General features: G+C 40.2%; 1 protein-coding gene across 3 annotated transcripts; it reads left to right on the top strand.

Annotated features, from left to right (window-relative positions):
- The first annotated feature begins 9,562 nt into the window (after nucleotides 1–9,562).
- HNF4G (hepatocyte nuclear factor 4 gamma) lies at nucleotides 9,563–96,805 on the top strand. 3 transcript variants are annotated; one of them, XM_073330768.2, is made up of 10 exons: nucleotides 9,563–9,786; nucleotides 76,249–76,420; nucleotides 79,361–79,455; nucleotides 83,853–83,959; nucleotides 88,058–88,213; nucleotides 91,024–91,111; nucleotides 93,597–93,749; nucleotides 93,905–94,141; nucleotides 94,607–94,729; nucleotides 95,173–96,805. In XM_073330768.2, the coding sequence occupies exons 1-10, from the start codon at nucleotides 9,621–9,623 to the stop codon at nucleotides 95,289–95,291; spliced, it is 1,416 nt and encodes a 471-aa protein (XP_073186869.1). In that variant the 5' UTR covers nucleotides 9,563–9,620; the 3' UTR covers nucleotides 95,292–96,805. The 3 variants fall into 3 exon arrangements, with proteins under 3 accessions (XP_073186869.1, XP_078707626.1, XP_073186871.1); XM_078851500.1 differs by lacking the exon at nucleotides 9,563–9,786 and adding an exon at nucleotides 23,363–23,375; XM_073330770.2 differs by lacking the exon at nucleotides 9,563–9,786 and adding an exon at nucleotides 73,797–73,981.
- Nucleotides 96,806–129,643: the final 32,838 nt, after the last annotated feature.

Genomic DNA, 129,643 nt, shown 5'->3' with positions numbered 1-129,643 from the left:
AGGTCTCAAAAGGTCTCCATTTCAGGACCCTGAAAAGATATGTCAGGATTTATTTCCGCACACAGACCCCAACCTCAGACCCAAGTGCTTACCTACGTTCCTGGGTTAGACCTGAGGAGCAGACCATGTACCTGGGAGTGTGCTCCCCATCAATCTGTGTTAAAGAATAATATTAAACCAAGATGCTGCTGTGAAAATACTGTTCTTTCCCCTATATAGTACTGTGTTTTCCCATCCACACTAGTAATTAAAACAGTTTTATACTACTAATGGTAGCAGAAGATTATAATACTACAGAGCTTAACTGTGGGTTGTGAAATGTTGATGAACAGGTGTGGTGTGTCTTTGCTTTCTACACAACATTAAGAATATGAGGAAACCCCAGGGACAAAATTGAGTTCCAAGTAATTGTTTGCTAACTATACAAACATACAAGGCCTAGCTACATATAGGCTATGTTTACACTACGCAGCACTTACAGGGTACGTGTAGTTACATGTGGCAGTAAAAAACACACCACATCTGCACATGTCATTGAAGTGGTCTGGTGGGTGGGAAGCAGCAGGGAAAGGCTTCACGGTGGCAAGGAAAGGCTCTGCCAGGGAGCAGCAGCAGTGAAAGATTGAGTCTTTCCCTACTGCTTCCCTGCTGCCTACTCTCTACCAGGGCCTTTCCCCACTGCCAGAGTCCTTACCTCTAGATATGGGGAGCTGGCAGAGCCTTGTACTGTGGTGAGGACAGGCTCTGGTGGGAGGAAGCAGCAGGGAAAGATTAAGCCTTTTCACACTGCTTCCCTTGCTGATTGACCCGTGCTAGAGCCTTTCCCTGCTGTCAGAGTCTTTTCCTGAGGCTGGAAAAGGCTCCAGTAGTGGGTAGGCAGTGGAACACTACACAACTAAAAGTAGCAGTGTAAATAGGGAGACGTGGCTTTGGCAACTAGAGAGCCTTGAAGGGTATACACTCATGTACATCCCCATACCTGTCAGGCGTGTCTTCACTCTACTCACCTAAATTAAGCCTCACTGTCTGTACAGCTGTTCATACGAATGCTAGGGGAGCTACACAAGTATTTGCTCTACGAAGGGCAGAAATAAATGTGCAATGTAGACATAGTCATTATATACAGTTGTTCTGTTAGGATTTGGTGGCTTCTGCAATGAGAATAGAATGGGAGGTCCACTAGAAGGCTCCAAAACTATTTAAAGGGAAACTACTCAGTTACTATGCACAACAATTTTCCTGGTCTATGTCTGCAGTTAATTCACATTCAGCACCACTGAAGCCCATCGCTGACACTCAGGCCTGATCTGTACCAAAGAACTGAACCCTTTGTAATGAAACAGGTTGTATTGAACCAGTTTAATTACAAACAGCTTAGTGCATCTGTCAAGGTTCCTTCCCCACTCTAAACTCTAGGGTACAGATGTGGGGACCTGCATGAAAACCCCCTAAGCTTATTTTACCAGCTTAGGTTAAAACTTCCCCAAGGTACAAACTATTTTACCTTTTGCCCTTGGTACTTTATTTGCTGCCACCACCAAGCGTCTAACAGATATATAACCAGGAAAGAGCCCGCTTGGAAACGTCTTTCCCCCCAAAATCCTCCCCAAACCCTACACCCCCTTTCCTGGGGAAGGCTTGATAAAAATCTTCACCAATTTGCATAGGTGAACACAGACCCAAACTCTTGGATCTTAAGAACAATGAAAAAGCAATCAGGTTCTTAAAAGAAGAATTTTAATAGAAGAAAAAGTAAAAGAATAAGCTCTGTAAAATCAGGATGGTAAATACCTTACAGGGTAATCAGATTCAAAACATAGAGAATCCCTCTAGGCAAAACCTTAAGTTACAAAAAGACACAAAATCAGGAATATCCATTCCATTCAGCACAGCTATTTTATCAGCCATTTAAACAAAACAGAATCTAACGCATATCTAGCTAGATTATTTACTAAGTTCTAAGACTCCATTCCTTTTCCGTTCCCAGCAAAAGCATCACACAGACAGAGAGAGCCTTTGTTTCTCCCCCCTCCAGCTTTGAAAATATCTTGTCTCCTCATTGGTCATTTTGGTCAGGTGCCAGTGAGGTTATCCTAGCTTCTTAACCCTTTACAGGGGAAAGGGTTTTTCCTCTGGCCAGGAGGGATTTTAAAGGTGTTTACCCTTCCCTTTATATTTTTGACAGCATCTATGCCAGTCATGCTGAATTAGTCTGTTTTGTACCATGTCCAAACCAGTATTGTTCTAAACTGTTTCACTTGTAAAGCCAATCCCACAATTCCCAGATCAGCTCCCAGAAGCAATGCATTCTGGGAGACTTCATAATGTGCTGCGAGACAATGCTAGGGAAGACAAATTGAACTGTTTCAACTTGTAGCATCCCTATTGGCAGCAAAATGGTTCACATGAACCAGTGAAGCTTAAACTGAATGGCAGTCTGTTTTAACTGGTTACTAGACCATTTGGGCAATTTTTGTATGTTGACCCAAAATCTTCTACAAAAATTCTAGGGTCTTTCACCAGTTTAACTTCTCTAGTGTAGACAATGCTGGACTTGACTGTCAGTAAAGAGTAATTTTCTAAGGCATGTCTATGCTACATAAGGAACCATTCCTAATTGAGCCAGTGAGATGGAACCAGTTTAAGCACAAATAGTTCAGTGTGTGAACACTATCCCTGACAATATTTGTTCCAGACTGTTGCAGTTTTGCCATGCTTCTGTGCTGGTGCAGTTTTTTTTCTGGTTCAGTTGCAGTGATCTCTGGGTTGGTATTCCAGAGTTACCAGCACCACTCCTATGAGCTGGAGATCATGGGAGGTTTGAAAGGCAACCAGTGCAGAGTAGGACAGTAGTGGGGGAATTACCTGAGCCATTTCAGTCTGACTAATTTCAGTGCAATCCACGCTGGATAAACTAGGTATTTATCTATACTGAAAATAAGTCTAATCCAAAAGATATTTGGCACGCTCTTTGGATCGCTTTTGTGTGTGAGTATGTACACAAAGCTACAAGTCCTTAGACTGGCTAAACAATACATAATCTCTGGCAGATGGCATTGCCAGTGTTTTCAGAAATCAAATATTGAAGCATTTAAAATAAAGATAATTGTACAAAATTGTATGCAATTTTGCAATTTGAAAAAAAAACCTATTCAAATATTTTAATTAATATATATATACATTTTGCTAAATGTTTTGAATTAATGTTGTGGATTTTATTGTTCACACAGCTATATAAAATACTCCATACCATTTGGTTTGTATTGACTTCCTTGGATGAAGCCACAGTATCAACAGATTATATCTAAATATTATTTGTAGTTGCTTTTATTTAAAGAATTGCTTCCACCATAGTCCTTCTCTATATAAAACTATATGGGTATGTTACTTCATTAATACTACTCCAAGGGACAGTATTTGGCATTGTGGGGCATCTAGTAAAAAAAGTGATGGATCTATTCTCCATGCAAGTACTTCACTGCTATTAATATTAATGATAGTTATGCTAGATGAGAATTTGACCCCATTATTTCCATCATCTGAAGCCACACTTTTTTTCTGGGGAAGAAATGAACAGAAGTACTGACATGGGTGCAGTTAGGCATACACTTAAATGCTTTCAGGTCTGAGGCCTCAGTCTGTTTTATAGTCTATTTATGAGAGTGTATCTAAATGACCAATAATCTGTTTCCTTCTGCAGCCCCTGGAGAATGGTGTAACTTTGTTACACTACTCCAGGGTTTTGCTTTCTTTTTTAACCGTTATAACTGCTATTACAGGAAATTACAGGATTCCGTGGTTCTATTACATTGTAGGTCATATTGTATAACCTTCCTACACACTGTGACTGTAAATTTATCCATAGATAGATATAGATAGAGTGTGACTTTGTACATTTCTATCTATATTTCTATCTGTATCTATCTCTAGAGATAGAGACCCCTCCCTTCTTCCTTTCTGCTCCCCTCACTCTCCCATGGAGAAAACTATGAACTGGGGCTTCTTCCTCTTTGTTTTTGATCCTAGAATGAAATCAATGGCAAGGTATGATAAAGATGTGCCCTTTTAAGCAGGTATTTAACTTACCTTAGACAGAACGCTATTGATGTGTGTGCCTGGAAGAGGAGCTATAGAGCAGTATCTGGGGAGCTTGAGAAAGCTGGCATATCGTTTTCTGTTGTGCCCACTAGGTGGCATGTATAGGTTTCCGAATACCTTGAAGTTTGCGTGCTCTGGCACATTTGGTTCTTTGTCACACTTTAACTAACTGCACTGCGTTGAAGTGGAGTCAATTAACTGTCTTGTGACAATTACAACTTTCAAAGTTCATAACGTTAGAAAATGGGGAGGGTGAGAAGGGAATGGCTGGTTTCCCCTCCATAGCTGTTGCTAATGCTGGAAAATAGATTCTAAATTAATCTTAAAAAATACGAATACCAATTACCATAAGACCTGAGACTGTTTTGTTTCGGTGTTGGTACAATAAACTCTTGTAATCTGCAGGCATTAGCATAATCTTCAAAATATGCATTTAAGATCACCAGCGTCCTTTCTTGTGAGAACAAGATCCTTGTAGTATTGTCCTATCCTTTGGGGAGTCTGTCTTTAGGCTTTGAGGGGTTCATAATCGGGGTGGGGTTTTTGTTGTTGTTGTTGTTTTTTTTTTTGGTAGAAGTGCAATAATGCAATTTCTGTATTAAAGTGGGGTGAAGGAGCACTTAAGATTTTAATACTGAAAGTTACTACACACAGCTTGTTTATTAAAGAAGGGGGGATCATATAATTCACGCTGAAGTTTCCTTTTCTTCAAATTTAATGATCTAACTTGAATTTGAAATATTCTGGGGACTGGAACTGGTTTCGAATCATTTGATTCCCTTTGCCTGAAATCTATGGCTCCATTGTGTGGCTGCCTAGGGCTCTGGAAATGAACAACCCAAACCCCAGGTAAGGTTGCAGAAGTGTTCATTGCAGAGAAGGGTGTGTTCTGCAAATACAAACAGCACCCACAGATAGTTGCCAAGGGCACCTAGTACATCTTTGCATTACACCTTGAACCAGTCTGCTCCTATCACCTGGTTTTTATTGCACGTACCATAAATGATCATAAAATCTGCAAATCTTTCATGGATCCTGGCAATTAATACTTTAGTAAGGGACCTTTACAGAAAACAGCGTTTCTAATGTAGTACTTGAAAACAGCTCAAAGTGGTTTAGGGGCTGCATAATCTTACGGTTTATATTCTAAAAAGGTTTACAGCATTTGTACAAATAGCCCAGACTTAATTTTTTTTTTCTGGGTAAGAAAACACAGAAGGGCTTGTATCAGGCTCTCAAGTGCTCTGGAATCACCAAAACTGAACGCTCCCAAAGAACCTACTAGGTTAAACAAGGGTTTCTATTTATGGTTTCAACTAACTAAACAAAAATAATTGTCTCTTTGAACCGGTTTGGTCCTGATCATTTCCTGTATTGCACTTTTCAAACCAGCAGCAATCCGTGACCCTAGGTAGCTGCGGTTCCTGTCAGCCGTTTAGATGGCACTTGGGGCTCCTTCCACAGCTCTGTGTGTTAACAAATAGTAGAGGCTCCTGTGAAGAACTCAAGGTTTTGTAAGAGAATCGCCTACGCTGAGATAAACAGTGCCCAGCCCCGATGAATGATTTCCCAGGGATGGATCGGTAACAGGAAAAAACAGCCCAGGGAAGCGGGAGGATCAGTGCACCGACAGCAGCCATTCCCATTGTTTTTTTCCAACAGAGTGATTACCTTGGAAGTTTGTATCCCCTGAAATTGTTCGATTCATTTACAGCTTCACCTGGAGGTTAATGATCCTGGAGATAAAACACAAGAAGCGGCTAAGCACCCATGCAAAGGCTAGTCCTATAGGTGAGCAGGAGTCCTGCCCCCTTTCTGAGGAGCTCAGTAAGCTCCCCCGGTTGAGGTCACAAGCAAAATGCGAGCGCTTGTCCGGGCAGGAAAACAGCCAGTTCTCGCGGCAGACCTGCGAAAATAAACGATCGTTTTAAAAAGTGGATGGCAGCCGCCCTATTAAGGGGCGATGATGGAGTGAGTTGCTGGACAGGGGATGCCGGGGAGCTGCACATTCATTCTCGGCTCGCCTACAAGTGCCTCCACCCAGATCCCCCGGCAGCAGGGCGTTTGGGGGATTCGCTAGGAAAGGGTCTAACCCAGGGGGCTGTGCTGCGAACCTGGAAAACCCTCATCAGCGTGTGTAACACCGCAAAGGGCTACTGCGGCTTGGCTCCCGACGTTCAGTCCAACCTCCCAAGCCCTCCGTACCTGGCTGGGTGATGTAGTTAGAGATAGTGGGGAGGGGAGAGGGATCATGGATTACGCTTGAGGAGATGACAAGTCTATAGGGCCATATCTTGCCATCATCACTTTTACTCTCCTACTGCACTCACGATAGCCTCCACTCCCCACAAATTTCCCCACGATCGACATAAGTACAAGACGCAGGTGCCTGGCCTATGAGGCAAACCAAAAAGGCCGCACAGTGACGCGATCTGCTCCGGTTTCTTGGCACGGTGGCTCTTTTGCGATCACAATGATTTTATTTTGAAAGTGACACGTGAAAATAACTTAGTAAAGGTAGAATGGCCAGGGAGGCTACCATTAAGATTCCACCTCCCCCCTACAGCTTCTTAACGAAATGGCAACGAAAATAGGCAGCAGATCGTAAAACTACTCTGACAAGAAACTAAAGTAGAAATGAAAACCGTGAGTGACATTAAGTTGAAATCAAATGTGGCCTTGTGTGTCGAGAAATATTCACTGTGCACAAATATTCACAGCTTATCAAAGACATTCCATCTCATCTTCTACAAGACATTTAGTTTTGATACAAAGTAGCAGCCATTTCCATTGTTTTTTCCAACAGAGTGATTACCCTGGAAGTTTGTATCCCCTGAAATTGTTCGATTCATTTACAACTTCGTAACAATTATTAAGTCAATTTGCATCTCTATCTTGTGATAAAGATTTGCCTCTGGTGACCAAGTGGCTTCACTGTACAAATTCCGTGCTAATTTGGAGAGAAAACAAATCATGTCCGCTCCTTTTATTCATATACCATAAATGACCATTAATAACTGGCATCACACGACTGGTTTAGATTATCAGATGTGGTTTGCAGCTTTCAGTCAGTAGCAGATACTTTTCAAACTGGCCACTTGCTTCTGCAGATTACCACAAACTACATTTAAACCAGCAGCACTTGCATTTATTTCATTGTTAATATTACCCTGGCATGCAGAATCCCTAGCATTTTGTCTGCGGCAGGATAGGGACAGCATACACCAGCCTAAAATCTTCCAGAGTGAGTTTTACTGGCCTTTTAAAAATACCCTTTAAAATGACACTCGAGTTCTTGGGAGCTATTTACATCTTCCTTGCTGCATAACTGGATAATTATATCTGGTTATTAATGAAGTTTACTAAATGGTTAAATAGCCATATAACGTCCAATGCATTCAAAGTAAAAGTCGAATGCCTCTAATACTTTGATTCAGGATTTTCATGCAGAACGCTATTAATGAATTAGTATCACAACGAGAAAAAAGGCTTGGCACTATCCGAACGGTAAGAACATGGAGCAACCTTGCCGATTTCCTCACTGTGTAAACCAATAATCCTTGATCGCATTCAAATACTAGAGAAAGGGTGGAACAATGACCATATTTTCACGCTTTTACTTGAAACTGGTTGTTTTCTCTGTTGTGACAGTGCCAATAAAAAAATCACTGGTCCATTCATATTTATTGTGATGGGATACAGAAGTGCTAACAAAGACAAGCTAAAGGAAAGCCCCGAATCTTCCTTTCCTAGGAAGACCTTTTCCCCCAGGAACTCAATAAGAAGACCTCTTTCTTGCCTGGTAACAGCTTGCCATATCCTGTTTTCAGTCACACCCGTGCGACCCCACAATGAACGATGCTATAGAAAACCTTCGATATTTTGCATCAAGATGATTATGTGTATCTTCTTGATGTCAAAGCGGCCGTAACGGGTGTGACTGAAGGGAGAATTTGGTTCCATGATAGGCTAGCCGTTAATTATTATTTGAAATAAATCTGCAATTTCCCAGAACAACGTCTGTTGTTATTTAATGGCTACTTCCTTGTGCCACAGTCTCTCCGAGGTCCTCTGGGTAAGCAGCTGAAGTTCCATCTAACTAGTATCCTTGATAAAGAGAATTGAGATGTTTTAGTTATGATACTTTACTGTTGTCCAGGGTTCTTTAAGAAAAACAACTCAATTTGTTCTAAAAACGATGCATTCAAAAAGAGATTCAATGAAACGGGAAGTAAGCTGAGTAAACTTCTGATCCAAGAGAGAAAGATTCAGCCCTTTGATGTACAAGGACATTGTTACTGCAGAACAATCGGGGAGGGGAAACATTTAAGGAGATTAAATGACTGCACGGGGTTAGTAACATGTTTGACTTGTTCCGATTAATTCCGAGGATCACACTGTTATTTAGGAGTTTGTGCTTGCGTGTTTTTGTGTCTTATCTATAAAAATCACAGCGGTGGCTTGAAAGAGATCAGAGAGCATTGTAGGGAGAAACTTCACCTAGATGTCTTGGGTCCCAGTGCTAAACACTTGTGATAGTAGGAATGTTCCCCTCACACGCCAGGGTTGCTAGGCGGAATAAAAGTATTTATTTCAGTGCAAATAAACAGTCAAGGGAGAAAATATCTCGAAATGACTGATGAGTTATTTGTGTGTTGGGCTGGGGAAACAAACATCTTTCTCTTCACTGAAGTCGAGCACCTTTGTGTGTCAAACTTCCATTACCCATATAGGGATGATGAAAGTAGCAACTAGGATCCATCCCTTTTCTATATGCTAGGCAGGATGCCACTCAGCCTGCCCTGGGTCTCCAGTTTAGAGTGATCACGCTGCCATGATGGGGAGTGCTGCTCTGCCTTTGCCCTGCTAGCTCAGCAGGAAAAGCTGAAAGTACCTTCAGTACTGCTGTCTTGAATTTGTAAAGGGGATCTTATTGACTAGGTGTTGGCGGGGGCAGTGGGATAGTCCCCAGCCAGGAGGGCGGGAAAAGTGCACGCGTGCCAGGTTCGAGGCTGGCCTTTAAATCCAATCGCTTTCTAGCCCCACTGCATGGCTATGTGCCCTGTTGCCAGTGGGGCGAATGGCTCAGTTGGGGGGGGGGGGTGTGCCCTCTCAGAACAATGGCGCCACTGACTCCCCACCAAGCCTGCCGGGCTACCCCTCGGTGCGGCGGGGCAAGCAGGCGCTTGGCAGGTGCACGCCCGCCACGTGAGCCAGGGAACGGGCCCAGCATGGGGTTTTCGTGCAGCGCTTCTCGCCTCGGCCTCCCGGCCAGGAGCACCCCCTGGGGCCGAGAAAGCCGCTTCCCCCGAGGCGCTGGGGCTGCCCCCGCCCGCGGAAAGGGCCCGGGCCGTGGGAGCAGCCGAGCCAGCAGGAGCCGCTTTCAGTTTTCCTTGAGGCGGCTGGTTACTGTTTAACATCCCCACCCACGTTTCAGTTTGTTTAGTAAATCGATCTGATGCTCGGGCTCAGCCTGGTGCCCTGTCGCCATTGAGCAAAGTTAATATCCCCCGCTCGAGCATATGGTAAAGGCTTTGCCAGCGAAACCAACCCAGCTCCCGCGGCCCGAGCAGGACGAGGGGCCCCCTGGGGGTTGGCGGGAGCCGTTCCCGGGGGATGCCGCCGCCGCCCTGACTTGCCGAGCTGCGACGCGAGAGGCAACGGAGCCGCCGCTGTGGCCAGCAGCAGGTAAGTTTCACTTGTGAGCCGGGAGTAACTGAGCGCCCCTCCCCCGCCACGCCGCTGCCCTTGCTTAGCACAGGGGCAGTCGGCTTCCCGGCCCAGCGCCCCAGGAGCCGCCGCCGCCGCCGCCGGCTTGGCTCGGGCTTCTTGGAAGCGGCGCCAAGTGCAAACGCAAAAAGTGGCTCTGGCTGCGCGAGGGAGAACAATGGTTTCCTGGGGGGGCGGGTCACGCGCCTCTGGGCGAGCTGCAGAAATCCATTTTGGGAGGGTGCCGCTGCAGGTTGCGGGGGGCTGGGCCGGGCCGCAGGCGGCCCACGAGGCGTTTAACGTGGAGGGCAGGGAGAAAGCAGGGCACTGGCATATCGAGAGAACGGCCAACGCATTCCCACGACTCTAAACTATACTTGCTCTGGTAACAAGAGAGGGGAAGCTTTGCACAGGAAATGTGTTACCTTGTTGAGTTCCGGGCCTGAACCTCGTGACCACACGTGAAGTGGGCTGGTTTGTTATTGTAGGGTTGGTGATCACAATGACACTTGGGAATTATGGAGGGCCTTATCAGGGCATGCTAAAGCGCACCGATTCTTTTTCAAAGGTAAAAACATTGTCGCATAGGCGGGGGGAAGAGCAAAGAATGATCTAGATTTCACACACAGATACCAGGTCAAGTTTTGGGGCCTACCGGTGCTTGCAACCTAAATAACAGAAGAACAATTAATGGTGCAGTCTATGATACTGGCTTCCATTCCTGGTAGTTGGCATGAGAAATAGGTTCACATATTTTATTCAACATCTACTGTGCAGCAAAAATAACATAATTCTTCAAGTTAGTTTTCACATTTGCTATGGTCAATAATACCCCATCTCCATGCTAATGTGGGAAATTTCGTTATATAGCTATCAAACACTGTCTTTTTTTGTACTGTTGAGTGCATAATATGTATTTTAGAGTTATTGTCATTTCCATCTGTATTATGAAGCTAATAAAGTATTTTAAAGTGTCATCCATATTATTAATTGAGTTTCTGAAAACTCATTGTGTGAGCCAGATTGATTGTATTAAACAGTTTTCCAGGTTCCTGAATCTCTTGATTTTAGGATTCACTTAAGAGTCATTGGAGAAAAATATAAAGCACTAAATAATTCCCATGTCCCTTAAAAGTACTATTTTGGAGCTTTTGCAACATGCCCAAGAGAAATCTGAAACATTCAATTATATCCAGGTGTTGATAGAATATCATGAACAAGATATTGTTGATTTTTCCTTTTTTATTGTGAGAGAAATGATAGAAAACCTTTAAAATGGTCTTTTGTAACAGTCTACACTTCCCATCATTTCTCTGTCTCTGAAGGTTTGACAGGAAAAAAGCATTTAAAAGGGCTATTCGTTGTCTGGTACTCAGTTCCCTGTCCCTCTCCTCCTCTCTCACTGATGCATACCAGCGGCTCACCTCATACACATAAAAAATATTAAGGTGTTGGACAAGATTGTAATGCAGTTATCTTGTTCAGAATGTTATCCTTCATTTTAGCAACTCACACGTATGGAGCATATAGTTTCCTCCATTGGCTCCTAGCACAAAGCATAACTTTACCTAAAACTTATTCTTTATAAGAAAGGGGAGATTCTGGGCCAAATTCCGCTCAGTTACACTAGTGTAAATCCAGAGTAACTAATAGACCTAATTCACTGTTTTGCTACAGCTCTTTTGTGCCACAAAGCCATCTTCCTAACTATACTTTTCAGCATAGGAGGAATCTCCAGGAAATGGGAGCCAGCATAGTAGCTCTATGCCACCCTCAAAAGGTAACCCCCAGTATAGAAGGCATGGCTGGAGAAAAGGAAGCATGATTGGGGGGTGTGTGTGTGTGTGTGACCTGGCAATCCCGAATTACCTGATCAGTCCCTTATGGATGTGCACACTCAGACATAAATTATTATCAGCCCTGAGGCTGCTCTAATCTCTACTGGGGGTTGATCTGGATCCTGACCCGGGTGAGGGTGTCTAAAGGTGATGTAAAGACATCTTTGCCCCTGTGCTTCTTCAGGTCCTATGCCTAAGAAAGGGGGTGGCATATCCTACTTGATTTCAGTTGAGTCGCTGTGCACTTGCACCAATGTAAATGAGAATTTGAATGTCAATTTGCTTGAAGTGACTTATTCGGAATTTTGGTGAATATATTTGTTTAGCTACAAAACCAGTATCTACTTTAATCTTCTACTGACTTGCTGTATAAGAGCCTGATCCTGTAATGGTTTGAGTATACTCAGCTCCCATTGCGTCTCTCAGCAGAGACTCAGATTTTTCAATGTTGGACCTGAAAAAGAGGACCAATACATATTTTTGATGTTACATATTTATATATCCAGTATTATATGTCCTTCTACATTGTTTTTTTTTTGTAGATATGGAGAAAACCAAAAATATTTCTTAAGCTTTTATTAATTCTTTTATAACATGTGAGATCACCAGTAAAATCAAACTTTTCTTTAAGGCATCCAAAATTAGTAACACAGTAACTGGCATTTTTATTAATAACACCTGCTGCAAAAAAGGTGGTTCCATCTGGGGAATTTCTGAGTAGTCAGTAAAACATTGTGATTTCTGCTTATATGAAAAAAATCTGTTATATCAAGAATAAGAATAAGTATGATATGCAGATAGTTGAGTTAAGACTCAATCACTGGTATGATGCTATCATAGAATCATAGAATATCAGGGTTGGAAGGGACCTCAGGAGGTCATCTAGTCCAACCCCCTGTTCAAAAGCAGGACCCATCCCCAATTAAATTCATTCTGAGCCAAATAGATTTTGGTTTGGACCTCTTTAAAGTAAAATGGACAAGCTGAACTCCATTTGTTAATTTCTGCACCTGTGCTCTAGATGGTATATTCCATACCCTTTTCCCCCTCTTTCACTCCCTCTTCCCATAATACCATACAGTAATATAGCCTGTGGATTGGCTATTTGATAGCTTACTGGTTAGGCTATTTAGGGATCACACATTCTTAATTTTCAATAGTAGTAAGGGCCCTTTGCTAGCTAGTTTTACAGCTTATAAGGTTTTAAAGATCCTTTGATTAATTTCTTTTCACCTGTTATTTAATTGAGCAACTCAGCTGTATGGAAGGCCATCTTTTGCTTCCTAAGTAAGTTTAAAAGCAGGTAAAGAGATCCTGTTTACAGTGACGTTAAGGAGGAAAATGTAGGCAGAGTTGTATCTTACACAGCACTGCTTCTTGTTGCTGTCTGATACATAATGTTTGATGGCTACATTGTTCCACTGTTTATATAGACTTTATTAGAAGGTAAAGGTTGATATTATTTTGTGATAAATTGTCACTTCTTATCATAGATGGTGATTTTTTATATCTGTTATAAGAAAGCATTCCATAAGCAAATTGTATTTGTAACATACTATATGTTACACTTAACAACGGTATACACATTACACAGAACTTGTTTGGTGTGCGCATCATTCTGAATCATGCCTACATGTTTTACTATTTTAAAGTATCCTGTGTCATGTAAAGTTTTGGGATTATTTGCATTACGACCAGAGAGTGTGCTTAATGAGCAGCATTTTTGACACATGAGAGATGTTTTAATGCTTCCTTCAACCGCTTTGTTTCAATCAATTATTTTTCATTTCAAAATTTCAATTAAAAAAGCAACAACAAAAAATTGGGTTGGATAGCGTATATAATGTCACAGCTGAAATCTATCAAACTGAAAGGCCCAGGCTACGTTTTCAAACCTTTTTCAATTGTCAATTTAAGTAAATTGAAAATGAAAGGTCTTGGTTTCAGGATTGGGCCATTGAAACACAAGCATGCTGCTTTCATTTTGTAGAAGGGCAATCTCCCGCCACATAGGTATTTTTAAAAGGTTCATTCATAATTCTCCCTTCACTGTTCTATTGGAAATGACAGAATTCATTATTTTGAGGTCCTGAACTATTTTTCTGCAACTCGGGTGATGAATTGTATGAAATTTAGTTCACAATATGACATGGCATCCCACAAGATTTTAAAATTCTCAGGTCTAGAGCCTTCCCTCTGTGGCACACCATTGGGAAGATCTAGAGAGCCTTAGTCCAGATCCTCTGCCCCATATCTCCCATGAAGTAACAGGGAAGGATCTCTATCTAGTATTGACAGCAATTCTAAAAAGGGGGCTGGCACTCATATTTGGTAATTTACCAGAGCTTTCCAGACTGCTGTTGCCTGTGTTAGCTGTCTGGAAAGCTCTGGTAAATTACCAAATATGAGTGCCAGGGGTGCTTTCTGAATATTCAACCATATATTCCCTACTACATGGTTGCCCTGGCCAACAGGATCCCAGCAGCAGAGGACACCTGCAAATAACTTTGCTCCTACTATCTATTCCTGCTGGGGCAAAATTTGGCTCCAAACTCTGGGCTAGATTTGAACTGGTAGCCTAGAGGAAAGCCTCCATAATTCCTTACAATCACATAAATCATTTACTATCCCATTTCAGTATTGGCCATCATACTGAGTGGTTTCCTAAAATCTCTTAATGGAAATGGTCTTCCTTTTTGGAGGCTTTGGTCAGACAGACATACAATGATTCTGTTAGATTGATTTGAGATCTTTTGGGTTGGCTACCAGTTCAGTAATTTTTTACAATGTTTGTTCAGTTGCTCTTCAGTCTGCACTTTTGAGAATGTCACCAGGAAAACTGAATTAATAATCTTTTTACTTTTGAACTATGCAAATACAATGGTTGTTTTTAATTGTTGACCAGACATTGCTGATAGCTGGTGCCTATGTAATATGTATGTATATATGTTTTCTCTGTCACTATTTAGGATATCAGTTACTGGTTTCTGTTTTGGATGTTTAGATCCCAAAATGCATTGCACTCTTTCATAAAGAACTATATTTTTAAGAAGCATTCACTATCTTCCGAGTGTCTTGTCACAGTTCACTTTTAACATTTTTCTTACTCTTCTGTTGTTGCTTTTGACTTTCATATATTTTTCTATTATTCTTGCTCCTTGCTTTGAGCTTCAGTGAGTTTCTATATTAATATTAAACATATAACTGTAACATGTGGTTTAGGTGAACTTGGAGACACATTTTTTGAGTCTCAAACAGATTTGAACTGCCAGAACTTGTTCTAACATAAATTCAAACCACAGCACTAGAATATCATAACAGGAATAATTTTGGCCATGACAATGCTGTTGACAAAAGAAATAATAAGAACAAAGACAAGAGATACAATCAGCTTCAGCATCAGATTCTGCTTATTGTTTTAGAATCCTGTAGATAAATAAATAACCCCATCACAAAGGTGTACTATAAGACTTAAATCAATACAAGGAATGACTAGTCATTATATCAAAAGGAAAAGGAATATACATAAAAATGGAACAGAAGGTCCTGTATTAGAATTTGCATAGAAGATGATACAGATGAGAGATGACTGGAAAAACAGGGGGGTGAGGGTTAAGGATGGGGTAAAGGATTTATTGATGTGAAAACGTGGAATGCCATTTGTTTACTCTACCTAGCTTCTGGACTAAAAATGATACTTTGGAGTGAACTTTTTTTATTTTTATTTTTAGTGTGGTAGAATTAGGCCCTACTCTTAAATTATTCAGAACATATTTAAAACAAACTGACTTGATATTCTGCTATCTTTTATCAATTTATTAATATTATTTAACATTGAATATAGCAACATAGATTATAAAACCACTGAGGAATAATCCAATCTAGATTAGAAACAGGAGTTGAGGGCACTCAGCACTTCACAGGATCAGACCTTATTGAGAGGATGAGCACCCCAGAGAACTACAGGGGTTTTTTTTGTTTTGTTTTTTGTTTGTTGTTGCTGGTTTCTTTGGTAAATGCTAGTATTTGTGGGGAAATGGCAAACTGGCAGCCTTGGAGAATGAGAACCTCTGTTTGTAAGGTAATACCAGCATAGGCATGAACAGTGCAAGTTCTTCATACTGCTCCAAACTATGCCTCAGTCCTCAGCTGGAAGGGCCAAGAAGGTAATTCAATCTTCATGCTGTCAGTCCTTCTTCACCCTGCTGTATCTGCCAACAAAGGAAAATGTAACAGTGCATTTTATGATTTGGACACTTGTCCACGAGAAACTTGACTGAGATCAGCAACTCAATTTAAATTTTGAACAATATGTTGGCTAATGGCAAAATTTGAGAACAAGCAATTCTACTCTAGTAATGTCTTTTTCAATAGGAAGGCAATAAAGGCCCCTTTAAAAAATTGAAGAAACATGGGAAACTTTAAATCAGTAAATTTATAGCCCAAGGACAAGGAGGTACTAAGTGGGTTACTAAAAGCAGGAAGCAGCTGAAAAAGGAATTCAAATTTTAACAAAAATTTCACCATGAGTTTTGTACGTATAAAATTTAATAAGAGTTTTTATCTCCTTTTACTCTAATAGGTCAAGTAATTTATTTCCTGAGATGTATTTGAAGTTGAAAAAAAATAAGCTCGAAAATGAAATACGCTGCCAGTACCCTGGCAAAGATCACTCTAAGTATGTATGGTATCACACAGAGTCAAATGAATGTTTTAAAATTAAGTTATATAATGTAGCAAAATCCTTGGCAGGAAGAAAATGAGCACAGCTCAGACTGGTTCGGAGAATAATAACAGCCTACTGCAGCAAATAGTTTAACCCTTGGCACTCTACACCTTTAGTTGCTTCACATTTTAGGCTAGACCCATTATTTCCCACCAAGGTAGTGGCTGATCAGGGTGCATCATATAACAGCTGTCGCCAAGTATGTGCTGAATTGTTAAAACCCTCATGACATTAAGGTGATTCAGCAATCCGTCAAGACCATGTAGGTAAATGGACATGCAAAGGCTGTTGACCATTTGGTACTAACAGGCTGGAGAAGGCCTGGAAGAGTGGCTCTGCTCTGAAGAGTGACTATAAAAATAGCATTTTCTTATTCAATAGCTGTGATCTCTGTGGGTAATCAAAGTAGTAGTTTTTATATTTTATCATCAGTCTATGGGAAAAGTCTTCTCCCACTCAGGTCAATGTGGTTGAGGGGAAAAGCCCTAATCATCTCTATGTCCGACCAAACAGTCCAATAACAAAATTCCCCGAAGGAGGGTTATGTTGTACACTTCCATATACAGACTATATCTGTAGGATTAAGCCTTGTCCCATAACTACAGTTCATTTAACTGTGGATGAGCAAAGTAGCCCTATTATCATCACCTAGCTGAAGAACCTGACTTACCCTGTAGTCCTTCAGTGAGAGAGAGGGCATTTTCTCTGGCATTGGGGAAGCTGTCTTACTTGATAATGACTTACTTTCCACAGTAACTATTCAGTTTTCAATTATGATTTCCTCCCCATTGAATGAGGATAATGGTGTCTTTAAGGGACTAAATTCTCTTGCTTCACAACTTACCTATGGTCTGATCCTATTGCCATTGAAGTCCAAACTCTAAGTGACTTCAGTGGGAACAGGATTGGCCCCTAAGATGGACACATGCCCAGTGCAAGTCTTTTGTAGTCGCAGTGACTATAAAGGGACTGTAGTTTGCAGAGAACAAGCATTGTCAGAGAAACTGGCTGTATATGCAGGCTCATCCTTCAGTTTTGTGAGGGAATGAGGAATTTTAAGAGACAATCTAGGCTAATGGGCCATATGAAGAAAGAAGTTACATGTATGTAGATTTTGAGAAGACCAAAGGACCTATGTGTATGTGAAAACACTAAAGGGACCATCAGTGCCTGCCAGTGAGAATGCATTTTCACGATGAAAATATGTGAGTATTTTTTGGCACTAGTGTTGGTGCACTGGTGTAGACTAGCCACAGGCATTTTTACCAGCATGTTACTGTTCCTGCACATAGGTTACAATTACATAGTTTATAGCAGTAATGTAATTCCACTGGTGCTGAAAAACAATGACAAATTTTCCTAGTGTAGATAATGTCTGAGAGACAGTGTTTGTCTGAATCCTGCATTATCCATAGCTGGGGGTAAAATTGGTGGGTAATATGAGATTGCTAGTTGCCTGTCTTCTCACACTGGTACAAAACATTTAATTCTGATATTGGTATCTGACATAGATCCCTGTTGAAAATCAATAACCTGCTTACAGCAGGAACCTTACATCTTGACCTAAACCCATTTAGAACCATTTTATATGCCACATTAGTCATGTAATTTAAGGGAGGGAACCCTCTCAACAATCTACTGTTAGTGTATTCAGTTTATTTATTTTTGTTTTCCAGCCATAAGAGATGTTGATAACACTACTTGCACCTGGTAGTCTAAAAACATTTGCGTTTACATATTAAATACAGCAAAGGTTCTCAAATTGAGGTCCATGGAGCTCATGGTGGTGGTCTGCAGTGTGCTGGTGGGTAACGTACTGCCTCCTCTTCCTTAGCAGCAAGAACTAAGTTGTATTAGCAGAAGGTAAAAATAATTATTTTATTTTCCATGTAAGCAGCTACTATAGTTGTCAAAGGGATGTTACACAATTGTACATGAGAAGGTAGGTGGTCTGTATGTGTGAATAAACTATAAAGGGTGGGAAAGTCATTCACCAGACAATCTCTTTATTAAAACATAGTTCACACTATGAAAAATTTAGAACCCCCAAAGTTTACCAATTGACATGATAAAGTGCCATTGATTTTTGTTAGGTTTCAGAGTATCAGCCGTGTTAGTCTGTATTCGCAAAAAGAAAAGGAGTACTTGTGGCACCTTAGAGACTAACCAATTTATTAGAGCATGAGCTTTCGTGAGCTACAGATGCATCTGATGAAGTGAGCTGTAGCTCACGAAAGCTTATGCTCTAATAAATTGGTTAGTCTCTAAGGTGCCACAAGTACTCCTATTGATTTTTGTGCAAAACTTCCAGTCAGTTCATTGCAAGTTCTATGCGCACAGCAATGGTAGGATAAAGTGTCTACTTTTATTCATACTTTCAATTTGTAGTGGTGGAAAATCTTTGAAATTCCTTGCCGTAACCCTGGGGAACTACACTAAATAAAATAAATGGGAAAGGTTTGATTTTGACTTTCAAGAAAGCTGAAGATAGGCATTATCTGAGTTAGAAAAGTCTTGAGTGTCACATGTAATAAGTGTGTTAAGAAATAAGGTTTAGTATGCTTAAGGTCCCCTGTTTTCGGTTTTTATTTTATTTATTTCCCCCCAGAATTTATCGGTGTTTATGACTACAACAACAAAAACAGGTGAATATCGGTGGAAAAAAAATTAAATAATTTTCTGGGTAAATATTGGCGTTTATTTTGCTGGACAGAGAGACAGGAGGAAAAGTATTCAGTAGTTTAATGCTTTGATGAATGGTATTCAGTGCTGCAGAACTAAAACAGAACTCAAAATGCAGTGCCACCTCTGAGTTTAATAAAACAATATATCTGTAATCCCCAAATAAAACTTTTCATTTGAATAAACAGTTTACTGTTGTAGACTTTTAGAACTATTACCCTGTAAACATTTATATTTAGTAATTGGGCCGTGCCATTTGCAGAGCATACACTCAACAACTTCATCCTCTCTCCTGTATTTGTTTTTTAAAAACTTCCGAATACTTCCTTGTGTTCTGAAATCTATTCTGATACTAATTTTCTTTTTGTTTCCATTTTTGTGTGTCAGATTTTTAAAAACTGTAGTTATCTGTTAGCAGCTTGAAATGTGTATGTGGTGGGTGTGAGATTCATCAGTATGTTCAGAGCTTGCATGCATCCTGTTTGTTTATTCTGTGTATCTTCTAGACCAGTGGTTCCCAAACTTGTTCCGCCGCTTGTGCAGGGAAAGCCCCTGGCAGGCTGGGCTGGTTTGTTTACCTGCCGCGTCCGCAGGTTCGGCCGATTGCGGGTCCCAGTGGACACGGTTCGCTGCTCCAGGCCAATAGGAGCTGCTGGAAGCGGCGGCCAGTACGTCCCTAGGCCCGCGCTGCTTCCAGCACCTCCCATTAGCCTGGAGCAGCGAACCACGGACACTGGGAGCCGCGATCGGCCGAACCTGCGGATGCGGCAGGTAAACAAACCAGCCCGGTCCGCCAGGGGCTTTCCCTGCACAAGCGGCGGAACAAGTTTGGGAACCACTGATCTAGACTAATACATAGCCTTACTTCAACAAGCAGATTTGCATATATACACGGGCTAATGTATTATTGTGATACATTTATCTCATGCAATGTATTGTATTTTCCTAATAAAACAAGTTATTTTTTATATATTTGAATGATAGAAAAGTAGGATGAAAATTGGAAGAAAAACAAATAATACTTTTTCTTAAAACCCAGAATTTAAACAGAAAACAAAGGGGCTTAAGTATGTTTTATAAATATGGTGATGTCTATTTTTCCAGTGTCTTGAGATTTGCAGAAATACCCAACCATATACATGAATATCTAGTTATGCTTGTAAGAAAAAAGATACAGTATTATTTTTAGTAAATGTTTGATTATTACCACAAACTTACTTAAAACTGATACATTTTTAAATTATATGCATGTCTATGCTTTACTAGAGTCAGTCAGTAAAATGCCTTGTTTTATCTTTAGGAATTTCATTTAATTCATTAAAACCCTATTTGTGTTTACTCAATTGATTTTTATTTTTAAGAATGAGTCTCTACTAAAATGACAATGGAGACAATAAAAATCTCATATTTTGGGACTTCTTAAATCGGAGTTTAAAATAAGTAAATTGGTTGAGCTAGTTGGATAATCTGGTACTTGGTAACATACCTCTCAAATTTACCTCATCTTATCATTTATTTTAATCCCAAAATGATCTATGTTCTACATAAATGAGATATCCCATGACTTTCATTGTTGACAATTATTTACATTGAGAATAAAGAATCATAAAGCTGAGATAACAGAATTATTGAAGGAACATATCCTACAGCATTTTAAATTTCCTGCCTGTTTTTGTGTTTCCTTATTTTGTCACACATTGCATCCCACATTTGGCCCTAGTACACTTGAGTGTACCAAGCAGTGTTGAGCTTTCCACAGTTCACATGCACTTCCCAAATCTACAGGGTTATAATTAAAAAAATCCCCTTAATTAATGTGATGTTAACTCTTGATTTTTCTACAAATATTTTTCCATTGACTGACATAGCTACAGTCATACCTGAATAGTCTTGTCATAGTTGACTCAAGCTGTATGTGTGTGACAGTCACTTTAGAAATTGATATTAAGAAATAGGTAAGAGGTACAAAGAAAAGGAGTACTTGTGGCACCTTAGAGACTAACCAATTTATTTGAGCATGAGCTTTCGTGAGCTACAGCTCACTTCATCAGATGTTTACCGTGGAAACTGCAGCAGACTTTATATACACACAGAAATCATGAAACAATACCTCCTCCCACCCCACTGTCCTGCTGGTAATAGCTTATCTAAAGTGATCAACAGGTGGGCCATTTCCAGCTTTAGATCACTTTAGATCACTTTAGATCAGGCCCACCTGTTGATCACTTTAGATAAGCTATTACCAGCAGGACAGTGGGGTGGGAGGAGGTATTGTTTCATGATTTCTGTGTGTATATAAAGTCTGCTGCAGTTTCCACGGTAAACATCTGATGAAGTGAGCTGTAGCTCACGAAAGCTCATGCTCAAATAAATTGGTTAGTCTCTAAGGTGCCACAAGTACTCCTTTTCTTTTTGCGAATACAGACTAACACGGCTGTTCCTCTGAAACCTGTCATCGTAAGAGGTACAGTTACTTATAGGATATTTTTTGTGTGGCATAAGCTGGTCATAGATACCTGACTGTTTTGGAGCAGTCAGCCAGCCTTTGCAGGAAAGATGGAGAAAGTAGCAACTTGTTTATGTGTTAGCAGCAGCATGCGAAACTGCAGGATGCCATGTTGTTCCTATTCTGGCTAGACTAGAACTGCTGCTAAGTGCTCCCTTTAGAAAAGGAAAGGAAGGGATCCAGGAGGAATGCTGGAGGAGAATTCTTTCCATGTTTTGTCTCCTAGTTCCAGTCACAACCTCATTCCCTACCCTTTGAATGCAAGGTCTGTTCAAGGCTACTGCCAACATTTGTTGTACCCTGTCCATAACTGGTGGGTCTGTGGCACCAACAGTACAGAAGTGAGCTGGCTAAGCAGAAGTGCATGCATTGTATCTTTTCCAAGGGTGTAGCAGGGGCCACAATGTGTCTGGGATAGTGAGAGGGGATCCAAGGAGACCAGTGGTAGACAAGTATAGGAAACAGAGAGGAATTAGAGAGAAATCAGATCAGAGTCTGGAGCGAGCCTACTGAGAGTTTTAAAAGTCAGGAAGACCCTTTTAACCTGGATCTTGAAATGAATGGGGAGCAAGTGGAGTCATTTCAGGATGGCAGTGATGTGGTTGTGATTCTTTGTTCATGTAAGAGGGTGACTAACAGCAGTCTGTTCATGCTGAAGTTGGGAAGCTTGCATTTGGAGGCCACAGAATTACAATAGTCAGGGTGAATGGAGACGAAGGCAGAGATGTAGTCAAGGCAATTGGTGTTCAAGTGCAGTGTTCCAGGAATGGAGAAGGCAGATTTGCAACCAGAGGGATTTGGGAAGAGAAGAAAAGGTCAAACATGACACTAACATTACTGAGAGTGGAAGCAAATCAAAAAGAAGAGAAGAGAAATAAAGGAGATGAAACTGTTTTGGGACACAAACCTGATACACTTTGTCACAGGAAGCTGAAAGGAAGCCATACATTTATTTGAACTGGACAGGAAGAGGGTGAAGAGAGAAAGAGAGAAGTCCTAAAGGGTGTTAAATATTTGTACAGTTGACAGAGCAAAAGCAATGGTTAAAATTATAGGGAGAGCATTGATGGCTGCAGTTGAAATGCCCAAGAGAAGTTAGTAAGATAATGATCAGAAGAAACAAGGTACATAGGCAAAGGCAGATTACTGATTTGTGGGGCCCTGGGCAAGAGCAAGTGGGGGTCCCTCCCCACTGCTTCTGCCTGAAGTCCCCCCAACACTCCTGCCAGAGAGCTGGGTTGGGGCGCGGGGGCTTCCCCCACCCACCCAGCAGTCCTGCTGGGGAGTGGGTTTGGGGTGCGGGGACTTCCCCCCACTCCCCAACTGGAGTGGCAGGTGGAGGGGGCAGGCATTTATTTTTTGGTACTATCTGTATGTAAGGCATTTCTTACTTGCTTACCAACACAGGACCACTATTCCAGTTCTGTTTATTTTTTAAAATAAAGTCCAGTTCAACCAGTTTTGTGATATGAAATCGTTAACCTGATTTTTAAACATTGTTTCAAATGAAGGGTACCAATAATTTTGTATATCTCAGAACTGTATATCTCATTTTGTACATTAGAGATAATTCAGTTGATTTAATTTTAAAAAATAATAAAAAATCAGATGGGGTCACTCACCATTCTGTTAATGAGATATTTGTGCCTGTCTTATAGACACAAGTCTTTCAATCTTGGGATGAATGTTTCAGAAGGATACTTGGAGCGTCTTTCCAATGCTCAACCATTTGCGGTATTTTGTTTTTGTTGCAGTCATCACTGAAAATCCAATTTCAGAGAGATATGTGGAGCGGAACAGGAGCAAAGTTTTGACAGTGAGTTCACTGAGTTGCGGGTATTCACTTCTGACTTTGAGCCAGAAAATAGATAGTCACTTTGTGAAACTGTAACTTCAGACCCTCATCCCTTGACAGTTCCAGTAACTTGTCCTCCAATGATGGTGACAGAGAGGTCTCAGTTTCTAGAGAGGAGAATGGATCACAAGCCCATTGCTTTCCTTTCCATGGATCAGAGTCTGATGGGAAATAGTCCTTGAACTTTTGAAGCATTGATTTTAGATGGGATGCAATTATTTCATGTAGGAGAGGCAGATCCACATCTTTACTGTCATCAATAGCCAGAAATGCAAAAGATGGGAACGTGTCATAACAGTTGCACCCCACTCTCTCTTTCCAGACTTTGAGCTTTTTTTTTTTTAGAGGCCGTGATCTTGTCAGCCAATACAAAGACACTTGACATACTTTCCTGTATAGAGAGATTGAGCTGATTGAAGTGATCAAATATATCTGCCAAATATGCAAGCTTGGCGAGCCGTTGTAAGTCCTAAAAGTATGCTGCCGGAGGAGACTTCTTTTGAGACAGAAAGGCTTCCAGTTCACATTGCAGTTCATACACTCGATTTAATATTTTGCCATGGGATAACCACTGCACTTCAACGTGTAAGAGTAAGTAATGGTATTTGGACCCCATCTCTTCACACATTGTAGCAAAGATGTGAGAATTGAGTCAATTCGCTTTCACAAAATTCACAATTTTAACAACCATACAGAGGACGTCATTAAGCTCTTAAGACAATTTCTTGGCTGCCAAGATCTTTTGAGGAATGAAGCAGTGTTCCATCACTCTCGCCACTAAACCTGAATGTCTACGTGTCATTGCGGTCGCTCTGTCAGTGCAAATTCTAGCGCAGCAGTCCCACTGAAATCCAGGTCCTGTCACCTACTTGTTTAGGATCCAGAAGATTTCAGCACCTGTTGTGTTTTCTAGCAGTTTTTCACAACAGAGTAGATCTTTGTGAAATGTGCATTCATAGGCAACAAGAAACGCTGTGTTGGATAAGTCAATGGACTTTTCTAACTAAATTGCGAATGAGCTTGACATTCTCACCCTTTCTATCAAGTGAGCTTCGATGTCTTCTGCAATATCAGTGATTTGACATGAGACAGTATCATTTGACAGTGGAATTCAACTCACGTTTTTGGCAGCTGAATCACCCAAGACTTGGTGATGGGCATCTATTACTGAAGGCACAATTAGTTCTTCACCAACTCTAAATGACAGCTCACATTTAGCTGTGTGTAGGGACAGCAGATATGATGCTTTTAACATTCCTTCATTTGATGTTACGGCAGTGTGTAGTAGTTTCTTTTGCCCCTTCACTTCATCCCACTTTCATTGGAAGAATTCCACTGGCTTTTCTTTTAAATTTAGATGCTTTTTTTCAAGGTGTCGAATCATTTTTGAAAGTTTCATAGCACTGTTGCTCAGAGTCATGCCACATACAACACAGAGGGTTTTTACGCATTCTCCATCCTCACTTGCAACAAACCCATACTTAAGATGAATCATATCATTGACTGAAGGCCGAACGTTTCCTTTTCTTTTCTAACCCTTCTTCCTTATCATGTTTGGAGTCACTCGCATCTCTATTATGTTTTTCTGAACTTTCGTTAGTTCCAAAAAATCAATCCAGAGTTAACTGCTTTGACAATGACATTATTTGGTTTAGCTGAGGTAAAAGTTTTACTAGAACTTAAATTTCACTTTCTGTTAACTACTTCCTTCCAACAAATGCATGTGCACATGCTTTGCATATCAGCACCATGGCAACTGATGTCAACCCAGTTGGTTTGTTCATTTACTTATTTATTATTTTTTAATGTTCAGAAATAATTGAATCAGTACTGTGATGAAAAATATAAGTACATGTAAGGATGGTCTGAATGAACCTTGATAGCTAGCTGGGAGGGGGAGAGACTTCAGGAGCAAACTATATTTACATGAACACACCTACTCTGCCATGATATCCGGAAGATAGAGTGGTGTTGCTCAAAGTGATCAGCTTTGGCTGGTGTTGGGTTACAAATCACTTAAGTACTAAATGCCGTGGTAGTGAAATGTTATCAATGTTGTTGTCTTTATTGTATGAATAAAAGGGGAACAGAACTATGTGTAACCTGTCCCAAATGAGAGGAACCACAGCTGGCAGGGTGGCCAGCCAGAGCAAGTGCTCAGATGGTGGAGCAGCAATGTGCCTTCTTCCCCAGGTGGGAAGTGAACTCACACAGATGTACCTCTGAACCCTGGGTCCTCACTGCCCAAGGACAACCACTGTGAGTGGGGTGTAGTGAGGGAGCAGGGGGAGCACAGATAAGGAATTTTTGGTGGTAGAACTCAAGAACATGGGGCAGAAGGCACTGCTCCCCACACTTTGGGGTGGGTGTCCTGCTCACAGTTTTATGATTATGAATCCTTCTTGTGGCATTTTCCCTAATTAATGTCAGGTGCCTTCCCTTCTTTCATTAAAAGTTTCTTTTCTACACTCAGACTCTGTTCTTGCGAGTGGGGATGTATTGCCTCTCAGAGGCGCCCAGGGGTGGTGTGTAATTTTCCCAGGGTACTGGGTGGGGGCTCGAGCCAGTTCTGTGTTGTATTGTTGAAAAAGAACTCCTAGATATTGAACCTAGCCCTGGTTGCTGCCGGCTCCACCTGGCTGAAGGGGTACATACAAAAATATTTTAAATATTAATATTCTGTGTCAGGGAAATATCAGGGACTGGCAAGGAGGTCCATGGAGCAGTTGTTGAGAAACGCTGGTGTAGAGTCAGCAACTTGACCTTTACTGTACTTCATGGCAGGCACCACTGTCAGATAAAATATTTACTAATTGTAATGTGGGCTTTAATGGATCCTTTGCTCAAAACTTCTTAAGCATGTACACATGCAGTGGCACACATCCAGTACATAAAAGTTTTTGGCACATAAGTGTTTTATTTTTAGTGGTTTACAGCTAACCATAAGATTCTTCTTTAAGGGAAACCCACATGAGCAAGTCCTAAGAGTGAATGCTTTTTACTGGCTTTCTGGTTACTGGAGTTGTTTTGTAGCTGATGCACTTTATAACAAACAAAACTCAGGCTAGCACAACAGGGCTCTGGACTCTCAATGTTACCATAATACAAACAATTACCACTAGTGATAATCATGGTCCAATGGCAACAGTTTTGCCAGGTGAGCAAAAGGATGCTTCCTCACCTGATCAAGTTAAAAGGACCCGTCCTATGTCTATCTCAGCTGGAAATTGCTCTTTGCAGATTTTATGGCAAGCAGCATTGTTCAACTATGCCAAGTTGCAACTAGCATTGATGCCACACTGTTCCTCAGAATGTCTGGTTTTGATGAACACTTTCCCACTCAGCAATGGCAAAGATGGCATAATCCTCCTCTAGATCCCAGGATTGGTTGTGGTCCACTGTCTCATTTGTGATTTTTTCTTTTTCATTTTGTTTGAGATTGAATTTGAGAGAGAGCTTTGTTCTGGACAGCAACTTATGGCAGTGGGCTGAAGAGATGAGATTTAACTGAATCATCAAACTAATACACAAAGAAAATATGTGAAAATTGAAATGGCAAGGTAGAGTGGCTTGGTTGTTGAGGTAGATAAAATAACTAGGTTCTCAGGGAAATGAGGTAGGGATTTTTTTTTTTCTGAACTAGCTTTAGCTTGAACTGCAATAGCTGATGTAGAAAGCATAAACATTATAAAACTTGATGAAAATAGAAATAAATATTTGTCACCCTTTCTTTCATTATTTTGTGCTTAAGAATCTGCAGTTTTGTGATCCTCAGCCCAATGAAAATAAAACTAGTATTCAATGTGTGTACAGACAAGTGTGTGTGTGTGTGTGTGTATGTGTGTATATATATATATATATATATATATATATATATATATATGTATATATATATATATATATTTGCTTCCTTAAATGTGTGTGTGTATATATATTTATATATATATTTTAAATATATATATTTCGTTTATTTACTATGGGACTTTGCCATCAGAACAGTTTTTGATGTTGGAATGCACATAAAAATCAGGAATACACTGAGAAATCAATGTCTCTTGCTAGTTTTTTAATGAGAATAATAATGTATTTATTTTTCTTCCTTTACCCTTTGGAATCACTGAGGCAAATTGTGACTGATCTTAGCAATTTCAAGTACCTGTTTGTGACTAGAAGAATAAAGTCAGCTTGGAGTAAACATTGCTGTGCTCCAGTACTGACACCGACATACCATATTGAGCTAAAATAGCCAGAAAGGCTGACAGAGCTTGCACGTCTCAAAGTTAGCTATCTATCCCCACTCCAGTGTGACTGGGAGCAGGGGAGCTACTTAGTTGTCAGTTAGCAAGGGATTAACTTCAGTCCAACTTCCTCCTCCTCTTGCTCAAGTACTCAGGGAGAAGCTGTAAGTGTGATGGCTTGGGGACAGAGGGAGAATACCTTTGGGAATGTTGGGCTTCACCTCAGGCTCCCAAGATTGGCCTGAATCCTAAAATGGGGAGTCTTGTTTCAAGGCTTGATCCAAAGCCTACTGAAGTCCATGGAAAGATTCTCATTGACTTTGGGCTTAAGATCAGACCCATAAAGTTTAATTTTTGAGGAAAAAGACTTTGTTGATGGCAACTGTTTTTCTACTAAGTTATTCCAATGGTTTATACCCCAAAAGAGTTGTACTTTTTGATTTTGTTCTGTTTAATTTTTAAATTCACTTGTATTTCCTTCTTCAGTTCCCTATGTAACCATGTCTATGTAACCATGTTTAGGTGGGGGTGGGGGGCGGAATGAAAGCTGGAGTCCCATGGGGCGGAGGGGGACTAAAAGGCCGAGCCCTGCTCTATGGAGGGTGCATAGCCCCAGCTCTGCAGCTGCGGGACACGGGTGCTGTCACGGTTCCTCCCCCACTCTGAACTCTAGGGTACAGATGTGGGGACCTGCATGAAAAACCTCCTAAGCTTATCTTTACCAGCTTAGGTCAAAACTTCCCCAAGGTACAAAATATTACCCCCGTTATCCTTGGACTGGCCGCTACCACCACCAAACTAATACTGGTTACTGGGGAAGAGCTGTTTGGACGCGTCCTTCCCCCCAAATACTTCCCAAAACCGTGCACCCCACTTCCTGGACAAGGTTTGGTAAAAAGCCTCACCAATTTGCATAGGTGACCACAGACCCAAACCCTTGGATCTGAAAACAATGAAAAAGCATTCAGTGTTTTACAAGAAGACTTTTAATAAAAAATAGAAGTAAATAGAAATAAAGAAATCCCCCCTGTAAAATCAGGATGGTAGATATCTTACAGGGTAATTAGATTCAAAAACATAGAGAACCCCTCTAGGCAAAACCTTAAGTTACAAAAAAGATACACAGACAGAAATAGTTATTCTATTCAGCACAATTCTTTTCTCAGCCATTTAAAGAAATCATCATCTAACACATACCTAGCTAGATTACTTACTAAAAGTTCTAAGACTCCATTCCTGTTCTGTCCCTGGCCAAAACGACTACAGACAGACCCAGACCCTTTGTTTCTCTCCCTCCTCCCAGCTTTTGAAAGTATCTTGTCTCCCCATTGGTCATTTTGGTCAGGTGCCAGCGAGGTTACCTTTAGCTTCTTAACCCTTTACAGGTGAGAGGAGCTTTCCCCTGGCCAGGAGGGATTTCAAAGGGGTTTACCCTTCCCTTTATATTTATGACACGCCCCCCAAATCTCAGCTAGGGTGAAACACTGGCTGGGATTTCTTCCTGGAGCTCTAGGAAAAACAGAGTTAATAAGACACATGCATCTCTAAATATACTACCAAGTACATAAAGACTAACAATATTTTCCACATCTCAAGGATGATTTTAACCAGTTGTTTCTGGGAAACTTTCACGGGAGAGTGCATCAGCCACTTTGTTAGAAGCTCCTGAGATGTGTTGGATGTCGAAATCAAAATCTTGGAGAGCTAAACTCCACCGAAGAAGTTTTTTGTTAGTTTCTTTGACGGTGTGAAGCCACTTTAGTGCAGCATGGTCGGTTTGCAGGTGGAAACGCCGTCCCCAAACATATGGGCGTAGCTTTTCCAGAGCGTAGACAATGGCATAACATTCTTTTTCAGTGACTGACCAGTTGCTTTCCCTCTCAGACAGTTTTTTGCTGAGAAACACTACAGGGTGGAATTCTTGATCAGGTCCTTTCTGCATTAAAACTGCTCCCACACCACGCTCGGATGCATCTGTGGTTACTAGGAACGGTTTGTCAAAGTCTGGGGCCCTTAGTACAGGGTCAGACATGAGTGTCGCTTTAAGCTTGTTAAAGGCCTTCTGACACTTTCCGGTCCACTGAACAGCATTTGGCTGTTTCTTTTTGGTTAGGTCTGTCAGTGGGGCAGCGATTTGGCTGTAGTGCGGTACAAATCGTCTGTAATAACCGGCCAAGCCTAAGAAGGATTGAACCTGTTTCTTTGACTTTGGGACAGGCCACTTTTGGATAGCATCCACTTTGGCCTGTAGGGGGCTGATAGTTCCTTGACCCACCTGGTGTCCAAGGTAAGTCACTCTGTTTAGGCCTATTTGACACTTCTTAGCCTTAACAGTTAGTCCTGCCTCCCTTATGCGCTCAAGGACTTTTTGTAGATGTTCCAGGTGGTCTGCCCAGGAATCCGAAAATATGGCCACATCGTCAAGGTAGGCGACTGCATATTCTCCTAATCCCGCTAGGAGACCATCTACAAGTCTTTGGAAAGTGGCGGGTGCATTTCGCAGCCCGAAAGGGAGTACATTAAATTCATACAGCCCGAGATGTGTGATGAAGGCTGACCTTTCCTTGGCAGATTCATCTAGCGGTACCTGCCAGTACCCCTTGGTTAAGTCCAAGGTAGAGATGAACTGGGCCCGTCCCAGTTTCTCTAATAGTTCATCAGTGCGTGGCATTGGATAGTTGTCTGGGCGAGTTACAGCATTTAGCTTACGGTAGTCCACGCAAAAACGTATTTCCCCATCTGGTTTGGGAACTAGAACCACTGGAGATGCCCATGCACTTTCAGAGGGGTGGATTACACCCATCTGTAACATATCCTGGATCTCCCGTTCTATAGCAGTTTTAGCTTGAGGAGACACCCGGTAAGGGTGGACCCTAATTGGGTGAGCATTACCTGTGTCAATGGAGTGGTATGCCCGTTCAGTCAGTCCTGGGGTGGCTGAGAACGTTGGCGCGTAGCTAGTGCACAGCTCCTGGATCTGCTGTCGCTGCATACGCCCAAGGGTCATGGAGAGGTTCACCTCTTCCACACCACCACCACATTTCCCTTCGTAATAGACACCTTCAGACCACTCAGCGTCGTCTCCTCCCTGGGCTGTAAACTGACAAACCTTTAATTCTCTGGAATAAAAGGGCTTTAGAGAATTAATATGATATACCTTAGGCTTTCGGTTGGAGGTGGGGAATGCTATGAGATAATTAACAGCTCCCAGGCGCTCCTGGACCACGAATGGCCCTTCCCACGATGCTTCCATTTTATGGGCCTGGAGCGCCTTTAAGACCATGACCTGGTCTCCTACTTTGAAGGAACGCTCTCTGGCATGTTTATCATACCAGGCTTTTTGCTCTTTTTGAGCATCCTGTAAATTTTCTCTAGCAAGGGCTAAAGAGGTTCGGAGGGTGTTTTGTAGGTTGGTTACAAAGTCCAGAATGTTAGTTCCTGGAGAAGGTGTAAATCCCTCCCATTGCTGCTTCACCAACTGCAATGGCCCCTTAACCTCACGGCCATATACAAGTTCAAATGGGGAAAACCCTAAACTGGGATGTGGTACAGCTCTGTAGGCAAAGAGCAACCGCTGCAATACTAGGTCCCAATCATTGGAGTGCTCATTTACGAATTTACGTATCATGGCCCCCAAAGTTCCATTAAACTTCTCCACCATGCCATTTGTTGGATGATGGTAAGGAGTGGCAACCAAGTGATTTACCCCATGAGCTTCCCAAAGGTTTTTCATAGTTCCTGCCAGGAAATTAGTCCCTGCATCTGTGAGGATGTCGGAGGGCCAACCTACCCTGGCAAAAATGTCTGCTAGTGCCTGGCACACACTTTTAGCCCTGGTGTTGCTTAGAGCTACTGCTTCCGGCCATCGGGTGGCAAAATCCATGAAAGTCAGTATGTACTGCTTTCCTCTGGGTGTCTTTTTCGGAAAAGGACCCAGAATATCCACAGCTACTCGCTGAAATGGAACTTCAATGATGGGGAGTGGCTGGAGAGGAGCTTTGACCTGGTCTTGGGGTTTTCCCACTCTTTGGCACACCTCACAAGACTGGACATAGGTAGAAACATCCTTGCCCATTCCCTCCCAGTGGAATGACCCCCCCAAACGGTCTTTGGTCCTGTTCACCCCAGCATGGCCACTAGGGTGATCATGGGCTAAGCTCAAGAGCTTGGCCCGGTATTTAGTTGGAACTACCAACTGTCTCTGAGGATGCCAGTCTTCCTGGTGTCCCCCAGAAAGAGTTTCCTTGTATAAAAGTCCTCTTTCTACAACAAACCTGGATCGATTAGAAGAGCTGAGAGGTGGTGGGTTGCTCCGTGCCGCCGTCCACGCTCTCTGGAGGCTTTCATCTGCTTCCTGTTCGGTCTGGAACTGTTCCCTTGATGCTGGAGACATCAGTTCCTCATTGGATTGGGGACATAGGCTTGGTCCCTCTGGAAGCGATATAGGGGATGGAGCTGTTTCTGTTGACTGTGAACCGCTCTCCGCTGGTGCACTATGTTGGGATTCAGGCTCCGGCTGAGCCTCTTGTGTAGGGTTATCGGCTGCTGCCAGTTCAGGTTCGGTGGGGCCCTCTGGTGTTGAGGTTGCAAGTACTGGATTCAGTGCTGGCACGGGGTCTGGTGTTGGTTGTTTGGCTGGTTCCGGTTCTGGGACTGGTTCCGTCTGGGTCTCTGGGACTGGATCCACTACTGCTGTTGCAGACATTGGCCTGGGGTCCGGGTCCATCACCTCTGACCGGGCCCTGATAGAAGTTTCCGGAACAGAGCTAGGCCCCACGGCTTGTTTAGCCTGGCTGCGGGTGACCGTTCCCACCCTTTGGCCTGCTTCACGTGATTGGCCAAGTCTTCCCCCAACAGCATGGGGATGGGATAATCATCATAGACTGCAAAAGTCCACATTCCTGACCAGCCCTTGTACTGGACAGGCAACTTGGCTGTAGGCAAATTGAAAGAGTTGGACTTGAAGGGTTGAATCGTCACTTGGATCTCTGGGTTGATTAAATTGGGGTCCACTAAGGAAGCATGGATAGCTGACACTTGTGCTCCGGTGTCCCTCCACGCGGTGACCTTCTTCCCGCCCACACTCACAGTTTCCCTCCGCTCCAAGGGTATCTGGGAGGTATCTGGGCCTGTGGACCTCTGGTGTGATTCCGGTGCAATGAACTGTAATCTGTTGGGGTTCTTGGGGCAGTTGGCCTTTACATGCCCCAGCTCGTTACATTTAAAACATCGTCCAGCTGACGGGTCACCGGGGCGAGGTGGGTTGCTGGAGAACGGGGTGGTGGGACGATAAGGGGTCTGGAGGGTTCTTTGGGAGGTAGGTGGGGCTTTGGGCGGCCCCCGGTAATAGGGTGTGGTCTGGGGTGGTCCCTTCTGGTCTCCGCTCCAACTGCGACCAGTTTTCTTCTTCTCTGCCACCTCCACCCATCTGGCTCCAATCTCTCCTGCCTCGATTACAGTTTTGGGTTTCCCATCTAGGATGTATCTTTCTATTTCCTCAGGAACACCCTCTAAGAATTGTTCCATTTGCATTAGGAAGGGCAAATTTACTGGAGATTCAACACTTGCTCCTGATATCCAGGCATCCCAATGTTTCACAATGTGGTAGGCATGTCGGGTAAATGACATGTCTGGTTTCCACCTTAGGGCTCGGAACCTTCGACGAGACTGCTCGGGTGTTATTCCCATTCTGACTCTCGCCTTGGATTTAAACAGTTCATACTTGTTCATATGTTCTTTAGGCATTTCAGCTGCCACCTCAGCTAAGGGTCCACTGAGCTGCGGCCTCAGCTCTACCATGTATTGGTCAGTAGAGATGTTGTACCCAAGGCAGGCCCTTTCGAAGTTTTCTAAGAAGGCCTCAGTATCATCACCTGCCTTGTAGGTGGGGAACTTTCTGGGATGGGAAGTGGTACCTGGAGAAGGATTGCTAGGGTTTGTTGGTATATTCTGCTGGGCCTTTATCCTCTCCATCTCCTCCACATGCTTCCTTGCCTCCATTTCCCTCTTGTGGGCAGCCTCCTGTACCTCCTTCTCCAGCCGCATGAGTTCTATCTGTCTTTCATGTTCCCTTTGTTTTTCCTCAGCCTGAAATTTGGCTAATTCCAGCTGTAGTCGAGCCGAGGATTTGGCCATTCTAACTTCTCTGTTTTTAACTAACTTTACACCCGAGGTTTAGAAATAAACAAACAAAACTTGGCTGTAAAATTTTGCTGTGCTGGAATAGAATACCTATTCTCTGATAGTGATTGTCAGCCTACAGAAAAAGAGAATTCCCTTGTCTCTGCTCTGGGCCCAAATTAAAGCAAAAAACCTCCAACTACTTGGAAACCTGCTTACCCAGCCCAAAGAAAAAAAAAATTCTTTTCAAACCTGTGCTCCTTGTAAAACAAAAAAAAATCAAAATCCTAAAAAAAACCCTGCCACTTTTGTCTCCAGGCAAATGGGTAGAGCACACACCCCCTATTTACTTTTAGGAAGAAAAGAAAAAAAAACCTCTGGGTTGGAAGACTGTGAATTTCCCTGCAGGAGTTAAGTACCCTGCCTCCAGGCAAAGAAAACCTGCAATTCACAAGATAATCCCCTTTTGTCTCTGCTTGGCCACAAAGCAGAGAGAAACCAAGCTGCTTTCAGTTTCAAAGCTGCTTTCTGGACTTCCTAAAAATTCCTTTTTAAAATCTGTATTTCTAGTTCAAAAAATCTCAACTGGATCTCAAAATGATTTCAGGTTAATCCCACCACTGTGCCACCATGTCACGGTTCCTCCCCCACTCTGAACTCTAGGGTACAGATGTGGGGACCTGCATGAAAAACCTCCTAAGCTTATCTTTACCAGCTTAGGTCAAAACTTCCCCAAGGTACAAAATATTACCCCCGTTATCCTTGGACTGGCCGCTACCACCACCAAACTAATACTGGTTACTGGGGAAGAGCTGTTTGGACGCGTCCTTCCCCCCAAATACTTCCCAAAACCGTGCACCCCACTTCCTGGACAAGGTTTGGTAAAAAGCCTCACCAATTTGCATAGGTGACCACAGACCCAAACCCTTGGATCTGAAAACAATGAAAAAGCATTCAGTGTTTTACAAGAAGACTTTTAATAAAAAATAGAAGTAAATAGAAATAAAGAAATCCCCCCTGTAAAATCAGGATGGTAGATATCTTACAGGGTAATTAGATTCAAAAACATAGAGAACCCCTCTAGGCAAAACCTTAAGTTACAAAAAAGATACACAGACAGAAATAGTTATTCTATTCAGCACAATTCTTTTCTCAGCCATTTAAAGAAATCATCATCTAACACATACCTAGCTAGATTACTTACTAAAAGTTCTAAGACTCCATTCCTGTTCTGTCCCTGGCCAAAACGACTACAGACAGACCCAGACCCTTTGTTTCTCTCCCTCCTCCCAGCTTTTGAAAGTATCTTGTCTCCCCATTGGTCATTTTGGTCAGGTGCCAGCGAGGTTACCTTTAGCTTCTTAACCCTTTACAGGTGAGAGGAGCTTTCCCCTGGCCAGGAGGGATTTCAAAGGGGTTTACCCTTCCCTTTATATTTATGACAGGTGCTCAACCCTGACTGCAGCTCCCGCCAAGCCCCGTCAGCAACCGGTGGGAACGGCGGTAGAGGGGTGAGGAGGGATGGCCCTGTGAAGCTGCAAGGGGGGCACACAGCTGAAGCCAAAGAAGTCACAGAAGTCTGGTAAAGTCACGGAATCCATGACTGCCATGACCTCTGTGACTAAATCATAGCCTTAGTTATGAAAGTAAAAAAATTGCTTGAGCCCCGGCACCTCTTTCATTACAAATTAAGCACCACTTACACTGGGTAATTTGACTGGACTTGACTGCTGCTTTCTCCTTCCACCATACACCAAACAGAACTTGGAGCAGCACAGAATGGGGCTGTTGTTATTCTTTCTTTATTTGTTTTACACTAGTGTCTCGAGACTCCAGTCAAGAATCTATGTATACACTGAATGAAAAGGCAGTTCCTGCCTCAAAGAACTTTAGTGAGTGATGGTACTATTTGCAAAATTAAGATTTCCATTGCAAGCCTGACTTTCACAGCCCCTCCCCTCCTTTATTTACCAAAAAAAAAAAAAAAAAATAGAATCTGCCTCACATTTCACATTTGTGTTCTTATGCCAGAGTGGGATTGGATTTTTCAAAATCCGAGTTAACTAATGACAGTTTGGGAAATGAGAGATTTTGAAAATTGTTCTAACTCATTTGGTCACGTAGCAAATCATATGGTTGGATATGAACACTCAAAATTGGGAGTTAATCTGTTGGCCATGACAAGGACAAGTGCCTCTCCTCAGGAAAAGCTGGTGCTTAGATGTTTTTTAAATATATTAGATGAGGCTTATACATATTTTTGGAGGTCTGTATACTCCAGATCTTCTGATATCGGCCTGGTCCAATGTGGCCACCACAATGTCCATAATAATTTACTGGGCGTTGCAGATTTCGGGATCTCTGGTGACTTCTTACTGAATCCTTGCTCTTTGCTGTGACAGGTACCACACGATGATCTGTTTTTCTGATTTTGATATCTGCCCACTATGTATCTGACAGGAAATGACTGTTTTGAGTCCACAATGGACACGTATTTATCTGTTATATAGTTAAGCAATAGATTATATATATCTGAAACATCGGTGATATTTTCATCCTCTGAACAGATGACCTAAACTCCCTCATAGATTTCCACCATAACTTCAACAACCACCATGCATCCATCCAACTCTCTCCCTAGAACACTTTCACCTGCATCAACTTCTGGGACACAACAATAAGCTTCAACAATGGACCCCTACTGACAACTATGTACCAGAAACCCCTGGATCACCACACCACCAGTAACCACCAAGAGATCTGTTATATACAGCTTGGTGCTCAGATGCCATAGAATATGTTCCAAAGAAAAAGTCTAGGATACACATCTCAACACATGGAAGACTGCCTTCAGCAAACAAGGATGCTCCACTAAAGAAATAGATTATATCATAGAATGGGCCACTTAAATACCCCAAGAGAACCTGCTTCAAGAAAAAAAAATACCACAGACACCAAATACACACCACTGGTTGTCATCTACCGCCCCACACTGGAACCCATGCGTGGTATCATCAAACAATTACAATCTATACTTGATAGGAACCACATCCTGAAATAAATCTTTCCTGAACCCCCTCTTCTGGCCTTCAAACAACCCCCCTGACCCTCAGTCTCACCAAGTTCATCATCAGAAGCAAGTTCCCCACAGAGCAGAACACGCCAACTCTGAAGCAGCACCAGACCCCGCCAGAACAACAGATGCAAAACCTGCAGACATATCTTCACTGCTACAATGATCAGTACCCTCCACCTTTCAAGTTCCATGGGTCCTATACATAACTATCACAACAGGTGATTTATCTCATCGTATGACATCTTCAAAAGACAGGCCTGGGAACTTAAATTCATAACTTTGCTGGACACTAAAAAACATGGACTTTACAGATACACAGGTTTTATAGCCCATTACAAGAACCTGTAACACACCTTGCTGCCTACTAACCTTCCATTGTTCTATGACTGAGGTGCTCGCCTCCAACATTTTAAGTGGTCTTCTACAACATGTGTGAACCCTTTTTTGCTTAACAGTCAAGCTTGTATTTAGCTTGAACACTCTGGTTTCCTTCTCCAGACCTGAAGTTGAGATCTATGATGCTCGGAAGCTTGTCTCTTCCACCCACAGAAGTTGGTAAAATACAAGATATTACTTCATCCACTTTGTCTCTCGCCTATCGTTAAGCAAGACAGCCAAGTTTCTTCCTTGAAAATCATGCCATTGTAGAAGTTAATTAGATCCTGAGTTAGTTCCTGAGTATCACAACTGGGTGATGAAACATATTTAGTATGAGTGAAAGTAGTGATCATTATAGGAGATTTATAACTTGATTACGGCAGTATTTTTATTAAGCGGCTAGTGAAACACTTTGTTATTGGTATCCTGTACAAACATCAGAGACACAAACAGCCCTGATAATTTCTGTGAGTCTTTCTACTGTTATTAGGTTGTGCTGTCAAACACAAACTGCTATAGTTTAGGTTGGGTCATCCAATATTTTCTCAGTATTTTGTTAGCAACTGGTCAATTGACCATAACAATTTACTATAAACTTAGGTTTTCTTTATGAAAGTGCACTGGTTTTATTAGATATGAATAAACATTTTGAAAGCAGGATTTTACTCTATGGTTTGATAATTTTCTTTACAACTTTATCTTAAAAATGTATTTTTTTGTATTGTGGTGGCACTCACTATGCTGGCCATTATTCAAACATACAGGAAGACACAGGCTTTATCCCAAAGAGCCTTTAATATGATGAATGTTTCTCTCTTTTCAACTGACTTTAAAAGCAAAACTGTTTTCCACAGTTAGCTTGTCTTCATTCTTATCAGAACAGTGGGGCTTTCCAATGACAGGATACTTGTGTGGGTGGAAACTTCTCAGAAGAATAGAGGACTTATCAGTGTTTGCTTAGGATCTATTACATTCTCAGCCATAAAAGTAGCTATGCTGTCTAAAGCACTCATAAATCTTCAGCCAGTCAAGGCTACTGTCTCTTCCTCATGCAATCTTGAATATAAAAATACTGCATGAATTTATTACATAAAATAGTTTTAATCTCAAAATAAATCACTTTCCTTATACCAGTTTTTAAAATAAAATTATAATTCAGTCTTCAAGATTGTTATGACACTTACAAGCGCTGACACACGATCTACCTGTGCACCCTACCTTAATATTGAAACCACCTGTGATATTGTTCTGGTGTGGAGTCACCAGATGGCACTGTTACATAACATCTTACAAGTTATTTTTCTTGGGGTGCAAGCAGTGTTCAGTCTTTGAAGAAATGCTGTATTGTTGTTAGATTTGTGATGCATATTACATTAAGGGAAGCTGTTGCAAACAACGAGGTAGTTGAAACTCTGCCTTAATATCTCTAGATAAAGTCAATTTTAGGGACAGTTCCTGAGAATTGGCCTTTGCTGTTGGGGCTGAGAGGGACCATCTCTGTTCCAAGACTGCTGTGTGTATATATAAATAAATAAAATTATACTAAGAAAATACCCAGATTCCATGTAATTAATTTCTCCTCTAACAGGAAACCAGCCTGAAAACCATGAAATTGCTGCAGCTCAGCAAAGGGTCTAGAATCATAGAACTGTTGGGCTAAAAGGGACGTTCTAGTATGTCCCTCCAATACTGAGGCAGGACCATGTGTACCTCGACTATTCCTAACTGGTGTTTGTCTAACCCAGTGGTGGGCAACCTGTGGCCCATGGGCCATATGCGGCCCATCAGGGTAATCTGCTGGCGGGCCGCGAGACAATTTGTTTATATTGACCAGCCGCAGGCATGGCCGCCTGCAGCTCCTAGTGGCCACGGTTCGCCGTTCCTAGCTAATGAGAGCTGCGGGAAGTGGCGCAGGCTGCAGGGACGTGTTGGCCACTGTTTCCGTATCTCCCATTGGCCAGGAATGGTGAACCGTGTCACTGGGAGCTGTGGGCAGCCGTGCCTGCGGCTGGTCAATGTAAACAAACTGCCTTGTAGTCAGCCAGTAGAATACCCTGATGGGACGCAGTTTGTCCAGCACCGAACTTTAGTCACTACTGACATGGGTTGAAATCAAACAAGTGATCCCCATACTCCATTACCAGTTCTCAGAACCAACCAACACTCCTCTGTCTTGCATATTTTTATGACTTATACGTTGCTGAAACAAATGTTTAGTTTGTGCTAATGTTGGTCTGCTATGCACTCTTGCTTGAAAACAAAAAGACAAGAAATTCAAAATTTTTGTATTTTGACAGTAAAAAGGAAAAATACCCACTGGAGACCTACATAGAAAATACAGAACTTGAGACGTATTTTGCTCAGAAAAACACAGATATTCAAGCCAGGAGACACAAGATCATGCCTAAAGGTCATAAGACTGAGATGCTCTCCAGAAAGCTGGTAGCCTGTTTACACATCAAAACATAATCTAAAGAAGTTCCCAAACTTGTTCCGCTGCTTGTGCAGGGAAAGCCCCTGGAGGGCCGTGGCGGCCAGTACGTCCCTCAGCCCGCGCCGCTTCCAGCAGCTCCCATTGGCCTGGAGCAGCGAACCGCAGCCACTGGGAGCCGCGATTGGCTGAACCTGCGGACATGACAGGTAAACCGGCCCGGCCCACCAGGGGCTTTCCCTGCACAAGTGGCGGAACAAGTTTGGGAACCACTGATCTAAAGCATTTACTTTTTTACTGTTTAGTTTTCTCACCTATCTAATTTTTGCATAATCGACACACATAAATTTGTTACCATCTGATGGCTGCTTCTTGGAGTATGTGAAATTAATTTGTTGTCTCAATCTAGTTCCTAGTGGAGAAACCACCTTTACAACTGGCATCCTTGCTCACAGCCTAATTTTATCCTCTTGCACTTACAGGAAGTGAGTTAATGCAATTGATGGTGCGTAGTGAAGAGAAGCCTGCACTGCTGCTGCCAACAAAAAAGAAAAGAAAAACATTTAAAATTTAATGGCTTTTGCAAAGAGCTAGAAAGGTCATTTTCAGCAGAGTTTCTGTTTTGCTATCATCACATACGTCTGACTGGTTTGCACAGAGAACAAAAATGTCTTCAGTGTGAAGTTAGGCAATTTTTAAGCTAGTGACGTATGAAATAATTTCAAGTTTTCTTAGCACAAGACTGAAGTCCTTCCAATTGCCTTTTTTTCTATGCAAAAATAGCAAACTAAAATTACACATCTCAACATAGCAGCTACAAACAAATGCAGGCAATTAGTGAAACACAGAAGGAGAGATACCTAGGAAGTAGACCATGGTTTGTGACCCAAACATCCAGATAAGAGGATTGTTTCTGCTTATTTTACTGGACATCTGTAACAATGGCTTTTTGGTCACATACCCACTTTCTGTTTCAAAGTTTGTTGTGCCATGGCTTGTTTGGCTGCTGAGATGGATCCATCACCAGGAGCCAAGGTTGCTGCTCTTCATGCTCTCCATTATGAGTGTTGGGTGTGTGTTACTTCTGTCATTGCAGGAATATTCTGCCCGCATTCAAGAATCAGAGAGCCAGTGTTCTCCCTGACCCCCCTGTCAGACTGTCCCTTAGGAGGTTGTGACATGCAGCCTCGGTAAAGAGGATATCGCTTATTGTTTAGTACTTTGCCAGCTACTCCGTGTGCAAGCAGGAAAAATGTTATGAGGGTATTTGGTCAGTTTTCTCACTCTAGTTCTGTTTTAAGTTCCTGGTATAACCCACTGGTCTGTACGTTTATGTGTATCCCTCTGTGCCCAATCCATACAGGATGTAAGTCTGCTGCAGTAGCTAGACTGTCTCTCTAGCTCAAGCAGTCTCTGCTTATGCTTTTAGTTCTGGAGGTCACTGGTTCAGTCCTTGGCATTGGCCAAAATGGCTGACATCATAATTATATAGAATTCTTTTGTAACTACTTCAAGGTTAATTGTCTTTGGTTCAAGAAGCTTGTTAAATTTTAGCACTAAGGTTTTGGTTCGTCTGCCTGTACGTCTGTGAAGCGGAGAGCCTAATAAAACTGATATGTTGCAATAATCAGTGCTATATAAGAGTTATCTTAAGCATGCTAGTTCCTTTTTTATCAAGTGCTTTTCTATTTGTACTGATTCTTTTCAATTAACTCATTTGTTTATGCATAGCAAGAGCTTGATGTGGTATGCTTGAATTTCTATATAAAAGAGAATTGCTAAAATAAGTCACAAATGAATTGTGGGCCATTATCTATCGTTAACTCCTCTGGAATTCCATGGTGAACAAATGGCCTTTTACAATGTGGTATTTCCATTGCTACTTGATATGTTGTACAATAACTCAGTTTAAAAGACATATGAGCTGTAGCCCAGTAAGAAAATAAAATCTTTCCTGTTTAATTCAAATAGGTCTGAACCAGCCTTGGACCAACAGTAAATCTTTTGAATTCCCTTTCCTATATTTATTGTAAATTTATTAACTGGATACATTATCCTTGAAGGAAACATCCACGCTTGTCCAGAAAAAGATGACTGGCTCTTTTCATAGGGTATATCTACATTAGATATTTTTACATCCAGTTAATTGAGTAATGTTGTAAAGACTAGGGTGGAGGCTTCCCAAATGTTTGTTCCAGGGTGCAGATATTTATTCTTTATCCTAGACTGAGCCGTAAGGATTGTCCACACCAGCTTTTACAAATGTGTTAGTGACTTCCAGTTCATAGACATTTCTTCTCAAATTTTGGGTAGAACTTGAGTCAAATTTATGTCAAATTTCACTATTTTTATTTTTTATTATATTTCATATTTCAGTATCTATGGCTGTAGTGAGAGAATGTCCTGTATAACATGCTCCTTACCAGGCCTGCATTTCAGACATAAAGAGTACTCTTTCCGTTTCATATTAATTTTCTAAAGACTAGTCAGTGCTTTGCACAGTGGCTTCCAACAGTTTATGGTCTATTTCTATCTTGACTGAAATAACTCAGAACATAAAATTATTGCCAGTTATTTCTTTCTTCAATCTAGGCATAGTTCCCTATATTCATGGCAATAATACTTTGCTGACCAATGAAATTAGTGTTTTAAAAATTCACAGAACACTAGAGAACTTCCCTGCTTACCTGCAGACTTGTATGAATAGAAAGCCCAGAAGTACATATATTAACTTTATATAACATTCTGGATATCACTCTTTTCCATTTATGCTGATAAAAACTGTGTTCTTTTAAAAAAGCATTATGCAAAAAATTTACAGCATGATTCCTTCATAAAATATTCATAAATCCAAATTGTACAACCACATAGATTGTTAAAAATAAATAGTCCTACTATAAACTTTTAAGCACTCATTCTTATATATACTTCAGTACTATTGTTTTAACTCCCATGTAAATTGCAGCACATGTAAATACATAACTTCAAATTATTATTCACAAAATTACATAGTATTTATGTGAATAAATCTGCTTACCCAAGAATCCAGTGCCAATATTTGCTGTTAAGATTAGCTGCGGTATATGTTGCCAGCATTTCATTTTAACTGTGAATGGTTTTAATAGGGCAAATATGAAGGCAAACATAAAGCTACTGTATGTATGCACACTGTCTTTTTAAAAAGAATTCCTTTTATGGTAGTGAGCTGCAAAACAAAATCATTTCATTTTTTTGTTGCCAGTCAAATTTCATTCACATTATTAACGTTATGAATACTATATTTAAGTTTAAGACTGCTTTTAATTAGGTTTTGATCAAATGTTTCAACTCCATTATCCATACACTTTGTCCTGGTTCTCCTGATTGCTCCTTAGCCACTTTAACCTGATTCTCCTGAGCAGTCTAGAATTAGAGAGGGACAAAGATGACAGAATTACACACATGATCCCACTTCAGCCTATGTGGCACATTGTGTCTGTATCTCCTGAAAGACATAGCACAGAATCTGGCCTATTGTCACAGATTTCTTTCTTTATGAAAGAAAACTAGATCCATATTTTGGATCGAACACCTGCTTGATTGTTATTTTTATTACAAAAGAGTGCAAGTTAGAGAGTAAGTCAACTGTGTCTACACAAGGAATATTGACAAAAAGAACATTGATTTTGACCAGCCCAGTGTTTCCCAAACCTTTGAAACCTGCGTTTCGGTAAAATAAAGACCAATCACACAGTGCCCCTTCAATTCTCATATTCCATCTTTCATTCTCTCCTCCTTTGAAGCACAGTGCCTCCTTGGGTGGTGTGCCAAATTATGCACAACACTTTACTCTGGGCTCTGCATGAATGACATATTCAGCTCACAGGGAGAAGTGGGGGTAGGTTTATTATGATTATTTATTTAGTATTAATTATTATTTCAACAAACCATGTTATATGCACAATAACATACTCCAGGGTAGGGCTAGTTGGAAAACTTTGAAAAGTTGAATATTTGGATGAAAAATTGACTTGATTTTTTGCAAAATAGTTTTTGACCAGCTTTGCAACACGTTGGCTGTATTACGGAACCACATGATTTCCCAAGGTGTAAGTATATTTGCTGATTAATGCTCAGCCTGTAGTGTGTCATTGCTTACCTATTAAAAGGATAAATACATGTTCACCAACTAAGATAATTAATCTGTTCTGAATACTCGTTAGGTACCAGTTGGTTTACTGCACTCAGTACAGATTGCCACATTTTGAAAGAGACAGGCATGTTTAGAGAGTTCTCAGAAAAGGAACAAAAAACCCTTGGAAGGTCCTAAGGATGACCTTTCAGGAAATGATAAGGGAACAGGACAAATTTACTCCAGAAAAGATGGAAGAGAGATGTGAAAGGTTGTTATGATGAGAACTGGGTTTAATTATGCTTATTAATCAATAAGGGAAGAACAAGTAATAATTTATTTAAAATATAGTGGGGAAAAATGTAAGTTAAAAATCAGAAGAAGGTTAACAATGGTAAACTCCAAAGCCAGTGTATCAGAAGAAATATTCAAGCACCTTTAGAATAAACATTTATCAGGAATGCTTTGGGAACGATTAAATAAAATCTTGTCACGTGCTCCAGGATGGATTTAGATGATTCAGAAGATTTAGTCTCTTCTAGCACAGGGATAGTATGAAATTATAAGCCTGAAAGTTGGTTCCAATCAAGAAACCATCTAACTTTAAAACAATCCAGGTCTGGGTGAATTGTGTGTAGTGAATATATTATTTGATTTCTTTGAAACTCTTATATATTGAGTAACATATTCAACATTTCTTTTTAGTTTAGTATTTGCCCAGCTCTAGAACTGGTCAAGATCCATTCAAGAATAAGAGTAGTATATATTGATAGAATCATAGAATATCAGGTTTGGAAGGGACCTCAGGAGGTCATCTAGTCCAACCCCCTGCTCAAAAGCAGGACCAATCTCCAATTAAATCATCCCAGCCAGGGCTTTGTCAAGCCTGACCTTAAAAACTTCTAAGGAAGGAGATTCCACCACCTCCCTAGGCAACGTATTCCAGTGTTTCACCACCCTCCTAGTGAAAAAGTTTTTCCTAATATCCAACCTAAACCTCCCCCACTACAACTTGAGACCATTACTCCTTGTCCTGTCCTCTTCTACCACTGAGAATAGTCTAGAACCATCCTCTCTGGAACCACGTCTCAGGTAGTTGAAAGTAGCTATCAAATCCCCCCTCATTTTTCTCTTCTGCAGACTAAACAATCCCAGTTCCCTTAGCCTCTCCTCATAAGTCATGTGTTCCAGACCCCTAATCATTTTTGTTGCCCTTCGCTGGACTCTTTCCAATTTATCCACATCCTTCTTGTAATGTGGGGCCCAAAACTGGACACAGTACTCCAGATGAGGCCTCACCAATGTCGAATAGAGGGGGACGATCACGTCCCTCGATCTGCTCGCTATGCCCCTCCTTATACATCCCAAAATGCCATTGGCCTTCTTGACAACAAGGGCACACTGCTGACTCATATCCAGCTTCTCATCCACTGTCACCCCTAGGTCCTTTTCCGCAGAACTGCTGCCTAGCCATTCGGTCCCTAGTCTGTAGCTGTGCATTGGGTTCTTCCGTCCTAAGTGCAGGACCCTGCACTTATCCTTATTGAACCTCATCAGATTTCTTTTGTCCCAATCCTCCAATTTGTCTAGGTCCCTCTGTATCCTATCCCTGCCCTCCAGCATATCTCCCACTTCTCCCAGTTTAGTATCATCCGCAAATTTGCTGAGAGTGCAATCCATACCATCCTCCAGATCATTTATGAAGATATTGAACAAAACCGGCCCCAGGACCGACTCCTGGGGCACTCCACTTGACACCGGCTGCCAACTAGACATGGAGCCATTGATCACTACCTGTTGAGCCCAACAATCTAGCCAACTTTCTACCCACCTTATAGTGCATTCATCCAGCCTGTACTTCTTTAACTTGCTGACAAGAATACTGTGGGAGACCGTGTCAAAAGCTTTGCTAAAGTCAAGAAACAATACATCCACTGCTTTCCCTTCATCCACAGAACCAGTAATCTCATCACAGAAGGCGATTAGATTAGTCAGGCATGACCTTCCCTTGGTGAATCCATGCTGACTGTTCCTGATCACTTTCCTCTTCTCTAAGTGCTTCAGGATTGATTCTTTGAGGACCTGCTCCATGAATTTTCCGGGGACTGAGGTGAGGCTGACTGGCCTGTAGTTCCCAGGATCCTCCTTCTTCCCTTTTTTAAAGATTGGCACTACATTAGCCTTTTTCCAGTCATCTGGGACTTCCCCCGTTCGCCACGAGTTTTCAAAGACAATGACCAATGGTTCTGCAATCACAGTCGCCAGTTCCTTTAGCACTCTCGGATGCAACTCGTCCGGCCCCATGGACTTGTGCACGTCCAGCTTTTCTAAATAGTCCCTAACCACCTCTTTCTCCACAGAGGGCTGGCCATCTATTCCCCATATTGTGATGCCCAGCGCAGCAGTCTGGGAGCTGACCTTGTTAGTGAAGACAGAGGCAAAAAAAGCATTGAGTACATTAGCTTTTTCCACATCCTCTGTCACTAGGTTGCCTCCCTCATTCATTGCGGCGCCCACACTTTCCTTGGCTTTCTTCTTGTTGCCAGCATACCTGAAGAAACCCTTCTTGTTACTCTTAACATCTCTCGCTAGCTGCAGCTCCAGGTGTGATTTGGCCCTCCTGATTTCATTCCTACATGCCCGAGCAATATTTTTATACTCTTCCCTGGTCATATGTCCAACCTTACACTTCTTGTAAGCTTCTTTTTTATGTTTAAGATCCGCTAGGATTTCACCATTAAGCCAAGCTGGTCGCCTGCCATATTTACTATTCTTTCGACACATCGGGATGGTTTGTCCCTGTAACCTCAACAGGGATTCCTTGAAATACAGCCAGCTCTCCTGGACTCCTTTCCCCTTCATGTTAGTCCCCCAGGGGATCCTACCCATCCGTTCCCTGAGGGAGTCGAAGTCTGCTTTCCTGAAGTCCAGGGTCCGTATCCTGCTGCTTACCTTTCTTCCCTGTGTCAGGATCCTGAACTCAACCAACTCATGGTCACTGCCTCCCAGATTCCCATCCACTTTTGCTTCCCCTACTAATTCTTCCTGGTTTGTGAGCAGCAGGTCAAGAAAAGCTCCCCCCCTAGTTGGCTCCTCTAGCACTTGCACCAGGAAATTGTCCCCTACGCTTTCCAAAAACTTCCTGGATTGTCTATGCACTGCTGTATTGAACTCCCAGCAGATATCAGGAAAATTAAAGTCATCCATGAGAACCAGGGCGTGCGATCTAGTAGCTTCCGCGAGTTGCCGGAAGAAAGCCTCATCCACCTCATCCCCCTGGTCCGGTGGTCTATAGCAGACTCCCACCACTACAGAGTAACATGCTATTCAGCACAAGTAAGGGCAGCAGAAGCAGGCTCTTAAAACATCTGCATATCCACAAGCATCCTCTCCAGGCTTTATCCAGATCCTCTGGCCTATCTATGGGACTTTGAAAAGGTTTGTGTGTATGATAACAGGTTTTATATAAATATTGACAATTAAAGCTGCTGAAGTATGTTAGAAAGAGCAGCTTCTGGCCATCTTGGGAGTGTACATACAGCCGAGGCACAGATCTCAGGGAAATATAGTCATGCTAGAAGCCTGGGTACTCTCAGCAGCGGAGACTGCATAAAGAAGCTAGCATATGTGTGTGCTAAAAAATGTGGACCATACCTCTTGACCACAGAACCTACTTTGGAACATATCCTTGGAAGGTTTGGCCACAGAGAACCTGTGGAGGGTAAATTCCATTTTGTGAGGAGGTGTGGGAAAAGTGGTACAAAAGTTCTGTGCCTGGTCACTCCTTTTCAGAAACACATGCAAGAGAAGGCCTGAATTCTACCTAATTCCCAAATATTGTTATATGTGTTGTTGTTGCTACTACTTTGTATTATTACAGTGGTACCTAGAGGCCCCAACTGTGCTAGGTGCTGTACAAACATATTTTAACACGGTCTCTGCTCCAAAGAGCTTACAACCTCTAAAGAGACAAGATCGACAAAAGGGATATAACATACAAGTAGAGTGAACGAGTGATGGTTTGAATTTCATGTTAGCTCCGTGATTATTTTTAATGGGGTTTTGTAAAGTGTAAATAGAAAGACAAAAGGAAGAAGAGGGGATAGGGCAGGAAAGAAAGGGAGAAGGAGATAGGGAAGGAAAGAAGGGATCATTAAGGGAAGGTGGAATGAGGTTGAAGTGAAATGATTTTGCAGGAATATTATATCATGAGTAATATTGGTGAAGAAAGACCAGATTCCAGACAAAGATGAACTAAGTTAATTTTAACTGATATGGGAAAAGAGACGAAGGCCAAAAACTGAAGCTAGAAGTATTCAAACTGGAATAAGGTGCAAGTTTTAAGTTGTGAGGGTAATAACTATTGGAGCAGCTCACCAAAGGATATAGATTTTTGGTAGATTCTCTGTCACTTGTCTTTAAATCAAGACTGGAGATCTTTCTAAAAGATATCCTGTAGTACCACCACAAGTTAATGGTCTCAACAGAGGAATTACTGGGTAAAATTATATGGCCTATTTTACACAGGAGGTCAGACTAGATTATCATAATGGTCCCTTCTGGTTTTAAAATGTATTAATCTAGGATATCAATGTCTGACAAATTGTTAAGAAAGAATTGGGAAGAAAAGAACTTTAATTTAAAGTGTCTTGGTGGATATTATAAACAGTGAAATGAAGGTAGCAAAATTGAACCTAAATAGTTAATAGGTAAATGTGGCCCTTTAAATCAGAGAGCAATGGATATTATGTTAATGATAGCTTTTGGGACAACATCGTAGTGAACATAACAGTACCGACTATTTTTGTTTAAAACTTGAATTCGACTTTCCTTAAAATATTTTGAGAAGGGAAAAACAAATTGTTCATCTGATTCAGAACTACACCTTGTGATTTGAAGTACTCCACTTACCAGTAAAAGACCTGAAGAAAAAAAAAAGAGAGAGAGAGACATAGCTCTTCAGAAAATCCGTACTGCCCGAACTTGCAAGCCCTTCCTCACACAAGTTCAGGCAATATGGATTTTCCATATAGAGCTATGTAACTCTCTCTCTTTCTCCCTCTCTCTCTCTCTTTTTCTGGTCTCTTACTGGTAAGTGGAGTACTTCACATCACAGTTATGAATCAGATGAACAATTTGTTTTTCCCTTCTCAAGGTATTTTAAGGACAGTTGAATTTCAAGTTTTAAAGAAAAATAGTGGGCACTGTTTGTTGTGTTCACTGTGATATTATTCCAGAATCTATCATTAATAGAATATCTTCCTATATGTGAGTCATCTGATTTGCGTGAGTAAGGGTTTGAAGTATTGGGCTTCTAATGACATTGGAAGTCCTAGCAAAAATATTGGAATCTGAGGCAGGGGAGAATTATTAGCAGTGAAGCTGAGCTCCAGGTATCACCAGGTACGAAGGTCTCTGTCATTAAGAACCACAACTAAATAAACATGCTGAGATATGATCACTTTATTGCTGTTCATTCATTTTATGTCCTTTTATTGCCCTACTAATGGCTATAGGATTAGGTGTGTAAGAGAGTTCTCAAAATGTACAAACCAAATAGGCATGTAAAAAGTGCATGCTTCCCACAGAGATTCTAACTTCTCCTAACCATGGATGATGGAGAGACTAATTTACCTTGCATTGATAAGAGGGGGTGCAGGAAGGAGGCCCAGAGGGACTTAAAGAGCAAGTCCATTTCTGGGTTTTATCTTCGTTTTGGTACAGCTGATGATTTTTATGCGACTTTATAGTGGCTCCAGTGGGAGAGACTGTGTTATTACAACTACTGCTTTTTCCCCCCACAATTACCCAGACGGTACATGCTCTGTGTATGAAAATATGCAGCAAAGAATTAACTTTATATCTTAACTCTTAAATAAAACCCCTCTCATCTCTGATATTGCTCAAATCAATCTGGGACGTTGGTGTAGTAGCTTCACTTCTGAGGACAGAGAGCACTGATGGGGCTGATAATTTTACTGCTTTCTACTTCGCATGCAGTAAAATTTAGCAGATCAATAAAGAATATAGTTTCTCAGCGGCCCTACAATTCAGACATAAAAATATCTGTTCCTGACTGAAGTCCTGTTCTACCTAAGTAACAGGAGTTATTTTTGTCCCTGACATCCAGCTGTGATTTTCTCTGGTGTCATTGACTTCCCAGGGGGAGAGAATGATGAATGATGCATAAGATTTCTAGTGAAATAAGAAGTTTTTAAATACTTAAGGAAGGATATTGTATTAGTTGAACCTAGAGGATTGTTATTACTAGGGAAGCCCCAAACTGACTTATTCTGATTTGGTTATTAGTAGAAAGTATGATGGTTGTTTTAGTATGTAAAAGAGGATTGATTATTCAGAAATTTAGAAGTAATCTGTGTGTCCTTTGTCTCTGTTAAAAAATGCAGATAAATACACAGTACGACTGCTTCAAAATGTTTTCTCCACATAGGGCCAAGTTGTGATGCCCTTGCTCATGCTGAATATTAATTTACACCAGAAGCAGTCCCATTGAAGCCAGTGGGACTGCACAAGCTGTAAAGTATTACTCAGAGGTATCACAAACTGCCCCTTCATCTTTGAAAAGAAGGGAAATGGTTTTATGATCTACCTTGATAACTTTATAAATTTCAAAACCTCCTGTACACAATATAAATTAAACGTGTTTTTTCATTGAGTGTTTACTACTGCAAATCCTGCTTGAGAATGTAGATTACCTAGCATCTAAGCATTACAGTCTTCAAAAGAGCAAGGGTTCTTTTTTTCATATTCTCTTTTGTGTCAACAGTTCTGCGGTTTAAAAAATATTTTGCCTCTTCTTCACTACATATAATCCTTCCAGATAGTATTTCAAGGCATGGCAGAAATTCTGTACCATTTTTTCCCCAAGTGGAAGAAAATCTGACATTGTGTGATGACTTAACCATTTTCTTTAAATTTCTCTATTAATCTTCTGCATTGCCTTTATAACCTGATACCAGAGTGGAAATGCTGCATTCTTAGCTTCTGTAATCCAAATGAAATAGCAGGATTTTACATTAGCAGCATAGTTGGTCTGTCTAGCATGGAAAAATTGTAGTTTAGCATTTGTTACTATAATTGGCTACCAGTATTATCTTTCAAGGTGGGCCTTAGAAAACTATACCAGCCCTCCATAATCAGTGCATATTGAACTGAATCTAGTGCCCTCTGTCATTTTTTTCTTGAATATATGAACCCTGATTATTTGCTGTATAGCTTCAATAACCTACTTGGTTACTAGAAGCTAGACAACTTACTGTCAATCCTGCCATGGACCCACATGTGGCTCTCCCCCTGAAGATAATGAGCATTTAGTGTGAAGGCTAAAGTCAGGATGCAGTTAGGTTCACCATGTGTTCCTGAAAACCATGAATATCCCCATTTAAAGTCCTCTTCCATTGTCTCAGTTTGACAGAAAATGGGTGTTTTCTCCCATATTTTTTGAAAGCTCTTGGACAAGACATGTGAAGGAGCTGCTGGTGATCTCAGCTGATGAGATTGGCAACAGACTGGCTGAAGGAATATGAACTCAATTACTGTCTCCCAACAACCCTTTGCCACACAAGGGTTCCCATTGAGCATTAGTCCTTTCCTCCTCCTGCTGCCAAAATCCTCCTCCACTCCTCAGAGAAATTTCAACCCAGAAGTGATTAGCTTCTCCAAAATTCAGTCTCACTATGTATCTAGCTTTATTTAACTTGTTGCTTTTCAGTTGCTAAGGGCTTTGAAACCATGAATTGCATTGCATTTGCTCTTGTTTTCTTTAAGGACCAATCCTGAGAGGTGCTGAGTGCCTGATATTAATAGGAGTTGAGTGATCAGAATCTTGAAGGTACAGGGCCTTAAATATCCATTTATTGACATCGGCAGAGCTACACTCAGTTATGCTGGCTGTATATGTGTCTCTTAAGTATTTAGTTTGAAATATGCCAGCTTCTGTCCAAATAAGCATGTAACTTTGTGTAACTACTGTCTATTATCCTTTAACTCTGTTTGTACAACATTCTTTGGACTTGTTGCAGTTTGATTTTTCTTTTGAAGGTGGCTCTGAAGAGGAAGAAATGATTAAAGTAGGACGTGTTGGTGGTATATATTTTATTTGCATTTCTAATAAGTGTTTTTCTGAAGTTGAATTTAGAAGGAGAGTGTACTCCACTGAAGTGCACATTGCTTAACTGCAGAATCTGCTAAATATGCGTAAGAATAATGCTGCCCCTATCTAGGCTCATTAGATAGCATATCTTGCTACGCCAGTTAATTACATATCAGCTACAATAACAGCATAATTTTGGTTAATTGCAAATCAAACTGAGGTCACAATGCTGCCATTTTGTGAGTCATTCCAGATTAATTGTCAATGGGAATATTCACAAAAGATTTTATTCACTGACTATTTTTTAAAAATCAGCTTTCAACCTATATTACACAAAAATGGAAACTATCACTGGGATGTTTAAAGGTAAAATCATGGCTGTGACATTAAAGTAATCCCTTTCATGATAAAAACGTGCAACATCTTACAAACATGCAAATCTTGTGAGTGCACAACCATTCAGTCCTCCTCAATGAATAATTTTGGGTAACTACTAACATCATCATATTTCCAACTGGACAAAATATTTATCCCTGCCTCTTTGCTACCCTTTGTTGATGTTTCATGTATCTATCCTTACATCCCTGTTAATTTCTCCATCACTCCATTATTGTGATGTTTCTGACCCTGTCTCCTGTAAGTCCTGGTCATTTTACAAATTTAACTTCCTTTCCCTCCATCGCCTCCTCCCCCCCACATATCTATTAACTTCCAAGTCTGGCCTTATTTCTTGCTACTTTTGGTCTGTATCCTCTTCCATCTGTGTATTATTCTTCTCTATCCTCTTCCTGTGTCTTCTGTTGTATTTTGTTGGTGTGGTTTGGTTTTGTTTTTTTTCCCCCTTCCTTCCTTCTGTGAGGTCCCTCCAGACCCCACCTCTCTGCACTCCTTTTTCCCATCCCGTATTGTGTCTTTGTTCCATCCCCACCCTTATTCTCCTATAGGCCTCTCCTCCCCATCCTTAGCTTGATCCATGTCTCCTCTCATTCTGATTCCTCTGATCAAGGCCTGCACACAGGTCTGAAGAACATCCTCTCACTGAGCTGGGAGCCATTTCTACTCTTGAGTTCCTGCTACAGGTGCAGTCTTTGCAGCTCTCTGCTGAGCTGGAAGTAGACATAACTTCCACTTCCAGCTGATTAGGCGAGAGACAGCTGACAGGCGTGAGTTGGTGGGTAAGTTGTAGTGGCTGTGTGAAGCACACACAGAAGGATTAGTGAAAGATGAAAACTATCTGAGACCCAGGACAGTCCGTCCAAATCAGGACCATCCTGATAACTTACATAGCTTATGTGCATATGCTTGGAAAGTTTCACAAATAGCCAATGGAGCCATAGTCCATTCGGAGTGGGTTTGAGTGGCATGATTTTTAGAGACAAAATAGGAGGCTAGGATAGAGTTAAGAAACACGTATGTAATGCATCATCCACACCCACAGTGCCATATCTAAGCAGAAAAATTCTACATGCTTTAGCACTGTTTAATACAAATCCAACATGTTATTAGCCACCTATTTTTTTGCCATGAACACTTGATCCAGCTGGACACAGAAACCTTAGATTTGTGGATTCCAGGTGGGTGACCACCAACTTTTGGATCCATCCAAGATGTAGGAGTGATGATAGGTGCCTGGAACGACAAAAGAGACTGCTTGAATACTACCTTCAGTCTCTAAAAACTAAAATGCAGTTTCAGATCTTTTCTCTTTGATTGAGTTTGACTTTGGGATCCTGAGGAAAATGTATACACCACATGCCTTGTCAAATGAATAACTTATTTTATACCCCTGTGACATAATACAGCATGCCAACCTGACTTTTACAGGTTTCAGAGTGGAAGCTATGTTAATCTGTATCAGCAAAAACGAGTACTTGTGGCACCTTAGAGACTAACAAATTTATTTGGGCATATTCAATCTTTATTCAGGCCTAATTTGATGGTGTCCTGTTTGTGAAATAATTATATGCCATCATGTGCCAGCAATGCCCCTCTGCCATGTACACTGGCCAAACTGGACAGTCTCTACGCAAAAGAATAAATGGACACAAATCAGACGTCAAGCATTATAACATTCAAAAACCGGTCGGAGAACACTTTAACCTCCCTGGACACTCAGTTACAGACTTAAAAGTGGCAATTCTTCAACAAAAAACCTTCAAAAACAGATGCCAACGAGAAACTGTAGAACTGGAATTAATTTGCAAATTGGACACCATTAAATTAGGGCTGAATAAAGACTGGGAATGGACGAGTCATTACACAAATTAAAAATTATTTCCCCATGCTAATTTTTCCTCCTACTGTTACTCACACCTTCTTGTCAACTGTTTGAAATGGGCCGCCCTGATTACCACTTCAAAAATGATTTTTCCTCCTGCTGATAGTAGCCCACTTTAATTGAATTGTCTCGTTAAAATTGATAAGGCAACCCCCATCTTTTCATGTACTCTGTATATATATCTTCCTACTGTATTTTCCACTCCATGAATCTGATGAAGGGGTTTTAGCCCACAAAAGCTTATTCCAAAATAAATTTGTTAGTCTCTAAGGTGCCACAAGTACTCCTTGTTGTTTTTGCTGACTTTTACAGTTACTTTAAAGGCTGCCATTTTCTCCTTCTATTCAGCAACAAGCCAACAAATGGGAGGAGCCTGGGCATTCCTCAGCGCCACCCCACAATCTCTTTACTGCTTTCTTTAGTAACAAACAAAAATATTTCTCAGACTTTAAACACTTCATTAGACTTTAAGCTCTACATGGTAGGGATTGTATCTGCATGTCTTCTTACAACTTCTAGTCCAAGATCTGCTTTGTTCTGGATTGGAGCCGAATGTAATGTAAATATTTCATAAGAATAATTTAGAAATTGCCCTTAGATTATTTTTAACTTATTTTTTCTGCAGTCAGCTTCTGAATAACCACCAAAGTTGTGTATTTTTATTTCATTTTTTCTGTAGACTACTTTTCTGTGATGGTGGAAGGATCACCAAAACCAGCAGTCATGTCACAGCTTGCTGAGAGCAAAACCTGCCTTTGAATGATGCACTACAGAACCAATTAGATAAGCCAAATCTAGACTGGAGATAGCTTCAGTATTTCTTAGTTTATAAAACACATATTGTGGTGCCCCCTCCAAATTGTCTGTACGATGTCCAAAAAAACCCTCCTATAAGAAAAGAAGAAAATCCTATTTCCCCTACTTTCTCTGTCTCTCTGTCTAGCTCCAGCTTCTAAGACTATCTGAATGACTAGTATGCTGGTTTTGTAATAAAACATCAGCATGAACTAACCCACCCAGTAGCAGGGCCGGCTCTACCTTTTGTGCCACCCCAAGCGGCGAGGCAAAGAAAAAAAAAAAGTGGCCTCTGAAGAAGGAAAAAATGAAGAAGCTGCAGCTGAAGGGCTGCCAAGAATCTGAGCGCCACCCCATGAGCGGCCGGAGCACCGCCCCCCTTTCAGATTTGCCACTCCAGGCACCTGCTTCCTTAGCTGGTGCCTAGAGCCGGCCCTGCCCAGTAGTGACCCTCCTTTCACCTAACTAGGCTCAGTGATCTCAGTTTTCTTGCACTCAGGCCTACTCACTCAACTCTTCCTGATTGCTAAGCAAACAAATTAGTTTTGCTGTTCTTGCTGATGAGACCGTTATTTGCCTGTGCCCCTTTTCTTATTTTTGGAAGTTCAAACACACAATTTTTTTTTCAAAGTAGGATATTTTACAATCCCCCCAAAACAGATCTGGAGTATTTAAATGCCTGTGCATTCACAGAAGTAAATGCCCTTGATGTGTTATGTTACAATGGGTACTTGCTCAAATGTCAGGTTGAAGCTGGGTTTTGTTATTCAGAGGAAATCATAATTTGTAGTTAGAAATAGTTAAGAAGGCAGCTAGTGGACTGAGAATACAGCTTACAACAGCCCCTTCTCTTTAACTGTGTGGCCTCTATACAGCAAAGATTACTCATACGTCTTTATAGCACAGTTTCAAAAGTTGCCAAAATGTAGGGTGCTACAGTTTTTGAATGTCCAACCAGAGGCACTTTAAACTAGCTAGGTGTGATTCTCCCCCCCCCCTTTGCTACTGGTGGAAGGTACCTTTAACAGGATAGCTTTATTTTCTAGATGAAAACTGGTCCTGTTAAATACATACATCACTGTGTTCACATTTCAATCTGTGTATATCCTGTCACTTATTGTAACTACTGATGCACGTCACCTTGCTTCTCTTGGGTTTTTATTAAACTTATTCTGAGAGACATTACGCTCTGATTTTTATTACAAATCGCTTGACACAGTGTCCACTATTGGTTGAACTGAAGAACCATGTTTGTTAGGCAAACTCTTCCCAAAGCTCAGGTTTTTTTGAGCAAGTGTCTTTAGGCAGAGTGTATATTGTCAGCAGTTATGAAGTACGCAAGGAAAACTGAGGCAGGATGTTCACTAGCCTGGGACTCAGGAGACAAAGCTTCAAGTCCATGCTCTACCATAGACATCTTGTGTGACTTTGGGCAAGACACTTAATCTCTCTGTGCCTTAGTTCTCAATCCCTAATATAAGGATCATTATTCTTCCCTACCACACATGGGTATTAGAATAAAGATGGTGAGGTCCTCAAATACTATGGTAATGGGGGCCACATGAGTATCTTAGATGGAGTATGACCAAGGGGATATTGATGTCAACATCTGGATGTGTCCCTTTCTGTTGTCCAAAACATCATACCAGATAGAAGGGTGACATGTCCCATGTAGGGGAGAATTGACCTGTTTGCCTTCACCATTGGCTATTTAAGCATGAACACAGATAGTAACTCAGTGATTAATGCTATGTTCGACCCTTTTATTGCCACATTGAAGCTTTGACAAGTTTCCCCTGAGTAGATTTTGGTTAATTTCTCTGCTCCGTTGTTCACACCACAGTTTCCACATCAGTGAAGTTCCCAGGCTTGCAGTTTAGTCTGAGATTTCTCAGCCTGTGGTTTATTAATCTGTGATGTAAGTCATCTTAATTTCTAACACATCCCTACCAACATTTAAAGAGAAACTTTTGCTGATTTTGAACTAACTAAAATGAACATTAATGTTGTTTATTGGGATCAGCTAAATTAAATGCACATTGAGATTTCTAAATATTTACATTGTAAAGTTGAGCATTATGGGTTTTGTTCTTTCTAAGTGCATGCATAACATCCATTAAAGTTAATAGGATTTCTCTGAACATTCAAGAGGATATAGATTTGCTGAGGTTACACGTCCGATAAAAACGAAAATTACTTTGTTACATATTTATTAGCTATGGGTAAATAATGTCCATTTTCTATGAAAATTAATGGGTTTTGATCTCATGGTATTTTGGGAGCCTAATTTATGATTTTTGAACATTTGAGGTTGGTAATAGTGCATTTGCTTCTTAGGGAGCACTGCAGCATTTTAAGAGCTAGATTTTCAAAAATGCTGAGCTATCATTGCACCAGAAGCTGCTTGGTTTTGCACTCTTTTGAAAATCAGGCCACTGTATTTACCTGCATAACTTGAGAAATGAGCTCTTTTGAAAATCTGGGCACTTATTTAGGGTGCTTACATGGAAACTACTGGGTGGTTTTGAAAATCTGGTCCTAAACATTTATTAAATTTATGCTTGGATTATGCCTGCTTTCATGTTCCTTTGTTTAAGTGACAAACTTTTGAATTTTCTATTCCTTTACGGTACTTTCACTTAAACTTATAGTCTCAGTAATACTGTAACTTCTCATTATTAATCTTCTTGATAATAAAAAACTAAGAGAAGTTATCCAGCTAAGGACAAGCTCTGAAATTATTGACAACTGCACTTCAGTTGGTCTTTGTAGGAGTTAAGTGGTCAGTGGTGAGATTAAATTCTTTAAGCAAGAATGTGATGAGTCAGTTCAGGCACTAGTTAAAATTTAAAAATTTTAAGCATAGTAACTGGAACTAATGGATTCTGTTGCCTACTCAGTGACTCAAGCTGACTGTTCTATAAGACCCAGAGTTATATAGTTACTAACATTGAATAGAATTCTATTGAATTTGTTTTGGAACATTACTTTAAACAGATTTTAACGCATTTTGCAAAGGATGAATTACAGAACTCATACAACTTGATATGATTAATTTATTACACAGGAAAGAGAGCTTCTAGAGAGGCTAATAAAATCACCTTCCCCTGCTTTCACCTTTTTAGATCTGTGTTGTTTTGTAGAGCAAAAGCAAGTTATTTTACTTATCTATGGGGGAAAAAGGAAAATGTGTCGCATTATGATATTACATTCTTACATTGTTTTTCTCAAGGTAAATGTGGATAAGATGCATGTAAACATTATCTAGCCATGTATATAAAACATTGTTTATGAGCTGATATGAGTAAAAGCCTGCTGAGAAGGATTATTTTCAAACTACTAATTACCTAGATATTCGTAAACTAGGATTTTTTATCTTTCTTATCAATACCATGATGTAGTTGTTCTTAATCTTGCTTTTGAACTCTCTCCTCTTTTCAATCTACTCTCCAGAGTGAGTCTCTGATTAATTTTTTCAATGTGTATCAGAAAAGAATAAGTTACTTGATCTAAGCAAATAATTAACAAACTCACCAATCACATGTCATTTAACTATAACTCAGCAAATCTATCCTAGGCTCACTGCAAAATTATATCACACAAAAACTCCTTGGCTGTTTCCAGACAGAAAATACTTCATGGATTACATAAAAATAGAGATGTTAAAGGGCAGGTATTTTAATATTAGATACCAAGGCATACATAACTGTTGTCTATTACCATATGTACAGGGAAATATAACTGAGTTCCTCTAAGCACCCCTCCCCTCCAATCTATAATTATCTACCTGTGCCTGGCTCAATAGATGGGGTTAGCAAATTTATGATTGATCAGGATACACATGAAAATGAAGACTCAAGATAGAATGAAGTGACAGGGTGCAACTTTACTAACATTAACCACTAATGGGGTGGAGGGTGGGGAAATCATTTGGATCTAGGGCAAGATTAATCTGCTTAAGGTGAGATGGCCACCAGGACAGGACAGATCAGCTCATTCAGTCTAATCTACCCATACACATACACAGGGTTAAGCCCCACTGCTGAATCTAATGGCCTTTCACAGCATGCACAAAGAAAAATGTAGATATAATGGAGGGGTATGTGGTCAATCTATGTGAGAGTTAAGACCTCCTACTGCCTCCCAGTTCAGAGGCAGCTACGCCAGCTGCCTTTTGGGATTACCCAAGGAGCTGACCACCTAAAACCACTCTTAGCTGCTGTGGAGACAGGCTACAAATTGTCACCTCAGCAATATCTTCGTTTATCCTGATGCTTACCTCCTCCGGTCAGGTGTTTATTTTTTGTTTTGTTTTTAGTACCATTCAGTTCCCAAATGTTGGTATCCTTTTTGTCCTAGCAAACCTGGCCTCAGTGAACTTGTGACACAGGAAACACACACACACACACACACACAATCTCGTCCACAGGGGAAAATTTCTTACTGATCCCCATAAAAAGTGATCTGGCCATCTGGAAACCCAGCCCTAAAAACTATTAGAACTTATTGGAAATGCCTGCAATGGCAGCCACATGCCTGAGATGGCCTTACGCATAGGGAGAAGGGGAAGAGGGAGCCAATTATCTGAGTCACCGCCACCACACTGGCCTGTGAGCAGCTGCAGGAGGAGAAGACTTCTGTCCTGCTTCCCCTTGCTTCTCCCCACTCCCCGTATTGACCGTGTGAGTGGGACAGATGGGAGGCTGTCATCAGATGGCTATGCCCTCCTCCCTTCACAGAAAGACCCCAGGGGTGGGCATTGTCAAGCTTGTCTTGCCAAATATTGTACCTCCCCCTCTACTGCGATGGAGATGAGCATTCTCAGGTAAAAGTTTCTCAGTCTTAACAGCTGACGTGCAATTATCTCTCCTCCAATCCTTCAAATTCCCTTCTTGTCACAAACTTAAAATGTTAATATCTCATTGAGTGCTGGTTGCTGAGCTCATCAGATTCTGGTGTAGTCAATGCAATAAGGATCCACCTTCCATTATATTCAAGAAAAACTACTCCTATCTTTATGGTGATATAAACATTTAAGGGATAATTTGGTTCATAGTATATAATCTAGCTGCTAAGTGAAACACAAAAGGATGTGCTAATGTTGTAGTAAATACTTTACATAAATTTCCAAAGGAAATATCTGGTGTTCTGTGCATACTGAAGTAATGGTAATGTGCTTAGTGATTATTTGGGTTAAAATTTGAAGAGAGTATGACACCGGAGCTTACCTTGTGGTCAAGTGGTAATATAAAGGGCTTGAATGCTGAGCTCGGTCCCTCACTAGCAGTTTCTCTTAGCCCTGGTAAAGAGAGAGCACCTTGCACCCCTCTCTGACTGTTCCCCTCTTGCTAAAGCAAGGTGTGCTGTAATAGGCTCTGGTGGAAGTTGACTGAATCTTTTTGACTGAAGAGAGTCACTGAAACATGAGGGTGATAAAGGAAAGAAATAATACCTTCCTTCCCTCTTCCCCCCACCCCAGAAAATCTTCAAGACTATGGTAGGTAGTCAGGGGATGCCTCTGACCACTCCTTACCATGGAGATAGTAGAGACATCACTCCTACCATTTCATCTTAAATACAGATTGTTATAATACTACACATCTTGGTACTGTGGAAAAGAAGTTTCTGGGGAATTAAAAAAACCCACACAAGTATATTGTCCAGCAGCAGTCAGTGTTACAATGCCAAGTGTTCTGGAGTGGTTCAGGAAACTGCTAGACTATAGAATGTAGCTGGTTCACTCTTAACAGTCCACTGATTTCAGTGAAGGGTTGATGAAGGTAGGAGAGCGTATGGGTCAGTGAATGAGCAGCAGCAAAAGGGTTTATTTTCACAGCTTCGGCTTATATAGAACTTTGGGTGGATACCTTATAATGAAAACCAAAACAGTCCATAATCACAAATGATTCATACATTTAAAAAACCCAGCAAGATAGCAGCAAAAAAGGTCATGCAGTCCAAAACATGACTTGTACTTTCCAAGTTGTAGCTTAACAGACATTCTATGTACTGCTTTGTGTGTGTAAGTGATCAATAAAATCAGGTAAGACAGATAGCTTTGTTTATCTTGACCTTACCTAGCAGATGTAACATTTTCCAATATATTATATATATATACATAATAGTAACATATATAATGTTACTATTATATACTGTTGTTGCCAAAACTCTAGGTCAGTCACAAACAGTAACAAGGTAATCAATAGTTTGATATAAAATTTATAAAACTTTTACACTAAGAATATGTTGTATCTACCCAGATCTGGCCGGAAAACCCTGTGGAGCATAAAAACCTGGATCATATTCCTTTAATACAGCCTCTCAACTACACATAGGACTAGGCCCTCAGCTGGCATCAGTTGAAAATTGTAAATTGAAATTAATGGGCATTGTGTGGCCAAATCTCATAGTCAATTTTGAAAAATCTCATGGAACCTACATATATTGCCATCCCCTGAATTTAGCTGGCAACATTTTTCAGACTGCCAGCCAAATTAGTGCTCAGTAGGGCATGTCTGCAGTCTCCAAAGGGTTAACAAAATGTGACTTAGCACAGGTAATACAGATTCTTTGGTTTCCATATATTTCTATTCGTGACTCTGGAGGTTACAGTGGAAAGATCTCAAAAATTGATTTATTATTAAGCCAAAGGTAGAAATGTGAAGACAATTTCGGTGTCTAGTTCAGAAACATGCAACATTAGTCTGTTCCCAGTTACTCCAAAATGAAAAAGCTCATCATTCTGCACTAAAAGTTATTTATTTTTGTCATGTGATACAATAGAGCTTTATGTAATGAATCACCAGTTCTGATGAAAGTAGGAGTAAGTTCAACACCTGCAAGAGTCTAGCATTTGCAGAATGCATGAGGGTGGTCTAAGTGTCTAAAAATGTATGTAATGGAAATAGGCTCAGCGTAGATTTATTTCCCACAAAGATTTGTCCTTATGTTTTACCTGGCATGGTTGTTACAGCTAATCTTACTGCCTAGCTTAATAGGTGAGCTGTGAAAATATTTCATTAAATTCAGTGACTAGCTCTGATTTGTGGTGGTTTTTTTCTTTTAACTCTCCCCCTCCCCCCACCAACTTTTAGGGCAAACTCACAATGAAGATACAACATGCTTGTATGCTCTCTAAAGTAAGCTAGTGGTGGTATTATATAGAGAGGTTTGCATTGTTTTTACTACCTTTGATCAGTTTAGTAGGAGCAGTTGTTCTGTATTTAATCCCATGAGTCAAATTGTTTTGCAAATTCCTTTAACATTAACCAGCTCAGAAGCCAGCCTTGTCCTTGTTTGGCTCTAGAACATTTATTTTTGCATTATAACGTTGCAGATTTTCTGTAATGTTTCAGAACTGAGAGAAGCCTGTGGACATTTTCCTGCCATAAAAGAGAAGTCCTTACAGTAGTTTCATGCACAAGAAAAAACATTATTTTGCACAAATCTAATACATTTAATACTGTAATGTCTTGGATGTACAGCTCTTTTAAGACCTAAGAGTCAAATTTTGAAATTTGAATTATTAATTACAAAACAGGTTGTAATTCTGCATCAACTCACTGTGCTACTACAGCCAACCCTAATATGTGGTACAAATTAACAATTTTCCACCTAATCTTTTTCCCTTTGATTAATTATATAATAATTAGGGATGAACCTGAGCCACAAATCTGGATTTCAGTCACCAAAGTTCAGAAATAGCACCCGTGGTCGTGGTTCAATACATGCTAAATATAGGGCCCCATTACAAAACGTGGCTGGGAATTGGGAGTTGCAGCCTTCCCGTGCCTTCAGTGCTGGCGGATGTTGGTATCTAGAGGTATCACTCTCCTTGTCATAAATGTGAACTGTTACTCCTCATTGGGTTCTGAAGTGGCTAATTGATTTTCTCCCTATTTTATTTATAAAACAGTATCATGTTGTGATGACTATGTTTGGGGTACAAGTCCTGAGGCCAGATGTAAAGTTAATAATGGGTGGTAACAACCCCATATTTACAGTTCCATTCTAAAATGGGCTTAAAATGAGGCACAAATTCCTATTTTTCTTTTAAGTAGGTGGCCCTACTGGTGTGGAATTTCACACATTGTTAGTTTTTATGCCTGTTGAATGTGTTTGTTGGCACATGCAAGATGATTAACCTTGATGGAAACACCCTCCCTAAACATTGTAATCGGAACTTAAATGCTGGCAAAGTGGCACTGTGACATCCATGATGAAGGTCCTGTGCTGTATCCATTTATTGCAAAACACACAGCAATAAGGAAGCTGAGTGGTCCATGGGAGGATGGATCATGGGATGTAGAGTCTTTTACTGCTATAAGGACAGGAGTACTTGTGGCACCTTAGAGACTAACAAATTTATTAGAGCATAAGCTTTCACGGGCTACAGCCCACTTCATCGGATGCATAGAATGGAACATATAGATATAGATAGATATTACATACAGATAAGTTGGAAGTTACCATACAAACTGTGAGAGGCTAATTAGTTAAGATGAGCTATTATCAGCAGGAGAAAAAAACTTTTGTAGTGATAATCAAGATGGCCCATTTAGACAGTTGACAAGAAGGTGTGAGGATAGTTACCATAGGGAAATAGGTTCAGTATGTGTAATGACCCAGACACTCCCAGTCTCTATTCAAACCCAAGTTAATGGTATCTAGTTTGCATATTAATTCAAACTCAGCAGTTTCTCCTTGGAATCTGTTCTTGAAGCTTTTCTGTTGCAAAATTGCCACCTTTAAATCTTTTACTGAGTGGCCAGAGAGGTTGAAGTGTTCTTCTGCCAGTTTTTGAATGTTATGATTCCTGATGTCAGATTTGTGTCCATTTATTCTTTTGCGTAGCTATGTCACCTCTCTTAATATAGCCCAGGTCAGTTGTGGCCAAAAGACATTATCTCCCTGGCTGTTTCCCTAGGCAAAATGAGCTGGTGATTTGAATCCCGTTCCTAGTGGGAAGTGTCCACATTACCAACCATGCTGTTTGATTGTCCTTAACTAGGATCCTGTTGTCTTTCAGGTGAGAGGCAAGTAATTGCACTGGCAAAACACTGGACTTCTCTCTCCTACTGCTGATTGGGCTGTCCCTCCAAGACAGGGTTGAAACATACTGGTGGGGCGAGGAAATTTGCACTGCTTTCCGTACAGTAACTGTTAAGCAGATAAATAGCGGCACTGTGATCTGGCATCTTTCACTGAATTAATATATCCTTTTAGAACAAGTTTGTGGCCCCACTCACATGGCTGCACAAGACGTGCATAAAGCTGCTCCCAGCACTGGGGAGAAAGCAGGCTGTGCAGAATCACTGTGTCCCACCCCTCACACACGTGAATGGAAAGGGGCAGAGTGAAGCATCCATCACCACCAACACACCGGGCAACAGAGGTGTGCTGCAGCATTGGCGGATGTGATACATTGGGTGTAGACCTGGTGCAGTTTATTCTCTCTCCATAGCAGCGGGGTCCAGGGGGAGGGGAGATTGTGACTCACTGCCTCTGACTAAGGGCAAATGGATAAATCACAAGCTAGCCCCAGAAATGACACTATTTTAGGGACCTAACTTCGTCAATCTGGAATATGCCTAAAAGAGGATATAATAGTGCATACACTTTTCCATCTGCAGCTTTTAAAGACATGCTTTCAGTGTCCATTGTGGTTTGATTTTAAATAACTTTGATTTTATTAGCTTGTGTTCTATTTTACACCATGATCAGAAAGAACGATTAAATCTAATATAGGCAGAAGGACAATTAAGAGGCTTAATAGTCCTACAGATAAGATAGGATTGTTTTTTCCTAGTGCCTGTGTCAGTTGATAATGAGTTCAGATTTTTTTAAAAAAAATGTACTTCTTTTTTTCTTCCTTCAGAATTATGCAGAATGTTTTTTTTAATCACATTTCTTACCCTGGTTTACAGAATCACTTCTCTCAAAGCAACATTTTTTAGCTGGACTAGTCATGCCATTTTTAAACTTCTGCTTATCTGAGGTTAGTACTTCCCTGCTGTCAGGGGTACATGGCTTAGCACAGAATGTGAAAGAACATCTCAGGCTACAAGTTGCAAGGTCATAAAGAATTTGAAAAACAATACAGGTGTCTAATAATGTGAAAAGAATATCACTGTGGCTGGGTCTGAATGGTGTTAAACTTTATTAAGCTTGGACTGACAGTGAGTTGAAGCTTGCAGTCTATCTGGAGCTATGCATCTATCCTCAGCACCTCTGGTTCCAGGTCCATATTTGAATCCAGCCCAAAACAGAGTGATTACCTTTTCACATTTTTGTAATCATAATTTTAGATTGTATTAATTGTCTGTGACAAAATTTAGTCATTTTCTGTGGCTGAAAAATTGATGACTGGATTAGAAAAAACCGAAAGTTCTTTCTGAATGAATAATTTGAGTCAATTTTGGTTGTTCTGATACAGTGTTTGGGATGACATCATGGCCAGATTTTGCCATTGTTTTGGACAATGAGTAGTGCCTTTCTCTGCAAGTAGCCCCAGTGGAGTTAATATTTTTTTTTTCAAATCAGTAGGGCTACTTACATACTAAGGACTCTGTCCTGTAAAGACTTATGCTCATACTTAATCTTAGACATTTAAGTAGTCTCATTGTGTAACTTTGAAGCCTAAGGTGCTACTCAATGTGAATATGGAATCTCACCCCATAATTTCAACCACATATATACTATGCTGTTTTCCCCCACACTTTATCACTTAACCCAGGGTGGACAGCTGAGTTCCAGCAAATGACAATGGAGGATTCATTATAAATTCCTCTCCTTAATCAGGCAGAGCTCCCAGGATCACATCCAGATTAGCTGATGAAACTAGTCAAATTACGAGAAACAAGGTAGAATTAATGCTAGCTTGCATTGATCCCATGTATGAATATATGAACCCTGGATGGGAGAATAATTTAGCCCAAATTGTATCTTGACTGTAAAGGTCATATCTCTACTAAATGTCTAAATCCACGTTTGTGTAAAATTTCATGAATATATGACTTAATTTATTGTGATTTATGTAACAAAACCATAAAAAAGGACATTATAAAAATAACTGCCCTACTTTGGGCTGTACTTTTTGTTATATAAAAGGAATCTATTTAATGGGGTTTTAAATCATCACTACAAAGCATCAAGTGCTTCCTGCTCCTCTGTAGTCAGTGAAGACTCTGATGAACCAAAATGGATGAGATTCTATTGGGGAAGGCAGGGCTTGGTCATTTTATACACCTTTCATCTTGTAGCGCTCTGTTCAGGAAGGGTTCCCTGAGCCCCTGCCTATGAGGAGGATTGTGGGAGAAAGAGCGAGGATAGAAGGAGCAGGATCTTCAGGCACGGAGAGATACTGACAATTCTCCTTGAAGAGGGCAAAAGCACCAGCTGGATGTGCAGTCCTGAGGCTTCAATAACAGATGTCATGTTGGACAATGTCATGTTTGCAATGCAAAGTAAAGCACATTGGAAACATAATCCAAATTACACATATAAAATGGTGGTGTCTAAATTAGCTGTTACCACTTAAGAAAGAGATCTTGGAGTCACTGTGGATAGTTCTCTGAAAACATCCAGTCAATGGCAGCAGTGGTCAAAAAAGTGAGCAGAATGTTGGAAATCATTAGGAAAGAGATAATAAGACAGAAAATATCAGTTCTTTTCCCTCCACGCTTTAAAGTTAAGCAGTACCCAAGTCCTTGTAGCCTGGGGCTCTGAGCGTGTACTCTAGCTGTATACAATTATTTTATGGCCAAAAACTTGCTTAGTGTTGTATCCTTTTTTGATTCTTGGGCAATTTAAAATTTTGTGTGAAAAAGCTAGTGGCCATTTCTAGAAATATTACTTCATTCAAAATCTTCTCAAAAGCTTAGGCATCAGAACTGAAAAATCATTTTAGTTAACATTCAAACCTTTATGTACTATTTAAAGTAGCATGTTTATTCTACCAGTTTGGTGAATAATTAAATTATTTGCAATTATCTCACTGCAAATGTACAACTATTGAAAATCACTTTCAAATTGAAAAGCTTAGAAAACATCAGATTATTTTAATGCATGATGAAAACACTTCAAAGAATTTTGCTAAACAAATGTGGTATTTCAGCTACAGATTTTTTCCCTCTAAATCTTTCAAGAAAATCCTATATCTGCTTTTTAAAAAGTTGGGCTTTGTTGGAAAAGTAAGTATGGTTAAAAGCAGAAATCCAAGTACCATATCATAAATGTAGAACAGTTCTCTTAGGGTCAAATTTTTAAAGGTATTTAAGCACCTGAGATTCAGATAGGAAATTTCAATGTAAGTTAGACAGCTAGGTGCTTCAAAAACACTTACCTGTGTCTATATGCACCTAAATACCTTTAAAAATCTGACCCTTAGGAGAGAAAGTCTTTCATGTTTCTAGACACAAAACATTTTAATGCCTGGGATCCCAATCCCAAGAATTTGGTAGAATTCCCAGATATCATAATAGTCTTCTCTTCTGGTTTGTGGTGTTCAGAAAGTCATATTGATTCTTGAGTGAAAGTGGAGAAGTTAAATAAAAGGTAACACATTGTATACTTTGCCTAATATTCTGGTTTCTGGATAGATGCAATGAAGCTTTGTTTTGATTGTGATTAAAAGGCCTGATTCAAGGACTACTGAAGTCAATAGGCTTCTCTGACTTCAATAGGCTTTGGATCAGGCCCCAACAGACTACATAATGCAACTGGATTGGCCTGGTGACACTATGTAGTGCAGGGGACTCACACATTGCAGCATGGTGTTGGGTTGAGGAGCAGGATGTCTAGAAAATAGATGTCATCAGCTTCTGGGGATCAAGGACCAGCCGTGTGTGTGTGCTGTCCCATCCATGGCAGGTCACTGGTCTGAAGAGAGCCACACATGGTTCATCTAACAGAGAAGTTGCTTCAGGGCATAATCCAGCCACTAACTGCTGGTTGGGGGGAGATTTTTCCACTTTGGGCAAATTATTTCACACTTTTCCACTGTGGGGTTCTTGTGCCTTTTTCTAAAGATCTGCTGCACTGGCTGTCTTCTGAGTCAGGCTAATAGTTTAGATGTTTGATATGGAATGTTTCTATGCATACATTTTTAATATAATAGTGGGATCAGTTGTTTCGACTATGGTGTTTCACTTTCCCTGCCCATTCCTAAGAAAATACAGATCTCTCAGCAAGCTCCAGGATCCATGTAACAAGATGAAGAGGAAGAAGTGGTGGGGACAGTAGGGGACATGCATGGTGCACCTCTGCCAAATAATGCAGAGAATCTGTATAAGTAGGAAAACATCTCTAGGAGACGGATTCAAGAGGCACCCTGCTCTGTGGGATACCCTGCAATGTGATGCCATGCTTGCTGGGATCCAGACAAGAGGATTCATGGATTCCTTGGCCAGAAGGGACCATTGTGATCCTCTAATCCACTGGTTCCCAAACTTGTTCCGCCGCTTGTGCAGGGAAAGCCCCTGGCAGGCCGCACCAGTTTGTTTACCTGCCGCGTCCGCAGGTTCAGCCGATCGCGGCTCCCAGTGCCCGCGGTTCACTGCTCTAGGCCAATGGGAGCTGCTAGAAGCAGCACGGGCTGAGGGACATACTGGCTGCCACTTCCAGCAGCTCCCATTGGCCTGGAGCATCGAATGACAGCCACTGGGAGCTGCAATCGGCCAAACCTGCAGATGCGGCAGGTAAACAAACCGGTGTGGCCTTCCAGGGGCTATCCCTGCACAAGCAGCGGAACAAGTGTGGGAACCACTGATCTAATCTGAGCTCCTGTAGAGAACAAGCCATATAATTTTCCCAAAGTAATTACTATAGCAAATCTTTTAGAAAAATATCCAGTCTTGATTTAAAAATTGCTCCTGATGGAGAATCTGCCATAACCCTTGGTAAATGGTTCCAGTGGTTAATTGTCCTGACTGTTAAAAATGTATGCCTTATTTTCAGTCTGAATTTGTCTAGTTTCAACTTGCAGGCATTGTCTTGTGTTATACCTTTCCCTGCGATGGGAGTCCCAGATGTACTGAGGAGACACAGGACTCTGAGTGAATAGACCAGTGCCTCTGATGTATTCATAGGACTTTGGGGTTGGATGGATGAATTTTGAGGATGTTTTGAAAGGTTCCTCCTAAGAACATAAGAATAGCTATACTGGGTCAGACCAAAGGTCCATCCAGCCCAGTATCCTGTCTACCAACAGTGGCCAATGCCAGGTGCCCCAGAGGGAGTGAATTTAACAGGTCATAATCTAGTGATCTCTCTCCTACCATCCATCTCCACCCTCTGACATACAGAGGCTAGGGACACCATTCCTTACCCATCCTGGCTAATAGCCATTAATGGACTTAACCTCCATGAATTTGTCCAGTTCTCTTTTAAACCCTGTTATAGTCCTCGCCTTCAAAACCTCCTCAGGCAAGGAGTTCCACAGGTTGACTGTGCGCTGAGTGAAGAAGAACTTCCTTTTTTTTGTTTTAAATCTACTACCCGTTAATTTCATTTGGTGGCCCCTAGTTCTTATATTATGGGAACAAGTAAATAACTTTTCCTTATTCACTTTCTCCACACCACTCATGATTTTATATACCTCTATCATATCCCCCCTTAGTCTCCTCTTTTCCAAGCTGAAAAATCCTAGCCTCTTTAATCTCTCCTCATATGGGACCCGTTCCAAACCCATAGTCATTTAGTTGCCCTTTTTTGAACCTTTTCTAATGCCAGTATATCTTTATTGAGATGAGGAGACCACATCTGTACGCAGTATTCAAGATGTGGGCGTACCATGGATTTATATAAGGGCAATAAGATATTCTCCATCTTATTCTCTATCCCTTTTTTAATGATTCCTAACATCCCGTTTGCTTTTTTGACTGCTGCTGCACACTGAATGGACGTCTTTAGAGAACTATCTATGATGACTCCAAGATCTTTCTCCTGATTAGTTGTAGCTAAATTAGCCATCGTATTGTATGTATAGTTGGGGTTATTTTTTCCAGTGTGCATTACTTTACGTTTATCCATATTAAATTTCGTTCACCATTTTGTTGCCCAATCACTTAGTTTTGTGAGATCTTTTTGAAGTTCTTCACAGTCTGCTTTGGTCTTAACTATCTTGAGCAGTTTAGTGTCATCTGCAAACTTTGCCACCTCACTGTTTACTCCTTTCTCCAGATCATTTATGAATAAGTTGAATAGGATTGGTCCTAGGATTGACCCTTGGGGAACACCATTAGTTACCCCTCTCCATTCTGAAAATTTACCATTTATTCCTACCCTTTGTTCCCTTTCTTTTAACCTGTTCTCAATCCATGAAAGGATCTTCCCTCTTATCCCACGACAACTTAATTTACATAAGATCCTTTGGTGAGGGACTTTGTCAAAGGCTTTCTGGGAATCTAAGTACACTTTGTCCACTGGATCCCCCTTGTCCACATGTTTGTTGACCCCCTCAAAGAACTCTAATAGATTAGTAAGACATGATCTCCCATTACAGAAACCCTGTTGACTTTTGCGCAACAATTTATGCTCTTCTATGTGTCTGACAATTTTATTCTTTACTGTTGTTTCAACTAATTTGCCCGGTATTGACGTCAGACTTACCGGTCTGTAATTGCCAGGATCACCTCTAGAGCCCTTCTTAAATATTGGCGTTACATTAGCTATCTTCCAGTCATTGGATACAGAAGCTGATTTAAAGGACAGGTTACAAACCATAGTTAATAGTTCCACAGTTTCACATTTGAGTTCTTACTCTTGGGTGAATGCCATCTGGTCCCAGTGACTTGTTACTGTTAAGTTTCTCAATTAATTCCAAAACCTCCTCTAGTGACACTTCAGTCTGTGACAATTCCTCAGATTTGTCACCTACAAAAGATGGCTCAGGTTTGGGAATCTCCCTAACATCCTCATCTGTGAAGACTGAAATAAAGAATTCATTTAGTTTCTCCACGATGACTTTATCGTCTTTAAGTGTTCCTTTTGTATCTCGATCGTCCAGGGGCCCCACTGGTTGTTTAGCAGACTTCCTGCTTCTGATGTACTTAAAAACATTTTGTTATTACCTTTTGAGTTTTTGGCTAGCTGTTCTTCAAACTCCTTTTTGGCTTTTCTTATTACATTTTTACACTTAATTTGGCAGTGTTTATGCTCCTTTCTATTTACCTCATTAGGATTTGACTTCCACTTTTTAAAAGATGCCTTTTTATCTCTCACTGCTTCTTTTACATGGTTGTTAAGTCACAGTGGGTCTTTTTTTAGTTCTTTTACTGTGTTTTTTAATTTGGGGTATACGTTTAAGTTGAGCCTCTATTATGGTGTCTTTGAAAAGTGTCCAAGCAGCTTGCAGGGATTTCACTCTAGTCACTGTACCTTTTAATTTCTGTTTAACTAACCTCCTCATTTTTGCATAGTTCTCCTTTCTGAAATTAAATGCCACAGTGTTGGACTGTTGGGGTGTTCTTCCCACCACAGGAATGTTAAATGTTATTATATTATGGTCACTATTTCCAAGCGGTCCTGTTATAGTTACCTCTTGGACCAGATCCTGCTCTCCACTCAGGACTAGATTGAGAGTTGCTTCTCCCCTTGTGGGTTCCTGTACCAGCTGCTCCAAGAAGCAGTCATTTAAAGTATCGAGAAATTTTGTCTCTGCATTTCATCCTGAGGTGACATGTATCCAGTCAATATGGGGATAATTGAAATCCCCCACTATTATTGAGTTTTTTATTTTGATAGCCTCTCTAATCTCCCTTAGCATTTCATCATCACTATCACTGTCCTGGTCAGGTGGTCGATAATAGATCCCTACTGTTATATTCTTATTAGAGCATGGAATTACTATCCATAGAGATTCAATGAAACATGTGGATTCATTTAAGATTTTTATTTCATTTGATTCTGCATTTTCTTTCACATATAGTGCCACTCCCCTCCCCCCACCCCGCATGACTTGTTGTTGTAATTAAAGGGGCTTTTAAAGGAATTGTTTGATGGCTATTTTTGCAAGAACAGCCACCTCCAAATAGCTTTTCATTTTTATTATACTGTGAATGGTAGATCTTACTGCTGGAGTGTCTCTGGCATCAGGTAGTGCTGTTGCAGGAAACTTTACCTCTTGTACCCCAAGTAGCCATTTCCATGGCCCTGTTGGCCTGTGTGTGTTTGAGTTTTCCATGGCTTCATCCTCTGTCCAGGTCACCTAAGGTTCAATCCTCTGCCAGGATAACAAAAAGTCCATCTGAAATTCCAAATAAACATCTAAAGAAATTATTCTTCTGCCCATCTTGGGCCACGCTGAAGTTATCTGCTTCTTGGTCCCCACTTCTGGTCCCTGTAGAGTGTTCCCCTATGTTGGTTTTTCCCAGCAGGGTTTTCCCTCTACAGTAGAACCTTAGAGTTATGAACACTTTGGGAATGGGTTCGTAACCCTGAAATATTTGTAACTCTGAACAAAGCATTATGGTTGTTCTTTCAAAAGTTTACAACTGGACATTGACTTAAGACAGCTTTGAAACTTTATTATGCAGAAGAAAAATGCTGCTTTTAACCATCTTAATTTAAATGAAACAAGCACAGAAACAGTTTCTTGACCTTGTCAAATCTTTTTTTTAAACTTTACCTTTTTTTAGTAGTTTACATTTAACACAGCACTGTACTGCATTCACTTTTTTTTTGGTCTCTGCTGCCTGATTGAATACTTCCAATTCAGGATGAGGTGTGTGGTTGACCAGTTAGTTCATAACTCTGGTGTTCATATCCCTGGGGTTCTATTGTACTTCCCGTGTTAGGGACTCTGGCAGCTTTCCTCAGGGACCGTCCTTGTTCCTTATAGGCCCTTTTTTAGAGCCCTCTGCCATAGGAGCCTGACCTGCTCTCTGTGGGTCTCATCAAACCTGACTTCCCCAATCCTTTCCCAGAAGGGAACTCCCCTTGCTCCTCTTTTCTGGGTCTCCTCTCTTAGACTGAGTTCCCAATTTTGTTTAAGAAGTGCTCTCCCTGATTTCCCATAGCTGGGTCACCATTATAATTAGGTTTCCATCACACTCAGCAGCGGATAATTCTTTGATCACAGGCTACACTGAGCTTGACTTGCCTTAGAGGGCCAACCTGTGATAGATAGTATATAACCAGTCATTGAATGTAGCTAATTAAACACCTGCTAGTTAGTTTTACAGTTCTCTGCTGGAAATCTTTAATGTAACTGTATTGTACAAAGAGTGGGTTTTCATAATTAACTCCTGGGATCTTCATAAATGTATGGAATCCTGCAAAACAGCATTTAAGAGCAGCATGTGTATGGACCAAATTCTGCTGCCCTCCTTCCTCACTGCAAAACCTTCATACAGTGGCTTTACATCGGGGTTGAGGAGAAGGAATCTTCCCTTTAACATAGTGGCTTGGTGTAGCACTCTATGCAGCCAGTTCACTACCACTTGTGCAGGACATTGGTTTTGAGAGCAATTGGGAATGCGAGTATGAAGTCTTTCTACTCTGTGGTTCTGCATGTGTTTAAGGCCTTCCATGCTCACAGAGACTGTGTAGCAGGGATCCAGGGACTGGGCAGCATTTGGCACTATGTTGTTAAAATGAGCAGAATCAGCTGCTGGACAACCTTTTTAGTTTCCTTCAGAATTCAAGCCAATATGACTTCTGATAAGACTTGTCTATGGAACATTCTAAGATTATCACAAGAATTGCTTTGGTGTGCCATAAAAGAAAAAAGATATAGGCAGAATATGACATGCAGAAGCAGTTTTACAGCTCCTCCCATCGCTGCACATAAGTGGCACCGTTTACAGTTAACTTTGGATTATCAATCACTGATTGCCAGCAAAACAGAGTAGATCTCATCATACCGCATTTGTACTCTTGAGTAGCTTTCTTTTACTGTTTTCCCATTCAATGATGAGGCTGTCGGAACCAGTATTGGACATGGACATGGCAAACTACAGTGAAGTCTTAGATCCAACTTATACTACTTTGGAGTTTGAAACTATGCAGATTCTGTATAATGGCAATGGTGAGTTCTCATCTGCTCAGTGATGCAAAATCAAGCTGTGGGTTAATGGGAAAAAGTAAAACTGAGTAATGCTGTAAGGTGCTAGTTAAGTGTTTTATGAATAGAGCATTTGGGCAGGGGGGGTTATGGCAAGAAATCTGCTCTTTTACACTTCATCACTAAATCTAAGTTAATAAAATAACTTTTTTATGTTAAAGAAAATATAATACCAGTTATGTGTAAGAAAGTAAGTGAACTCCACTGTCATCAGTCAATTAATCAAAGGAAGAAAAGAGTGCTTTCAGCAGTTGTTTTATTTACTGTAAAACAAATGAATAACTAGTATTGACAGTTTGGGCATGAAGGTAGATTTTGTACATAACATTTAAAATGACAGAACAAAATTATCCAGAGGTTTGGGAAATTTTACTGATTATGGAGAAAATGATCTCCTTGCTCTTGCTGCCTAGTTTCTAATTGATTGGCTCATATTTTATTTGTATAATGTAATCCAGTCTTTCCAAATTATATATATGTGAACCAGAGAGAGTTTGTAATCACATTGACTTCTACAGGCTAATGTTTAGCTGGGAGAGGCGTTCGGTATTTGATGAGTGTAACATTTTAACTTAGGTTAGAATTGTTTATGATATGGGTTGTTATGCTATGGGTTTTTGTGACATTCAATTCATAAAAATATTGCCTCAACATGTAGCATGCTGTATTTAACTTTACCATAACTGAATATTCTACCACAGACATAAAGGAAATTTTAGTCTTTGTTTTAATTTCAAGGAATTACTTTAAAGTTTAGAACTGAAATTCATTAAGGATAAAGAAAGTATATTTAGCACTAGCTCAACAATTATTTTTATCTACTCTCAACCTGTAGACCCATTGCTGCTGTCTGTAGTTTGTTTTTTAAAAGGCAGAGCAAATATTTCAGCATTTGTGGAAAAGTTCATTTGTACTTGTATTTTGTTCCATATAACTGAAAAGTGTTCATTCTGCATATCTCACAATATAGAGCTTAAGTGGGCCTGTATAGGTGTGTCTTGAAACATTTGTTTCGATTTCTGATGCTTCGATTTCAATTTCTTTACAGCCAGAATAGTGAACAGAAATGTAGATTTAATTATTGATTCTGCCTAGAAGAAGAAAAAATAACATTTGTCATGAAAGAAAAATTTCCTCTTCTTAAGTGATTCTGAGGCTTTAAACATTCGTTATTTGAGCTTTAGACGGTTTCTCCACTTATTTGGTTTAAGAAAGGGGATTTCCTTGGTAATTAGTTATTTTTGCTTAAAATAACTCTTACGGATCTGTTAAAGGTATACACACACACATATATACACAGGGAAAGGGAAGTTAGGCAAGAGAAGTTTATATTGGTAATGCAGATGGTTGAATTATTAAGTGAAAATGATGAGTTGGCAACTTTTAATTCATATATTTATTAAATGTAATCTTATTCTGGTTGCAATTCATTTATGAGCTTATCTTAAGTAACTGTAAGAATCAGTCTACAAGGATGGTCTTACGGTTAATGCACTGATGGGGACTCAGGAGATCTGATTTCAATTTGCAGCTCTGCTATGTATTTCCTCTGTGAACTTGAGCAAGTATCTTAATCAGAGCTGGTCAGAGAAGCTTCACCAGAACCACAAAATTGAGTTGATTTCACCAGAATTTTATTTCAGATGAAAGCCACCGGGAGCGGTGGGGGGGAAATAACACTACGCCAACCCTCTTCACTAATTTTTTCATAAAATTTAATTCAGAACTTTTTAAAAAATACCTATGCCAATAATAACTGAGATTCTTTTCAGGAAAGCAATGATAATAGCCAACTATTGCTATGTCATGTGAACTAATTTATGGATGTTTTACCAGCTGACCGAAAAATGTTGTTTTGTACCAACGTCCCTCTTAATGATTTCTGTTAGCAAGGATGTTTAAATAGTTACACACAAATAGAAAGTTAGGTATTTCATGTACACTTTAACTTTCAAACCACATCTTTGAATCTGCAATAGTTTGGACAAAAAGTATTTCTTGTTATGAGCATCATACATTCTGATAACCAGATGTGATGGGTTTGAAAGGATTCATTAGAATAACAACCAGATGTAATTAGACATGCTGTCTTTGTATGATCTCTAAACGGAAAATGCTAATTAAAAGAGAAAAGGCCAGTTAAATCTCCATGTGAGTGTAAATTAGTCATGGTGGTGTGTTTGTTGAAGGTTTTAACCATAACTACATATGTTGTTCTTGTTCCTCATCAGACAGTTCTTCAGCAGAACCACTCAACATGAACACTGCAGACAATGGAGTCAGTGGACTTTGTGCAATATGTGGCGATAGAGCAACTGGCAAACATTATGGCGCCTCCAGTTGTGATGGGTGCAAGGGCTTCTTTAGACGCAGCATACGGAAGAGTCATGTTTATACCTGCAGGTATTTGAAATGTTCAGCTTGAAGAACTTAATTCATGAAGCTGGTGGCAAATCACTTTCGGATGTAATTTATACAGTGGATATTTTCTTTCTTTTTCAAACAGAATAAACAACACAGTGGACAAAACGTATGATTGTTGGTTTGTTAACATAATTGGAAAAAAATCACTTTCCTACAAATCACTGAAAAGAATTGTCTACACCCAACACCCCCCCCCGCAAACATAATAAATTAAAAATTAATGTTTACCTGTCTCTCATGAGGGAAGTCATACTCATTGCTACGAAACTCTTTGGTACATTTAAATGATGTGTAGGTGTTATACCAATAAAATAAAAACCAGCAGGATCTTATTAAAGGGGAAAAGGCAAAATGCCACATTTATTGTGAATACAGAAAGGATCATAGTAAGCAGTTAGTTATAGCTATAACATTCCATTCAATTTCATATTTATTCACACATTCATTCATACACGCACACATACACAGAGGTTCTGCAAGGTTGTTATCATCGTTACCAGCCTTAGAGTTGCTCATGCCAAGGCACTGGCCTGGTGGCCTGGACATGAGGAGGGAGCAGGGCCTTGTCAGATGCTCATCTGATGCTCCTGGAACTTGGTTTGCAGAATCAGACCCCAAATTTCTCACTTCCTAGAGTCCATTTTTATAGGAATTTCGTCCTATGCCAGTCTATGGGAATTGCTTCATCATGCTGTTGCTGAGTCAATCAGCAGATGGCACATTCCTGACAGCTCTGTGCTGCCAGATGTTCTCTTGTTCGTTGGTTCTCCCATCTTTGAGGCTGTTGGGTGGATTCCAGTCTGCCCTCTGGGGGTCCTCTGGTTATTTCCACTTGACGCCTTCTTCAGCCGATGGACACTGGATTCTTAGGCTGGCACCTCCCTGATCATTCAGTTATTATCCACACCAAGCATCCATCCACATATATCCTCTATCTCTATTTTAATCACAATTGTTAACAAAGCAAGATGAATACAACAAAAGCGCGGGGAGTCTCTGGGTGCTATTTCTGTTGTTACAGAGTATTGTTTTGAGTCTTTCTCTCTGTGTGAGAAGTTGTTGTTACAAAGAATTGCTTTGAGAATAGACTCTGTCTTAGAATGTACTAACACAATTAACAGCTTGCAAGTTTCACACAGAGAGGGAGAGAAACAGCACCAAAAACCAAGAGACCTCTTAATTAGTAATACCCTGGAATTTAAACTGTGGGGAATCAAACTTATTTGTGATTTTAATACAGAACTTCTTTAATATGATCCAACATAGGAAAAACAATAAAAATAAATATTACAAGTATTTAATAAGCATCTAGATAATCACATTTAAGATAGTATCTTTTAGAACGACCTACCTTGATTCTCCACTAGAGACAGGTTTTATCATGATTACTTTTTGCTATTGATTGTTTCAGGTACCAGCACCAGGTGAAATACACCAGGACAGATCCTCAGGTGGATGACATTGGGATAGATCTGTTAAAGTCGTTAGTGCTAGATTAATTTACACCAGCTAAGGAACTGGCTCGCCATTTTTTGTATGTGAACATATCGAGAATTTCCTAAAAAAAAAAAATGTTTTGCTGGGTTTTTGATAAGCAAAATTTTGGAGATTTCTCACTAAACATTTGTTTTTCTATGATGAAAGAGAGTTTCTAAAAAGTGCTTAAGACCCATAAACCCTGATCCGAAGAACATACAAGAGATAACTTATCTGTAAGGAGAAAAGGAGTACTTGTGGCACCTTAGAGACTAACCAATTTATTTGAGCATAAGCTTTCGTGAGCTACAGCTCACTTCATTGGATGCATCCAATGAAGTGAGCTGTAGCTCACAAAAGCTTATGCTCAAATAAATTGGTTAGTCTCTAAGGTGCCACAAGTACTCCTTTTCTTTTTGCGAATACCGACTAACACGGCTGTTACTCTGAAACTTATCTGTAAGGAGCTTTGTGCTGTAAGGAGCTTTGTGGTGTTCTACTGTTCTTCTAATCACACTGTACCTTTCCTTTGTGGTGTGCCATAATGTATACAGACTAATAGGGAGACCTCCTCTGACCTTTACTTGGGCGGTCATCTGCACAGTACTTAGTTGAACTACACCTTCCAGCAGTCCTGGACTTTTGAAATTCTGGGACCAAAAATTTCTGTGTCCATTTGCAATGACAGCAGCTTGGTTCTTGTTCTGCAAATATTGCTTTCCAAAATTATTTTGTCCTGTCCTGAGGACCATCAGACTTTAATATATATATATATATATATATATATATATATATATATGCTTCCAGGTCCCTCATTGACTTTATGCTCCCCGTTTTAGTCATAGTTCCCCACTGTTATTTTTAAAGGGCTGCCAGATCTTTATTATTGACTGCCCTCTGGCACTTTTCTTTTCTTTTCTTTTCTTTTCTTTTCTTTTCTTTTCTTTTCTTTTCTTTTCTTTTCTTTTCTTTTCTTTTCTTTCTTTCTTTCTTTCTTTCTCCTTAACAAGGCTGCCTAGAACCCCTCTCCAGGTTATAGAGATCTCTGCTACTCATGCTATCATTTGGTTTAAGCCCTTTTTATCAACGTCTTGTGTCCTAAGGCTTCTGGCATAAATTATGTTTGTTTGTTTTTTATTTAAACCAAATATTGACATTAAAAACTATTTTTCATACAAAATATTAGCTGTGATGATGAAAAGACTAATGATATCTTGCCCATTAGAAGTTAGTCTTGCCAGATGTACAGATGGAAAACATTTTTCAAGGCTGAATTAAAGATAAAGATCAGTGAAGGCTGATAGTTGGAGACATTGTTTTGACAGGCCACATTAATTGTTGTCCTGCTTGCTAATCAGGACTGTGCTTTATTATTAATATTTATTTTATTATTATTATTTATAAATATTTATTAATATATTTACCCTTTCTTATATCTGATAGATTCAACCGACAGTGTATTGTTGACAAGGACAAGAGGAATCAATGCAGATACTGTCGTTTAAAAAAGTGTTTTCGAGCAGGAATGAAAAAAGAAGGTAATAGATTGATTTATTACTTAACGTACAAAGAAAAATAAATACTTAATCTGAATGAGTGTTAAAACTTAGTATAAAACTAAAAGAATGTCACATTAGAATAACTCAATGAATAGGTAACTCGAGTGCCTTCACAAAGGAAGAGTGATTTTACTATTATATACTTCATTTAATTTTTGAAGTTCGTTAAGTTTTGAAGTTATAGTATTTTGTGCCTATAACAAATTAACAGATTCAGAATTGAGTTTGCAGCTTGAATATATCTTTGTAGTATGTGAATCCTAACTTCAAGTCCCAACACTTCAAACATTGTGAAAATCTGAAATCAGACCTAAGTTTGGAATCCATAAATTTAGGAATGTTCAGATTTGGAGTTTTGGTTCTACTCGTTTATAAAGATATGAAATTTGTGTCTAGGGTTTTGGTTGGTGACTACCTCTAGTAATAATTTTCAGTGTCAATCTGTTAACTCTTTAATTTAATTTAAAACTTGGAGGTGCATAAATCAGAAAAAGGTGTGTGGGGTGTGTGTGTGTGTGTAGTTCTCTGGTTATTAAGGTGACAACAATTTTTTGCAGTTATTAAAGACACACTTCGGCTATTCAATGAGAGATAAAATTATATACATTAAAAGTTCATGATATCTGTTTATCCAAGATACCAAATATGCTCTAACAACAGATGGCTAAACTACACAGACTTTTTTTTTTTTTCAAAATAGACCTGTTTAAATTTGTGAAATGTTGGTGAAATTCAAGCAATTTACTGACTGCAAAAAATGTTGCTGCCCAGATTTTCACATTTCAAAGTTGGTTGCTTGTTATTGCTCACACAAGTTAAGTGATACTGATTATGGGCTCTGAGTCTACCCCATGTGGTCAAGGGGATTGACAGAAGCTCTTTGTGACTCCTTTTCTCAGATGGGGTGGCTGCAGTTTCTGTGCTTTTACTGAGGCAGTCAGATAATAAAGTTCTGGCAGCAGCAGCAGCGAGTAATTCAAGGCTACTCTCCTATGTAGTGGGAGTGTGGGATTGTCCCTTACAGACCATCAAGGAACTGATGGGGTACAGTGACCCTATGGGGCAGTTTCCAAGCTGGAGAGGTGAACGGTCCTTCTATCAAAGTGGGGTGCCATGGGAGAGTCTATCTCAGGCCTCATTGGGGAGGGATCATTGTGTGAGGACAAAAGAGTATATGGCTTGGTTGGCATCCTGTCTATGTTCAAATAAGCAGCTAAAAATGGAGCCTTTTGTGGTTCCCATATTACTAGACTTATGTTTATTGTTTTACAACTTGTTCTGGCATGTTATCCATGTTTGGCATCCATCATAAGGCCAGTTTACAGCACGACTCTGTAACTTTACTGTAGTGAAGTGGGTTTACAGTGTGCTTCTGCAAGTACCTTATTAGGATAAGAATGGTTTATTGTGTAGTCTTATATGTTGTTTGGCTTTGCTAATGGCAAACATTTTTGTAGGAGAGGATTAAATGTATTTTCTTCTTGCAGTCACATAGTGAAATTCTGCTCTTATTTAGACTTGTAAATCTAAAATAACTCCATTAAGTCTCTGGAGTTGCTCTGCATTTACACTGGTATAATGGTGCAGAACTTGGCCTCTAGCATTCAGACCATTAAAATCCATAGTGATTTGAATACACTGCAGGATCCTTGTAAGAAAAATGTTGAATCATCTGTTGTGGCCCTCAACATTTTGCAAAAGTCAGAATTTCAAGGACACTCAAACCTTATAAAATGAATAGATAAAAAATGTGCATAACTTTTTTTTACCAATTTTACACCATTTTTCCTATAAAACATATTGTCCTGGTTCTCCACTACATCTGAGCTATGCTGATTCAGAGCTGCCCAACTGCAGCATAAATCAGAATTGGAGGGATCCTATTCTAAATGACACTGTGTGTGCTGATGGTATATGGTCCCGCACATCATGGGAGGATTGAACAGAACAGAGATCAGTTTAGTCACATCCCCAGCCTGCCTTCAACATGTCACCTTCCCCTCATTATGACAGAGGTGGGAAAAATCAGCTGATGGAGGCTATGCCAGTCCTACACCATTAAAGATTTCCCTTACAGAGAGTGAATTTTCTGTTGGGAATCTCCATCCTGCTTAAGGATGCTTTAGCCTAAGTAAGCAAAGAACTCTATTGGACTGGTGAATCCAGTCCATTGAATCCTGTACATATGCAGTACAAAGGTATTTCCTTTTGATTCTGTAAGTGGCCCTGTCACCCCGTGACTGGCCCCTGTAAGAGGAGATGGGGTCAGTCATACTTGTGCTATAATTAATTTGCTGCTTCCCAGCCTGGGGGGGCAGGACAGGACAGCCAGGTGATACTTTAATGGACACCTGGGCCTTATAAAAGGACAAAGAGAGATCCATTACGGTGTTAGTACCACAGGGAGTGTGAAGGCTCTTGTGGAAGGTCCTTACCCAGCGTCTGCAGGAGACTGGGTACTGCAGGGGAACCAGCCTTGGGGGCTGGTGAGTGCTATATAGCGGAGTGGGGAAAGATTCAAAAGTAGCTTAGGCCTGGTCTACACTGGGGGGGATCGATCTAAGATACGCTACTTCAGCTATGAGAATAGCGTAGCTGAAGTCGACATAGCTTAGATCGAATTAAAATCACTTACTTCGCGTCCTCGCGGCGCGGGATCTACGGCCGCCGCTCCCCCGTTGACTCTGCTTCCGCCTCTAGCCCTGGTGGAGTTCCAGAGTCAACAGCAGAGCGATCGGGGATTGATTTATCGCATCTACACTAGGCACGATAAATCGATCCCCGATAGATCGATCACTACCCGCCAATCCGGCGGGTAGTGTAGACGTGGCCTTAGAAAGGGGCTGAAAAGAGGGCCCAAAGGGCAGGCTGAAGTGAAGCCCTGGAGGGCAGAGAAACCATTTTGGTTTGTTTAGGACTTTTTCGTTCGCACTTTTGCTACCATTGAAGGGGTTATATTTATTTGTGACTTGGGTGAAGAGGTAACTCCAACACAGACTAGTGTGGGGACGCTGAGGAGACCCATCTTGGGGAAGGAAACCGAGGCAGGGAGTACTGGCAATTCGATGCTCAGCCAGCAGATGGTATGCCAACATTTAACTTTAGTATTTGACCATCAGTGTCTTGCTTCTTCTGGTCGCATGTAATGTTGACATTATTTTAATTAATTTTGTATTTAGTACCCTACTTTTTGAGCTACTAAATGAATGGGCATTTTGTTTCTCCACTTTAAAAAAAAAACACACATCATATTTCATCTCTACATGAACATATAACACTTAGTGTTTAACACTGCAAGACATTTCTTATTATGACTTAATAAGAGGCACATCAGTAAATGTCCTTGGCAAAAAAGCTAGTGTATCTCTGGAATAAAGTGTGTTCATTCATCATAGAAACTAAAGGATATTGTGCAGTGTAGCGAAAGAATATTTTACTGAAGCCTTTCATGCTACAACTGAACCAATGTAACGCAGAATCCTCCCCCCAAAATAATAAACACATGATTGGAAATAAAACTGGTACTCTTAAAAGATGATGAGACTCCTAGTGCAATAAAGAAAGATGTTGATTAACACAATGCTTGTTTTCTCCTTGGCCTAACCTTGGATACGATTGAGATTTTAAGAAATCTGATTGATAGTTTTATTTATTCTCTTCTTTCCTGAATTAAAAAGTAAGCCTTTTTACTTAATAAGCCCTGTCTGTGCTCATTAAGGTTCCTTATCCAAAGCCCTTTATACCACCTTTCCTGGGCCTCATGAGACACAACCCACCTGCTTGGAATATTTTTGCTTAGTTAATGTTCTATAAACTGGCAGGAATTAACGTCTCTAAGGAGGAGCCCAATATTGCAGGCTCAAAATTACCTTACAAATGGATTAAGTTCATTATTCACTCTTGTTTCAGTGTTTCTCACAGGAAAGCATGAACAGAGGTATCAGAATTTCTGTGACTCAGACATTCTGTCAGTGATTGTTCTGTACACCCCTTGACCTAACTCAACAGGACTGGGATTTCTATATCATTAGGCTTCATTAATTAAGGATGGAAGAGAGGCCAGCCAATCAAATTACAGAGTATTGTTGAGTTCAAAGTAGAAAGTATGCAAATCTACTGTAATAAAGCCGATCATAAAAATGCTGTGTCTAACAACAATTAGAAATGAATAATTTTTAGTGACAAACAATATTATATGAATAAGAAATGTACAAGATTTCTTGTCACTCTTTCTCATGACTCTCTCAGAGCTGAAACTTCAAGGTCCTCTTTGGATGTCATACCTTGTGATTCATATAGTTATATAACAGCCCTCTGAAATTATGTTCAACCGCACTGCCTACAAGCAAATAAATGACATGATTATTCTTTTCTAGCTGTACAAAATGAACGGGACAGGATAAGCACAAGAAGGAGCACATTTGATGGCAGCAACATCCCCTCTATTAACACATTGTCACAAGCTGAGGCTCTTTCTCGGCAGGTACAGTGATCTACATGAAGTTATTTAACACCCTTTTAGATTATTTCATAGTTAAATATTCCCTATTTCTCATTATATAAAGCATAATTATTGAGAATACCAATGTTCTATCTGCTTCCAAAAATGAAATCCAGCTGCTTCTTCCTAATGTAAGACTCAATAATAAAGAACATACATCTATTTCTGATGGCGAAGCCAGTAAAGAAGGTCACTTAAGAAAATTCATCTTGTGTTAGGTACAATATGTCCCAGTTTTCTTCCTTAATATTGCTTTATGATCCCCTTACTTTCAAATTAAGTACTTCTCAAGCAGTTAGTGGCATCTGTCTGGTCCTTGAGGCTGGATTTTCAATGGAGCTTAGCAGAGATAAATGTCTGACATCCAGTAAATGTCAATGGGTGCCTAACTCCCTTAGTTAGGCTCCTTTTAAAATCACAACTTTAATGTTTGGATTTTATAAACCGTATTAAGGTTAACAAAAGGGGTCCAAATGCTGAACCTATTCACATCCTGGTTTTGAACTCTCTTTGTCTGGTTTGAACTACATTTTCCTCTGATTTCTTTTTTATCTAATCAGTTGTTAAGTAGAACAGTATCTGCTGCTTTCCTGTAACTCAAATAAATCATAATAATTGATTTCACACTCCCTTACCTCTTTATAACTTACTCGGAGGGCAACTGCTGCCATCTTTACTTCATGATTTCATGCTGACTGTTTTATACTGAGTGATACATCCCCAAAAGTTTTGTAATCTTGTCCTTTGTCAGAAGCTTTCATATGATGGAACTGTCTCTAAGAAATACCCATAAGCTGTAAAATTTCTTGGATCCTTCTTTGTTCCTTACTTAAATAAAATAATTCAATTAGCCACTTAATATTGCTAGGCTGGTACGAATGGGCGACCTGGTACTTTGGTACTACATCTGACTCTAGTAGTCAATGAAAAAGCCTCTTCAAAGGTATTTGAATTTCCCTTATTATATTTTAGAATGTTAGGCTTTAGGTAACTTTTAGCCAGGTCTGGTGATTTGTTGTTTATCTATTGTACAAATTAATTCATATTTCATATTTCAAACTCATGTTTACAAACAAATAAACTAATATTTCACCTCGGGCTCATGCTCAGAAGCCACAGTGATGGACACCTTAAAAATACATAGGCAAACAAACAAGTAAACAAAGATAAATATTTAAGGATAATGCCTTCTCCTTCTCTGGTAGATGCTAAGATGAATAATTACAGACAGGCCTGAAGGAAGTATGTTAACAACCCCAAACTCAAGGAAAAGTTCTCATCTTTATCTAACCCATACTTCGTGGCTTCTCCTTTCTCCATAATGTCCTAAATAAAAGCCCTAAATCCAAATACCCTTCACTTTGGAAAGTTTGGGTCCAAATTTCCATAGCATCTAGAGGTCCCAAGAAGAATCAGCTCCATAGTGTGCTAAGCACATTTGAAGACACAGTCCTGCCCCAAAGAGCTAAAAAGTGAAACACATAAGGTGTGACAATAAAGTGCCAGATAGCATCATGTGACCCTCAGTCAAACATGTGGCAAATTTAATATGGGCTTCAGAGAGAGATTTGAAGGAGAAGAGAGTAGGATAACAGGTCGGTTCAGGGAGAGTTTTCACATGTAAGAAGCAATGAGGAAGGGACAAAGATGTTTTAATCCTTCTCCTTTTAACTTTAGTGATTCCATTATTTATACAATAAATGATTCCAGGAGGAGCAGAGAAGAGCATGGTCTCCTTTGCCCCAATCCTGTAAGAGCTCCTCTGCCCCAAATCTGCAGGGTTAAAGCTACACCATTGTGGAAGGGCCAGGTAGGAGTGAGACTCAGTAGCATCTGCCTTCCCTCTAACTATCAGGGACACAGTACCACAAGATAATTCTCACCCTGTCAGCATGATTTTCCCTACTTACCCTTCCATGCTGTATGCTAAAAGAGAGGGAGGGTGGGACAGTGGACAATGGAGAGAGGGAAGGTCATGGTAGCATAGCCAGGAGCTGTGAAACCTCTGGGAGCGCAAAGATTCATATACTTTAAGGCCATAAGTAACCACTGTGATCATCTGATCTGACTTCCAGCATAACACAGGTCTTAGAACTTGACCCAGTAATTTCTGCAGCAAGCCCATAACTTCTCTTTGAGCTATAGCATATGATTTAGACAGACATCCAGTCTTGATTTAAAGATGTAGAGTGATGGAGAATGTACTATGTACTATGTCCCTAAATAAATTATTTTGACTATTAATTATCCTCACTTAAAAATCTGCAGTTTATTTCTAGTCTGAATTTCTAGTCTAGCTTCAGCATCCAACCATTGGGTCTTGCTAATGCCTTTTCCTGCTAGATTAAAGAGCCATCTTCTGCTGGAAGTCTCTTCCCCATTTACCTGTTTGGAGACCATTATCAAAACACTTCTTAACCTTCTCTTGGACAAACTAAATAGATCGAGCTTCTTAAATCTCTCACTATAAAGTATGTTTTCCAGAGTTTGCAACCTTCTTGTGGCTCTTTTCTGAACCCTTTCCAATTTTTCAACATTCTTTTTGAAGTTAGGACACCAAAACTAGACTCAGTATTCCAGCAATGGTCTCACTAAGGCCATATGCAGAGGTTACCGTTCTACTCCTAATTGATATTCCCCAGAATATTCCCCCAAGAATTGTATTCACCCCCTTAGCTACAGCATTGGACTGGGAGCTGATATGCAGCTGGTTATCTATAGGCTTGACAGAATTCATTTAAAAAAATGCAATAGAATATTGATGTTTATTTTTCACCATTCTTTCCATTTTTATTGATTTACAGTTGCAGGAAATTTTGGAGGAGTCAGATATTGGGGGGCAGGGAGGGTACCACCAATAATTATTGAATATCAGTAGACACTGAGATTCAAAAAGTTAAAGCTTTATAACTGTTAAAACACAAATTGTCAACACCACATGTCAAAATATTCAAAGTAAATATCCTTAAATCAAACCCTAATACAGTAAGTTCTCAAGCAGCTTTTTTCTTACTTTGTCTATCTGTAAATTTTACTTATTATCAATGGAAATATTTTTTTTTGTGTGTGGTGAAATCAAAGTTTACTGACATTAACAAATAAAAATCTTGTGAGCTCTGCAACATAGTGGGATTTCATGATGGGGTTTGGTAGTTGCAGTGTTAGAGACCCAATTCCTTTACTCCCTCCTTGGTAGTGAAACCACACTGTCCCCAATTTCCAAAGGGGGAGAGTAACGGGAGACTCTGTGTTTTGAAACTCAGTTGCCTAGTTCTTGTGCGGGTTTTTCTAGCGTGATGGATGCCATAGGTCTAAGTGAGATATTTTTCCTAGTTCAGCCTTACTTTTGTCTTCAGTCATCTTGCCTGTATTGCTTAATGGCAAGTTTAGTATTGTTCCTTTCCTTAGAAAGTCATTAAGAATTTGGCTCAGCAATCATACAAAAGCTTTCTAGCACCAGGCCCAGAAAGATTCCTCTCTCTCTGTTTCACAGAACACTGTGCACTGCAGGTGGTCTTATATACACTCCTATTAGTACATTTTCTGAAACATCCCCAGCTTCTATCCATACTGGTTCTCATCGTTACAAATCTTTCTGCTTTAGGCATTTAAAAATCCTGTTTCATCTTCTAGAGTTAATGATACTTATCTTTTCACTGAAAATACATATTTCCCTCTTATCTTTGTGTGCCTAGAACTTTATTACATTCCCTTCCCATTCCTTTCTTTCTAAAGTGAGGTAAATGTCATCCATTTTAAAGGCAAAAAAAATTTAAAATTAAAAATGTTACAAATAATAGTCATCTCTTGAAATGAGAAGATCTTGTAAAAATATAATAATAAAAATCCCACTATCATGGTAAAGTACACCATACTAGTAACAATGAGGGACAAACATTATCATTTACATGCATATTGGTCATCTATATATTGTCGGGGAGTTCGGCACTAATGTGCATGCTTACTTCCATGTGTTTTGGTTAAATATACTCCTCACCAGTGGAAACAGTAACAAATATGGAATACTAACAGGCTGTATTTTTTTTTGTTTTGTTTTTTGTTTTTGCTTAACATGGCTAGATCCCTGTCTCGAGTCCTGGTGCTAGTACTGACATAAATGTAAAGAAACTTGCCAGTATTAGCGATGTCTGTGAATCTATGAAGCAACAGCTCTTGGTCCTTGTAGAGTGGGCTAAATATATTCCAGCCTTCTGTGAACTACCATTGGACGATCAGGTACAAAGCAAATGAACTGGAGAATAATGATTATTCTCCTTTTACAGTCATGTAGAAATATTGTGCAACAATTCATTGTCTGCCCTGTATGCTAGATCTCAGCTTTGAAGCAGATCTTGAGACATCACACAAAGAGATAGTAGAGGTTGAAGTGTGTTTCAGCTGTTGGAAAAAAGAGTAAAGATTCACAAACTGGAAATTTCAGAAACAATGTTTTGCAACTTTCATGTTCTGTTGGAACCAGAAACTTTAAAGGCATGCCAAAATTAATAATAACGGTTAAAAAAAACATCCAAACTCCTTTGAACCTTTCAGAACATTTGGTTCATGTTCACTTGCAACTGTTTGTGAAGACTGAGGTGGCTTGTTATTTAATTTGAACCAGTTTTCTTATCCTTGCAAGAAATATAAGTATGACAGTCTTGAGAAGAAATCAAACCTATATTGATCCCAAACCATAGAAAATAATTTGCTGTTGAATATAATATAATAAAAGATCCAAAATTTCATTTATAATGTGCTTATGTAAATTTTATTCTAAATTGACATGTCAACGGTGCTTGAGTTCTCTTTAGGGACAAAATAACTTTGAGTGAGATGTCTAAAGCTAATTCAAATGCCAGGTCTTCATGTTGTAATAGACATTACCAGGGGAGTAGGTAGGAATTTAAATTTGACCGCTCTTGGAGGGGCATGTTAAACACACATATATTATACAGATTAATATCAACACATGCACATATATCATACGCATAGATATAAACAGCAGTACACTCACCATTTCAACATGGCCCTGGGGCTGGAGGAGCTCTCTCCCGACCATGGCTCCAGGGCTGGAGGAGCTGTCAGCTCCTGCCATGGCCTCAGAGCCAGAGGAGCTCTCTCTCTGGCCCAACCCCCCCCCCCCCCCGCCTTGTGCATGCCTCTGCACATTACTGTCACCAAGCAACTGATTGGGAGGTTAACTCGCTGCTCAGAGGGTCCTGATTTTGGTCTTTTAAATTGTAGTTCTACTCTGAAAGTGACCCTATAAAAATGTCATTGTGGAATTCCTCTGTACTGTCTCCTCAGTGTCAAACATTCTCTGTTTGTAGTAAAAAGACATGAAGGGTTCTCTCAGCACTGCAAACCCAGCCTTGTATCTGAGAGTGAAGCTGGGGACATTCCTCCTCCTGCATCTTTCCAGTAGTAAAGCTGTTTCAGGCCAAAGCATGCCCTTTCAAATTATTGCTTCCGTGATACCTGTGCTTACACTGGGTTTGCACAAATGTAGCAAACAATTCCGTTGACGATATTGAAGGAAGAATGGAATCAAATCGGTCTTTAGTTGTGTTGGTACTGTAGGGGCCACAGATGTAAGATGCAATAAAACTTGCTTTCATCACTTAAGCTGATATGATGGAACAGGAAAAAGAACAGACCTGCTGATTAAGAACATACCAACTTTACACTTTTCTGAATATAAGTGCACTTTAGAGGGTCACTAGCCAATAATTTTATGCTGAAAATTTGACCTACAGTACTTAGAACATAAAGTGAGAAATACTCCTCAAACTCCAAGGAAAACCCGATGCTTTGTTACTGAGAAGTTAAAAGTAATGGCTACTACTTTTGTATGATAACCTCTTGCTAATTGGCAACTAGCATTTACTTATCAAATAAGCTTCCTCGTTTTGTACACTTTCTTCCTGACCTCGGAGTCAACCTGGTTTATGAACAACAAGGTAAACAAAAAAATGTGTTAGCTCTGTTAAGGCTGAGATTCTGAAAGCTTTCTAATTTGGTTGCTCAGTTCTCTTAGCTGGCTTTGAAAATCCCAGCATAAAAATCACAAGAGAAAAATTCGTGTTTGCACAATGGAAACAAACAAAAGCCCCAAGAAAATAGATTTCATTGCCAAGCTTCTAAGAGGGCATTATAAACAATGGAATGTAAATAAAAAATGTAAAATGATAAACTAGTGAGTAAATTGTTTAACTGCTTTCCTGGTATGAATCAGGTTTCTTCTTTATTGACTATCATAAAGAGACCTTGTTCTATATATTTTGCAAGGATATCATTGTCTGTATTTCATAGTGAAACTGCCTGTTTGACAGCAAAATGGAGTACTTCTCTGTTATTTTTATTTTCAATTTTGTGCATGGTGTTTTTTCTTTTATTTCACTTATTAGAAGAGAGGTATTTTTAAAAAAATTGGTTGAATTACTCAGTAACATACTGTCTTCTGAAAGCTAATAGGTGGGCCTGGTATGGCACTAGGAAAATTTGTTCTAAGCCAAAAAAAAATCAACAATGTCCAGAAGGTTGGCTTTGTGGGGGAAAGAGACATCTCAAATATCTTTGTGTTTTACTGGATCAGGCTGAACAAAATACTGTACTGGATATTGCAAAATTCACGATAATAAGTTATGATAGCCTTCCTGCCACCGGTTCCTTCCATGTTGACTTAAAATCCAAGAACAAACTTTATGTAAAAGGAATTGGAAACTATGAAGTGCACATAAATATATTCAATGATAAACTATTTGTGAAATCATATTATGTTCAAAATTCAGTTTGTTCATATTGCTAAGTGATAACCGTGACAAAGTGACATAGTTTAACTCAACTACATTGAAATAGTAAGATATTATTATAAAATGGAACCATGTACCTTAAAAATTACTTGTAGTAGTCTGACTGGTGTAATTGCAAGCAACAGCACTCTGATGCCTGCTGCCGCTGATTCATTTTGTCCCCTACAGATAATCACATATTTGTGTTGATGTTATAATTCATGTTGTTAGTTTATGGGGGTTCCTGTTTTTAAGGTTGCCCTGCTAAGAGCGCATGCTGGGGAACACCTCTTGCTTGGAGCAGCAAAACGGTCCATGGCGTATAAGGACATTTTACTTTTAGGTAAACATTTATTTTGTTTTAATTAATAATTGCCATGTTATAGTTCACTAACAACCATATAATCAGCATCCTGATAAACAGTGCCCTCATTTAACTGGGACAATTGCCACAGCACAATGAGTGCAATGCACTCCACTGTCTTTTTAAACACTGCACTAATGGCATACCTAACACTGTACTTATGGTATGCCTACCTTATTGTCACGTGCCAGGTTTCAGCAAAAGCAGATGTACAGTCCCTTGCAAATTAAAATGGCTCCAGTTCTACTGACACCATAAACCTAAACCCACATAGGAAGTCCTTGCCAAATGGATCTACATACTTTGGTACCCTGTGTGGCAACATTGACTCATGTCACAACCCACCAGCGGGTTCCATCTGTGCCGGTACTTTTGCCTTCTTGCAAGGAACTGTCTCGGTGTCCCTGGACAGAAGCACCTAATGCAAGCCAGGGGTATAAAGTGTGTAAGGTCTAGGGGCAGTCCATCAGCCTTTCTTTATCAACTTTGTGCCATCATGTTTAGGGGACTTTCCACGGCCTGCTATGCTCATACTTGGGCTCTGGCTATCTGTGGTCCAATATGATTCATTCTGAATGTTATTGTACCAACCCTAGCATCCAGGGAATGGAGAGCGCTTGCTCTAGAGATGCTACTCACATTAGAGGCTCTTTCCTGTTTCTGGTCCAATTTTTTTCCTGAGTGCAATTTTACTGGAATAAACTGCCTAGTGAAGTGTAAAACTGACTCATCATACCCATTAAATTACTAAAGACATAAGTATTTGCTGTATTCTTGGGACACTTAGGTAATGAGCAGAACTGGTGTAAATGAAAGTGGTGGTTAGCATGACAAAGGTAAGTATATCCCACAGAAAGGACCAATTTAGGACCAGCTACTCTAGCTCTCTGAGGAAGAATTCTGTATAGCTGATGATTCATTGACCTAGTGGGAAATTATCATCATCTTTTGTCATGACAAAATTCTTACCCTTGTATATTATTCTCACAGGTCATTTTAATATACAGATAACTTTTGGCCAGAAGTTAAAGTAAGGTAGATTGCCGGTGTAGGCAGCTCCTCTGTCTCTGCTAAAAGCAGATGGAGAGCTTCCCCTTCTCTCTCTTGTTTAGAGGAGGCTTTCTCTGCTTCTCGTCAGCTGGTGAGTTGAGGACTTGTCAGGCAAGATGTATCAGAAGTGGAAGCCATGGAAGAAGTTGTTTCTTGGATGGGAAGTTTCTGGGTTTTGCCACTACTAGATGTAGCCGAAGCACTGGCTTCCCAGTAAAGAGTACCTCCATCAACCTTCTCTGAAGGAAGATATACTTTCCCTCTACTGATGATTCTGACAATCTAGCCCAGAATATGGCACTTGTTGGGGAGTTGACCCCATTTAATACCCTATAAATTTTCTTTATAAACATAATCCCCCTACTTACTCCAAATATTCTGCCTGGCAAGCCTCCAAAGAATTCCCTGCTTGGGTAAAATGATGGAAAGAAATATTAATTTTGTGTAAATTATATGAATAGCTAAAATATCTTAGCCAACAAAATGGATCTGTTATTCCTTTAAATCAATGTGTACTGCATACTACCCCATATAATATAACACAAGCATCTGCTATTACATTACTTCATCGTTCTAAAGCTACATCTTATTTTGTTTCTATTCAACCATTTATTCCTATTAACTTCAGTGGGGCAATGATTTCACCTATTAACTTTTTCTTACTAGAATAAGCTCAATAGCATCTGTAGTGACTGAGCCAGTTGAAAATTGTAAATTCTTCAGGGCAGAGACTATATCTTTGTCCTGTGTTTATATAGTGCTTTGCACAGTGGCGTCATGGTCCATGAGTAGGATTCCCAGGGTTTATGGTAGTACATATATATATAATAAAGTACATAAGATTATGCTACCATAAATAGTAGCAGTCTGTTAGGAAGTTACATTTTGTTCCTCTCTTTCTCTTAGACAGGTTTAGAATTCTAAACCAAATAAATTAGAAATGGGGACTTATATTTTTTACACTCAATTTAAATAATTATGAGGACCACATTTTCAAAGTGGCCTCCTTCTAGCCTCTAAAACAGAACACTGACTTTTCCTAAGATTAATTGCCCGTGCCAAATCTAATGTGTCAAAATGGACTTGTGGGCCCAAACTATATAGTTAGATGGCTAATTGGATAACTCCCCAGTTTGTGCACACAAAAGGCCTTGAACCTGCAGCCATACTAATCAGTAACTATGCATATGGGAATACTTATATGCCTAAGTACTTACAGGATCAGAACTTTGTTTTGCACATATGCTTTCCTTGTAAAGAAACTTAGTTTTGCAGGAGGGAATGTTACTGTATGAAAAATTCAACATGCAAAAATCTGATTATGCAAAATTAAAAATGGTTTGGTTCACCTGGATCTGTAAATTTAAACCTTTGTGTAACATCAGTCCGTATTCTGTTTTTTTTTCTCCTCAAGGTAACGATTATATCATCCATCGCAACAGTTCTGAAGTCGAGATCAGCCGAGTGGCAAACCGGATTCTAGATGAGCTAGTCCGACCATTCCAGGAAATTCAAATAGATGACAATGAGTATGCTTGCTTGAAAGCAATTGTGTTTTTTGATCCAGGTACATTTTCCAAAAAGTCTTTCAGATTTACTGTATGAATACACTGAAATTCACCTTTTGTGATGTAGCATTCATTAACAGTCTACATATTTGAACAAAGAATTTTTCACTGAAAGAATATGCTTTGACTTGAAGTATTTTTTCATTTTTTCAAGATGCAAAGGGATTGAGTGACCCATTAAAGATTAAGAACATGCGGTTCCAAGTCCAAATCAGTTTAGAGGATTACATTAATGACCGTCAGTATGACTCCAGAGGGAGGTTTGGAGAACTTCTGCTTCTATTGCCTACGCTCCAGAGCATCACTTGGCAAATGATTGAGCAAATACAGTTGGTCAAACTGTTTGGAATGGTTAAAATTGACAGTTTGCTTCAGGAAATGTTACTAGGGGGTAAGTGTCATTCTTTTTCTGTGATTTTCCACCATATCAACTTGATAAGCACTTTGGAAAAAAATGTTCTCCTCCCCCCGTTACCAGGGGACAGTGCCAATTTGGGGGGAGTGTTAAAGTCATGATAACATGGCTACTGTCCTGTCCCCCCACCTCCAATGTGTACTGTATGGTCCACAGCCATAGCTGAGTACCTGGACATAGAATTCCCCAAAGAGACAGACAGGGGAACCCTTATAGATATTGTAAGGATGAAATCCATTGTTAATGCAACCCAAGCAGTGAAAACAAATGTCATACTTATTATGGTTGAAGTCTTGTTAAATTGTTTAATGAATATGCAAAAGGCAATTATTCAAATTGCCAATCAAAATATTTGCTCTAAGGGAATGTAATTATTGCTGTGTAAATTGCTAGTAGCAACATGTTCATTTGAATTGATATGTGCTCTTCTAATTTTTGCAGGTACGTCTAATGATGCCAGTCATCTTCATCATCCAGTACATCCTCATTTAGCTCAGGATCCATTAACTGGCCAAACTATTCTCATAAGTTCAATGTCTGCTCCTGTACATACAGAACAGATCTGTAAGCAATTGCACATTACCTTTCTATCATAACATCTGACTGTTATGTTTAGTTAATTGGCAAATTCATTAAAATGGTGACCTATCAAAGTTAGTGTATACTTCTTTCATCATAATTTCTGAGATTTAAATAGTCATGCACTTAAAATAAATAAATAACTAAATAAATAAAAACACCACACACAGAAACAACCTCCTAAACAATACATTCTGGTTTGACATGAATTGAAAACACATGACACTGTTTTGATATTACCATTGGTTACAAATGTGGGTTTTTAAAAGTGAACAATACACAGGGCTTCTGATATTTAAAAATTAATATTTACCTTTAGCTGCTAACGCAGCTACTTTTTTAGGATACAGTAGTATGTATATCATCAATATGTATTTAGATTGGTCAAGAACATAATAATACATAGTTTCCCCTTAATTCTTTTTCAGCAACTCCAGAAACTCCATTACCTTCCCCTCCGCAAGGCTCTGGACAAGACTACAAAATGTCTACAAACCAGGCTACAGTCATAACACAGCAATCAATTTTAAAACAAAAACCATTGTGATAATTTTTTTTTATTTTTATTTTTGTTTTCTTTTCTTTTACATGCACTGTATAAATTGTTAGGACACCTGGATGGTGGAAACCTCAGGATAGCAAATAAGGCCACCCCTTGACCCAAGGAAGTACAGGGGGCTGTTCTTATAATTCTTCTGTTTCAAAACTCAGAAAGCAAGGTACACTATTATGAATGATGAATTTGCCGTACACTTGGGGATACTGGTAGTCTTACAGCATGTGTATATTTTGGTAATGCCTTTGGATCATTGAATTGAACAGGTTCATTTTTATTTCCCATTTGTAGTTGTCATCTTAATATTGTTTATTTTAGATCTGTAAGTAATTTCTTCATTGAAATGTCACTTGGAACTAATTGTGCTTGTTTAGCTATGAATGGTGAACTTAAGACATGGATTAACACGAGCCAAGAGTTCATAAATAATAAAAGAGGAGGTTGTTAAATAAAACAGACGTATTACATTTAGAGTGAAAATACATAATGGATAGGAGGGTCTGTTTCATTAAAATAAATCCTAATGTGGGGATACCATGATCTGGAAGTATGACTATACCAGAAGAGTTAAGCGTGTAGAATGATAGCTGTCATGTTTACCTATCAGTTTATGTGAATACGGTAAAATGAGAGAACCCGCAACATGCAGCTGTGTGTTAAAAATGAAACATGAGTATAGGGAATGACTTTGATCATGCACACACACTGTGTTTGCTCACAGTTGGAATTTGTTATGATGATCTATTTACTGACTCAGAGAGAGGTTTTCATGCTATGCTTTCATTCATGAATTATTGACATCACAAGAAAATTTCTACTTTGCACAGTCTGGTTGTTCATAAGAGGAATGATTTTTCCTTTAATGGAGACTTTCTCCCCAAAAGCTGTTAAAAAGTGCCAAATAATGTGGTCTCTTGGGTTATTTTAATGAAATAACACATTGGAGTCAGAGATTCAGCAAAGAGATGTGACCTGGCCCAAATACCTTGGTTTATTATAACATCATAAGTTCATACAATCATCACAGGCAGCTAACTCCCTGACTCTTAAAGTGGTATACACACAACTGTAAGAACTTTTTGTCCTTTTTTGCAAACATAAAGCCACAAAACCATGTAAAACAATTAGAAAAAGTTTGAGTGCTGACTTGTAAACTCAGAATGCTTTAATGAGAATTCACATAACACCGAGCAGTATGTGTGTTCCTTTAGGGTATTCTGCAATAGTTGTATTTGTGGTTAAATCTGCATACAATAGCTCTTAATGTTCATCTTTTGCTTTTTAAAAAGTGTTTTCCTTTTTATTGGTCATTTTGTATTTTTTATGAATAAGCATATATTGCATTACTCTGTGGAGCAATAATGTCTCCTTTCTCATCTCCTTTATGATATGTATGATTCACTTTTTGATGATCTTGATCATACTCTCTTTGATGCCTAGGGGAGGTTTGCAATTAATTTCAGTGAAAGCAGGGATGTATCCCTTGTATGCAAATTGGACCATAGGCGCCGATTCTGTGGGTGCTCCAGGGCTGGAGCACCCACAGAAAAAAATAGTGGGTGCTCAGCACCCACCAACAGCCCCGCAGATCAGCTCCTACCTTTTCCCCCTCAGTGCCTCCTGCCTGCCAGTGATCAACTGTTCAGCAGCATGGAGGAGGAGGAGGAGCAGGGGCAGGATCTGGGGTGGAGTGGGGGTCCAGCACTCCTGGGGAAATCACGAAGTCGGCACCTCTGTATGGCACTGAGTCTTTTTTGAAACTACAATGTAGCTTTTAGGTGCTGAGCACATGCAACTCCCATTTAAGTGACTATACCTATTCCTACTCCTACTGAAGTCCATGGCAGAGCTCCATTGACTTCAGTGGGACCAGGTTCGGGCCTACTGACTTGAATGCACCAAATACTTCATGACTGAGGTCTCACCCTGTTTGGGTTCATTCTGTAATTTTCCCAGGTACGCTTTGTGAATGCCTCTATAACTGACGCAGAGCACAGCTTATTGTATTTGGATCTTACACTGTATTTTAGACAGAGAATGTACAACAGAATGTTTTCACAAACTGCCAGAATGTACTGGATAAAATCATATACTGTAGTATGATATCTTGCTAAAGGATGTTATCTGTTTTATACAGTACATTGCATTTTTTTCAAATAAGGAAAACACTACTGTAATTTATTGGGATATGCTGATTTATTTTATAAACGTAACATTATTTTTGTAAACTTAATTATGCAAAAATCAAAAATGATTCGCTTTGTTAAACCTTAAATTATATTAAAATGAAATCTATATGTCTGAACTGTGATGTCATGTTTGTATGTCGAGCATTCAAGATAAAAATGGTTGCTGGAAATAACCATCAATCATCATAATTATCAATGCTCAATAAACAGATATATAAACTATGTGTATGTCAAATACGCTCTGTGGTAACTTTTTGGCCATTTACATAATTGCATGAAAAGACTGATGTAATTTTATATTGTCATATAAATAAGTACAAAAAAGTTACAAATCTGCATCTTCACTATATTAAAATCATATGGAAAATGTACGATAGCAACACATTACTTGCCATTCTGTAGCATTGTTTTAGTATTATATAGCAACAGTTTTCAGTTTTTGATCCTGACCCAGAAAATCATTCAAGCACACACTTAGCTCAGTCCCTACTGAGGAAATCACTTAAACCCAGGCTTAACTTTAAGTCTGTGCTTAATATTAAGCATGTAAGTAACTACTGTTCTTGGATTGGGATAGTTTCCTGAATCATGGCCTTTGAAATTCTGTAGATTTCAAATTATTTAAACAGTTTAATTTAGTTGAAACTTGGTAATACTTGAATGTTTAGAAGTAGATTTCTTTCTTTCTTTCTTTCTTTCTTTCTTTCTTTCTTTCTTTCTTTCTTTCTTTCTTTCTTTCTTTCTTTCTTTCTTTCTTTCTTTCTTTCTTTCTTTTCCCCTTAAGATTCCTTGCAATGTATTTTATCATATTATCAGCATCTGTTCTGCCTTGGGCCAAATGTTCAACTGTTTGTCTCTTTATAAGGTGGGTGGGTGTTGACTGATGTTGATGTTGAAGATTTTTTAGGCCTTTTGAGCAACCTTTGTCTGCAATTGATGATTCCAGTTTAGGAATCTCTGAGCCCTTTACTTGCAATGCTGAATTGGATGCAAGGAGGGGGTAATTTGGACAAGAGAGATGTTCTCCCTTTTTTAGCTGGAAACACTACAGTAAGGCCTGATCCAAAATCCAAACTGAAGTTAATGTAATGCTAACAGACCCTGGTCATCCACAGCCAGGATCAAACCTGGGATCCCTGGAGCTTAATGCATGAGCCACTACTGCACGAGCTAAAAGACACACTTCTCTCTTAGCTAAGGCTGTAGCAGGCTTATCAATCTCTACCTGGTCTAGCCACCACTAGAGGGGAACAGAGCACCATACCAAGCAGGCGTGGGTTACATACTTCCTCTAGCTGAGGAGGCACATCCTGAGATTCAGAGACTTCCCAGTTGATATCCCAGATGAACCCCCACTTGTAATGCTGACAGATTCCGGCAGCCAGGATCAAACCGGGGATGCATGAGCCACTGCTGCATGAACTAAAAGACACATCTCTCTTAGCCAAAGCTGTAGCAAGCTCATCCATCACTAGCATTCTGACCACCACTAGAGGGGGACAGAGTGACACCCCAAGCAGACATGGGTTGGGTTACATCAATAAAAAGCATCCCATTGACTTTAATGGCCTTTCAGTCAGGCTCCTGTAGGGTTCTGTTATATTAATTTAAAGGAATAAATGGACCAAAAGAATCAAAGGTGTTAACATGACCCTGAAACTTTCCTACATACGTTTAAACAAACTTCAGGGTTTGGTATACAGTGACCTCATCCTTTTAATACCATGGCAAACACACCATAAACATTCTTTTTAACCTTTTATTAAAGATACAGAAAAATAAGGAAAGACAGTAAAAACACTTGAAATGTAAAGTGTTAAATAAGGGTTTCATTTTAACCACATCCCTTGTTCCCTTTCCCTTTAGCTGGAGAGAGCTTTTGGAAAGAAACTGCCTGAACTGACAGTCTCTTAGATGGTATTAAAGATCATAATAGCTGTCTTTTGGGGGAGACAAAAGAAGTCAGTTGAGATGTGCTGGAATGATTGTTTTCACTGTTGTTAAAGTCTGATCCCGTTTCCTAGACCGTGAAACAAGACAAAGACACACAAAAAGAGAAAGAAAAGAACAGCAAATACAGAAAATGCAGCGTCTCTCTGGTGTTGACTCTCACTTGCAACCTCACTGCTAGAAAATCTAAGGCACAGGACATAGACTTATCAGGCAACCCAAGTCCTGGCAAACATTGGGCTATTCAAGGCATTGCTTTTTGCTGCCTCTTTCTGGTCACAGGCTCAAAGAAAAGTTGCAAAATGTGCAGTCTTGGTAAGCTAACCCAGACTCTTATTAGACAGAAGGAAAAAAGAGAAGAGATAGGAAAGAAAAGAAATAGGGTAGAGAAGGAAAAGGACACATGAAGAGGGGGACAAAGTCTCACACCCCAGGTGGGTGTTCAGGATTCAGCTGGAGCCAATGAAGATGGCAGTGTCATCAGGGTCCCTCTGTCTGACCCAGTCTGGTCAAGACATATCTCAGGATCAGGATGATGAAGGCACAGTGGTGGCAGGCTGGATCCTGGGTTACGAAAAGATGGTGAGGATGGTAGCCATGATGGTGAAGCCTGCTTCTTCTCTTTCTTTCATCTTTCAGTCAGCCAGCTTTTATGTTTCCCTCTGTCTGATAATTTTTACCCTCTTGAGCAGTGGTTCTCAAACTTTTTTTCTTCACAGACCACTTGAAGATTTCTGAGGGTCTCGGTGGACGACTTAATGATCTTTCCAAATGTTGTTTGTACCGTTAGCTAACTATTGTAAAGCACTTTGGATAAAAACGCTATATATAAAAAAGTAATAATAATTAACTATTTTTTGTTCTACAAATAAAAGCACACAACTCATATTTTAATATCAGTAGTCTTACCTTTCTAATGCGATGGATGTGCTCTCTTTTAGAATCATAGAATATCAGAGTTGGAAGGGACCTCTGGAGGTCATCTAGTCCAACCCCCTGCCCAGAGCAGGACCAATCCCAACAAAATCATCCCAGCCAGCGCTTTGTCAAGCCTGACCTTAAAAACTTCTAAGGAAGGGGATTCCACCACCTCCCTAGGTAACGCATTCCAGTGTTTCACCACCCTCCTAGTGAAAAAGTTTTTCCTAATATCCAACCTAAATCTCCCACACTGCAGCTTGAGACCATTACTCCTTATCCTGTCATCTGCTATGACTGAGAATAGTCTTCTCCCACTGCAGCAGCCCCTGAGCTAGGGCTGGGAAGGAAGGGGGTCTCTTCACCATCACAGCAGCCACAGAGCGAGGCTGGGAAGGAGGGCCATCTCTCCCCAACAGCCACAGCCCTGGAGCTGGGGAAAGTCACCTCTTTCTCTGGCCACCACAGCTCTGCAAGTCCCAAATTCCCCACACCCTGTCTTCTCATCCCACTGCCCCTCCCACCTACCCCCTGTGTGACTGCACTAATTAGGTGGGTGGCCCTTCATTCTGTCATGTGTGACCGCCCAGCCATGCACCTTAGAGGGAACTATCCACAGACCACCTGAATGGACCTTGCAGACCACTGGTGGTCTGCAGACCAGTTTGAGAATCTCTGCTCTACATCCTCTTCTTGAGGACCCCAATGCGGAGCGATAGGTGGAATAGCCCATCTCCTCTTTATTTTTACAACGAATTAGGCCTAATTTTCAACACACGAATCTTGGTTCATTGATTTCCAGTCTCATACTTCTCTTGTTTACCAAACATCATGAAGTTCGATAAAGACAAGTGCAAAATACTGCACTTAGGAAGGAAAAATCAAATGCACAACTACAAAATGGGAACTAACTGGTTAGGTGGTAATACAGCTGAAAAGGACCTGGGGTTTTTGGTGGATCACAAATTGAGTATGAGTCAATTATATGATGCAGTGGTGAAAAAAAGGTAATATTCAGGGGTGTATTATCAAGAGTGTTGTATGTAAGACACAGGAGATAATTGTCCTGCTCCACTCCGCCCTGGTGAGGCCTCAGCTGGAGTTCTGTGTCTAATTCTGAGCACCAGAACTAGGAGAGATGTGTATACATTGGAGATAGGCCCGAGGACAGGAACAAAAATGATAAAAAGTTTTGAAAACCTGGCCTGTGAGGAAAGGTTTAAAAAACTGGGCATATTTAGTCTCCAGAAAGGAAGACTGAGAGGGGACCTGATAACAGCCTTCAAATATGTTCTGAGCTGTTATAAAGAGGATGGTATTCAATTGTTTTCCATGTCCACTGAAGGCGGGACAAAAAGCAATGGGCTGAATAGCTAACGCTTACTGCAAATTAGGAAAAGCTTTCTAGCTATAGTAGTAGTTAAATTTTTGAATAGGCTTTCAAAGAAGGCTGTGGAATCCCCATCTTTGGAGGTTTTTAAGAACAGGTTGAACACGCACATGTCAGGGATGGTCTAGATTTACTTGGTGTTGCCTCAGTGCAGGAGGCTGGACTTAACGACATCCTGAGGTCCCTTTCAGCCTTCAGTTCTATGATTACATGTAGAGGTGCACTACATCCAGTTACAACAACGGGTGTTCTACTATATTTTTCCTCATCCACTTTTATCAGGACTGGGTCTTCTGGTTTAAGCTTGTGCCAGTTTCCAGCTGTGTTCTGACTTATAAGGAAGAAAGCCTAGACCTTCTAATTTTTGACATCCCTTGGGATTACAGCATTTAAGCAGGGTCATGTAGGGTGAAATTTTATCTCTTAGGGTATGTCTTCACTGCAGAGTTAAGTAGAGGTTTGTACACTTGAGTTACTTCTCTTGAGTTAGCCTAGCTCAAGTGAGAGGAGCCACCTTGTAAAATCACACCCAAGCTGCTGTGTCCACACTGGCACTCCATTCACTTGTGTGTGGAACTGTGACTTTTGAGATGTAGATCTCCTATTTCTTTGTGCTGCATTAAGCTGAGCCTCTCTTTGAATTCTTTCCCAGTGATTGTGGGAGCGCTTGACTGTCCTTTCTGGGCACACGCGGGGAATTGTGGAAAGGTGTTGGAGGACTAGAGGCTCTCAAGTGGAGTTTGCCTGAGTCCACACTGCAGAGTGGTCATGTCAGCAGCTGATGAGCTGTGCTTGCTCCAACTTTAGCCTATACCTCTAGCGGGACAGCCAACCCGAGTTAAAAAGCAGCACTATGCTCCAGCTGAGAGTTTTTGTGTATGGATGGGACTCAACTTAGGGGCAATGCAGAGAAGCCCTAAGGTTGGCACTGTTATGACCTATCAACCCAAAAAACAATATTAGCAATAGTTAAGTACATTTTTATTTAATGTTGTGGAACACTGCTGTCTTCCTTTATAATGCCCCCTTTTTTTTCTTGTTTGAATAACATAACTAAAAAGGAAAGGGTTATCACTGAAATCCAGCTAGACATTTTTTAAAATATATAGAAAGCCTTCAGCTTTTAGAACATTTCAAGGCATTTCTTTAATTTAGCCCATGCACCTTACTGCATGAATAGAATGTTGCAGCCTATGCTGATATTTTAACAGCATGCAGTTTTTCTTCCTTTCTATTTCGTTGACCCCCTTCACAGTTGAATGCATTTTCATGGAAATGACTGTCCAACAAAGAATTCCATTTTTCTGATGCCTGCCTTTTTGTAATTTAAATAATATGAGCATCTGAACATAGAGATTTTGCATTAGGAGGCAATGGCAGTCTTTCCAACAGAGTTTATTCAATATATTTCCAACATCATCTATTCGAAGATATACTTAAGATGACCGTAGTCAGAGACTAATTTGCTGTGGTTTCCAAAAGTGGAGTGGATAGCAATAGTAAGAGTTGATAAAGAATTGCCATATAGAATTTTTCATTGTTTTATTAAAATTTTGTAATGAAATTAGTCTTGATCTGAAATGCAGTATAAAGAACAGTAATCTAAAATATGCAGACAGATGTACTATAAAATAAGCCATACTTATATGCTTAATTTATATACTTTGGAGTAGATTTTTCTCTTGCAATATGCAAATTAACAATCTATATTTTATCTCAGTAGCAAAATTATAATTTAACCTACTTCATAATCTGGGTTCCCTGTTAACCCCCTTTTTTTTGCATCTTGGTTAAATTACATCATATAACTAAATAAATTGAACCAGATACTCCATTATATATATCAGTTATATACCTAAAGGAGGAGGATCTGAGCAATCTTACTTAAACGAAGGTTGCAGGATTGCTCTCCCAAACTGAAAATCCAATGTACAGGCCAAATCTCAGGCTTAATGTTGTGTAAAGGTACGGCTAGAACTTCAGGTAGCAACTTTTCATAGTTCAGCTGTGGAAACATTTCTGGCACATACAGTTGGGACCCTTTTAGACCTCCTGGAATGTGCCTATTGATAAGAATCCTTGTGAGTTCACAGCAAGAGACTATGCAGAGGAATCCACTTGGACAATATCTGAATAGTGTCCACATCTACTACAGATAGTCTAGGTGGGTTTATAGAATGGCTGTTTCGAGAGTAATTTAGTACCCTTTTAACGTCTCAAGAGTGTAGCTTAGCGTCCTCTGGTAATGAATAGGTCTTGGGGGATAATACAGGCAGGTTAGTGTTATAAGTGAAAATCATAGATCAACTTTAATAAGAATTTGAGATATCACCTGAGCTTTATGAAACATGATGTGCCATTAACAGGGCCCTGTACATTCCACGATTCTGCATGTCTGAATTTGCCTTGAAATAAACAGCTAGTTGTCAAAATAAAGAATGCCCAGTCTTCTCTTTTGGGGTTGCAAAGAGTTCAAATGGCAGAACCTAGTGCTGATAGTTTTGGTCTCACATACAGACTCTGAGGAATATGCAGTGAACCCCTCCTGGAGACACAGAAGTGATTATGGTTGCTGATATCACCATATGAAATTTTAACGCACTAATAGATTTGGTCAGATGTCTGTGATCCATTATGCAATGTAACCACCTTTTCTTTTTAATTTGAGAAAGTAGCATGAGAAGAGACCTTTCCTGCTGTATCTATGTGGAACCTTTTCTATGATTCTTGTTTGGAGGAGGGATAAAATGTCATCTATGAGCAGTTTCTCATCAGAGGGGTCCCTGAAGAGGAAAGGTGAAGTGGGAGGTTAGGGGGCGGGCAGCACAGAGTGAAATTTGGAGGGAATTACCCTTTTTTACTATAGGGTTGTAGAGCTAGATATATAAACCCCTACAGACTCCTTAAAAAGATGAAATTGACGATGGAACATTATTAAACAATCAGAAGAAAATATTTTTGAATGTTACAGAAGTCATGTAGCTCTGAAAGCTACACAGAAAAAGAAAGAAGAAATGTTAATAAACTGCCAATTGAAAAAGACTGAGACTCTATACACAAATCAATTAAGTAGATTACAAAAGGCTAATTTGGCAGATGACTGTACCTGTAGCGTTCAAGGTGAGAAAAGGTTGATTCAGATAACAAACAAAAATAAGTCTATTCATGGATAATTAGTCAAATAAATTGTTGCTGTAAATAGTGCAGCCATATCTAGTAGTGATCCTGTAGCTAGGAAGGGTAGAGAAGTTTACTTGGGGGAATTCTTGTTAGAAGTTTAATTTAGATTCTGTCCTTTTCACAGAAATAAATCTCCTTAATTGACATGTGGGGCCTTTAGAAAAGTGGAAGTGGTGCAGTTCTGATGCACAGGGAGACAAGATGCCAGGAGCATGTGAAGGGAATTTAGACACTTTCTACCCCTCTATGGCAGATATGTATTTCAAGGGTCTCCCTTTTTGGTATTTCCATAAAGGGATAATATGTAAGGTGAAGGTGACCATAAGGTGAGTTCCTAGATATCTCAGTGATGGCTGACTTAGAAATACTCTAATATACCCTTAAAGGACCATTACTACCTCTGCTCTGCCCACCTGGGAGATGGATTCATCCTCCAAAGAGGATGGATCTAGACTATTCTCAATGGTAGCAGATGACAGGACAAGGAGTAATGGTCTCAAGTTGCAGTGGGGGAGGTTTAGGTTGGCTGTTAGGAAAAACTTTTTCACTAGGAGGGTGGTGAAACACTGGAATGCATTACCTAGGGAGGTGGTGAAATCTCCTTCCTTAGAAGTTTTTAAGGTCAGGCTTGACAAAGCCCTGGCTGGGATGATTTAATTGGGGATCGGTCCTGTTTTGAGCAGGGGGTTGGACTAGATGACCTCCTGAGGTCCCTTCCAACCCTGATATTCTATGATTCTATGAGAGGCTGCAGCACTGGGAACTGTCAGAGATTGACAGCTGAGTCCCTTTCCCTCAGCCAAACAAATCATTCTGAGGGTGGAACTAGTGACAGGAGCCGTTTTGGAAGGCAGGAGTGTGAAGCAGCATCTCTCTGGTCCTGAGGGGAGAAGGGGAGCTCCAAGAATCTAGCCCTAGGATGGAAAAGCCTGAATAAAGAACTTTTCACTTTGAAAACGGGGCCAAGAATAAAGGAAAAACTGCTTGAAAGGGGAGCATTGCAAGAAAGTCTCCTGAAAACCCTATTATCAGCTAGAGATAGCCAAGAGGCCAGGTGGGTGCTCAAGAAGGTTTTGGGGGGGTTAGTGGGGGGCCAAGGAGTGAAGATTCACCCAAGAGACTGTTGCAGAAATGATGCTATCTCTTGTGATTTTATTGTGAGTCTTGTGATGTTTTTCTTCAAGCCCCACTTTCTGGAGTCATGTGATTATGTGAGAATCTCAACTTTCATTTTTTAAAATAGGTAAGTTTCTAGCATTCACAACTATTGTTGTTATGTCCTAAAAATGTCATTTACTATTTTTTAATGTTGTTTAGTGTAACCTCTTTAATGGAACTACCCTGTATTCTCTCTCAGCTATGTCTTACCTTATCTCTCCTAGACTGAGAGTAAATGGGTCTGTTTATTTTGTGACCCCTGCGTATGAGCTGCCAGCACTAACCAATTTCTTGCACCACTGTTCACACAGGCTGAGGCTCAGGCCTGCTAGGGCAAGACAGGATTGGCGACAATAGCTGGAAAGATCATCAGGGTAAGGTAAGAGAGAAGGGCAGTGGATATGCAACTATGCAGCTTTCCCTGTAATTTCTGATACTTGCTGCTGAACACTGGCTATAGGGACTATTGCAGCTTTGGGAGCATGGTAGCAGCTACCAGGTGGGTCTTTGTGTTGCAAGGACTACTGTCACCTCACCAGTGCAAAGACCATGGATTCAGGTTTGACGGGGGAAGTGGGATTTTACCATATGTATAATTCATCTTTGCAAGCGGATAATTATCACAGTCTTTCGAGAGAACTATTTGTTTTAAAACTAGAAATGAATTAATTAACCTATATCTCTTGTACATTCATTGAATTTATAAATGTATCTGCTAAAATATTGATGAAAAATATTGTCTGTGGGTCACATCCTCAGCTGATGTAAATCAACATCTGACCCTATAAAACCACATTTATTAAACAGAGGTTTGATCCAGTAGTACCATGCCATTTTATTATCAGATGACCTCTTGTTTTAATTTATGAAGGTGATATTCGATTATGTCATGGTCAAGTGGAATGGAAACCCTGCAATAATGGTATCATTAGAAGACAAACAAGTATAACTACAACCCATCACCGTTCTTGTCTGAAGTTGTATAAAGGTTTATTTTGGTGCACTGTGTATTACAGGTTAATCCACAGTATACACAAACCAATGCACCACTTTAAACTCCATTATTTCATGGCACAGAGAGTTACACTACAACAAGAGCAAGAGACAAAGCTGTGCCCTATCTCTAATATAATTTTCTTTCTGGGTAGAACCCATTGAGAGTTATTTGTTGACCTTTAAAATAGAATGTCAAGTTCCTTTAATATTTTTTAGATTAAGATGTTCAGGGATTCAAGTAAGAATGCTCAGAGAGTCCCCTTGCTGTCCTGTGTGGCACTCAGACTAAGCAGAGTCTGTGACTCTGGCTGTAGGGAAGGAGAATATATAGTAGGAGTGAAACACCGCCTCAGACATTCTATTATTGCTAGTGAGTGGCTAATTCACCCTCACAATCACCTAAATAGGTTTACTTTCTCCTACTTAGCTGAAGAACTCAGCAGATTGTGGAGCCCAGCACGCACTAGGCAACTTTCCCATAGATATGTCCCATTTACAAATTAGACATTAATTTACATGAGAGAGAGAGAGAGAAAATTATTTGGGGGAGAAAAACTGCTATGGAAAGATATACGTCTTGTGGGGTTAAATTAAATTCTGCAATGTCATAAGCAAAAATGGAGGAAAGAAGTAAGGGCCCTTTTATCCCTGCATGTATAGTAAGGATGGATCACTGCATAGTTCACAGAAGTGCACTAGGAGTTATGCCTAGGTAATGCGTAGGGTGAACAACACATCCCAAAGGAAATAGGCCTGTTGGGTATAAGTTGGGGCTACCCCCCAGGCTGACTAACACATTTGGGTCTCATATCCTGCCAAGTGTTGAACACTCTGACTCTGACTCCAATAGAGCATTTAAGCACATGCTTAAATTTAAGAACATGAATAGTCCCATTGATTTCTTTATTGGACTGGATCAAAGTAAGATTATTCACCAACTTGCAGAATGGAGCTCACAGTACCATTGGTTGCACTAACTACACTTCAGAAGAATCCATGCATAAATTGTTCTCTTCTCAAAATAAACAGACAAAAACCAGCATAACAACTTCCATGCATTGCAGTTGTCCACTCTGAGCCATCCTGCCTTGCTATGCTGGTAATATTTCCACTACTATCACCATGACTCCTTTGACTGTTGCCTCAGAATTTAGCCCTTTGATGTTTCCTTCATATCTACCCAGTTTTGGTTTTTGTTCATAATATATACATATTCAAGCTTAAAATGTACTGGAAATAAACCGAATACTAAATATACAGCCTATAAAGTAAAATAGTAAGGCTATGTTTTGATGCTCTAATTGATGTAGGTTACAAGAAGGAATATTTTGATAACAAGGTATCCATGCGTAATGACAGCTAGAAATACAGAATATTGGGAAAATCTGAAAAATAGTTTTGATGCATTCACTGTCTCTTATGTTTATTGACATATCACAAATGTGAGAAACCCTAGCTGTGTGGCTCGGGTGACTGGCAATAGCATATAGAGCCTTTCAACCCCAGGTCACCATTCACCATTTCAAATAGAGAACTGGTTAGTGGTGGTGAGAGGGTTTTTTGTTTTGTTTTTTTTCCTTATGTGAAATTCTTAGTGAATAGCCATCATGCACCCATCTCAAACTAGCATTGATCTGACATCCTGTCAGTGAGGCCAAGGACTCAATGGAGAATGGAAACTAAACTATGCCCTCATACTTTGGGCATAGTCCCTCTCAAAACAGACCACACTAATGAGAACTTCGCACTGCCACTACTTTTACTATACCTGTTTTGCGGATAAGTACTTTGTTCCCAGGAGCTGCCAACATTCACAAGCTCTGCATTTACTTTAAAAGTGTATGAGGGACAAACGAAGGAAAATATTAATTAACACTGGCAAAGCAAAGCGACAGTTTGTACTGACCGAAAAAAACCAAAAAAACCCCCAAGAATGAATAAAGGATTTAATGGCTTGTGTTCTAATGGAAAATATAACTTACTTCATGAGACTGTCATATCTGAAAAAAATGTGTCTACCATTTATAGTTTGTATATGGACAAAAAAAGGTTCATACAGTGGCAGTTATAAATCATTGAAAAGAGTAAGTTGAAATCTTTATAGTAGTAATGATATATTTTCCAGAAAAAAAAATGGAATTTTTTTTTCTTTTCCTTTCCTTGATTCCACATCACATCTAATATTTACTAGGTGATATTAACACACAGTCTACATTATTTTTATAATAGGTGTGTGTGTATATATATATATAAAACCAGTTCTGGATATATATAAATATACCCAGAACTGGAAACAATACTTCAATTGAGGCCTAATCAGCGCAGAGTAGAGTGGAAGATTTACTTCTCTTGTCTTGCTTACAACACTCCTGCTAATACCTCCCAGAATGATGCACACTTATTTTGCAACAGTGTTACACTATTGACTCATATTTAGCTTGTGATCCACTGTGACTCCCAGATCCCTTTCCTCAGTACTCGCCATTCATTTCCCATGTTGTATGTGTGCAATTGATTGTTCCTTCCTAAGTGGAGTATTTTGCATTTGTCATTATTGAATTTCATCTATTTACTTCAGACCATTTCTCCGGTTTGTTCAAATCATTTTGAATTATAATCCTATCCTCCAAAGCACTTGGAACCCCACCCAGCTTAGTATCATCCACAAACTTTATAAGTGTGCTCTCTATGTCATTATCTAAATCACTGAAGATATTGAACAGGACCAGACCTAGAACTGATCCTTGTGGGATCCCACTTGATATGACCTTCCAGCTTGACTGTGAGCCCCAATAATTACTCCCTGGGAATAGCTTTCCAACCTGTTATGCACCCACCTTATAAAAGCTCCATCTAGGTTGTATTTCCCTAGTTTGTTTATGAGAAGGTCATGTGAGACAGTATCAAAAGTCTTACTAAAGTCAAGATATCTATATGATTCTATATTTCGAGTGCATTAGACTTAAACAACTGGGAGGCTAAGCATCGGTATCGGTATCTATGTGGATCAGATCCTCTAGTGTGGCTAGTGCAAGTTGGAGTGGAGGGAATACAAAGGTACTCCCCAAGCCCTCCCCTGATCCTAGGGTTATTGTGTGTAGAGCCAGCCCTCAGGCATAGGTTAAAGCAGACCTAAAACTACCTAGCTAAGCAGATAGATCCTTCTGCAAATCCAAGATTATTTCCAGCAGAATGTTGTAGGACAGTGGGGTGGGAGGAGGTATTGTTTCATATTCTCTGTGTGTATATAAAGTCTGCTGCAGTTTCCACGGTATGCATCCGATGAAGTGAGCTGTAGCTCACGAAAGCTCATGCTCAAATAAATTGGTTAGTTTCTAAGGTGCCACAAGTACTCCTTTTCTATTAGCCACGTAATTGACAATCTCCTCCCCAACCCTGATAGTGAGTACTTGTGGCACCTTAGAGACTAACCAATTTATGTGAGCATGAGCTTTCGTGAGCTACAGCTCACTTCTCACGAAAGCTCATGCTCAAATAAATTTGTTAGTCTCTAAGGTGCCACAAGTACTCCTTTTCTTTTTGCGAATACAGACTAACACGGCTGCTACTCTGAAACTTGTTCAATTTGGTTTCAGATTATTAGTGTCTTAATTGAGCTTCAGCCACTTGCCAGCAGAAATATAATTTTGTCCTCCATGTCAGGGATTACAACCCCATGCAGTCTCCTGCATAATTGTCAGGCACACTAACAAGAAGCTAGTGACTCCAAAACAGGTTCAGCTGATTGAATTTGCTATGGTGAAGTGAACAGGTAAATAGAGCACCGTAGTTGGTCCTTTCAAGTGACAGAACTAAGAGATGCTGCAGGGCACCAATGCAAATAAGCAGAAATCAGGACCTAGCACAATCTATTCTGGAAACAATGCTCCTCAGTGGGTTGCACGTTCAAATGCCCTGGCTCATGCTAGTAATGAAAAAGTAACAGGACAAAAACTATAGTCTCCTTCACAATGATTTACTAAAACCCAAAATGCCTTAAAGGTGAGTTAACAAAGCAACAGGGGATTGATTTAAAGGGACACGGTGAAGGCTTGTAGGACTTAATGAAAACCCAGTCCACTAGTCGGTTTACTTTTCCATTGCCTATGTTGATATTCTTACTGGAAGTATCCATCCTTTCCTGTTGCTGATTTTTTATTCGGAGTCTTAAATAAGCTGGGTACTTGCATTTTTAAAACCATATTTCTTTGAGTCATAGTGTGGACTGACCCATTAAGGGAGCTGGCATCAGGAAATGCCCTGTGCCTAATTATCCACCTCCCAGATTTATGTCTGGACTGTTACCTGGGTCAGGTGATAAAGCATCACATGATAGTACACTGGGTGCCATGCTTCCTGTAAGACGGAGTCTGCCATGGCACTTATATAATAAAGGATAGCTTGATAGGGAGGAAGAAAAACTTGCTGCAGTGGAGACAGATGGGTAATTGTAAAGAACTGTTAGGAGATTCTCTGCAGTGGGCTAGGCAGAAGGCCTAAAAAAATGGCCAAAAAGGGCTTAAAAGGGCTGGGGGAGGTCTTTCCAGAGAGGCCAGGGGTCTGGAGTGGGACTGGAAAAATTTCCCAGCTCAGAGGGAGCTGAGAGAAAGTTGGTGCTGGAAGCTCAGATACAAGAGTAATTGGGAATCCCTGAGTAAGGGATTTATTGGACTGTGAAACCTTGATGATTGGGAAGCTTGGAGGAGAAATAAAACCTGTGAATCTCGAGCTGGGGATGAAGAGTTGAAAATATTTTGTTGGACGTTTCCTTGCCCTGGGAAAGGGGGTAGCCTATACGGGTTATGTGGGCTAATCTATCTTTAGTTGGCCTGTAACTAGCCCATCAAAGAATGGGAGACTGAAGTCTGGTGCTGGAAGAGGGAAACTGAGGAAAAGAGCACCTCATACCCAGGTAATCCAGTCATATGTGGCAATAAAAATTTGCAGAGTGAGGAAGTTACCTGTGGGGCAGATTATGCCCAAAGTTCTGGGCATTAAGGAAGCCCCCTGAAAGTGGATGTCTTCAGCACCATCAAAATTGCTTCTATACCTAAGAGGCACTCCATGTTGTACCTATGTTTAAAAAAAGATGTGTAAGCTCTGTGGCTAGACTCCCTAGAGGCTAAGGAGCTTGCTGCTCCCATCTGTTGGTGAAAAGGGGGAACTTATGGTTACGGAGAGCTTCATTTGCATAACCTTTCTACTCAGACTTCTTTCAGAGACACTTTGGGAGTCACCATAACTTTTTCACAAGTCAGAATTGGTTGGGTAGTGGAACTGAAGCAAGAGGGGAAATAGGGAGGAGTGTATCCCTGATCAAGGGTATTTTATGCTGCTGGTTCCCCAGTGCTGAGAATGCTGTGCTGTTGGAAGGGCTTTTTGATGGGAGACAAAGCAGAGGACAGTAGCAGAGCTGAATGAAGCCTGGTGAGGCCTTCTCCAACTCAGCCACTAAACAAATCTAAAATCATTATAGCTGAGTTAGGTGGTGGAGCCTCAGAACAGGACCAAGCAGCATTTCCCAGAGGACTGGAGAGAGGCCTGCCTGATTGCACTTCAGGACTCTTGGACTGTGCTACCTATGGACACCAAACCATGAGTGGGATTTAGTGGATGGACAAAGGGGAAGTGATGTGGTAAAGGAACACTTGCCTATTTGTGGGTGGGGAGCTACGTTAATGGATGCTATAAAAGTTAGCACAGGGGAGTGTTTTGTTTATCATTCATATAGATAGATTATTGCTGGGTTATCCCAAGTTGACGCTGTGTTCCGTTTTCCCCAAAAAACTTTCCTTGTTTCATACACAGATTCCATTCTTGGAAGTGGGGGAGTACTGCCTATTAAGTGTGCCCAGGGAGGTATTTAGGCATCACAGAAATTCTGGGTGGGGCTAGAGGTGTTTGTTACTTTTAAGAAGGACCCTGAGCTAATTGAACCTGGCCTTTGCCAGAAACTCCTGATAGAAGATTTAGATGTGGGGGACTTGTTCAAGATAGTCTGGGTTAGTACCCATTGCAAGTATATCCTGAGTAAACTATTAATTTGGGAAAGCAACATATTTTGGAAAAATATAATTTGAAAAATGGCAATAAATGTGTTGGAGGATTGGTGCACAAAATGCATATAGCCCCCAATAAATTGCTTTTAATTACAGGGATATCTGAGGCATACTATGAGGGCTCAAGCAAAACTGCGTGGAATGCATGAGCAGGTGCCAGACATGGGAGCTTGTGTTTAGGAGAGAGAACGATGCCTATGCAGCATTGTGGGTGCTGCTAGTTGCAACAAAGCCTCAGAAGTTATAAATGAAATAGCGGTGCAAGGTGGCTTGTGCAAACTGTTTGCCTCTGGAAGCCAACCCTACACCTGCACCAAATGATGAATTTTTAGAAAAGATGCAAGCCTTTTTGGTGAAAAAGGGAAAGACTATGGCTGACATGCCAACATGATTAGTTCCTAACCTGCAATCCCCACCCATTGGTGCTGCTGTGTTGCTTTATGTGGGCCAGGGCCCTGTCCATCAGTAAAGAAGGCTGTACAGCCCCATCCTAAATCAGCCTCCAATTGAAAGTTAAGGAGTATTATCTGGGATGAGGTCACAATACCTGGTGAAGAGGGTTTTGGATCATGGTTAGAACATGAAATAGCTCTGTTTCATACACAGACTACGTGTTTGCAAGTTGGGAGGGGGCTGGAGGAATTTGTTAGTTTTAATGCTATTTGTTATCTACTGGCAAAAGGATTATAGATGCTAGGAGTGATCCAGGCCAATTAGAATTACTGGGCTAATTGGATGAAACAATTATTAAAAACAGAATTATAAACAATCTAGATGAACATTGCATTACAAGGATAAATCAGCATAGCTTCTTGAAAAGGAAATCATGCCTTACTAAAGACCCTACTCAATGATGCACTTAAGTATGTGCTTCAGTGGGATTTAAACATGTGCTTAAGTGCTCCGCTGAACTGGGGCCTACTCTACTAGAATTCTCTTGAGCATGTCAACAAAGTAGTAGTAAAAGGGATGTAGCCTGATGCTGCTTTCTGATGAGACTATGACTTTGCACAATTCACTAGCTTAGTGTCACTTGCAGAGGGAAAAAAACCCTTGATGATCTCCACTTCTTTTCACTTTTTATGTCTAAAACAGAGTGAAGAGGGAGGCTTTTGTATGTTAACGTTCCTGAAGGGTGGCTTTGGTACATTGAATTTCCCATCACATGATTCAGATTGGATATTCATAATCTATTTGCAAACCTTAATACTTCCACTGACTGGAGAGTTGCATAAAAATATTAATTGAGCATTAGTCTTATCTTATTTCTCATACATAAAACTCTCCCATCTACACAAAAAGTGCCCCACAGCCAATACCCGTTTTAGGGGAGGCCAAAACAAACTAAGAGGGAAATAAAAGCCACTTCACATTTACTTGGAAGAATATTACAGATGAACTATGGAATATGTTGATATGCAGAGCATTCCGAATTACAGCCCCTTCATGGAAAAAGTTCTGCTGAAGGAGAGGTGTACATTTGAGTCTATGTGTGTGTATATTCTTCACATGAGCTCTTAACAGGCTCTCCCTCCCATTCTCTCTGGATAAACATGGACATTTAGCACTTCCGACTATGCTGCTATCAAATTCTGTAAGAAGGCAGTGGAGCAGATCTTCCCTTATCCAAAGTAGGTTCTGTGGTCTGTTCCTGCACCCTTTGAACTCAATGTCAAAACTCCCATTGACTTTAATAGGAGAAGGATTTGGCCCTTACTTAGTAATTATACAATAAACAGGTAGCACACAGTGGAACGGTTTCAGAGGAACAGCCGTGTTAGTCTGTATTCGCAAAAAGAAAAGGAGTACTTGTGGCACCTTAGAGACTAACCAATTTATTTGAGCATGAGCTTTCGTGAGCTACAGCTCACTTCATCAGATGTTTTATTGGTTTAACTAGACTTGACATGTAAAGATAGTTCTAAGGAATCCTTGAAATGACACTCCAATAGATATTTCTGGCCAAGCTAACAGGATGCAATGGCAGATTCACTTTTATTTCTGTAATAAATTTCACCATAAATACTGATATTAAAGGACAATATTTTCAAAAGAGTATATTAAAAATGGACAAAGATCCTGGTTATTTGACCTTACACACTTTAATTAGAATAGTCACATTCTCTGTGAATATCTAACTATCCATATTACAATACACTCGTGCAGCTGAATAAAAACTAGATGACAAGGTATATTAGAATAGTAGCCACACACCACTCTGAATAATTGCTTTTTTTAGTATCGTTGAGTTTTGCAGCCAGTGGACACAGATCCAAGTTCTAGATTTTGAGGAGCAATTTGAATATTGAACGTTCAGAGAACCAGGGGAAGCTTTAAGATCTCCTGGAAAAAAATCTGATGTAGAAGAGAGAGCACATAAATGCAATATGGATGAAAAGTTACTTTTGTAGAAATTGTCATAAATAACAAAAAAAAAAAAACCACCTTTCTGTGCACAAATGGTAACATCCCAAACAAATTCAATTCACTTGGATTTTGCTCAGAGCTGCAGCTGAATTTCCTTGAGATATTTCCTCTTTTCATATCTTTTGAGAAACATCTATCCCTCCACCCTGATGTTAGGTCAGGCATGTAAGGTTTGTTAGTGGTACCACACAAACCAGCACAACCGACTACAAATCGGCTGCTTGGTAACTAAACTGGGAACCCCACCACTCACCAAGTAGTTGCGGCTATGCCAGTTACTCCTTTGTGGATATTTTTTCATTCCAATGGGTAATGCTATTTGTTGCTACTGCTTTCCAGCCATTTCTTGGTTGAACAAAGGCTAGGGGAGAAAACCCTTAACCAAATGCACTGCAGAGAAAGCATTAGGCAGTTGGCATTGCAACTCATTCTTGATCCTCCAAGCCTTGGACCCAGTCAGTACCAATGAGAGGGGGGCTTTGGTCCTAAGGCAAGCCTCTGTCTCTTTATTTTTCCTCCTAGGTGTATGTGCTGAAGATTTGGATACAATAGTCATACGGTGCATGCTGGGAGCCTGGCGGCAGCCCGAGTGACCAAGCAGCCCTGTCAGGCTTGAAATTAACCATCTTTAAATGTGCTTGTAGGAATGTGAGTACAACGTGTGTGGGTATATCAAACAATCTCGAGGAGGTCAATGGCCCTAGAAAGACTGTCGTCATTGATAGAGTTGGAGAATATGGACACAAGAACAAATGGATATAAACTAGTCAATGGGAAGTTTAGACTTGAAATTAGACGAAGGTTTCTAACCATCAGAGGAGTGAAGTTTTGGAATAGCCTTCCAAGGGAAGCAGTGGGGGCAAAAGACCTATCTTGCTTTAAGATTAAACTCGATAAGTTTATGGAGGAGATGGTATGATGGGATAACATGATTTTGGCAATTAATTGATCTATAAATATTCATGGTAAATAGGCCCAATGGCCTGTGATGGGATGTTAGATGGGGTGGGATCTGAGTTACTACAGAAAATTCTTTCCTGGGTATCTGGCTGGTGAATCTTGCCCATATGCTCAGGGTTTAGCTGATCACCATATTTGGGGTTGGAAGGAATTTTCCTCCAGGGCAGATTGGAAGAGGCCCTGCAGGTTTTTCACCTTCCTCTGTAGCATTGGGCACGGGTCACTTGCTGGAGGATTCTCTGCTCCTTGAAGTTTTTAAACCACGATCTGAGGACTTCAATAACTCAGACATAGGGGAGAGGTTTTTCGCAGGAGTGCGTGGGTGAGATTTTGTGGCCTGCATTGTGCAGGAGGTCGGACTAGATGCTCATAATGGTCCCTTCTGACCTTAATATCTATGAATCAACGTAGGAGCCCTCTCTGAAAGCAGATTAGTTGACAGAGTCTCTCTACAAGAGATGCATCATACCTTCTCCTGGCATGGAAAAAGAAAACTGGACCACTGCAAACATGGGTTGAGTTTAGCAGTCAAACTTTCATTAGCATCCACAGCTGAATGTCCCATTCCAACATCAGAACCATCATTGAAAATATCTACCACAGGTGTCTTTGCTACACGTGCTGCAACATTTCCCTCTACTTATGAAGTGAAGGAATTGTTCTATCAGCAACTCAACAGCATCATCAGCAAGCTACCACCGGGTGAGCAACTCTATATATACAGGAGACTTCAACATAAGAGTTGGCTCAGATTATGAGATGTGACTGCTAGGTTTTGGCTACCATGAAGTGGGGAAAAATGAATGGCAAAGGGCAAAGACTGCTGGAGCTCTGCAGCAACCAGGTGGATTACCAATACCTACTTCCAAGGTGGTCACCACCTGAAGGTCTCATGAACGCACTCCAGGTCTGTACACTGGCACCAACTGGATTTATTTGTCACTCAGAGAAAACATCTATAGGATGTATTCCATTTTCACAGTGCAGTGTCACAGAGACCTTGTGCTTGAATGCTGCAAAATAAAGATTTTACTAGAGAAATTCCATCATACCAAACAAAGCTGTTGCCCATTCACTAAGATCAACAATTCAAAAGACCCAAGGAAGGTGTCTCCAATTCACTGCAAATCTCAGGAAAGCTATGTCATCCATTGCACCTCTCCTGAAGGCTGATGCAGCATGGAACACACTCATAATAAATATCCACATAGCTGCCACCTTAGCTTTTTGGTGAAAGACAGTATAAGGTAAAGACTGGTTTGCAGAATATTCCGAAGAAATGCTTCCAGTTACTGAAGCAAACACACAGCACATCTCTACCAGAACATGAACCTCTCTCCTGAAACATTTGCTATCCTCAGAGTTGCCAAGAGTTCATCGCAATGAACAACAAGGCAACGTGCTCAGTCATATTGGCTTGATCTGTGCAGGAAGACATAAATGACTTTTGAAAATGGATATCTAATATATATATATGATGGAATCAAGAAACTAATAGGTCCTTCAGCCAAGAGGATTCCCCTATTCAAATCTCTCAATGGAGACAATCATCACTAACAGAAGGAAACAGATGCATCTCTGGGTAGAATACTATCACAAACTCTATTTACATGAAACCATTGTTTTTGAAGTAGTGCTAATTCGATACCCAGACTCCAGACCATCAAAGTCTTGATATAGAACCTTCTATAAATGAGCTTGAAAAGGCAATCAAACCCCTAGCACCAGGAAAGACTGCAGGAAAAGATGGAATTCGAGCGGAAGTACTGAAACAATGACATGCTGTGCTTAAACATCTGCACAATGTCATACTTACCTCCTGGAGGGATGGAGGGATACCATGAAACATGAAGGATACCAACATCATAACTTGTACAAAAGCAAAGGAGATCTGAGTGATTGCAACAACTACAGATGAATTTCCATCCTTTGAGTTGCTGGCAAGGCATTCACATGTCATTCTCAAAAGACTGTATGTTCTTGTTGAACGTGTACATCCAGAGAGTCAGTGGGACTTCCATGCCAGTAGATCAACTATTTATGTGGACTTCATACTAAGGCAACTACTGGAAAAGTGTCAAGAGCAAGGAAAATCTCTCTACATGGCCTTCATGGATCACACAAAGGCTTTTGACCTGGTCAGCAGAATGGGCCTTTTCCGAGTGTTAGAAAGAATTGTGTACTCCACAATTCTCCTCAGTCTCATTCAATCTGTCCATGATGACATGAAGGCTACAATCCAGTGGTGTCAAACAGAGATGTGTTTTGGTGCCTACACTATTCTCTCTGTATATTATTCTCTCTCCATGTCATCATGCTTTCTCATCTAGCACCAAAGGTATACACCTCCAAATGAGATCAGATTGAAAACTTTCACCATTGCACATCTAAGAGCAAAAAGCAAAGTCAAGCACCTCTGGTTTTCTGAGTCAGTAGCACTATGTAAAATATGTAAATATTCTGTTTGTTGGAATGTAACAGCAACATGCACACAATGAAGCACTGCTTCAGCAATTTTACAATAGCTTTGCACTAGATTGTGATAAATTTGAACTAACACTTCGTCTAAAGAAGACAATGATTATAGCACAAGGTGTGTTGACTATGCCTGAATTTTCAATAGTTAATATTATGCTAGAAGTTGTGCACAAGTTGGGACATCTAGGATCAACTGTAGTGGATATCTTCTCTCTAGATCAATGGTCCCCAAATTTTTGATCACCCACCGGGGGGGCACGACAGGGGAGGAGGAGCTGTGATCTGGGGGTGGGGGTTAGTGGGACAGGACAGCAGAGCTGTGGGTACTTTTCTCCGCTGGAGCCATTGTTGAGTGCTCATCGGGGCTTCCGCAGTAGCTGCTGCTCTTCCCACCCCCCGGTGGCAGAGGCCGGTTACTGTGGGTAACCTGGCAACCCTAAACTGTGGCCAGGTGGGGAGTGGCAGCTGAGACTGGGGCTGGGTTAGGGCCGGAATGGAGCTGAGAGCAGAGCGGAACTGGGTGGCACTCCTTCCCTGTCTCCCCACCCCCAAGGGGGCTGACCTGGCCCTGCCGCGCCACCCGGGATGTTCCTCTGCACCCCCCTGTGGGAGTGCACCCCACAGTTTGGGGACTACTGCTCTAGATGATGAGCTTAATAATCACAATGGAAAGGCAGCTAACACTTTAGGTCAACTGAACAAGTGTGTGTGCAATAACAGGAAACTAATAAGACTCTGAACACCAAGGTATGGGTCTACCAAATGTGTGTCCTGAGCTCACTGCTGCATGGTGGTGAGACCTAGGCCACCTACAGCAAGCATAAGAGAAGGCTAAACAACTTCCACCCTCGCTGTCCTCACCATATTCTAAATATCAAGCAGGAAACGAAAGTTTCTGACACTGAAGTACTTGAGAAAGCAAAACTGCCAAATCTAATCACTGTTCTCAAGAACAGACATCTCCATTGGCTTGATCATCTGCACTGAAGATTCAAAAGGCTCTCCTGTATGGAAAACTTATGGATGTTCCAAAGCCACTAGACTGACCTTGGCTCAGATTCAAGGATGTATTCAAAAGCGATTTGAAAACTTTTACCATTGACACTAGAAGCTGGAAAGGTGCAGCTATCAACAGGCCACAACAGAGGGCTGCACCAGAGAGTCAAAGAGGCTGAAGAGAGGTGTTTGAGAAAGAAGAAAGTGAAGAGGAAAGTGCAGCAGGCCTCAAGTGACAGTAGTGCACCAGCTTCATCCTCTGGTTCTGTGCAATACTTCAGGGCTATTTGTGGTAAGGAGGGTTGCTCAAGAATTGTACTTCCTTGCCTCTCACAATGTGGAAGCATGACGCACAGTAACTGAACTGCTTTGACGCTTACACCATTGTGTTTCAAGATGAATGGCTACTATATTCCTCCCCCCTCCAACCAAACCCAATGAAAACAGCAGCTACTCTGAACCTCTAAAAATAAAGGTGACTGTATCTCAGGTAGAATCCCCACAAATGGAGGCAAACAAAATCAGAGGATGCTTCTGAAAATTTAACTTCCAGTGCATTGGGCAAGGCCATGACAGTGATTCAGTGTTTATATAAAACAGTAATAAATACCAGCATTTATATAACACTTTTACTATTCCATGATTGAAACACTGATGATGTTCAAACATTGCATACATAAATATTCCAACATGAAATAATTGATTCGCCCAATATCCCTGACAAGTAAGTATTTATTAGATTTACTTTATGGCTTAAGAAATTGAGGCAATTTTTATGGTAAAAGTTGATCCAACATTCATATCTTCACATCTTAATGAAACAATGCTGCGTTCCATGTCCTGGCAAGTACTGCACATTACGTGATAACTATTACCTTTGGCATGCTTTCATTACGATCGTGCTAGCCTGTTATTACTTTTAAACATAATAGAACACAGTAAAAGCAGGGTGTTGTTGATTTGATTCAATATTTCTTACTCCCAGTATTGGACCTCAGATAACTATAGGCTGAGTATTTCTTCTAGAAGTTACCCCCAGTAGTAGAATTGTTCTGAAAGCAGTTAATGTGGTCAGGATCACAGTATCCAGGATATAGGTCATAAGGAATCTCTGGAGGATTATTTAAAACCCTATCGCCACCTAATAAGAAACCTTACACTGCAGGAAGGCTATATAAAGCTCCTTTTGGAATGCTGCTTCCAAACTAGATGGTAGGGTTTTTTATTCAAGTGAGGCTGCAGGAACTGAACACAGTACATACGATGGGCCTCACACAGATGAGGATCAAAGAACCAGATTTGGTCTATGAACTTAGTAAACGTGGTACACTACCAGTTAGCATGCTCTTTTATTTACACATTTTTTATTTTCTGAAAAGGACAAGAAACTGTATAAAGAGGTAATGAAATCTGGAGCCATTCATTTCTAGGTCACTGGTTTGAACCTGGCCTGAGCTGTTAGTGACCGAACTTCATTACCTCAGATTGCTGTCTGATATGTGAAATGAGTTAGTGGTGGTCTCAGTCCAGTTCTGTCTAGGTACTTATAGCTCAGCACCAGTTCTAGTTATTCACACCTGAAAACCCATTGATATAGCTAGCAAAAACTGATATCCTTGTTCGCAGGATCAGTGAAGAACAAGGACTGAATGAACGTGGTGATTTTCTCACCTATAAAAGCAATCAGGGTCACAGCTGAGGTGTATTGTACAGTGAAAACTTTCTGATATATTTCTTCCATGTATTGCAAAGGTTCTGATTTTTAGTGCTCTCTGGTACCTTTCATGAACATTCATCATTCTTCTTTTTTAAAATAAGAAAAAAAGAAAAGATGTTTACTGCTCTTAAAGGAGTAGTTTTGGAGAACTTCCATAGGCATTTGGACAAATATACACATATGATGCTTATTGGGTGGCCAACTTACTATTTTCCCCATTTGAGGGGTTCTATTTTCTGTAACACGTGATAAACACTTTATTGAAGAATGACCCAAACAGCAGCTGAGACTAAACTGCAACATTTTATAAAATATGCATATTGATTTTAACAAATGCAAGCTTTTCAGATAAAAACTCTTTGAATTGTATTCAGTGTACCAAAAACGAACTTTCCTGACTTTGATCATAAAAGGCGCAGAAGATCTTGTCAGAGATGAAATGCAGCAGTGAAGAGAGGTGAAATATGAATGAAGTGACACAGCACTAGTTGAGCTTTGTTATCCTGGCTGGAAACAAGCACTTCTTGCTAATGTGATGGAACAGCTCAACAATTTTCAAGCACAAAGACTTCTTGAGGGAAAATTCAATAAGTAAGTTAACAATACCAAACAGTAATCAGGCCTTGGGGAAGCAACAGTATTGAAACACAACTTTTTTGACAGTTTTGAGTGTAGCTCTGGTGGTCTGTTTCAAAATCTGTCAAAAAGATGATAACTGGACTTAGGAGTCTAGTGTGGTTCTTAAACCAAATAATCTGGCTGCCTCTTTGGTATTAGTGCCTTTAGCAATTTAGAAAACTCTGCTTTTTGGAACAGAAGAGATGTTAAAGTAGAAATATGACTATGGTAAATGTAGACTAAAATTTTATGATGCTTTATCACATCCTCACTGAAATAGGATAATTAAAGCATCTACACTAAAATCAACAGAACTTGACTCCCTATAGCAATGAACAAGCATCAGAAATTTTTGCATTAACACTGATGTGAAAATTAGCAAATCCCATTCCTATCATTAGATATTAATTAGGGTTTTTTAAACCATAAACCTGCACCTCCACTACTCCAAAATAAAACATAAGCAATTTGGTGTACTTCCCGCCTCCAGCCTAAGTTATTGTACATTACAGATGGGCTCTGATAGGAAAGTGAATCATGGCTAAGACACCAATGGACCATAACAGACTATTAGGAAGGATGTTGTGGTCCATAGCATCAAATGTGTAGCCAAACAGCCTAGTGAAATACAAAATGTTGTGATCTGACTTGTCTCATTCTTGCAGTAAAACCCATGGGAGAGTTTCTGGGTGGATGGAAACTGTAAGTTTCCCCATCAGCAATTCCTTCATCCAGAGGTCAAGGTTTGCTTCACCTTCCTACAGGGTTCAGCCCCCAAATTCTTTGGATCCTGGAGTCCATCAGAAGTCAGGGCTACCTGTAACACATCTGCAGCTCTTCCCACTACTGCAGAGTTCAACTGAAGTCAGGCTGCCACAGGGATCTCCCCAGGAGGGTGTTGATTGTGAGACTGGGGGGAGGCGAGTGTCTGAAGGAAAGGTAATTAAGTCTTGGGTGGGGGCAGGCTATGGGAAAAAGGTAATGCAGCCTGGAGTTTGCGATCTGCTAATTAGATTTGCAATTCTGAGTCCTGTCAGATTCTTTTGCTGTTCCTGGATTTCTAGGCAGAAGTGGTAGTCAAGAATGTTCTTTTTCCAGCTTCATTTTGCAAGGATGTTGTGTTCTTTCCCTTTAGATGTGAGCCTCACCACTGTCATCCAGGCCTTTCTCACCAACAGGTATGGATTGCTGCAATGCGCTCTACATAGGACTACCCTTGAAGGCCATTCAGAAACTTCAGCTAGTGCAGCATGCAATTGCCAGTGACCCAAGAGCATTTCTTGCAAGTTACACCTAGAATTCTCTGGATGCAGATTAGTTTCCAGATATATTTTTAAAGTGTTGATATTTCAAAAATTAGTTACTTTTGCTACATGACAGTTACCGATCACATCATTTAGGGCACATAAACACTTAAAGTCAAGGACCTAAGTGTTGCACTGCCACCATATTAATAAACCATGTTTCTTTTCAAGTATAGAGAAATGCGGATTTCATCATAACACAACAACCTAATCTCTGATCCACTGATTGTTGCTGGGTTTTACTGTATTATTTTTGTTAGCTTGACTTTATTATTTAAAATGGGGTCTTTTTAGGGATGCTGTTAAATGGGACATATGTTATTTAATATATTTACCACCACCACACTAGAACCATGATTCTCTACCTCCAAAATCACAGGCCTCAACTGCCTGAGCTTAAAGCAGATCTCTGTTGGCTATCCAAAAATAACCCTAACATTCTAAGCTGCAACCAGTCACTAGAGATCAACATGCTTGTATGAGCATTCTCCGTCGTGGACACATATATTTTATTTTATTCATTTATCTGTTAAGAACATATGAATATTCCTATCATGGGAGCTAGGTACCCTGACCACTGATTTAAAAAAAATTGAGGACAAAAATAATTAACAAACCACAAGAGCAGCACGTTTTTGGCTGGAAAGTTGACAGAAAAGGAACTATTTTGATCCATGGAAGATCATGAGTCAAGAAGTCCTTGCTATGGCTTTAGGAAAGCTTCAGGGGTTCTGGGAAACACTTGAACACACACTTAGCTTTAAGCATGTGTTTAAAGCACACTGAAGTCAATGCTGCTCCCTTGGGGTCTGATCCAGCACCCACTGAAGTCCAACAAATGCTCCTGTTGCTTTAAAGGGGATTAAGCAGAATCTTAAAGCTAAGCATGAGCTAAATGCTTTCCTGAATCAGGGCCAGAAATCATCCTTGCCAGAACCTCTCTTTCTTACATATCATGGGCCTGATGCAGCTCCACTGAAGTCAGTGAGTATGTCTACACAGCAAAGAAAAATCTGTGACTGGCTCATGCTAGCTGACTCAAGCTAGCGGGGCTTGGGCTGCGGGTTTGGGCTGGAGCCTGAGCTCTGGGACCCTCCCACCTCGCAGATCCTAGAGCCTGGGCTCCTGCCTGAGCCCATATGTATACACAGCAATGAAACAGCCCCGCAGCCCGAACCCTGCCAGACCAAGTCAGCTGGCTCAGACCAACTGTGGATGCATAGTTGATGCATAGACATACTCAGTGGGAGCTTTTCTACTGATGTCAGTGGGTAGTGGATCAGGCTCCAAGTGCAGATTGAGCAGTTCTGCTGATCTATGCCGCAGCAGTATGGTAGAAGGGTTCCAGGCTGTTTAAGGTACCCTACAGGAGAGACCCTGCTCCTGCTGAAGTCAATGGGATCTTGATTGGGCCCCAAAACTAACCATAACAAAAATAACTAATCATTTTTCTCAAATACAAAATATTTTCTTCAAAAATATAAATATTGAACAACCTGAAAGTGTGAAAGTGTGATAACAAGACATTTTTTTTTGAATTAGAGGCAGTCAAACTCCATTATGATTAATGAAAACGAATACCATAACATTTTCTCTTCCCCTCCTTTCTCTAGTGAGCAAAGATGGTTCTGTGGTTAGGACACTAGTTTATGAGTTGGGAGATCTGTGTTCAACTTCCTGCTCTGTGACAGGATTCCTGGATGACCTTGGGCAAGTTAGTGTGTCTCTCTGTGCTTCAATTCCCACTGGATATAATGGGGATAATAATGCTGCCTTACTTCAGAAGGCATCAGGGGACAAATACAATAAAGACTGTGAGGTACTCATGTTCTATGCTAAAGTGGTCCATCTAAATACAATAGATAGCTATCTAATACCACAGCAATTGGTGTGGTAGCTATGCACATGGGAAACCATTCTCATCTTTGATTAGCCATTCACAGAGACAGAGCTGCTAAATTAGATCAAGGAACTCAACTGAAATCTGCTGTAAGATGTTGTTTTCTTGCCCACCACTTTTCTGGAGGGTCTAGGCCTCCAACAAAAGCCTAACCCTAAGCCATAAGTGAGATGCTATTGAATGTCTTTTCCCATACCTAAGTGGATAAAGGAACTGTGAAAAAACAATTCAATATGAGTTGGTATAATTACGGCATAAAACTATTGCTAATCTCCATCTTTCAGGTAATTAAAAGGCACTGCATACTCTTAATATTATGGCAAGAAAATATTTTTACGTCTGTATTGTCACAAAACATTTTCGCACTTGCAGTCAAATAAGCGTTTATATGCAAGGTGTTATTGTGCCTAAATAAAAAGGTGCAGCTGCACTGACTCAAACTTGCAGATCTATCTGTGAGACTTCTCAGGAGAATACCTTCCATTTTAATCGTATTATATGCATTATTCCCTTTCCCCCATCTCTTCTCTACGTTTTAATTCACTTTGTTGCTTTCTCTTCATCACATGGGTCTTTGTTTTCAAAATAAGCCGTTTGTGTGGTACCTTTTCAAATGCCTTTGGAAAATTTAAATATATAATGCAGCTACATTCGCTTTATATGTCATGCTAGCAATATCTTCAAAAAGTCTAGTGTGTTTGTAAAGCAAGAGCAGCTCTTCTAGAATCCTTTCTGCATCTTGTTAACTAATCCCCTTGTCACCACCTCACTTTCACTTTCTTCTGTCACAAATTAATCCATCAACAATCTTGTAATTCGAATGATCTGGTTTCTCCCTTTTTCATGAAGTGGCATTAACTCGTATTTGAGTTGTAAGCAGGCTGCATACTTCTCAGTGAACAAAATATAATCAAATCTTACTTCTCCAGGGTTTTACTGTGCAATGCCCTGTGGGGTGTTTAAGAGCCCAGACTGAGGTAACAAACAATGTGGCTGATCCAAAGCCCCTTGGAGTCAATGGAAAGATTCCCATTGCCTTTACTGAGTACTTCATCAGACTCTAGCGCCAGAGACCTTTCCTCCTCCATTGCTGTTGAATGGGATTGAGATACTAGAAGATGACCTGACATATGAGAAGGAGGGGGCAGTGGGATTCCTTGACAGTCTGTTGAAAAGAGCATATGAGGGAGAGGCCAACCCTCTCGTGCTGTGCCCAAAAAGTCATCTAGAGTGAGGCATTATGGCTGCCCTCTCCAGAGTGACCCCAAAACAAAAATAAGGTGAGGGGATCTGTGGGCCTATTGGTGGAGATGGAATCTCATAAGAGGAATGTGGTGGTAAACACACTGCTTTTGTAATTAAACTGGTGAGATTTTTTGGCATGGTACAAACTGGAAATACCAAGTGCTTGTATCAGAGGCCTGGTATGAGGCCTGAGGCCTGGACTAAAGTAGTGGTCAAAACTTTGCTGATACAAAGCAAAGTAAAGTGGTGAGCAAGAGGCAGGCCCTGCTCACAGAATTTGGCAAGAACAGGGCTGATATTGCAAAAACACACACTCGTAAGAGGTTACAGTTTGATCTATAGATTATGAATAAAAATTCCCAGTTATCGCTTTGAGGGTTCCTTGCATTACTGCTGAATATAATAAAGCAGAATAAAATGAAAAGCAGAGAATAGAATAGAGGTAAGCAAACCCACTGGGCTACAAGGTGCTAAGCACAAAGCACTCACCAAACACATTCCAGATGGTGGGGCCAGAAAACCTCAATACCAACACATCCCCCAAAGATAACAGGAACATGCTGGCCCATCCTAAAGATAAGGTCAGGATGACAGCATAATGGATAGAGCTGTTTTGATCGAACCAACATATACAAGGTAATGGGTGGCACCTAGATATGTCAGAGGGGCAATACATAACTAGTTTGTATCGGTGTATAAAAAGTAGAGCTGTCAGTTAATTGCAGTTAACTCACATGATTAACTCACAAAAATTAATCACAATTAAAAATATTATGATTAATCGCTGTTTTAATCGCACTGTTAAACAATAGAATACCAATTGAAATTTATTAAATATTTTGGATGTTTTTCTACATTTTCAAATATTTGATTTCAATTTACAATACAGAATACAACGTGTATAGAGCTCACCTTATATTATTATTTTTTATTACAAATATTTGCACTGTAAAAATTATAAACAAAAGAAATAGTATTTTTCAATTCACCTCATACAATACCATAATGCAACCTTTATCATGAAAAAGGCAACTTACAAGTGTAGATTTTTTGTTACATAACTGCACTCAAAAACAAAACAATGTAAAAGTTTAGAGCCTACAAGTCCACTCGGGCCTACTTCTTTTTTCAGCCAATAACGAAGACAAACAAGTTTGTTTACATATATGGGAGATGATGCTGCCCGCTTCTTATTTACAATGTCACCTGAAAATGAGAACAGGCATTCGCATGGCACTGTGGTAGCCGGCATTGCTAGGTATCTACGTGCCAGATATACTAAACATTTGTACGTGCCTTCATGCTTTGACTACCATTCCAGAGGACATGCTTCCATGCTGATGACGCTCATTAAAAAATAATTAGTTAATTAAATTTGTGACTGAACTCCTTGGGGGAGAATTGTATGTCTCCTGCTCTGTTTTACCTTCATTCTGCCATATATTTCATGTTATAGCTGTCTCGGATGACGACCTAGCACATGTTGTTTGATTTAAGAACACTTTCATTGCAATAAAAAATGCAAGAAGGTACCAATGTGAGATTTCTAAAGATAGCTACAGCACTGGACCCAAGGTTTAAGAATCTGAAGTGCCTTCCAAAATCTGAGAGGGATGAGGTGTGGAGCAAGTTTTCAGAAGTCTTAAAAGAGCAACAGTCCGATGAGGAAACTACGGAACCCAAACCACCAAAAAAGAAAATCAACCTTTTGTTGGTGGCATTGGACTCAGATAATGAAAATGAACATGCATCGGTCCGCACTGCTTTCGACTGTTATCAAGCAAAACTCATCATCAGCATGGACGCATGTCCTCTGGAATGGTGGTTGAAGCATGAAGGGACATATGAATCTTTAGTGCATCTTCTGACACAGTCTACAACAGTGCAATGTGAATGCGTGTTCTCACTTTCATGTGACATTGTAAATAAAAAGCTAGCAGCATTATCTCCTGCAAATGTAAACAAACTTGCTTGTCTGAGTGATTGGCTGTAGTAGGACTGAGTGGACTTGGAGGCTCTAAAGTTTTACATTGTTTTATTTTTGAGTGCAGTTATTTTTTTGTACATTATTCTACATTTGTAAGTTCAACTTTCATGATAAAAAGATTGCACTACAGTACTTGTATTAGGTGAACTGAAAAATACTATTTCTTTTTTCTTTTTTACAGTAAAAATATTTGTAATAAAAATAAATATAAAGTGAGCACTGTACACTTCATATTCTGTGTTGTAATTGAAATCAATGTATTTGAAAATGTAGAAAACGTCCAAAATATTTAAATAAATGGTATTCTGTTATTGTTTAACAGCACAATTAATCGCATGATTAATTGTGATTAATTTGTTTAATTTCACAATTAATCACAATTAATTTTTTAATCACTTGACAGCCCTACTAAAAAGATACCTCAGAGGGAGTGTCTTTGGCTGGCACAGGGGATAATGGAAAGTCTCACCATTAACTGAGCTAGTCCATTGCACCAGGTATACATGTGTTAGTGTACCTGTAACTATTGACAACGATGACAAGTGCCTTCGCTACGAACTGAGTCTGTGGTTATTGGGCAGTTTGATTGATGTCTGCTTTACCAACTATCTGCAGAGAGTTGGAACATCACACAGAGAATACATACACACACACACACACACGCAGCCAACATCTAACAACATCTATCAACACTACTAAGAGGTAGAAGCAATGCAAACCAAAACCACTAGGTTTTGCACAGCTGTAGTCAGGCACCATTGACTAGAATCATAGAATCATAAAATATCAGGGTTGGAAGGGACCTCAGGAGGTCATCTAGTCCAACCCCCTGCTCAAAGCAGGACCGATCCCCAATTAAATCATCCCAGCC

The sequence above is a fragment of the Lepidochelys kempii genome, chromosome 2 (assembly GCF_965140285.1).
Source record: "Lepidochelys kempii isolate rLepKem1 chromosome 2, rLepKem1.hap1, whole genome shotgun sequence".
NCBI lineage: Eukaryota > Metazoa > Chordata > Testudines > Cheloniidae > Lepidochelys > Lepidochelys kempii.
Note: the sequence above shows the minus strand (reverse complement) of the source record. Positions and strands in the feature narration are given on the sequence as shown.

Bases quoted from the DNA above. Each gene is read 5' to 3' on its own strand.
- HNF4G (XM_073330768.2), top strand. From the start codon at position 9,621: ATGGTAAAGGCTTTGCCAGCGAAACCAACCCAGCTCCCGCGGCCCGAG. The intron at 76,421-79,360 runs GTATTTGAAATG...TATATCTGATAG, and splicing joins AGTCATGTTTATACCTGCAG to ATTCAACCGACAGTGTATTG. The intron at 94,730-95,172 runs GTAAGCAATTGC...ATTCTTTTTCAG, and splicing joins TGTACATACAGAACAGATCT to CAACTCCAGAAACTCCATTA.